Below are 131,958 nucleotides of genomic sequence, written 5' to 3' on the forward strand. Positions count from 1 at the left end.
CCTCAAAGGCCCTAAATGTATTAGAGGAACCCAAAATAAACAGCTCTTGACAATAAAAGGTTTTTTAGGGTATTTTACACTTGCTGTAACAATAAGAATACTCTTTATCATCAACGCTTTCTTGGACTGACCTATTTAATAGTTAACAGTTTTACAGTAGTCATCTACAAGTTTGAAATCTATTGCAGTTTCTGACCTCATCACAGTATCAGTCCATGTATCCATTTAAAAACAAAGGTTTTGAGATGTTTTGTTTACAAAATTGCTGGTTGAATTTAACAAAACTTGGCTAAGCAAGTGGACATATCTGCTTATAAGCAGAAGCTCTGAAACTGTACATCTTGATAAGATATGGACAGTCACACTGTGCTATTGTTTCACACTCTAAACATCATGCTTCCTGTGTCACATGTCACTGGCTGTGTAGCAGGAAGGTTAGGACGCAAAGACAGAAGTTAAACTCAAAACAGCTTTATTGCTAAATGAACAAAAACTAAAATACAGAATAGAATAATTCAATCAAGGTAGAAACAGGAACTAATGAACTAGGTTTACTTGGTAGGACACATGAACAGCAGAACACACAGCAAGAGGCACACTGTCTAGAGGAAGAACAGAACATGAAACTAAATGAGACTGAGGCCATACATGAACATATAGGAAGATGAGGGAACAGGCAAGAGGTGGGAGTACAGACACTTATCCCAGGCTAATGAAATAAGAGAAACAAAACAGAACACAAAGCACAAGGGATGGCAAATTAAAACAGGAAATGACTAACATTAATACCTAGACTATGACATATGAGCTTGACACAAAGACAGAAAGTTAAGGAAACACAGAAAAGGCAGAACCAGACAGATACACAAGGTAAGCAAGAAAACGCAGCAATAAATAAACCTGTCCTGCAAATATATTGTTACAGTGTAGCAATAACAAAAGAAAAGTACACAGTATGAATCAGTGATGTTGATTTCAACCACTTGCAACAGTGCTCAAATTCAGTTTAGTACAAACAGTAGTTTCTGGTGGGTTGATTATTTCTATTTGCAATTATGTAATATGTATTTGATTTTAGGCCAAAAAATGTCTCAGATTAAAAGATTACTCTACTTATAGTTACAACATTTGTTATATTAGTTTCCACAGAATACAAATGCATAAGATACTCAGACCTTCTCATGGTAATTCAGTGTAAGCTGTGTAAATGTAAAACATGATTAGTGAATAAAAACAAGAGATACGTGTCATCTAAGTGTTATTTTCACACGCACAGAGATGTGAAATGTCAGTAGATCAAAGTTGACACTACACATTGCAAGAAGTAGAACTTCTCATTTCAACCATCAGAACAGAGTTGTCTGGATAGTCCATCATTTGTGGGACAGCAGAGACTTCAGCTTTTTCAGTTTTCTTTTTCTTCCAAGCAAAGTAGATGAAAATCCCAATTAATAAGAGAATTCCCATCACTGCTCTCAAACCACATAAAAGTAAGGAGTTATCTGTTCAGAGACACAAATATCACATTAAATTAGAGCTTTGACCAGGTTCACTTATGTATAACTGAGTTACCATTGGAGTAAGTGATACTACTAGAGGATTGATTCCTTACCTAGAGGGGTGTCAGAGACTTTTATAGGGCCCATTGTTGGTTTAATACACAGGGTATTTTTGGTTGCAAGCACCCACTTTGTAATGTGTGTCCCATCAGATAAAGTGCAGTTAATGAATATGAATCCTGAGGAATTCATTTGCTGTTTCAATAATTTATAACAAATGTAAAACTCATAACTCTTAAGATATTTTTGCATCATGTTCTTACTCACCACAAGTGCATATCCTTTGTTCTTTGGAGACACTATTGACATGATTTCTCACTGAGCAGACCAGATGTCCTGACACGTGCTGTTTCAGAATAATGTTGTTACTCTTATTATTTCCAGAAAGGAGCTCAGCATCTGTCAGTGTGCGTCCATCCAGACTCCAGCTGTACTGAGGACTGTCCCCTCCCTCAGAGGAGCAGGACACCCTCATCTCTCCCTGGGACAGACACTCAGAGACCAGCAGGACAGAGGACACAGGAGCTGAGAGAAACACACACAGATGAGTTTTGATATTATATGTCAGAACTGTTCATTCTTAATAGTATATAAGGAAGAGAATTGTAGCCACAAAATACAGTTAAATTTAGAATTTTCAATTAAATATTCAAATTCAGTCTAATCTAATCTAATTTTATTAATAGCAACAAATCACAACAACAGTTGCCTCAAGCTGTTTATGTTGTAAAGTAAAGGACCATCTATACCACACAGAATATGAGATATATTATATAAGATGATATGTTATGTAGATTACCCAAAATAATGTTACATTTACAGGGCTTAACACATTTATTAGGCTACCATCTAATGCAACGTTTATACCACACCTGCCTTAAATAAACATTATTGATGATTAGCAAATATATTTTTTATGTTTCTATGATTTTTCATGCACCAATATTTATTAGCCCTTTAATCCAAATTATATTTTAAACACTATAAAGTATTTATCTATAAAGTTTAAAATGTTTGATGTTTTTATACATTTGTTAAGCACTATATATAATAATTGTAGTCATTTCTTGAAATGGAAAAAATTACCTTGAAAGATCAACTTGAAAGTCCGCTGGCCTGATGATTTTCCATCTGAATCAAAGGTCTTAAGGCTATAATTACCACTGTCATTGCTGCTCAGGTTATTGAGCCTAAATGTTCCATTACTGGGAATAATGGTAGACCTGTTTCCTATCATATTAACCTGATTATTTTTCACATCTAATATTTTTAAAGAATTCTTTAATAATTGGTATCTAGGTAATTCTGAGGTGCTGTCCATCAGCTGGATGTCCACAGCTCCTCCCAAAGCTCCATAACACTGAGCTCCATCCTGTCTGCCATCACAGTAAGTTTCCACACCTGCAAATTCAAAAAATATTTTTGTAAAAAAAACAACAACAATAAAAAAGATATTAAGCAGCACTGAAGCAATTAAAAAATAATTCTGAATATTTCACTCACAGTGGGTTAATTGGTTATAACGTGTAAAAACAAGGTATTATACCTGGCATTGTGTCTTATATGTCACAGGTAATAGAGGCACCAGTACACGGTCACTGCAAACATGGTCACTACAAACTTTGCAACAAACTTGCAACGTTACAGTAGTAAAGTCCAAAATTTAGAGATATCTTAACGACTAAATATACCATATTTTCAGATCATAAGGCACACTGGATTATAAGGTGCACTGTCCCCGAACGGGTCTGTTTTCATACATAAGGCAGATAAGCGTCAGATAAGTCAATTTTGCTCAACTCATTCTTCTTGCTTCTTCCATTTCCGTACCATTGATTCATGAATGTTGAATCTTCTTTCAGCTGCTCTATTCCTGTGTTGTTGCAGTATATTAATGACTAACCTTTATTGTGGATGGGTTATCTCAGTTGTTCTCCTGACTGAAGTTTGGTCTGTTTATAGCATCCTGCCATGCGATTGCATTTGTCCGAATACCATCGGGAACCCTCACGTTAACTTTTATTGAGTGGAAAAAAGTTAGCATTCGTCCTCTAGCTTCACTGTGTTTATGTTGTGCTAACATAGCTGTGTCACTAGCGATCATGTAGCAAATCATTATATACCAACCAGCCCAACTTTAGTAACCCTACAAAAGTCACTGCTGTTTAGTTTTCTGTCTTCATCTATGTTGGAAGTGAGAGCAGTCCCTAGTTTTATACTTGAAAGGTTTCACATCATTACTCTATGTAATAATACCAGCGACAGGCCTACATCTGTAATTAGAATCATATGAGACAAACACAAATTGAAGGCTTCAACTTGATAGCTATGTTTCGTCTTTTTACTACTGCTATTTGCAATTCATTTTATTTTTTATAAAATTTTTGTCCCTAGTTTTATACTTTGAATTTTGATTTATTGTATTATTTCATTATTTGATCAATTCATGGAGTCCTTTAAAGCTTTGCATTATTTCACAAATGTTTGTAAAAGTGGGCTGTATGGTGCTTGATTTAATATGCCTGCGGCAATGTAACCGAAAACACCTGAATTCAAATATTAAGAGATGCCTTTGTCTATATACACCATTTATATAGTGTACATTACCAGTGTTGGTCAAGTTACTTGAAAAAAGTAATCAGTAGCTAATTACTGATTACTTCCCCCCAAAAGTAATCCCATTACTTTACTGATTACTTATTTTCAAAAGTAATTAATTACTTAGTTACTTTTTAAAAACACAATTTACAACCTGAATAGGTGATAAAGCGATAGATCTTTCAGCCCAATTCTACTTTTTCTACATAATCCATCATACAAAATGTAACCAAATGGAAAAGTCTCTTTTTAAAACTTGTTTTGTTAGTTTTAATCTTTTAACTTTATGCATCTAGCAAAAATTTAATTATATGCAACATTCTCTGACTGGAAGTTACTGCCCATCTCTGTACATTACAAACGTCACTGCTGTTTAGTTTCTCTCTTCATTTATGTCGGAAGTGATAGCAGAGCTATACGTCTTAATTTGTTTACGAAATCTTTCAGTCAGAACATGGTATATCCTGTTTAGGTGGAAACTAGCGAGCTAACTCCCTGCTAACTTCTAACTCCATTAAATTTAATAAATTCTGTTTTCATGGATGCCTCGATTTTGAACTTAATTGTTACACCTGGTAAAGCAGCAATGCTGATCATTATATTAAAGATGAAAGCATTTAGAAGGTTTTTAACTCCCAGTGATGGCCCAGTGTTCATTTATCTTTAGGACCTGAACAGACTCCGTGAGGCTCCTGACTATGTTATCCATAATGCTCCGACAGCAGTGCGGCTTCGTAGCTTACCAAAGTCGTACTAAAAATCTTTTTGACAGATTTTTGAGAACGGTTTATCACATAAAATTGGTTCGAGGTCAGTAAGCACAACCAGAATTCATACATGAGGCGCACCGGATTATAAAGCGCACTGCTGATTTTTGAGAAAATGTAAGCATTCTAAATGTGCCTTATAGTGCAGAAAATAGAGTACTACTAAAGCAATTTGGTAAGTAAACAGTGTGTATGTCACCTATGACAACTACAATTATGAAATCATGGCAATAAAATTTTGAATAAACCAAGCTACTTTTTGTACCTTACGAAATTTTAATTTAAAGTTTTAACATTTAGTTGGAAAAGTAAACATCCTTAGATGTGGGAAAAAGAAAATAGGTAAAAAGATTCCATTATGAGGTAATTCCATTTCAACCACAAAAACTACAAGAAGAAGAAGTTGAAGAAGAAGTTGGTTTTGTGCAGCAAGGATGAACAAAAACTGCCTAAATTCTAAAAATGAATGCACAAAGTAAAGAATTTCTCCATTTATCTGCAGCTATATTTTTTCCAGTTAAAAACTTTAAAAAATATATCACTCAACACTACTGCATCATACCGCTACTGTAACTGATGAACACATTAGTCATGTTGGAAATCTGTATTTGCCAACATGACTATAACTCAGCACTGCTTGTTTTTACCTTAAGTGCATACTGTAAATAAGCTGAACTTATAAACAAATAAAAGACAAGAGATCCTTTGGCTGTTTTCAAGTAGTCAAATGTACTAACACATGCCATGGCTTCAAAACACACTGTTGATATATAAGATTTTTACATTATAAAAGTGTTGCATCTCAAATGCTGAAAAACTCACCCTGAGCAACTCCCAGTAGAACAATCATCAATCCAAGCACAGCTTCCATCTTTTCTCACTGTTCAATGCGTGCTGGTACAGTTTTCAGCTGTCCGAGTGATCCCTTACATGTGATAAGTGTAAATAGTAATCATCCACAAACATCAGTGGAGATTGTAGCAAAGAGAGCTTTCATTTAATATCCAGGCAACTTTAAATCCAAGGAAAACTTATAATGAATTTTATTTTTGTATAAATTTATCATAAGTGTAGCTCAACCTTTAAGCTGCAGAACACTAAAGATAATATTATCATCGATTCAGTGACAACACTTATTACCCCAGCTGCTGCATATTTCAAACAATTAAATACAGCTCACCACAGATATGATGCAATAATAGCATCATCAGTAATATAAAATAATAATATGATATCAGCATCACCTACACAAACACAGCTTCTGTGTTTCTTCTCCATTCAGCCTATTCAGCAGGCAGCTTTCAGACAAACTCTTCTACTTTACCAAGATGTAAAAAGGCACAACCTACACTGACCATGTTTCCTGTTGGTGGAAGAACGTGTGAACACTGACCAGGCAGGATGTGACTACAATAGAGCTGCAAAGAGAGACAAAAGAAAGAAGCTGCCTACCAATTTAATGAAAAACAGTCAATTATTTTTACCTGTCAAACCTTGAAACACTTTCACAGGCATTAATGATTGTTGTGTTTTTCAGTGGTTTTGAAATGTACCAAATTTCTGTGTGTCGAGGTCTCATGTTAGGTTTCTCCATAAAAGGAGACATCAATGTCATTGCACAGCAACTGTTACCATCACTGCACACAGAAAGAAGTGAAACACAAAAAAAGTGTCACCATTCAAATCACAAATATGCATGTAGCTTTTATTACACAGAGTCTCTCAATAACTCTTCTTGGTTATATTGTGCTCCTGCTCTATGTTTATGTCTATGTTTAAAATGTAGACTGATGAGCACAGGGTACACAATGCCTTTTGATGTTTTATTTTTTTGCTTTTAATTTTTAATAAAAATAGTTTAGGCAATGTGGGTGCGTTCAAACTATTACATCTGTATATGATACAGTATTTTGAGGAAAATAGATGCTGAAAGAAGAAATCCAAAGCAGAATATGTGTGTGGAGATTGAAATATAATCTCTGATATTATATATTAGTTGCCTGGGCAGATCAGGAAAACCACAGCTTTTTCATCTTCTTTTGTTTGCTCCCTCTAGAGGTCACCACGGTAGATTATCAACTTCTGCAGGCTTTCTGTTTTCCTCCTGCCTGGCAGCTCGATATTCAGCACCCTCGATTACACCTCTCCAGTATTTAAAAACCTCACCACATGTCTAAACCCTCTCAGACTTGCTTCTCTAACTTTGTCTCCAAAATCCTCAACCTGAGCTGTTCCCTCTGATATACTTATTTTGAGTCTTGTACATTCGGGTTACTACCATTGAAGATCTTAACATCCAGATCCAAACCATAAATCATAGCATGTCTCACTCTTCTTGCTATTCTTCTGTCACCCCTGACTCACTCAACAAAAACATAGTTAAGCCAAACTGGGTTTGAAATGTAACATTTGATTTTAAAACCTGAACACTGAATTCATAATGGAATCAGCTCAATTTTTAGATAATGGCGCCCTCCAGTGATTAAGAATTATACAGCTTCAAAGCATTTTTGCACTGATGTTTACAGGAATATCATAAAAACAATGCTTTCCCATATTCTGTCATCAATCTGAAATTGGGAAATTACACTTATTAAGTTTTGCCAGATTATTTGTTCTGAATTATTGCAGTGACATATTTGTAGGTGGCATCCTCACAGGGGTCAGGTAGGTTTGAAGTGTGTGTAACAGCTTAACTAAATTGATATTACAGTTTTTATTGATTGCATTTGCACAATTCTCACAGCAGAAATGTTATTCTCACCACTCTTAATACAGTTCTGAAATCAGTAACACATTAATCATTCTCATCATTTTCACACACTGCTGTTGTTTCTGCACATACTTCACCTCTAAGATATTTGTTACTGTTCTGTTACAGGTTGCTGTTAACACGGCCCCTGACACAAGTGATATGTGTTTGACATATTACCATATTTGACATGATGCAACGTTCACCATTTATCCAGATTTGTGACTGGCACCAGCCACCCCAACCCTAACCTGCCTGTGGGATTCGTGTGTGAACTTCCCCATCGAGCAAACAGAAATTAAACAAAGGCAGGTCACAGAGTAAGTCTGGTCATGTCCGCAGTTCTTATCACTTACTTTTTCCTTTCCGTCACATCATCTTAAGTAACAAACACAATGCATCGCATTATTAGGATAAGCTAATTAGGTAAGTTCAATTAAACTAATATTTAGATGTTCTTTAGTGTTGTTGTCAGATCTCTGTGTTTTACTCACAGACTTATATAAATTTTGCATATAATTTATTTACTTCAACTGATACAAACAGATCCAGAAAAAATATGTTTGTTTTAAATAAATATTTAAATTCTTTTTGTTTTTGTTTTGCTTCCTTCCGGAGTAACTGTGGACCTTGAACTGATGGGCAGCAGCTCAGAAATATTTAGATACCAGATGTTAAAGGATCAATTCAAAGTATTCACTAGGAGAAACAAAACAGTTTTTCTTAATATGATAAAAACTGAGCTCTCTTTATTCCCAATAATACAAGGCAGCTTTATTGTGCTGTACAAACTTGGGTGTCAAAACAGGGAAACAGAACATATAAACTGGGATGGACGGAGTAATCTAACTAATCAAGAAATGGGAGAGAAGGGAAACACAGCTGGTACTAATTACACAGACCAGACGGGGAACAGAGGCTGAACATAGAGCAGAACAGTCAAAATAAAACAGGAAGTACATGACAGACACAGAGACCCACACTAGATACTGAACAGAGAGAACACTGAGTACAGGGACAGGAGTGACATGAGACACTACTGACTGGGGAACAAGACAAACAGGAGGACAGAACTAAACATAGACTAAACATGGGGGCACCAGAACAAAACTTAAAAAACTAGAATTACCAGAGCAAAGAAAGACTAGAGTGCTTAAACAGAAACCAAAACACTAGTAATCATAAACCATGAAGTCACAGATTAATAATAATAATAATAAAATAAATCCAAACTCTGGGTTACTGACCCAGGACTGGACAGTCATGGTTTGGCCTCCCCAAAACTTGCAACTCACCATTATTTAAGCAGTGTAGGATTATCTTGAAAGAACAGCAGAAATCACAGCCAACTTTCAAAGAAGAGCGTCGAATGTCCTTGAAGAACCCTGGATAACTATTCCTGAAAGCTACTTAAAGAAATTTCAAGAAGATTTACTTAACAGAGTTCATACTGTGTTGAAGAATAATGGTGGTCATATCTGATATTAAGCTGCTAGAATTTCACTAAAAAGAGCCAGAGAGAACGAGGGAGAGATTCAATAAAGATTTTCAGTCCAGAGTATATTATTTGATATATTCTACAAATGAACAAATATTACAGTGTAGCTGTACGTAAGGAAAATATATGAAAGCCTGTATTTTCACATAACATCTTTGGTAGAGAAAGAAGCGTTATCTACTTTGTTGCGATCGTGGTTCAAGAGTTGGGAGTTCGTCTTGTAACCGGAAGGTTGCCGGTTCGAGCCGCGGCTCAGACAGTCTTGGTCGTATGTCCTTGGGCAAGACACTTCACCTGTTGCCTACTGGTGGTGGTCAGAGGGTCTGGTGGCGCCAGTGTCTGGCAGCCTCTCCTCTGTCGGTGCGCCCCAAGGCGGCTGTGGCTGCATTGTAGCTTGCCATCACCAGTGTGCGAATGGGTGGATGACTGAACGTGTAAAGCGCTTTGGGGTCCTTAGGGACCAAGTAAAGCGCTATACAAATACAGGCCATTTTACTTTGTGACATTTTTATAAAGTTCTCTTTAAGAACACTATTTACACATTAATTCCTAAAATCTATATGCCCTAGATCAGGTTAACAGTTTAATTTTTATATGTAAATATGCCACAGATGTTTTCTGATGACAAGCAGAAAAAAGGAGAGACTACACCACTCTAACCATGCTGACAGTTTCTTTGTATCTAGTTTTTCATCTTCAGCTTCAACATGACTGTAGAAGCAGAGTTAAGCTGCATAAATCTTATTCTGAGTTTTTGTATTTTGATGATATTTGAATTGAGACTGAGCTTGTAATACAGTGTCAAAGATCTTCTTACCTAAAGGGTTCTGTGGTAAACTGGCTCTGAGCTAATTGAAAATACAATTAAGTTGACAAGATGCAGGTCACGTAACTTCCCTAAATGACAGAATATAATCAATATTGTTATTGTGATCTCTATGATAAAAAATCAACACAGTCTGAGATTCAAATATATGATGCTGGCAGGTTTTATTGTGTAATGTTTCTTGAGATGACATACATTATGAAGTAATGTTACATAAATTTGAACTAAACTGTTGTAAACATACCACAGCAGATTTGATGATTCATACATGAACATGCTTTTCAGCATACTTTATTGACACTTTTACTCTCTCACGGTTGCTGTCACAAACACATGGCTGCAGCTCTACAGCTGCCAGCCACACACATCACCACCAACAGCAATGACAACAGTTATAACACAGACTTTAAGCTGGTGAAGGGTGATTGCGGATGCTGTTCAGGTGCTCCCTCTCCTGCAGTGACACCACTTACCACAACCCACCACAACCGTACTTAAATAAGTTAGGAAATTATTTTTGTTTCGACTGTAAAATTTATTATGCAGATATCAAAGAAAAAATACAACTACAAAACTTTAATATAACGTGTTCTCTTCTTCTGTAACTGAAAAGTCAGCTGTGGGCATTCAGATCTTTTATCAATGACCAAAACTTTTTCTGCACTGAATTTTTTACAAAGTGTAATGATTTTAAATGTAATTATTTAAAAATAGTGTGGAAAACAGTCACAGTAGTAGTGTAACAGTAAATGCAGAGGTTCCCTAACAACAGAACCATTTTGCACAATACAGTGAAAATAAGATAAATTAATAAATCAATAAGCATGATCCTTGATGGTTTATATTTGTACGATGGGAAATCACATTAACTGAAAGACCTCTAGGCATCTTGGCATCACCTCCTCCGTCCATGGACTTTGGGTGATGCAGTCTATATAAAAGTAGTGACCGCTTAAATTATCGTGCATATTTTGGATGTTAGCATAAACAAAACCATCTCCTGTTGTTTCAGTCTGGCAAGTTCATTTTGAAAACTTGATTAACTCCAGCTCTGCTATTTTCTCCCTTTGCTTCACCTGCCACAACACCAACATTAGCATAGACTTCTTGGCCATTTCCATTCTCTGCAGAGCAGCAAATAGAGTCAGTGAATGATTAAAGAATTTTTCATGTTCTATGAAACTGTTTGCTAATAGTCAAAAAATGTCACTGTATGGAAAAAGTTCGTTTTACCACAAAGATGCAAAATGATTTGCATTTTACATAGATAAATAAATAAATAAAACATGACTTTTAACATTCTTTTGGGAGCTTTGAGCTTTACAAAGCTGGGCAAAATTGCTTTCAAACACTTTGTGTTAAAGGTAGTTGGTTAACAATACTTGCATATTTAACTGACACATAACAGATATCAATAAACTCTTAGCAAGAATAAAAAAAAAACTATTTAAAAGTGCTCAATTATTCTGTTTATCTTCTTAAAAAATGCAAAAAAGAGCGACCTGAGTAATGGGAGAAAGAAAAAAAAGATGTTTGTTACCGTTTTGTTTTAGGCGTTTGTCGTTTTTCTTTTTCTCTGAGCAGATGATAACTGCACCCACAGCCATGAAAATTACCAGAGCTGAGAGTCCACCACCAATCAATGACAAATTGCATGTTTCAAAGATAAAAGACAACAAAAGATGAAAAAACTGATTTCATTGGATCTACTTAGTTTTCACTTACTAATCCATCATGATTCATCTCTGATGGCAGTTTCTTTTTCCTTACCCACAGAACTCTTTGCTGGTTCAGTACACACAGTGTTATTAGTTTTATGCACACACTCTGATATCTGTGTCCTGATGACTGAAGTGCAGTTAATGAAAATAAAGCCTATGAGCAAAGAAACCCACGTAATTTGCTAAAGATATACAAAGTGAGCATATCAATTGCTGAGTGATTATCAGATATTATTTACAAAGACCTCACTCACCAGAGGTAGATATCCTCTCTTCTTTGAAGACATCACTGACGTTATTACTGACTGAGCAGACCAGATGTCCTGAGACGTGCTGTTTCAGAGTGATGATGTTAGTCTCATTATTTCCAGAAAGGAGCTCAGCATCTGTCAGTGTGCGTCCATCCAGAGTCCAGCTGTACTGAGGACTGTCCCCTCCCTCAGAGGAGCAGGACGCCCTCATCTCTCCCTGGGACAGACACTCAGAGACCAGCAGGACAGAGGACACAGGAGCTGAGAGAAACACACAGATCAATTCTGATACCGTGACAGGATTTTGGTCTCCAATGAATAACTGGGAAAGCAAAAAAATATATCTGAAAATTGTCCACGGGAACTTGTGGATTTTAGTTTGTAGTCCCTGCCAGAAGGACTGTGGTTACATTTTCTGACGATTGTCAGTTTAAGTCCATTAATGTAAAGCTTTTATTTGTGAACAGATACGTATTATACAGGTCTGTGACTGAAACATAGTTTGAGGTAAGTTAGCAGCTCTAGTTTCCTTGTGCAGATATTCATCAAGATGAAAATTTACAAAACCTAGCTGGAAAATTGCAATTTTCCAAACGACAAAACAAATGTCTGAATTGTATTTAGCTGCTGTAGCGTTTAGACTCTGCAGCTGTGCATGTTGCCTTACCACACCATCATCAAATGTTTTAAGTAGCCTGTACTTTTCTACAAGAAAAAAAGTAAAAATGTCTGGTATGAAATAGAACAGTTGTTTAATGAGGTAATTTGTCATAGTTGTATTTACTTATATGTGTTTACTGCATATTCAATGATCTCAGAATGGCACATTAATGTTTAAAGAAAAGCAGGCCAAGCAAGCTGGAAAAATTTGTCTTTTGTTGTTGTTGTTCTTTTTGTTCCAAACTTATTTTATGGACTGTACTAGATTCCGTGGCTGCAAAACATCTCATTGTTATAAGATTAGGTATTAAGCAAGTTTTGTAGCTCACCATGAGAAACTCCGAACAACATCAACAACAGTCCAGCTACAGCTTCCATGTCTGCTCAGTGTTCAGCCTTTGTTGATACAGTCTGCAGCTTTCAAAGTTTTTTACTCAGAAACAGGCGTGTGTGTGCTGGTCTGAACAGGCTCCAGGGTGCCCTGTTAGCGATTAGCCTCAGAGAAGAATTCTTAAAAATTTTGGTGTCAGGTTTCATTGATGTTGTACTTAACAACTTCTTTTCTTTTGTTTGTTTGTTTCTTTTTTTGGCCCCACAAACACAAATAAATATAGACAATTAGGGGGAAAAGATTTCGGAATTATTTATAAAGGTTTCATTTTCGCTTCATATCATTGGTTGCACTGGATTACTTTTTGATAATCAACACATTTTTAAATAGTCTGACTTTATGTCTTCACTGAGGCGACACGGTTACGCAACTTATTTATAACTGACTGCATTCATGTTATATTTTCGCTTTCTGTTCATGATGTTGAAAATACTTGTTTAAAACCAAAAGTATTTTATGTTCAATATCAGAAGTACTGTACTGTATATTAGTGTGAAATGTGGGGCACATCTTAGGGGCTCATGTAAGGCAGCCCACACTTAGGCCATGTCCACACTAATACGTTGTCATTTGAAAACACATCTTTTCTTTCTCCATTTTGGCGTTTCAGACAAAAGCACCATTTTCAAATTTATCGGGGCTAGTGTGGACGTAGCCTTAGAGCAGGGGTCACTAACAGGCGGACCGGTGTCCGAGTCCGGACCCAGACGCCATCCTATGTGGACCCGGACCTATAGTTAACAAAATATTAAATTATATTTAATTTTGATGGGGCGATTCAATTTTAAGCGGTAACATTACATTGTATTAGACCAGGGAACATACAAACCAAGCGAGTGCGAGTTAAGCCACCCACGTGACACTACTTAGCCAATCAAATCTGTGCATTCAAGGCGATCGCACCGCTGAATGCAGACACAGACAGACAGAGGAAAGAGACGGTGAGAGGCGAATGACAAGCGAGGCGATAAACGATACAGGGAGACAAGACGTGAGGTGGAGTCACAAGAGGTAAAACAACTATGGCGCTTTCAAAAAAGAGAAAATAGAACTTTCAAGACTGAATGGACCGACGCATATATGTTCATTCCTCCAGCCGCAAGCAGCAAACCAGTGTGTCTCATATGTTCAGAAACCGTGGCACTGATTAAAAGTGGCAATGTCAAACGCCACTATGAGGCAAAGCACAAAGCCTTTGAACAATCATACCCACCCAAGTCTGAACTCAGGTCCCAGAAAATTAGCAGTCTCAGAGCCCAATATGATCAATCCACAAGGATCTTAACCAGTTCTTTCACCGCCCAACAACGTGCTCCTGACAGGGAGGACGTGTCCCGGACCTCTGCTTGAGAAGATTTTCTCCAACTGGACCTCCTCAAATTTTAGTTTAATACCCCTGCCTTAGAGTGTGGAAATACTACTATATGTACAATTGGCCCCACTGTGGAACCCTCTCTGCTTATTATGGGCAGCCCACACTACGTGCTGCCCAACTGGGGCCCATATTTCTTCATAATTCAGGAAAAAAATGGAGGACCCGGCCCATGACTGCGAAGGCCGGGTCCTCTGGTGGACGCAGCTTCAGAATTTGGACACCCCCGGCCTGTTTCCGGCCGGACAATAATAACAGTGACATTTAACTTATTTTATTTGATAAATAAACACTGTAAGATTCAAGTTTTTTGTGTATATGTATACCACTCCCACCCCCCAACCCCCAACAGCCCTTTTGAATGTCTCCCTAATTCTGAGGTCTCAAAGTTGGTAAGTATGTGCTAGGCTTGGCCCACATCAGTCTAAAATTGTATGTAACCATGAATAACCTGTCCACCAGGAGAGACTGGACAGTATAGATGTAAAACAAATATGCCAGAAGTTTATCTCAGCTAACGAAAGGAGAAGGCATGTGTTTGGCTGCTTCACATAGTGGACATTGAGTTGTTGTGTGGGGCACCAGTAGTCCATGTCTGTTGCTGTAACAGTAGTTCATGTTTAGAATAAAAAATCCCAGCTCACAGATTTGATAGAGGCAGTAGTTTACCTAAAATGTTGCATAATTTTTCTGAGAGATCTTTTACTTTGTGGTAATCTTATATGAGTAGTTTTGTATAAGAGATGTTGGTGTACTATAATATGAAGTAATGTTGTTAAGTCCTTAAAGTCATATTCTTTTATTGTCATGATTGTATTTGAAACTATTTTTATTTTTGAATACCTGATTTATATGGAATATGGCCGAGGTAAACTAAAGTCTAAAATACTTAGTCATTTGTTTAATAGTAATTTAACATTATATAATTCACATATAAAACTATGAATTGTGATTTTAAATGGTTTAAAAGCATGTAGAATAGCATATGTAGGCAAGTATATTTCTCCTCTTTGTATTAAGAAGCAAAGACAAAAAAAAAAAAAGAAACATGGCAGGGTTCGGTGGCTGAATCATCTGTCCCCACCAATGCCAAAACCAAATCTTCGACCTTGCGCTGATATACTGTATAACATGTAAATATATATTAATGATATGCCACATGTAAAAAGCTGAAAAAACTGCATGAATGAGGAAAGGAGAATGATAAAGAGCGCAGTGGACACTGATTAGCCCAAAGAAGGTGAGTAAGAAGATGATTGGACTAGAGTAAAGATGACGGTATTGAGACTGACAGCGTGGGAAAGTGGCAGTGAGGTAGAGAACAGAGAAGCAGGCAAATGAGTGACTACAGATCTTCCCTAGTGAACTCACACATAACGTTCATTACAATCTATTTAGTGACTGTCTTTAATATCACAGTTGCTACAGGTTTCAAATAATTAAACCCAGTTCACCACAAAGGACAACTAATAGTGGGGAGTGAGTTGGAGGGTGGGGTGGGCTGCTTTTAACTATGTAAAGCACTTTGTGCTACATTTTCTCTGTATGAAAAGTGCTTTATAAATAAAGATTGATTGATTGATTGATAATAGTATCACCTACACAAACACAGTTTCTGTGTTTCTTCACTATTCAGCCTCTTGTGACTGAGCAGGCAGCTTTTAAGTAAACCTTGTACTTTACTAAGACACAAATAGGCAAAACCTCTGACCATGTTTCCTGTTTTAGTGATCAGCTTCTAAATAAGAATGTGTGAACTCAGACCAGGCAGGATGTGACTACAATACAACTGCAGAGACTGAGAAGACAGACTGCAGTCATTAATTTAGTAATACTAAAACTCTAAAACTCCTAAACCAATTTTGTAATTTTATTCAAGATTCAATTCAGGATTTTTCACGTACATAGTTATACAAGTATAACACGAAGTGAAATGTGACCTGATACGCTCCTCGACTGTGCAAAATATATAGAGAAAAACATTATATACAGTAAGTAAATAGATATATACAAAGATGACATTATGTGCAATATTGTCCAACTTATTATGCTTTTTCATCGACACTTGATATTTACAGCTAAATTAAATTAACAAGTTAAAGGGGGTTTTTAAGCACTTTGAAGTACACAAAAATTACCAGAAAAGTGTGTAATTAAGCCACAATTGTTTTTAATTTAAGAAATATAAATAACAGATTCCGTCAAACCTTGAAACACCTTCACAGACATTATTTCTTGTTGTTTTGCTCAGTTTTGAAGTGTTGTCTGAAGTTCTGTTCGTTGATGTTATATGTCAGGTAAAACCGTCATTGTGCACAGAAGGAAACACAGTGAAGCAATAGTAAGTGCTACTACACAAACCACAAGCACACATGCAGGTTTTAAAATGAAAAGCCTCATTTTTATTCTTTTATTTATTTTTGTTATATTCTACTGTGTCACTACATTTAAATCTGGACTGATGAACACAGACTGCAGCACATATTTTAATGAATTCATTTTTTAATAAAAGCAGTTTGTGCAATGTTTATAACCTGTGTTCATGATTACATTTATATACAATGCAGTATATGGAGAAAATGAGATATTAAAATAAGAGGACAGAAACAGAAGATGAGGTTTACCCTTTTATTATAAACTGTCTGGACAGGTCAGGAATACCTCTTCTTCTTCCATCTGATACTTTTAGGGGCCATCCCAGCAGTCCGTCTTCCTATCCCTAGTATCCTCTCCTATCATATCAGCTCTCTGCATGTCCAACATGACAACCATGTTGTCTCCAAACTGCTCAACCTGAGCTGTGCCTCTAATATACTAATTTCTACTCTTGTCCATCCTGGTTACTCCCAATGAAAATGAACTAAAAATATAGATCTATAGATGACACTCAAAGGTAAACAGAAGGTAGAATGTGAACAGAAGATTAATGAGCTTGAACACCAAACTCACCATTAACCACAATGAACCTAAAGCCCCATTGAACAAAATTAATTTGAAAAATGAGTAAAACCCCAAAACATCATAAAACTCACAACCCTGGGTAAATCACATGGGTGACTTGGGATTACTCTGTCTCCACCTCTATCTCCCCTCTTTGACAACTTGCTTTCCTTGCTGTTGTGTGAGACTGACATCAGTAAACATTATTACCTGGTCATCTTCTTCCTCGGCAGAGAAGCAAGAAGAATAAAGTAACATAAGTGAGTCATTAAAATAATCGTTTGAGGTCTAAACAGAAGTTTACCATCATTTCTTCAGCAGACTGAAAATTGTGAAATGGTTTCACTGATTCTGACCAAAATGCACACAAAACATGACTTTTAATTTTGCTCAGTTCTGGCTTTTTTGATGTATCAACAAACTTTTGGCAAAGAATAAAAATTGTTTATTTAAAAAACAGCAAACAGAAAAATTGTTATATGTAATTATTAAAAGAACAAAGTTTTTTTTACCTTCCTGTTTTGTAGGTTTGTTTTTTTTGTTTCTTTCTCCGAGAACAGATGACTGCTACACCCACAACTAAGAAAATTATCAGTGCTAAGAGAACACCACCCATCAGTGTTAAAATTCCTGCTCCTAAAATAAATGAAATTTAAAAAAAAAACAAGTCAACATGTGTTTTTATGGCAAAACACAAGGAGAAAATAAAGACAATTACATCAATAAATTCATTGCATTAAAGTTTTAATTTATTAATGTGCCATCAGTGATTATTATTGTCCAACTGATTAATATGCAATCAATGAAAATGAAGCTTATAGCCCATAAATAAATGATTTATGAAAGGTGTACAAATTGACCATTTTGGTCACTAACTTCCCAAGGGCAAGTCAGAGCAGAGACATATTCACACTACAGTAGCAGTACAAATATCTAAAAAAGACCAGTTTCTGTCTTTTGTCAAGCTCTCGAGACTACTACCATGAGCTGGATGACTGGGAACCTACACTGACTGAATTGCTGATTCAGTATTAGATATTATTTACAAAGACCTCACTCACCACAGGTAGATATCCTCTCTTCTTTGGAGACATTACTGACGTTGTTCTTGACTGAGCAGACCAGATGTCCTGAGACGTTCTGTTTCAAAGTGATGATGTTAGTCTCATTATTTCCAGAAAGGAGCTCAGCATCTGTCAGTGTGCGTCCATTTAGAGTCCAGCTGTACTGAGGACTGTCCCCTCCCTCAGAGGAGCAGGACACCCTCCTCTCTCCCTGGGACAGACACTCAGAGACCAGCAGGACAGAGGACACAGGAGCTGAGAGAAACACACACAGATGAGTTTAGATTTTAAATCAGAATCTCTGTCATTTTCTATAGTCTCTAAAAAGAAACAAGGAAAGAACAAAATACATGTATTTGATATTTTGTGATATATTATTTAGTTTGCCAACAGAACAGAAAAAATACCTTGAATAAACAACTGTAAAATACGCTCGTCTGATCTTCTTCCATCTGAATCAAAGGCTTGAAGAGTATAATTATCACTGTCACTCCTGCTCAAGTTATTGATCCTAAATGTCCCATTACTGAGGAAAAGATACCTATGTTCTGTGGTTTTAAAACTGATCATATTCTTTTTCACATTAAATATGTTTAATGAATCCTTCAACAATTGGTATTCAAGTATTTCCGAAATGCTGCCCAGATGGATGTCCACAGTTCCTCCCAAAGCTCCATAGCACTTAGTTTCATCCTGGCTGCCATCACAGTAAGTTCCCATACCTGCCAATGCAAAGTAAACGGAAGAAAAATTGACACAATTTTGAGTGTTTAGTACCTACAAGAACTACAGTTTTTCTTTTCATTTATCATTTGCACATGTTTAACAAAAACAGAAATTGCGGTTTTCTGTTTACTGTTTGCTAAAGTGTACACTATGCAATCAAGCATTTACGAGAGGACCCAAGTGCAGAGGCTTGGCGATAGTAACAATAACAAACAAGAAATCATGAACAATTAACTTTAACTTTACAATAGCTTAAAAAATATACAATAAAGAATAAGTTACAATAACTTGCCTTCAACTTTTCCATTGTCTTTAACATCCAGCGTGAAATGAATGTTTTTCTCTTGAACTCCATCTGAATTAAAGACCTCAATGCTGTATTGACCTGAATCATTCCTCCTCAGGTTTGTGATCTTGAGTGTCCCGTTCTTGATTATAAATGTTAGTCTGTTGTTAAATTCCTTGTCTGTTGTTATTTTTTCTTTCTTTATATTGAACACAGTTATGTTCACCATGGGAAGCACCTTCAAACACTTCATTTCACTGCCACTAGCATCAGTCATCACTTGGATATACACAGTTCCTTTAAGAAGAGGAGAGCATGGGCATGTGTTCGTCCTGAGGTCACATGTAGTCTCATCAATTGGAACGAGAGCTGGAAAAACACATTTAATAGAACATGAGCTGAAATTATTCAGACAACAAATGGAAATGATTGCCTTCATTACTGGCAAATTTTCTACTATAATACTTCTTCTTCACTGCCTAAAGTACTCATTTAGTGCAGCTAACACTAATCAGTGACAACGTTTAAAATTTCAGTGTCCCTTTAAACTTTAAAGTTAAAGATTAAATAATGAATATGGATCCCAGCCCATGTGTGGTGAAAAGAACTGGAAATGCCCATAGATAGACAAATTCTAAATCAAGAAATATCCCATTTGTTGTCTTCAAGAATTTGGAAAAATTAAGCAACATGAAACATTTATATCTATCTGTGTAGTTTTTTTTGTTTTGTTTGTTTTCATCTTCTACCCTTTGTTGCACAGGGGTTGTGTACTGTGTTTTTCTGTTTTACTCCAACAGGATGGCTATATTTCTGATTAACTTTATAATAATTTCAAAAATATACAATAAAGAATAAGTTATATAACTTGCCTTTAACATCCAGCGTGAAATGAATGTTTTTCTCTTGGACTCCATTTGAATTAAAGACCTCAATGCTGTATTGACCTGAATCATTCCTCCTCAGGTTTGTGATCTTGAGTGTCCCGTTCTTGATTATAAACTGTAGTCTGTTGTTCAATTCCTTCTCTGTTGTTATTTTTTCTTTCTTTATATTGAACACAGTTATGTTCACCATGGGAAGCACCTTCAAACACTTCATTTCACGGCCACTAGCATCAGTCATCACTTGGATATACACAGTTCCTTTAAGAAGAGGAGAGCATGGGCATGTGTTCGTCCTGAGGTCACATGTAGTCTCATCAACTGAAACGTGAGCTGGGAAAGATGCATTCACATGAACATGAGCTGAAATTATTCACACTACAAATACTAATACTTGGCTTCTTTATGAAGATGATCTTACCATGAATTCCCCCTGCCACAAGCACAATGATAAGAAACTGCTCCATACTCTTCATTAAGCCACGTTGTGATTTTAATCTTTAAAAATTACTGTAGACAATGATGAACAAAGCTGGGTATAAATCAGTATAACGTATATACTGTTGACAGTATTTTTTCAGCATACCTTAACATACATATCTTACTTTTCTATCGCTGCTCTAATTGCATCAGCAAAACTGAGTCTCTAGACAACACTGTAGGGTGACACTTTCACAGCATATCAATGCAAGTATAAAAAAAGTATATGTCACGTATTCTTGACATATCCTTTTGAGAAAGAACAGGCAACATGTGCGGTGACAAGTTAATTCACAAATAGTTCAGAACTTCCTGTGGGGAGAGCTGTACTGCTGTACTGCACACCCTGTAAAGAGCACTCTTTACATGGTGTGCAGGAGGGATGCCTTTTTATGTTTGTATGTTTGGATGAGTTTTCTTTCTGAAAGGAAAGGAGATAAACAGTATAGAACAAATAAAATGTAAATAACCAAGGAAAAACCAGCTTGTTAAAATGCTGCAAATCATTGGCACAAAATGGAACTATGAAGTAATGTTTTCCAGAAAATATTAAAACATTGAATCCTCATATCTATCAAAGCAGGCTGAATTCAATATGAAAATGTAGATGCACGACTCACAAGTATTCAAACTTGCCTACAGTATTTGTGTAAAGAAGACAAATTTAGGTATTCTAAATGTATGCATCTGTAATATGCCTTGAATCTTTATTGTAAACGTAATTAAATTAAAAATTGCAGACATGTTAAAGCAAACATTACAATTTTGTAATCACTTTTAATTTTTAATTGAAAAATAGGTTGAATATTTTGTACTTTATTAAAAAAATAAAAACATTTAATTTCTTACTTACGTCAGTAAATGGCTGGAGTGATGGTTAAACATTAACAGAAGAAGAATTACCATCAAGGAAATAAGGATAAACATGATTCACTTTCAAATTAATGAATGCCTACATCAGCACAGGCTGAGGCAGTAACCCACTTACGAGCGCTCAACTGGAACCAGGCACAACTCATCTGTGAGAAAGACACCCACGCATGGGTACTTCCTGCATCACAGAGCAGAGATAGAAGCTAGCACTCTGAGAGAGGTGCAGTGAAACTGTTCGAGTGGTACAGGGCTACTTTGAACTAACAGACCAGTCATATATATATATATATACATACATAAATATATACATATACTGTATATATTAGGGGTGCAACGATACACAAAATTCACGGTTCGGTTCGATTCGGTTCGATACTTTGGTGTCACGGTTCAATATTTTTTTGATACATGCCTTTTTAATTTGTCATTTATTAAAATTGTAAATATATATATATATATATATATTAATTCAAAAGTACAGTTTTTAAATTTAATGTTGCTGAAACAACAAAGGGATAAAATAATAAATCTATCTGTTACAGGAAAAATGATTCTATGTTTCTTTACCTTCTTTTAAATGTACAAAGATGCCTTTTGTCTGCCCTTTGCCTATGGTTAGATTAGTTTGGAATGATCTTTTTAGACTTTCCCAGCAAAGACATCTTGTTTCTGGGACATATTGTTTTAGATTGTTTTATCTCTCACAGCCTTCTCCCAGCTCTCTGCTGACGAGACTAGCGTCACATATGGAGTTGTTTATTTTATTTGTTTTGTATTTTCTTATCCTGTTCTCACTGTCTTTCCTATAAAAATTACCAAGCCACTGTGCATGGTGTGAGTTGTTCTTAGCAGCTCACCCGTGTACACGTTTGATAAAGAAAGTAACTTTGTCTCATTGTGTCTTTATTTCTCCTGGGTCTTTTACAGAGTTTTCCCCCAACATTTCTTGGTCCTTCGACAGCCGGATCACCTCCATCGTGTCCCATCTCCGTGACCAGTCCACGTTGTTCGCCTGTCGACAGCCCACACACCAGGTGTGTGGAAAAAGACCAAGAGCGTTAAATTCGGGTCTTGGCCAACGTCTTAGAAAGCGACCCACGGTGGTGGGGCCCGATCGAGGTGGACCAGACCCGGCGACACCGACCAGGTAGATACAGACACACTGACACAATCTTGCGTAAAAGCGCATTTTGAATTCAGGGAATTTAAAATAGCGGAAGTAGCTCGTCGACTGGTAGCTTTGGAAGCTCGTCGACTGGTAGCGTAGCTCGTCGACTGGTAGCTCTGGGAGCTCGTCGACTGGTAGCTTTGGAGCTCTGGGTAGCTCCCCCAGCTGGGTCTAGACTGGGTCTAGGGAGTAAGTAGCTCTGGGAGCTCCCCTTATTATAAGGGTTCCGGTCGCGCGCGTCGAAGCTGTGAATGTGAATGTGTGTGTGTGTGTGTGTATTGTTTTAATTAATGGAGCAAGCTGAATTTTCACGGTCCGATAAGAGACTGAGCTGCTCCTACTGTGTTTTTCTTTTACTGCTATTCACTGACGTGCTGGTGAGTTGAGAGAACGGTCGAGTTCCGTCTCGTAAAGTTCACACCGCTTTTGGAAATAGTCCGAAAGTAGAAGGGCGTGTGAGCAACCACTCTCGTCTCTAATACCAGCGAAGGTGATAGCAGCTGTATTGTGTATATATTACTTAAACAAAAATAAGTAAATACATAAATAAGATGGGTAATCACGCAAGTGAAATTAAAACTCACTCCTGCTGACGAGCAGGGGTGAGAAAAGAAAAGTCCAGACGCCGGACAAAAACAGTGTCTGTAAACTGAGAGATTTAAGAAAACATAATATAAACAGTCAGAAGAACAGAACTCAACTGCCAGTTTAGTAAAACCAGAAGACGAGACACTGTGCAGTTCCCACAATCCTTTTAGTAAACCATCACTCACTCCTGCAGCCGCATCTGCAGCACCACCCATATCAGGAAGAACTTAATAATCCCTTATTAAGTGAAAACTAGAGATCACAGTAGTTTGAAGTAGTTTAAAAGGGTTGAAAACAGACCCCACTGAGTAGATATAAATATAAAAAGTACGAAATAAAGATGAACAAAGGGAAAATTACAGTAGAAATGATCTTTAGAGTATTTGAAATTAATAATAGCAAGGATAACAACCTGTAAAGTGATATCAACAATGAAACACAGTTGGCATGATGACCATGCCCAGCATGTATAAAATGAATATAAAGCAAATAATTCACACAAATATTTTAATAAGGTATATTAAGGCTGTGTCATTGTTCAGCCAAGGACAGTGTGTGAAAAGGTAACTGTCTCCACCTTGGGAAAAGGATGATTCTGCAGGTCATCTGAAGCCCTTGATGGATACAAAATAAAATATAAATAATATATTATAATAGAACTGCCTGGTCCGCCATGCAACAGAGAGAACAAATGTGACCGCAGATTGGATGAATTCAAAATTATTTGTTTGCTAAATAAGATGATCCTAACTATCAAATTGGCTCAGTAGTAGTATAATGGTACACACTGATAACATATTATAATATGCTATTGCTGTTATATAAGACAAAGAGGATAATATTAACAATGACATAATATTAATATGAAGAGGCACCTTAATCGGTTATGATGTGAGGTGGATAATTGTTAAGCAGTAGTCTGCATCAAGCTTAAGGTTTGCTGAAACTCAGTGTAATGGCATGTGAGATGAAGACAATACAGAGAATAACTAAACTAATGAAGTGCATAGAGGCACTTGACCAGCTTGAAACTTATCATCCTAGAATGACACTTTGCTGAGATATAGAGCACACCTATAATAACAACCAATAAGCAAAACCCTGTAGACAACAGCTAAAACTACAGGATTGAGAAGCTGAATTAAGTATGTAGACACTGCTAAGCTGATGAACATGTTCCACATTTTCTTTTCTTTTTATTTATTTGTTTCTTTTAGAGCAGAAGCTGCTGTAACACACCCAAAGAAAGACTCTAGGTCTGACCAACCGTCTCAGTCGTGGGCAAAAAGATGTCAGTCAATAAAATTCTAAAAGATAATTTATTGACGAAAAATATATCAAGAGATAAAAGATAAAACAGTCCAGTGTCCCACTTAAGAATTGTATAAAAACACACAGTCCCAAGGCCAGAGACAGCTATGACACACGGCCAAGTTGCACTCCACCTGTTGCCTTTAACAGGGTTAGAAGTTGTACTTGGAGACCCACCACCCTGCAAGCATATAGTCAGTGGTCACTCAAGCCTCTGCAACCCTGCTGCCTTTAGGCTGTGGCATATAATAGGCCCTGGACTGCACAGAGAGACAAAACGACACACTTAATATAAAATTCATAGCGCAAAACCAATCCATCCCAATCATATCTGATTTCATCACATTACATACCTGCACAGAGAGACAAAACAAAACAGCAGTGGTTGTAGTGTGGGCTATAAGTAGACCAGTGTATCAGTGCAATCAAGTACACCTGCCTCTAATTAGTCCAACCCCATTCCAGCCATTGGCTCACCAAAAATGTGACACACACAAAACCACTCCCAACCCAGTGAAACTTCACACAATAATATGGAGCTGAATTAACACAGGCACATTAGTCTAGTATGTTACAAGCTGCATGCTATTAAAAGCCAACATATGCAGACTTCTGCCTTGTTCGGGTGGCAGCATTTTTTTTTTTTTCCTCTTTTTTCTTTTGTGTCCTGACACGTTTATGTTTTTTGTTTTTGTTTGATTATTTTGTTGGTTTTGGAAACGAATTTAAACGAACTTGTGACAATACTTGAGAATCACAGTGACACATAGTGATTAGGCATATGATTGAAAAATGCCTAGGTTTAGAGCTGTGAGCTATGCAAAGTTAAATATATATATATATATATATATATATATATATATATGTATAAATGGGAAACAACCCTAACTTGAAAGTTTGAAATGTGTGAGATCCATGAATTGTTTGAAAAACTAGGAATTATTCAAAACTGCCTTAAGTGAAAATGTAGTGTTGCATCTATTCTCCCAAACCAAGACAAACAAAAAAGAAGAAGCTTTCTGTAACTTCAAAATAAGGCTGACTGTTGACAATAGACTAAAACACTAATCCGCAGGTGGCTATCAGGAACAGAGAGGCGAGCAAAGTCACAAACACCAAGGCTGCAGACAGCCACGCAGAAACAGCAGATAACATAGAGACAACGCCTGCTAGAACCGTGGAGAGGAAGGTCACTTCCCACGAGATTGTAGGAGTAGAGGACAAATTAGTTGTAAAGTCAGCTTCAGGCCACACAACTGTACAACAATTAACTGCCCTTTTAGAACTAGTACACACAGCAAGTGGCCGCAGGTGCTTTATTAACTGCATATATGACCCATCGTGTCCAGTAAATTTGCTAGGTAGAGACGCTCTGACAAAACTTAAGATAGCAGTCATGCCATTCTTTTCTGGTATTACACCTGAGTGCCAGAAACCGACCGAGTATCACAACATTCTGAGATTTAAACAAACTCCAGGCCCAGATCCACCTTATGATCAGCAAGTGTGGAAGCTAGGAGAACAGCATTTGACCTTACAGCACAGGCCGAAATTGTGTAGGTTACGCAGTAACCACAGATAGTAAAATAATAGAAGCAAAACCACTTTCTTCTTCATGTCCTGCACAGAGCGCTGAGCTGATAGCTGTGATACGCGAAAGCTAAATACACAAAGACAAACTAATAAACATACATACAGACAGCCAGTATGTTTTCTCTGCTGTGCATCATTTTGCAAAAAATTTGGCATAACAGAGGAATGATTACACCAACTGGCAAACCAGCATGCCAACCTCTTACAACGCCTACTGACTCTTTCATTACTACAGGCAACAATTTTGCTGACAGAGCAGCAAAATAGGCGGCACAACAGGCAAACATCACATTGATGGCAGTAAACACACATCAGATTCCACTGGATGTGTTGAAAAATGAACAAAAAGCAGCAAGCACAGCAGAGCAGGCAAAATGGCTAAAACACGGTGCAGTTCTGACAAACGACTTAATGATGTGTTATGGCAAGCCAGTGTTGCCAAAAATTCCTCCACAAAATGGCGGCATTAGTGACTCATGGCTGTACGCATTTGTCAACGGGGGGACTGACCAGTATTGTCAACTCTCATTTCTACACTGTAAATTTTGAAACCTCAGCAAAACAATTTGTCAGAACGTGCATGACGTGTCAAAAATATAATGCTCAGGGAAACCTGAGACCACACAATCCATATGGACTTTATTGAGCTAAATGAATGCCAAGGGTAAAAATACGCCCTAGTGGTTATAGATGTATTCTCAAAGTGGCCAGAAATCTACCCAGTGAAAAAGGCAGATACAATTTCAGTAGCAAAATGTATGTCTAAGTTGTAGGAAAATAAAGAGATGATTGTAAATGACGAAGAATGTAATGATGTCTATCAAGTGTCTTGCAGATCACAGCCCGGTGACTGGGTTCTGATCAAAGTGCTCCAAAGGAAAAACTGGAGCTTGCAAAATTGCGGAACGACCATCCTGGATCCATCAGAGTCACTGCAGGCGTGTCAGTGAAGCCATCTAAACACAGCTGACGGCAGGCTTGCCCGCTTGTTGTGATCTCGCCCGGTGGAGGGGTCAGCTTTCCTGGCCGGGGGGTCTACTCGCGACAGGAGGGTGTGTTCCGTCGTCATGAGGTGGTGGCTCTTATCAACTGCAGCGGCCCTGACCATGGCCGGGCTCCTCACCTTTGCTTCCGTGAGGGACAACAAGTCACGCTACATGGAGAAAAGGCAGACACTGTATGACAAAGGAAAGTACACCAAGTTTCCCCATGGATACGCCACCAACTTCTGGTGGCAGTTTATGAACACTACAGCTCACCTGAATAACAAAACTGACTGCTATGCATGTACCCATATGCCCCTATCCTCGCAGACGTCTGGCCTGTGGCCGTACAGCATACCTGAAGATCGCAGTTGGTGTCTGTTGGGCCTGGCAACACATCCAGGCTACGGTACTCTTTGGTCCAAAGCCAACTACAGCATCCCAGCAAAAGCAACCTGGAGGTCATCATCACTCACAAATGTGAACTGTTCCGGACAGACCTACCTACTGACCTGGCCCCAAGTCTCAGACCCACTGCCTGATGTAATTCTACTGAACAAACTGAACGCATCACAACTGCCAGTATGTGTGATGAACAATGGCTCGCGGGCAGTGGGGGAGCTGCCTACTCACCTATGTAAGCACATATACACTTTCTGCCCACCAAGGAACGAGAGGAAGTGTATGGCCTGTTCAATCAACGCCACCTGTGCCAGTAACACGACGCTGATGGGCCTAAACTGTCGCTCCGACTACAGCTACCGAATGCCACTACAAACAAAGACTCAGTACCAGACAGGATGTGCACGGACGGCACCCAGCAGCAGAGGAACCAGAGTTTTGGCTGACTGGTACTTCCTATGTGGCAACAAGGCTTATCTGTCACTCCCTGAAGGTTGGGGAGGTCTGTGCGCCCTGGTGGAATTATCAGATCACGTTTTCTTCATGCAAAGTGTTGCACATCACCCAAGCAGCCGGCAGAGACGTGAAGTGGACATCGCCTCCCCCAATTCTTTCGGCATTACCGTGGACACTGGAGTGCCGGGAGAGTTTCGCATCTGGGGAGGAGGAGTGAAATTCTTACAGAGCTTGATCCCCGGCATTGGAGTTGCCGAGGTGCGGGATCACGTGGAGATCAACCGATATGCTCTGCTACGACACATCAACTTGACTAAGACCCTGGGAACTGCCTTAGCAGGAGAACAGCAGGCCATCAGAACGATGGTGCTGCAGAACAGACTGACACTAGACCTGCTAACAGCATCACAAGGAGGAGTTTGCAAGCTGATCGGGGAAACATGTTGCACTTTTATCCCTGATGGATACGAAACTGGAGGAGACATTTATGAAGCTTTGCAGAATTTGACCGCTCTGCAAAAATATGTCACTGACCACACACCTGGAGCAGCTACAGCACAAGGCTGGCTTGACTGGCTGTTCAGCGGTTCATGGCTGGCTGCTGTAGCAAAGCCATTTTTCCTTCTAGGTCTCATCATGATAGCACTGCTCATATTAGTGTTGTGTGTGTTGCCATGCCTAAGAGTAATGATTTCAAAGATGATAACAACTACAATGACTGCTTATGTTGCCGTGCCTGAAGAAGAACAACATCCCGTTGCAATTCTGTTAGAGGAGAACTTGTACTAGCTGCTAATAAATGACGTGGTGATTAAAAATGACTTGTCAAGTGATCATGCACTGATTAAAACATTAGTAGGTTATGCAAGTTTTCATGCTTTTATTTTTTTTGAAGTCTTGCCTTTAAAACATAAAGTTTTTCATTTTTATAACGTTTTCATACTCTTATTTTTTTGAAGTCTTCAGTTTTAAACATAAAGTTTTCATTTTAAATATGAAGTTTTCATTATTTTACATATAAAGTTTTCAATTTAAGGTTTGCATCATTTTAAATATAAGGTTTTCATCCTTGTATTTTTTGAAGTTTTCATTTTAGTTTTCATCCTTTTATTTTTTGTAGTTTTAGTTTTATTATTTTTTCTTGTTTATTCCACTTGTTATTTCATTTACTATGATTTTCATTTACTATGTTTTTCTTTTTATTATTTTCTTTTGTTTTATTCTTTAGACCAAATGACTGCCATTTCTGCTATGATGACATTTTGAAGATTTTGGAAATTAAAAATTGCCTAACATACTTAATAAATAATTTTCATAGACAATTGTTGTATACATTTAAAATAAGTTAAACAGGGGGGAATGTTACAGGAAAAATGATTCTATGTTTCTTTACCTTCTTTTAAATGTACAAAGATGCCTTTTGTCTGCCCTTTGCCTATGGTTAGATTAGTTTGGAATGATCTTTTTAGACTTTCCCAGCAAAGACATCTTGTTTCTGGGACATATTGTTTTAGATTGTTTTATCTCTCACAGCCTTCTCCCAGCTCTCTGCTGACGAGACTAGCGTCACATATGGAGTTGTTTATTTTATTTGTTTTGTATTTTCTTATCCTGTTCTCACTGTCTTTCCTATAAAAATTACCAAGCCACTGTGCATGGTGTGAGTTGTTCTTAGCAGCTCACCCGTGTACACGTTTGATAAAGAAAGTAACTTTGTCTCATTGTGTCTTTATTTCTCCTGGGTCTTTTACAGAGTTTTCCCCCAACACTATCTGATTGAGGAATCACTCATCTTTGGAAAATAGAGTCTATTACAGAGAAATGGCTCTTTGCAAAATAAAAGCTATACTATACGCTTCTTCTGGGGTATACTTTCAGCAGCATATTAAACATATCAGGTCCCCATAAGGAGAATCATAAGCTAACGGCTGTCTAAATGACTCGGGTAAAGCTTGTTGCATGCGTGCTTGTTGTTTTTGTCTGCTTCCACTTGTCTTTGCACTAGGATGATGTCGGCGTTAACGTGCAGTCATATTCGTTGTGTTCCCACTAGTGCTGTCAGCGTTAATCTCGTTAAAATGACATTAACGCCATAACGCCGCAAATCTCCGTTAACGAGTTGCCCCGCGTGTGGGGCTGGACGGCGTCAACACGTTAATGAGCTAACTGCGCTAACGCACTAGTTCCCACAAATGTAATTGAGTATTGTGTGGCACATCCGACATACTGTTTTACTTTTGTCCATGACGCGCTTACCATCAGGGTCTTGCTTCACATGAAAACCAAAATAGTTCCAAACACCAGATCTGAATGAGGGTGGGGGAGGTTCAATTTTGGGTAGCGTTGAGGCAGTTGCCATGTTGCAATGAGCTAAACTTCTGTCTCGCTAGCTTGTGCTGCACTCAGTGGATCTGCGCTCAACGGTGCAGCCTAGGCGGAGAAGTCGAACACAGATCCACTGAGCTCTCAACACAGACAGCATCTTCAGAAGAAAAGTTAATAAAATAAAATAAAAATTTTGTATTGTTCGATATATGCGTACATATGCGTACCGAACCGAAAGCACTGTATCGAATACCAATACGAGTATTGTTGCACCCCTAATATATATATATCCTCTACAGGGAGTGGAGAATTATTAGGCAAATGAGTATTTTGTCCACATCATCCTCTTCATGCATGTTGTCTTACTCCAAGCTGTATAGGCTCGAAAGCCTACTACCAATTAAGCATATTAGGTGATGTGCATCTCTGTAATGAGAAGGGGTGTGGTCTAATGACATCAACACTCTATATCAGGTGTGCATAATTATTAGGCAACGTCCTTTCCTTTGGCAAAATGGGTCAAAAGAAGGACTTGACAGGCTCAGAAAAATCAAAAATAGTGTGATATCTTGCAGAGGGATGCAGTAGTCTCAAAATTGCAAAGCTTCTGAAGCGTGATCATCGAACAATCAAGCGTTTCATTCAAAATAGTCAACAGGGTCGCAAGAAGCGTGTGGAAAAACCAAGGCGCAAAATAACTGCCCATGAACTGAGAAAAGTCAAGCGTGCAGCTGCCAAGATGCCACTTGCCACCAGTTTGGCCATATTTCAGAGCTGCAACATCACTGGAGTGCCCAAAAGCACAAGGTGTGCAATACTCAGAGACATGGCCAAGGTAAGAAAGGCTGAAAGACGACCACCACTGAACAAGACACACAAGCTGAAACGTCAAGACTGGGCCAAGAAATATCTCAAGACTGATTTTTCTAAGGTTTTATGGACTGATGAAATGAGAGTGAGTCTTGATGGGCCAGATGGATGGGCCCGTGGCTGGATTGGTAAAGGGCAGAGAGCTCCAGTCCGACTCAGACGCCAGCAAGGTGGAGGTGGAGCACTGGTTTGGGCTGGTATCATCAAAGATGAGCTTGTGGGGCCTTTTCGGGTTGAGGATGGAGTCAAGCTCAACTCCCAGTCCTACTGCCAGTTTCTGGAAGACACCTTCTTCAAGCAGTGGTACAGGAAGAAGTCTGCATCCTTCAAGAAAAACATGATTTTCATGCAGGACAATGCTCCATCACACGCATCCAAGTACTCCACAGCGTGGCTGGCAAGAAAGGGTATAAAAGAAGAAAAACTAATGACATGGCCACCTTGTTCACCTGATCTGAACCCCATTGAGAACCTGTGGTCCATCATCAAATGTGAGATTTACAAGGAGGGAAAACAGTACACCTCTCTGAACAGTGTCTGGGAGGCTGTGGATGCTGCTGCACGCAATGTTGATGGTGAACAGATCAAAACACTGACAGAATCCATGGATGGCAGGCTTTTGAGTGTCCTTGCAAAGAAAGGTGGCTATATTGGTCGCTGATTTGTTTTTGTTTTGTTTTTGAATGTCAGAAATGTATATTTGTGAATGTGGAGATGTTATATTGGTTTCACTGGTAAAAATAAATAATTGAAACGGGTATATATTTGTTTTTGTTAAGTTGCCTAATAATTATGCACAGTAATAGTCACCTGCACACACAGATATCCCCCTAAAATAGCTAAAACTAAAAACAAACGAAAAACTACTTCCAAAAACATTCAGCTTTGATATTAACGAGTTTTTTGGGTTCATTGAGAACATGGTTGTTGTTCAATAATAAAATCATTCCTCAAAAATACAACTTGCCTAATAATTCTGCACTCCCTGTATATATATATGATTAAATTGCTGCTTATATTGCACCTTACAGAATATATAACTTTTATACAACTGTACATATCTCTGTAACTTTAAAATAAAAGATAAAAGCAATTTTAATGTAAAAATCTACATACTGCCAATGGAGAGATGCCAAACTGTCTTTCATTGTACTTGTAGTTGCCCATGCTAGCAACAACAGCTTCCTGTGACTGCACAGGTTTGCTGACACAGCTGTTAATGGTGCAGCAGCTGCTGTAGCCACGATAGCTAGCATGTTGGTTAATTTGACACCTTTTGATGCATTTATTTCTATTTTTTTCTCTTTGTTTCTTAGCTTTTCAGCTCCACTTTTTCGCTTTTTTTTTTATCCATCTTTACTCTCTACTCCTACCACACTAAACTGTGTTCAGCATAGTGCATGAATGCACATGGAAGGGACTGGTTGCATTAGGATATTTGATTGGGTATTGCATTTGCTCATGAAAATAATGCACAGCAGCCCTTAATGACAGCTGTAGCCTGTATAATTACATCAACGCAGAGAAAAAATTATTCACCCATCAGCCCACAAGTGCATCGGCCCACCTGGAAAATGCCTGGTATGGTCCTGGATCTTTGACCCAGGGTTTAAGGTTTGTTTAACGTTATTCATTAATGGAACTATATGAGATACGTATGTTTAGTTTCTAGTGGTGCAGACGATGTTGAACATCCATGTATTATCCACAGCCACAATCTTCTGATGGAGGAATCAAAATAGTGTGTTGATTCAAACTGAAACCAAAAAGTTTGAGTACACTCAAAAGTAGGTATTGCCCAAAGATTTCCTTCCAATGATGTGAGGTCTAGTAGGAATGTGCTCAGAAAATTTAGTTAAGAGGTATTTTGATCTTTAAAGAAGCAGCAGTGCTTCCAAATGTTTTCTGTGGCTAATTGACTCATATAAAGTCCCAGGTGTGAGAAATGCTACATGTGAAAGATATGTTGAAATGCTGGTGGTATACAAGTCTGGCCTAAATCTACTGTCAGAAAGACTGAAGTAATCCAGGAGTTCAATTAACTGTCTTTAATAAATTCATACAGACAAAATGAACAGCATCATGTCTCTGTTTCTTGCCAGCCTTAATTTGAATTTTTTGCAGATAGAAGTGAATGTATGTGATAATTTGTGTGTGATTTTCTGAGACACAAACAGATAATTCTATAATTAGTAAAGTTATAAATACTGGCATGAATAATGATAATATCACCTTCTGCTGAGGTAGGACACTCTGCACAAGGCACAAGCAATATCTCACAATGTCTACGAGTCGTCTCACACGTGAGGTCAAAATTAGCAACAGTTTTGGAGCAGAACAGTCCTTTTACTTATTGTTAATACAGGCTGTAGCACTTGGGCACCTTGTGTGGCAGAGTGAAGTACAAGTATCTCTAGCTCTCAAGACTAACATGACCTGGATTGCTGTGAAACTACAGTGACTGAATTGCTGATTCATTATTGGATACTGCTTACAATGTTCTCACTCAACACAGGTAGATATCTCCTGTTCTTTGGAGACACTATTGACATTGTTCTTGACTGAGCAGACCAGATGTCCTGAGATGTAATGTTTCAAAGTGATGATGTTAGTCTCATTGTTTCCAGGAAGGAGCTCAGCATCTGTCAGTGTGCGTCCATCCAGAGTCCAGCTGTACTGAGGACTGTCCCCTCCCTCAGAGGAGCAGGACACCCTCATCTGTCCCTGGGACAGACACTGAGAGACCAGCAGGACAGAGGACACAGGAGCTGAGAGAAACACACACAGATGAGTTTAGATTTAAAAACTAGAATTGTGAAAATTCTTTACAGTCTCAAATGAAGAACAGGGAAAGCATAAAATACATGCATCTGAACATTTTTTATATTTATTGTATAGATCAGCAAAACATTGTTAAATTTATATCTATTAATAGCTTTATTGAGAAGAAAAGGAATTACCTTGAATAAGCAACTGTAAAGTCTGCTCGCCTGATGATCTACCCTCTGAATCAAAGGTTATAAGGCTATAATTACCACTGTCTGTCCTGCTTAGATCACTGATTCTAAATGTTCCATTACTGGGTAAGATTAGAGATTTGTGTGCTATGGTATTATAAATAGCCTTATTCCCTCTCACATCTAGTATCTTTAATGAATCCTTTAACAAGTAGTATCTAGGTATTTCAGATGTGCTGTTCACTAGCTGGATGTCCACGGTTCCTCCCAAAGCTCCATAACACTGAGCTCCATCCTGTCTGCCATCACAGTAAGTTTCCACACCTGCAAATAAAAAATTAGACAAAAAGCAAAACTGTCAAACTTTTGAGTGTTAAGTTACTACCAGAAAGACTGCAGTAGCATATGCAAATGTTTACAATGAACAGAAATTTGTAAGCTTCATGATTATTTATGATTATTTTCATATGGTTCCCACAGGTGGGCACAAATTAATGACTGAATTCCATCAGCAGAAATAGTGGTTTTGTGGCTACTGTCGTTTTGTTTTAGTAGTAGTTTGTTGTTTACTCAGGCCTGCTGGCAATCAAAAACAGAATATGTATCTAACTGTTATGCAAAACCTCAATTTTTTTGCTGTTCTTAGGGTCTAAAAAACTGACTTTCGGAAGCTGCTCTCATGTGGCAGTTATTCATTGAAAATGAATGCAGGAAGTGAAAATGGAGGAAATTTTAACCCACAAAGAAAAGGTTTGAGTACTCCTGAAACAGGGGATAGTTGTGCAAAAATGCTGCAAATCTTATCAAATGTATGTAAAGTAGCAGCATCACTTCCCAACAGGGAAAATGTTACCTTGAATAAACAAATGTAGAGTCCAAACATCTGATGTCCTGCCATCTGAATCAAAGGTTTCAAGGGTATATTTACCAATGTCAGTCCTGCTCAGGCCATTGATCCTAAATGTCCCATTGCTGGGAAAAATGAGATATCTATGTGCAATGGTATTAGAAATAACCTTATCCCCTCTCACATCTAGTATTTTTAATGAATCCTTTAACAACTGGTATCTAGGTATTTCTGAGGTGCTGTCCATCAGCTGAATGTTCACAGTTCCTCCCAAAGCTCCATAACACTGAGCTCCATCCTGTCTGCCATCACAGTAAGTTTCCACACCTGTAAAGGAAAACAAAAAAGTAAACAATTTATTCTTTTACTTATTATTTAACAAGTTCACCTCTCATAGCTGTATTTTTCAGCTCCATATTAGTTAAATAGTTAAAAAAAAATTAAATATAAAATAAGATAAAAATGTATTTGCTATTGTTTTGTTCAAATTCATTTTGATAGTCTCTAAAAAAGAACAGAGAAAGCAGAAAATGCTATATATATATATATATATAGATATAAAGATTACCAAAAAATCTTATATTTATATAAAGTAGCAGCTTTATTAACCAAAAAAAGATTACCTTGAGTAAACAAATATAGAGTCCGCTCGCCTGATTTTCTTCCATCTGAATCAAAGGTTAAAAGGGTATATTTACCAATGTCATTCCTACTCAGGTCATTGATCCTAAATGTTCCATTACTAGGAAAAATGAGAGACCTATGCTCTATGGCATTAGACATAACTGTATTATTTCTCCCTGCTAGTATTTTTAATGAATCCTTTAACAACTGGTATCTAGGTATTTCAGAGGTGCTATTGATCAACTGGATGTCCACAGTTCCTCCCAAAGTTACATAACACTGAGCTCCATCCTGTCTGCCATCACAATGAGTGATCACACCTGCAAAAAAAAGTGAACAAATGAACAAAGTCAAAATCAAACCCAGATGATAAAATCAGTGTCTGAATTTAATTTAGTCAAAATGTAAACCCCGAAGGACTCTGAAAATAAGGTTACATGTTATTTAATGAGTTTATATGTCATAGCTATATTTACGCATTTTCACATTAAAATGATCTCAGAATGTGTCGTTAATCTTTAAGGAAATATAAGTAAAGGAAGTAAAAATCATTTAAAGTGTTAAAATAAAACTCATAAACTGCAGTTCAACAAATCTTTTGGTGAATTCAGCTTAATTTTATTGATGGTGCCAGATCACGTGGCAGCAAAACCTCTTTTTTTATTATAAAATTAAGCATTAATGAAGAAGAACAAAAAGTTTAGTAGCTCACCATAAGAGACACCGAGTAACATAAACAACAGTCCAATGACAGCTTCCATGTCTGCTCACTGTACAGCCCCTTATGATCCAGTCAGCAACTTTTCCTTCAATAACAGAAGTGTGTGTGCTACACGCTGCTGTCAGCTGGTACTTCACTTTTCACACGCTGAGAGGATGAAAGGAAGTGACATCATATTTGATCCCCATTTTGCTATCAAGAAAAGAAAAAAAACTGTCAAAAAAAAAGGGTCTTCAAAAGCAACATCTAGTGGTCGAATATAAATTGAATACATGTGTGAGCAGTGAAATGAACCCTTTCATGGTATTCAGGTCTGACCATTTTCAATTTTTTTAAGTATAATTTTTTTCTGCCTAAAAATGTTTGAGATAATGTTTATTTTCTGCAACATTGTGTATATTACCGAAAGTAGTCACTCACTCATCCACATCATTTATGTATTCCAAACAGGTCTTGTCAGATAGCATGTTGGACATTAACTATCCATGCACAGTATTGTACACAATATTCACTAATTGATAGGGCATCACTCAAGGTTTAAACACTGAACTCCTCCACTTGGGGCAGGAACTCATCCCTGACCTGGAGTGGGCACTCCACCCTTTTCCGGCTGAGAACCATGGCCTCAGATTTAGAGGTGCTGATCCTCATTCCCGCTGCTTCATACTCGGCTGCGAACTGTTCCACTGCGAGCTGGAGGCCCTCACCCGATGAAGCCAACAGAACCACATCATCTGCGAAAAGCAGAGATGAGATTCTGAGGCCACCGAAGTGAAAACCCTCTGCCACTTGGCTGCGCCTAGAAATCCTGTCGATAAAAATTATGAACAGAATCGGTGACAAAGGGCAGCCCTGGCAGAGCCCATCACCCACCGGGAACGAGTCCGACTTATTGCCGGCAACGTGAACCAAGCTCTTGCAACGGTTGTATAGGGATCGAATGGCCCGTAGCAACGGGCCAGACACCCCATACTCCCGCAGCACCTCCCACAGGACACCCCGAGGGACACGGTCGAATGCCTTCTCCAAGTCCACAAAACACATGTAGACTGGTTGGGCAAACTCCCATGCACCCTCAAGTATCCTTGAGAGGATAAAGAGCTGGTCCAGTGTTCCGCGACCAGGACGAAAACCGCGTTGTTCCTCCTGTATCCGAGGTTCGACTAGCGGACGAACTCTCCTTTCCAGCACCCTGGCATAGACTTTCCCAGGGAGGCTGAGGAGTATGATCCCCTTGTAGTTGGAACACACCCTCCGGTCCCCCTTCTTAAAGATGTGGACCACCACCCCGGTCTGCCAGTCCAGGGGTACTGCCCCTGATCTCCACGCAACATTGTAGAGGTATGTCAACCAGGACAGCCCTACAACGTCCAGAGCCTTCAGGAACTCGGGGTGGACCTCATCAACACCAGGGGCTCTGCCACCAAGGAGTTGTTTAACTGCCTCAGTGACCTCGCCTCCGGAAATTGGCGGGTCATTCCCCTCATCCCCAGACTCTGCTTCCTCCTCGGAAGACGTGTCAGTGGCATTAAGGAGGTCCTCGAAGTATTCCTTCCACCGCCTGACAATTTTCTCAGTTGAAGTCAGCAGCGCTCCGCCAGCACTATACACAGTGCAGGTAGAGCACCGCTTTCCACTCCTGAGACGCCTGACGGTTTGCCAGAATCTCTTCGAGGCAGTCCGAAAGTCTTTTTCCATGGTCTCGGGGTCTTGTTCGCGAGTGATGGGGGAAGGGAGCCGGAGATCAACAGACGGATTAGTGCAGCGGCTGCAGTGATGCGGACGTGTGTTTGAAGCACTGATTCACCAGCTAACCCTGTTCATGTTTTTACAGACGAATCACTGAGGTGATCACTTTAAAGTGTCTTTGAGTTGGTTTTCAACTTTGCTTTTGTTCTCAGCTTTGTGTTTATGTATAAAACACCAGGTTTCGAAATGTATTCAGTAACTGTACCTAATGCCACACCTGATGCAGGTTTTAAATAATTATACACCTTAAGAGTCTCCTATAGCATCACCTACAATCCAAACATAGCTTCTGTGCTTCTTTACTATTCAGCCTCTTTTGACTCAGCTGGCAACTTTCAGACAACGTCCTATACTTTACCAAAATACAAACAGGCCCAGCCTTCACTGACCATGTTTCCTGTGGTAAATACAGACCATCCAGGATGCGACTGCTTCACAGTTTTTTAATCTTAACTACTGAACACAGTTGTCATTGGTTTCCATTGATCACAATAGGCAGGATGTAGCTATAATAGAACTGCAGAGAGAGAAGAGAGAGAAGTTGTTTATCAATTTAGTGACACTAAAATTCCAAACCAAGTCATGTCATTTTATTGTCCAACTAATTAATGGACTTTAATTTTTACATTTGAATAAAATTAACCAAAAAAAAAAAAGAAGTTAATGAAAAATTTGATTCCAATTTAACACAGACATGACAGTCATTATAATTTATAATTAAGCTATAAATATTTTATTTGAGACATTTAAATAACATATTACTTGCTCAAAACACATTTACAGACATTAATGATTGTTGTGTTGCTCAGTGAGTTTTAAAAGTCCAATTTGTTGAGGTTACATGTTTCAACATAAAAGAAACATTTGTCACTGTAACCACAAGGAAATGAAGCAGCAGCAAGGGTCACTACACAAACCACAGGTGCAGATGCAGCTTTTAGCATGAAGAGCGTTGGTTATATTTTGACCCTTCCCTATAATTAGCGGTCCAACGGTATGTTGCATTCATGTCCATAACAGTCTTACTGCTTTAGAAATCATTACAGCAGTATTATAGGGGTATACTCTCTCACATGTACTCACCTGTTACTTTTCCTTTTCCATAACCAACACTGGTACCAAAAAAAACAAAACAACTTCATGATCTCCCTGCCATGCTTTCCAGGTCCCAGATATCATTGATCTCCATTTCGCAGTTTCTCCCTTGCTCTGTTGCATCTATCCTGCTGTGCTGAACCCCTTGAGTTGGCCTCCTGTATCCATTTTTTCATAATAGGATCGGATTGAAACACAAACATGGTCTGTAATTGCCAATACAACTAACCCTTTAAATACATGATGAGCTGGCGTGTTGAGTTTTACCTGACCTCTTATGTTGCTTCACTTCTCTGTACACAACAGACAGTGTTATCAGGAGCACAGACTGGGATGATGACTGTTTTCAGATTAAAGCTGTTTCTCTCTATTCAAGTGTAGAATTTGGTAACAGTTTAAAAGTAAGTATTATTAAAAAGCTGTAGATACATAGCTGCTTCGGCACACCTCCATTGTTTTTTTAAGGTAAAGGGTTATTAATAGGACAGATTTAATCTTAAGGTTTTAGTGCTTAAATCTAACAAAAAGCTGATATAAGTAAAACTAAACTGTGTGAAACAGAAAATGCACACAAAAGTAGTAGCCTTCAAAGTCTGTGTAACTGTTTCCAACATAAAAGATCCAGCTAGGTTTTTTATCACGTAATGTATGATCCTGGAATATCAGGCTGCAAATGCAAAAAACAATGTGCACTTTTCTGCGCATTTTTCACAGATACTGTAACACAATTAATTTTGTCAATAATGAGACTGTCTGCTTTACTATCAGTATCAATAGTAGGCTTGGAGAATATATTCACCACTGACTATCATGCTTACTTTAATAATCCTTAATGGTCAACACAAAGTAGTTATTAGCCTTTGGAGCCAAAGATTATTGAAAGAGATGTATGATCTGTAATTATAAGGATAGCTCACTGAAACCTTTGTTTTTTGTTTTTGTTTTTTTTATTTTATAAATGACACAAAAAGTCAACGAGATTAAAATATTAAATATTTAATAACTTTAGAGCTTTGTTCATCAGTAATGCTGATAGGATGTGGATGTGAAACAGACTCCAAAGACATCAGTAACACAATAATTATCAACATCATTCAACCATCTCAAAGTTTATGTTAGACGTGCATTTCAGTATATCTAAATATTTCTGTAAATTACCAAATGCACAATAATACAATCTTAAACAAAAAAGAATAATGTCACTGTCTCCAAATTTATCTCTACATGTGCATTTTGTTGTTTATCTAATATTGACATTGAATAAAAAAGCAAGAACATAATTATAAAAGCATAGTTGAGCTGATTAAATGTTATCTTGACGCTGAAGATCTCTTTGATATTCGTGCTGAAGCTTATTGTCAATTTACTGTCCAGTATAAACATATTCAAAGCATTTATAGGTTGTTGTAAGTGAAAAAAGGCTTCCACTGTGTTGCGCATGTGCCCATAGATCCAAAACTGATGCTTATTTTAATCACTATAAAAAGTAGTTTAGCAGTGCACAAATCTACAATACTCTAAGGTTTTACTGTGTGATGTTTCATGAGATGTTATGATTTGGTGGCATATAAAGAAATCTGATCTGATTTGTGTTTAAATGTATAAAGAATGTGTGTTTGTTATACTGCCAGTACTGCTTAGTAGTGATGACACCAAATAACACAATGTGTTTAATTATTCTTTAAAAATAATAATTCTATAAGAGAAGCTGGAATTTGGATGTTTTATCACTGCCCAGAGTACTGGTTGCACTGCAGTCATGCAACAGTTTAATCTGATGATTAATTTCCACAATTACAAAGTCAAAAACTAGTCAATTTCAAATTAAAAGAAATTCCCTTATTACAATCACAATCTTTGTTCCATCAGACCTTCAACAAAATACAAATGCAGAAAACACATACAGTGCTTCTGTAATTAAATATAGAGAGAATCTAAGAATCTAAGACTGGATGCATTGATGCCCTGTCGTAATTTGGAACTCGAAGTAATGAAAATCAATATTAATGAGCTTTGATGATTAGTCTGATGTGAAATCACATTAAATGAAAAACCTTTAGGTATCTTTCCATCACCTTCTCCCTCCATGGGCTTTCAGTGTTGCAGCCCACCTAAACTCAGCAATCACTTAAATTACCTTTATGGACCTTTGCATACAAGCAATCACCTCCTGTCGGTTTCATCTGCCTACATAGCTTTTTATTCTTGACTTGGGCGTATTGTACCTCCACCTTCACTACTGCTCTTTCCTCCACTTGGTCATCTTCTTCCTCTGCAGAGTAACAAGAAGATAAAATAAAACTCAGTAAGTCATTAATACAATAGTTTGACTTATGCAGATTGACAGGAGTTAAAAAGAAACAGAAAATGATAAACATGTTTTAATGTCATTTCAGATTCTGAGCAAAAATCACACAAACTGATTTAAAATTGTCTTTTTTGTGAGTTCACATGACTTCTTTATCAACATGATCAGAATCAAACTCTTGGGATTTACTTAACTGAATAACTGAGCATGCATCAAGACATTCCTTATCAATATTTAAGAAAGTAAAACGGTTGTTTGTTTGGTTTTTTTTAAAAAAAAGCAAGAGCAAATTTTATTCTTTATATATTTAAATGTATTATCAATTTATAAAAAGAGCAATAAACAACCAGAGTGCAGTGAGCACAACGAAAGTTTTGTACCTTCTTGTCTTGCAGATATGTTGTTTTGTTTTTTCTTCTGAAAACAAATGACTGCTATACCCACAACTAAGAAAATCACCAGTGCTGAGAGGACACCAACCATCAATAGCAAAATTACTGCTGCAAAAATAAATGACATAAAAACAAATAAGTCAACAAATGAAGAAAACAACAAAGAAAATAAACATCAATGAATCCACTTCATAAAACTCCATTTTTATTTGCTAAAGTACCAGTCATCATTGCTGACATTTTGATTTCATGATATTAGTTGGGTTAAGTTAACTGGTTATTGTAAATATCCCATAGGTATAAGTGGAAATGGTTGTCTGTCTCTCTGTGTTAGCCCTAAATCAGTCTGGGGACCTGTCAAAGGTGTAGCCTGCCTCTTGCCCTAAGATAGCTGAGATTGACTCCAGCCCTCTCCACCACCCTGATAAGCAGAAGGGAATGGATGGATATGATATTTGTGCCCTGTTGACTAATGTGCAAACAATAGAAATGAGCAAACAATGGAAGGATTTCTGAAAACCTTACAGTGCCCATAATAAACACAAATTGCTTTTAGCTTTTATTAATAATGTGTTCACTCACCACAGATAGATATTTTCTCTTCTTTGAAGACATTACTGACGTTGTTCCTGACTGAGCAGACCAGATGTCCTGAGACGTGCTGTTTCAGAATGATTTTGTAACTCTCATTATCTCCAGAAAGGAGCTCAGCATCTGTCAGTGTGCGTCCATCCAGAGTCCAGCTGTACTGAGGACTGTCCCCTCCCTCAGAGAAGCAGGACACCCTCATCTCTCCCAGGGACAGACACTCAGGGACCAGCAGGACAGAGGACACAGGAGCTGAGACAAATAAACACAGATGACTATTGATTTTAAGATGCGCATTATTATTTATATTGTCCAATGAAGAACAGGGAAAATACAAAATACATGAAATTTTGTGAAATATATAAATTACAAAAAAAATTTTATGTGTGTGTTTATATATATATATATATATATATATATATATATATATATATATATATATATATATATATATTAGGGGTGCAACGATACACAAAATTCACGGTTCGGTTCGATACTTTGGTGTCACGGTTCGATATTTTTTCGATACAAAAAAATGTTCATGCATTTTTAATTTGTTTATTAAAATTATAAATATATATTTTAACTCAAAAGTACAGTTTTTAAATTTAACCCTAACCCTTGTGCGTGTTTTTTATTTTGACAGCGAATGCGCACCTGCGGACCACTTATGTGCAGCCCTGGTTATTTAGCTCATCATATTGCAGCCACAGAAATTCTTTTGTCCATGAAACCATGAAGCTGCACTTTCTTTTTGCCTTATAGTCTGATTTGTCATAACTTTTCCGTTTTGTGGTAAGCTTTTCTTTGGCTGTCACTTCTTCACCCTGACCTGTCTTATTTGGCTCAGCAGAACTGAAATGCTTTTACACACTCACTCACATAAGCTCAGCGATTCTCTGCGCGATCAACCTCTCACATGTTTAAGCTTGCTGCGGGAGATTTCACTTGTCATGTTTGCATAGTAAGCTAACGATTAATAAGACGATGTCAGAGGAATTGGTGCACAAATTATCATCACTCACAGATCAGTGCTGTCGCTCTCTATACACAGTTCGCACGATTGCAAAGTGAAAGCAAAAAAACAAGCGCAAATTCAAACGCGATTTCAATATGTCACATATTGACAGTGGCTCACCGATGCCAATGACATAATTACCCAGCTACATTTCCGAAAGAATGCAGAAGCATTGACATATATTTTTCCTACAATAGCCCGACGGGCAGGGAAGAGATAGATTTTGGTAGCCCGACTGAAAAAATCGCTAGCTCCGGGACGTCGGGCTAGCGATATTGCAAGCCCTGTATCTGATTGAGGAATCACTCATCTTTGGAAAAGAGAGTTTATTACAGAGAAATGTCTCTTTCCAAAATAAAAGCTATACTATCCGCTTCTTCTGGGCTATATTCTCAGCAGCATAAGGAGAATCATGTGCTAACAGCTGTCTAAATGACTCGGCTAAAGTTAGTAGCATGCTTGCTTTTTTTTGTCTGCTTCCACTTGTCTTTGCACTACGATGATGTCGGCGTAAATGTGCAGTCATATTCGTTGTGTTCCCGCTAGTGCTTTCAGGTTAATCTCGTTGAAATGACCTTAACGCCACAACACGGCAAATCTCCGTTAACGAGCTACCGCCGATCACTCCGTGCATGGGGCTAGACGGCCAACACGTTAACGAGCTAACTGCGCTAACACACTAGTTCACACCAATGTAATTGAGCATTGCATGGCACATTCAACATACTGTTTTACTTTAGTCCATGACTCGCTTACCTTCAGGGTCATACGTCACATGAAAACCAAAATAATTCCAAACGCCAGATCTGAATGACGTTCAATTTGCCTGTTGCAAGGAGAGCTTAACTTCTGTCTCGCTAGCTTGCCCTGCGCTCTTCCTTCTGACTATGCTGTCTGTGTTGAGCGCTCAGTGGATCTGCGCTCGACAGTGCAGCCTAGGCGGAGTAGTCGAACACAGATTCACTGAGCGCTCAACACAGACAGCATCGTCAGAAGGAAAATTGATAAAATAAATTACAAATGTTGTATTGTTCGATACATATGCGTACCGAACCGAAAGCACTGTATCGAACGGTTCAATATCGATACGAATATCGTTGCACCCCTAATATATATATATATATATATATATATAGGTGTGTGTGTGTGTATGTGTGTAATTGTTGTCGATTTCCCATATAGGATAGTTGTTATTATTTTTTATTATTAAAGTATTTTAACATTTAATATTTACTATTAATGTTTACCTTGAATACAAAAGGTAAAAAAAAATATATGATTAGATTTTACATCAAAATCTAATTCGTTATAGTCTCAAATGAAAAATGAATTTCACAATGTTAAATTTCTATCTACAAATTGTCATAATTTCCCAATCGGAGAAAAATTTACTCTCATTATTTACCTTGAATAAACAACTGTAAAGTCTGCTCGCCTGTTGATCTTCCATCTGAATCAAAGGTTTGAAGGGTATAATTACCACTGTCATTCCTGCTCAGGTCACTGAGCCTAAATGTCCCATTACAGGGGAGAATGACTGATCTATCTTGTACTATATTAGAAATAACCTTATTATTTCTGACATCTAGTATTTTTAATGAATTCTTTAACAGTTTGTATCTTGTTATTTTTGAGGTGCTGTCCATCAGCTGGATGTCCACAGTTCCTCCCAAAGCTCCATAACACTGAGCTCCATCCTGTCTGCCATCACAGTAAGTTTCTACACCTGCAAATAAATAGAAAAAAATAAACAAAATAAACACAATCAAAACATTGACAATTTTCATTGTTCAATGCCCTCCAAGTAGTAGTTGCTGTCGGTCACTGTAGCTTCACAGTCACATCATCATAAAATAGAAAAAATGTTAAATGTTGTACATAGCCTGTAGCCTTTCTACAAAAAAACAAAAACAAACAAACAAACAAAAAACCTTTTAATGGATTAATATCAGTAATTCAGTGATTTTCCAAAATGGGAAAAACAGAGGATTAAGCAAAGGAAAGTTTTAGATTTACTTTTCCATATAATTTGATAACTAAAATTCTCATTGCTATAATTAATTTAACCGCATACTCATGTTGAAGTTATCTCAGAATGAGGTATTATTGTTTTTTTAAACAATAATGCATCCGGCAGGAGTTTTTTAAAACACAAATACCATTAACTGACCTCAGTACAGGTCTTCAGAACTTTTTTTGTTTCTTTCATCGTTTCTCATTCAAGCTTGTTCTTATTTTTGAATCTTTTTTATTCTTTCTGTGCAGAAGCTACTTAAGAATTGTGCTATGTAAAAAAAAGTACATTATATTGTTATACCTCACCAAACAACACCAGAGATGATAGCTGTTAGACACCCAAAAAAAGCTGCATGGAAAACTTGTGTGAAAGCAGCACAATCACAACCACATCTACTATTATACTTGTGCTTGACACTTTAATTTTCTCATTTGGTGCAGCTAATAATGATTGGTGACCAAGTGGAAAGCTTCAGTATGACTTTAAAGCATAAAGTTTAATATTAAATCAGTAATATTAATAGCAGCCCATGTGTAACTAAAATAACTGGTAATACTAATAGATACACAGATGTTATATCACACATTCTGTTCATTCACTTCAAGAATCTGGAAACCTTAAACATTAAAGTTGTGTCTGAGTGTGGATATTTGTTTTTCCTTTGAAATTCTGTTATATGTTGCACAAGTGATGTACACTGTGCTTTGCAGTTCTGCTCAGATGGCGTTTATATGATTTGTGATAAACTTTACAATAACTTTAAAGCTATAAAATCATAAGTAACTTACATAACTTGCCTTCACCTTTGCCATTGTCTTTAACATCCAGGGTGAAATTAATTTTTTTCTCTTGGACTCCATTGGAATTAAAGACCTCAACAGTATATTGACCTGAATCATTCCTCCGCATGTTTGTGATCTTGAGTGTCCTGTTCTCGATTATAAACTGTAGTCTGTTGTTAAATTCCTTGTCTGTTGTTGTTATTTTTTCTTTCTTCAGACTGAACACAGTTATGTTCCCCTTGGGAAGTACCTTCGAAAACTTCATTTCACGGCCACTAGCATTAGTCATCACTTGGATATACACAGTTCCTTTAAGAAGAGGAGAGCATGGACATGTGTTCTTGGTAAGATTACATGTAGTCTCATCAACTGGAAAGAAAGCTGGAAAAGATGCATTCAAAAGATTGTGAGTTTAAATTATTCACACTCCAAATGTACATTTTTGGCATCATTTTGAGGACAATCTTACCATGAGTTCCTGCTACTACTAGCAAAAGGATTAGAAACTGCTCCATGATCCTTATTCATCCACGCTTTGGTTTGAATCTTGAAAAGTAAATTTAAAAAAATGCACTTTAAAAATGAAATGAAATTATGAGCAAATCTGGCTATAAATCTGCTGGGACCTTTAGTTCACACTGAAACAGTAAATGGGTGATGATGTAGACACAGTATTTTTGTAAAAAGAATAAAATAAGCTAAACTGTCTTACTTCTCCTTCTCATTTTCCTCTCCCTGTTTTAATTGTACTTGCAAAACTGAGTCTAGACAACACTGTATCTGTTGTGGCCATTTTTGTTGAATGTTTATAAAATGCAATTTGTATTCATTTTTGTTTTTTCTTTAAAGGTGTAAGAATATACTGACCTGGTTTTGTTATGTAAATTTGTAATAAATTTTATTGGAGAAGCTTTTGGAAAGTGATTGGTTTATTAGCTTATGGACCCTCCCATTAATCAAGAGATTAAGAGCACCCTGGATGGGTGTGGTAAAGAGGTTTTTTGTTTGCCAAATGTCAGATGGGAAGACGGGAGGGTTAGAAAATGATTTTTGGAACACTTTTGAAGTTGTTAAAGCAAATTAAGTTAACTTTCATTTAATTTTAAGTTTTAAGAAGTTATTTGGCTGATTTCTGTTTGTAATTTTCCACGAAATAAACGGCATATGATTTTTAAACAATGGAGTCAGAAGTGCGTTCTAAAACAAACCTCCCGTTGCCACCCATGGCCTTTTCTTGGACTTTTTTGGTGTTTGGAACGTAAAAGGCCGCGACAGTATCACTAAAGCGAAACTTTTAAAGGGTGATTATCATACAATATCTCTTGTTTACGATGGTCTTGAGTTTTCTTCCTAGAAAGCACAGGCAACAATTCACAAATAGTGTAGAAGTGTCCTGGGGGGAGAGCGCTGTTGCTTAGCAGTCTTTACAGGCTGTGAGGGAGAGATGCCTTTTTGAGTGCTTAGGTTTGCATGAAAGGAAGGGAAATAAGCAATATAGAAAGAAAAAAGAGATGCAAAGCATTGCAACAGCATGAAACTGTGAAGCAGTATTGTTTAACTTTTGGAATGGCCGGCTGATTCACCAGCAAACCCTCTTCGCGTTTTTACAGACGAATCACTGAGGTGATCACTTTAAAGTAGCTTTGAGTTGGTTTTCAACTTTTGTTCTCAGCTTTGTGTTTATGTATAAAACACAGGATATCGAAATGTATTCAGTAACTGTTCTGTCACACTGACTGCAGGTTATAAATAAGTAAACACAGCTCACCTTAAGAGTCTCCTATAGCATCACCTACACTCCAAACATAGCTTCTATGCTTCTTCTTTACTATTCAGCCTCTGTGGACTCAGCAGGCAACTTTCAGATAAGCTCCTTTATTTTACCAAGATGCAAATAGGCCCAGTTTAGAATGACCATGTTTCCTGTAAGTGATCGGCTTCAAATAAACTGTACTCAGTTTTCATTGGTTTCCATTGCTTGGTGTTACTGATCAGATTCAGATAAGAATGCATAAACTCACACGAGGCAGGATGTAACTACAATAGAACTGTAGAGAGAGAAGTTGTGTATCAATTTAGTGACACTTAAACTCCCAAAACCAGTCGTGTCATTTTATACTCCAACTAATAATGCAGTTTCACTGAGACTGTAATATTTTCTTTTAAATAGATATAACCCAAAAAAAGAAGTTTACAAACAAATTGATGCCAGTTTAACACAGACATGACAGGCATTATAATGTATAATTAAGCTATAAATATTTTATTTGATACATCTGAGCTTAATTGCTCAAAACACATTTACAGACATTAATGATTGTTGTACTGCTCAGTGTGTTGAGGTTAGATGTTAGGTTTTAACATAAAAGAAAAGATTGTCATTGTAACCACAACAGTAAGGGTCACTACACACACGACAAGCTCAGATGCAGCTTTTACCACGAAGAGCCTCTGTATGTTTCTTCTTGCTTATATTCTGACCCTTCACCATAGTATACTTTCACACTCTATCTGTAGTTTAGAACGATCTTCACATTGAGAAAGAACATGCAACAACTTAAGTAGTGACAGTAAACACACTGACTTGCGCAATCTCACAGCTGTATATCAAAATGTCAGAGGATCCAGTCAGTTCTCCCTTGAGAGAATGAACATCTTCAGCTACAACTACAACTCGATCTTGTAGCACTTTGGCTTAATAGTAAAAATACGTTTTCATGTGTCCTGACAACAAAAAGAACAACTCTTGATTTTGTAGTCATGTCATAAATTCTATTGATAGTGATTAATGTTGAGTTTCCTGAAAAATTTAAAAAATTTAAAATAATGTTTTTGAGATTTTTAGTTTGTGAAATTGCTGATTTAATGTTTATAATTCACAACCTTATGAAATGGCAAAGGAAACTCTTCACACCTTCTTAGCAGAAAGGAGAAATATACATGCAAAGTGATCAAATACATACATTCACACTGTGGTGTTATTTCACACTTGTCTAACACCCATGCCTTTGCTTTGTAACTTTTCTGTTGCAGAGCTCAACTCACTCGCTCTCTTCTGGCTCAATTCCTTCACCCAACACTGGTTGTCTATGGTTTGAAGACATATTATGCTTTGAATTTCAGTCTTACATAGCTTTTCTTCTATAGGTATCATTTATTTCAACTACTGGCACGTTATTAACAAAGAGTTTTACTGAGTACAGACATTATGTATAAACAACAGTAACCCCTTGGTAAACCAGTAGAGGGAGACCTCACACCTCTGCATACTGATGATAGGTTTTTGTTCAATGAAACAGCCCACAGTTGAAATGTCAGCAAAGCTTAACAGGATAAGCTGATGACACAGTACAAAGACAGTTAACTGAACAGGAAATAAAATGCTGTCAAAGATTGCTTGAAATATTGATAGAAACAGGCCAAAAATAACCACAAATAATATTTTTGTTAGCAGATAATTAATAAATTCATATTTTATCAGTAGTATTCTGTCAGGAAAAGCAAAGCAATTTAAAGCTACTTTGATATCAGAAAGCACTGCCATAAAGCTCCTCGCCCGTCAGTTAATAAGTGCATCTATCCTTGACATTACTGCCACCTTGTGGCTACAGTCATCTGTCAAAGCTGTGCTTATTTCATCTCATAGCAAAGTGTAGCGCAATCTGGTTACTGTGAATGATAACTGGAGCTGGGCAAACTGAGAGGTCAGTAACGTGTTCCTGGTCGTTTGCGCATGTACTTTGTAGATAAACTTTTGGTCTGTAAACTGATGGTAGATCTGCTAGAAGCTTGCCACATAGGCTTCCAGTGGCTCTGCTTTCCCTGTTCTGAGATCAGTTCTGACCTGCACTTCATATGGAAATACAGGTAGCATCAGGAAGTAAACAAGCTTTTTTTTTTTTTGAAAAATCAAGATATAGGCCTGTGTTTCTGAGCTAATAAACAACTGCCACTACAAACACAAAATATGAAGCTTCACATTAAACACATAATAAAGTATTTAAAATTAGCTCAGCCGTATACAGCAAAAATATTAATCAATTTAACACTGATGGGAAACACTTTTATGTAGACTAATAATTATTATTATTGTTATTATTATTATTATTATTATTATTATTATTGATTTAAATTAAGCAATTATCCATCAATTATTAAATTTAATTTAAAAAACAACAAAAACTGTAATGGTCCTTGTGTCTCTTACCCAGCGTTTAAAGTTGGTTTTGGACTAATGATTCTTTCTGTTAATTTATGACTTAAGTGTTACTTCTTTATAGTTTAGTATTTTTCTAGTGTGTACTTTTAATATTCATTCTGTTTATCCCCACACATGTGTGTGTCTGTTAGTCCCTGTTTAATTTTCCTTCTTCTTCTTCTTCTTCTTCTGTCGGTTTTAACGGCAGCTTGCATCCAAAGATGTTGCACTACTGCCATCTCCTGGCTTTTACTCTCACTTCACTTAAAAATCATTGGAGCCTCTTCCTAAAAAACAAAAAAAACACAAAAAACAAAAAATGTTCCATTCCACCATTCATCTCAAACCTCAGCACTCTCCTTTGACTTACATACTTCCTGCAATTAATAAACACATGTTCAACCGTCTCCATAGCATTACACCAATCCCATAACCCAGTCGGATGTTTCCCAATCCTAAAAAGAATACCATTTAGAAAGCAAAGGCTCTTCACTTTCCTCTGACACTGTAGCCACGTTCGCCTTTTCCCTCGTTCAGCCATTTCTTTGGCAATGCACTCGAACACAGCCCGGAAAAGAATTGTCTCCCTATGGTAATCAAGTCCAAAACCTCAGTTTCTGTCCATTGACTCCCTCCGTCTCCAGTTTCCGCCGCCATGCTTTCTCGTTTGTCTTTGCTGATAATTGGTGTCTGTCTTGTGTAAGTGACGTAAAAGATGGATTGAATGATCATGACCATGAACATGACCATCCAAACAGCAGTCGCTTTCTAAAACATCAGATATGTATCGGACTCAGTACCACATACGAAAGTGACATAGGTGGGATTTGAAAATATCGGATTTGTGCTGTCCACACTGTCATACCATGATCGTATATGGGTCGCATAGGGTCAAGAAAGTCGGATTTAATGCGCTTTCGCCTGCAGTGTGAACGTAGCCTAAGTCTTGTGTCCAACCTCTGGCACCCACACAGCCACCATGATAAAAAAATACTAACATATGTGCTTAATGTCTTTTTGGAATATATTTCAAGTAGACAGATGAAATGCAATTGCAAAATAAATAATACATGAAAGAAGGAGACAAAGATCTTTCTCTGATTTTCCACTTCGATTATATTTTGCTGGATTGCTGTTCTTGAATAATAAAAACACAAAAAACATATTGACATATACTAAAAATATACTAAGCTGTCAATAAAATGTGGAATGAAAAAACCCCCACTAATGCTTATTTACAAGCCTATGAGGACACATGAGAAATGTACAACAGGTGAAAAGTGACACTATGTGTTGGAGTGAGAACTCAATGCAATCATCAAAACAGAGTTATCTGGATATTCCATCCTTTGTGGGACAGCAGGGCCCTCCAATATTGTTTTTTTCTTCCAAGCAAAATAGAGCGAAATTCCACTTAATGATATAATTACCACAGCGGCTTTCAAACCAAACATGAACCAGGAAGCACCTGTGCAGAAAAACAAAATGTTTATGACAAGTTAGAGCGGTGAAAGAAGAGTCATTGTAGAATTTTGCATACTTTATAAGACAAAGGGAAAAAAAACATGAATTAATCCCCTTCATCAGAGTTAATCTTCCCTCTTTAATAATACCTTGGGTCATTATTGATGGCAGTTTAATCAAAGAGGATTATTTGACACTATGTTATTCTCCTTACCCACTGCAGTTTGTGTGGCCGTGGAAGGGTCTCCTGTTGGTTCGGGACAAAGGGTATTACTGGACTTATGCACCCACCCTGACATCTGTGTCCCATTAAATAATGAGCAGCTGATGAAAACAAAGCCTATGAGCAGATAAAGAGATAACTTTAAAAAAAAAAATTACACTAAGAATCAGCTTTTATCAGTATTGTTCTCACTCACCACAGGTAGATATCCTCTCTTCTTTGGAGACATTACTGACATTGTTCTTGACTGAGCAGACCAGATTTCCCGAGACGTGCTGTTTCAGAGTGATGATGTTTGTCTTATTATTTCCATAAAGGAGCTCAGCATCTGTCAGTGTGCGTCCATCCAGAGTCCAGCTGTACTGAGGACTGTCCCCTCCCTCAGAGGAGCAGGACACCCTCCTCTCTCCCTGGGACAGACACTCAGAAACCAGCAGGACAGAGGACACAGGAGCTGAGAGAAACACACAGATGAGTTTAGATTTTAAATCAGAATCTCTGTCTTTTTCTATAGTCTCTAAAAAGAAACAAGGAAAGAACAAAATACATGTATTTGATATTTTGTGATATATTATTTAGTTTGCCAACAGAACAGAAAAAATACCTTGAATAAACAACTGTAAAATACGCTCGTCTGATTTTCTTCCATCTGAATCAAAGGCTTGAAGAGTATAATTATCACTGTCACTCCTGTTTGATACTAGGGCTGCTCGATTATGGCAAAAATGATAATCACGATTATTTTCACTGAAATTGAGATCACGATTATTTGACGATATTTATTTAACCCTTTAAGACCTACTATAGAACCAAGTCCACCAGAGCTTATATTATTTTTTTTACATGCTGTAGTGCCATTTGTGGGAGCATTTCAAGTTGCTATACATCAATACAACTGTTATAGCCCATATTTTAATAATATGTATGCATTAAGTCCATAGTAATTACATAAATTGCAAAAAAGTGCAATAAACTACAAAAAAAATTGAAAATCGCTTTTGTTTTGTTTACATATATTTCTACTTGGAGAAATTTAAGAGGCTTATCCCTCAAAACTTTAAATACAATAAAGTTGCAAAAAATAGTTTACAACAACAGGAAATTTATTTTGAGTGTCTTCATAGTTTTATTTTGGAGATACAGTTTTTATATACTGCAGGAAAAACAAAAAACAATCCTATGATGCAAATTTGCAAAGAAAACAGCATGTGCATCATTTCACTGTGGGAAGATAAGATAAGATAAGATAACCTTTATTAGTCCCACACGTGGGAAATTTGTTTTGTCACAGCAGGAAGTGGACAGTGCAAAAGTTATGAGGCAAAAATTAGAATACAATAAGAATAAATACAGTACACAACTGTACAGAATAGAATAAAATAAAATACTATATACAGTAGAATAAAATAAAATAAATATACAATAAGATAAAAATAGAATACAAATACAAATACTATATACAACTGAGTAAAAATACAACGATGACAGAAAGGATTATTGCACTTAGTATTATTGCATATGTATGGATGTGTGTGCTTGATCAGTTAAAGTCTTTATTATGGAGTCTGACAGCAGTGGGGAGGAAAGACCTGCGAAATCTCTCCGTCCCACACCGTGGGTGCCGCAGTCTCCCACTGAAGGAGCTGCTCAGTGCTGTCACAGTCTGCTGCATGGGGTGGGAGATGTTGTCCATCAGGGATGACAGCTTAGCCGCCGTTCTCCTGTCACTCACCACCTCCACTGGGTCCAGAGGGCATCCTAGAACAGAGCTGGCCCTTCGGATCACCCTGTTCAGTCTCTTCCTGTCCCCAGCAGAGATGCTGCCGCCCCAGCAGACCACGCCATAAAAGATAGCAGAAGCCACAACAGAGTCATAGAATTTCTTCAGGAATGGGCCCTCCACTCCAAACGACCTGAGTCTCCGCAGCAGGTACAGCCTGCTCTGCCCTTTCCTGTAGAGGGCGTCTGAGTTATGAGTCCAGTCCAGTCTGTTGTTCAGATGAACACCAAGGTACCTGTAGCTGTCCACAGCCTCAATGTCCATACCTTGGATGTTCAGTGGTTGCAGTGGAGAATGCTTGTGCCTGCGGAAGTCTACCACCAGTTCCTTGGTTTTACTGGCGTTGATCTGGAGGTAGTTCAGCTGGCACCAGTCCACAAAGTCTTGGGAAGTGTTACGAACAGCTGATGGATCGGCAAAGCGTGTTTCTGGAATATTATGTTTTTGTTCCTGCAAGCGCTTTTTATGCAATTTTTGCAAAGCTATATGTGGAAGGAAACCGTGACCGAGGACAAGCTGATGGCATCAGATGTAAGTACAACTCCTCCGGTTTCATATGCAAAACAAATTATTGCGCTAGCTTACACGGTCCAGGTTCTACAGGGATTTAAAAATAGTTACGCAAAACGGAGCGTGCTCCTCTGACCGGCTTTAAAGGGTTAACAATGACTTTAAAAAAATAATATAAAATAGTGTGCAACACCACTGAAGTTTTTTTTTTTTTAAACTCTCTTTTCAACCAGCGGCAGTCACTCTCCAAATAACTTCTGCTTAGCTTTCCGAGCTTCCCTCGGGTCCTCTTAATCAGCGGTCTCCAACCTTTTTTGCGCCACGGACGGTTTATGCCCGACAATATTTTCCCGGACCGGCCTTTAAGGTGTCGCGAATAAATGAGGGAGGGGCTAATAATCGGCTCAGTCATTTTTAATGATCGTTGAAATTCCAGATCGTAATCGTGATTAAAATTCGATTAATTGAGCAGCCCTATTTGATACTATACAGAGTTGGAAAGTATTTGTACTTTGTTATTGTACTAAAGTAGAATTCTCAGGTATCTGTGCTTTACTTGAATAGTTTTTAAAAAATTTTGTTCTACTCCTTACATTTTCAACACAGGCTTTTTATTATTGGTTTAACATATTTGAGAGGAGTTATTATTTCTCATCAGTACATGCGTTCAAACATCAAACCGATTTGTGCCTAAGCAGTAACGCATGGAATACAATCCTGTTTGTGTGTTAATCACCAGGGGATGTCGCATAAAAAGAGATCAAAGAGGAAAAACGGTGTGCCACAGTCAAGGGTTCAAGTGGCAGAGGAAGAAGAGATGTTAGATATAAAGTCAAGGACTGCTCAGTGGTATTTACCCAATTTCGCTGTGCAAGAAACTGCACAATGACAATAAAAAGCTCTAAGTCTAAAAAAGCTCTAACTGTATTTGATCAACTGGAAATTAGAAGTTTACATGCAAGTCCTCATGTTTTTAAATCAGATTTATTAGGTCTTTGTATTATAATGATGATTTAAGTTCAAGTTTATACAGCTTTAGTCTTGTGTTCTTGTTTAGTGAGGCTCCTCTTGTGTCTTTGTCACACTCCTGTGTCGCTTGTGTGAGCCTATGGTCTTATCTGTCTCCTTGTTTCTTCCCCCGCTCTTCTCCAGGTTTCTGTGTCACGTGTTTGTGTACTTCCTGTTTCATTTTGACAGTTGTTCGTCCCGAGATCAGTGCATTTGGTTTTGCTTCCCATGTGTTTCTTCTTCCCTAATCACCCTCATGTATATATTACATCCGTTTTCAGTGCGTTTGCTTATCCTTCCTTGTGTCTTTGTGTTTCCTTGGTTATTCCAAGCTGTTTTGATGTATTCCCTGTGTTTTAGGTTTTTTGTTTGTTTAGTTCTAGCTTCACAAGTTAAAGTTTTGAATGTTCTTCAAGGAGTTGGTGTTACTTTCTTACTTTGAGTACATTTCAAAGCTAGTACTTTTTTAAGCCATTTTAAATGTAGCAGGTTCCCAGTGTTTTTCTACAAGTCAGAACAAGTTTTTACATTTCATCTGTGAACTACATTTTAATGGTTTAATAGAGGTTGTTCAGTTGTTTTCCCAAAGGAAGGTGACTGTGCAAATGCAAGCTCTTTTAATATATTACTTATCTATGAATTTACTATTTATTAACCAATTTACTATAAAGCATTACCTACATTTTTTGGAATTACAAAGGTGCCCATCAAAAATGATGTCACTGAGTTTGTAACACAATATGAAACAGACACTTTTTTATAAGGCTGAAGCATCAGGTTACAAGTGCAAAAAATAATGCATCTGGCACTTTTTCAGCTACCATTGCACAGTTAACATTGTGGCTCAATACTTGATTAACCATTTCAGTTGTCAGGAAATCCAGATTGATACACTCCAAGTTGGTTTCTTCACTGAGCTTTGCTTTTTTATGGTTTCTGATTTATTATTGTGCTTATCTGTTATTCTTTCCAACCCTTTCTGTGAATAACCTTAATAAATGTTAATAAATGTGCCATGTAAATAAAGTTTATTGTTCTTATATACACGGTGTGCCATTTATATGGATACACTGTAATAACATGGGAATGGTTGGTGATATTAAAGTCCTATCTGTGGCACATTAGTATATGTGAGGGGGCAAACTCCTCAAGATGGGTGGTGACCATGGGGGCCATTTAGAAGTCGGCCATCTTGGATACAACTTTTGTTTTTTCAATAGGAATAGGGCCATGTGACACATCAAACTTATTGGTAATGTCACAAGAAAAACAATGGTGTGCTTGGTTTCAACGTAACTTTATTCTTTCATGTTTCTCTTTGTTCACAGCCATTGACATGTCAAAGAGGTTAACACGTGAGGAGCGGATCGAAATTGTGTTGATATCTGGTGAACGCAGTAACCGGGTCATTGCAGCAGATTTCAATGCAAGACACCCTACGAAACCACCCATCTCCCATGCTACAGTCAGCAAACTGCTTGCTAAGTTTCGTGAAACTTGTTCAGTGTTGGATTTGCCAAAATGTGGACGCAAGAAAATTGTCACTAATGAAGAAACATCAGTGGCTGTCCTAGCTTCATTCAGCAAGAGCCCACAGCGTAGCACTCGCTGCATGTCACTGGAGAGTGGCATTAGTCGAACATCCCTTCGGCGGATTTTAGCTACTCACAAATGGCACCCTTACAAACTCCAGCTACTGCAGCGCGTCAACGAGGATGACCCAGATCGGCGCACAGAATTTGCAGAATGGGCAAAACAAAAATTGGAACAGGACCCTCAGTTCACACAGAAAATTTTGTTCAGTGATGAGGCAAACTTTTATGTGAATGGTGAAGTTAACAAACAAAACCACCGCTATTGGTCTGACACTAACCCACATTGGACGGATCCCTCCAAGACTGTTGGAACAACAAAAGTGATGGTTTGTCCATAGTGGGTCCATTCTTCATCAATGGAAACCTCAAGGCCACTGGATATTTGAAATTGCTACATGATGATGTGTTTCCCTCTTTATGCACTGAAGCTGGCACGTTCCCTGAGTTTTTCCAGCAAGATGGTGCACCACCACATTATGGGTGCCAGGTCCGAGCATTCCTAGATGAACAGTTTCCTGGAAAGTGGATTGGTCATCGTGGGCCAGTTGAATGGGCCCCGAGGTCTCCTGATCTGACCCCCTTAGACTTTTATCTTTGGGGTCATCTGAAGGCAATTGTCTATGGTGTGAAGATACGAGATGTGCAGCACCTGAAACTACGGATACTGGATGCCTGTGCTGGCATTTCTCCTGCAGTGTTGCTATCAGTGTGTGAAGACTGAGAGAAGAGGGTTGCATTGACAATCCAACACAATGGGCAGCACATTGAACACATTTTAGGAGTGGTCAGAAACTTGTAAATAACTCATGAAAGAATAAAGTTACGTTGAAACCAAGCACACCATTGTTTTTCTTGTGACATTACCAATAAGTTTGATGTGTCACATGGCCCTCTTCCTATTGAAAAAACAAAAGTTGTATCCAAGATGGCCGACTTCTAAATGGCCCCCATGGTCACTACCCATCTTGAGGAGTTTGCCCCCTCACATATACTAATGTGCCACAACAGGACTTTAATATCACCAACCATTCCCATTTTATTACAGTGTATCCATATAAATGGCCCACCCTGTAGATTAAACCTCAGCACACCACCATAGCTGGTAGTGTCAGACACCAATCAAAAAGACACACTGAAAACGTATGATACTTATATAGTTCTGTTTAACTTTATAACAATTTCATAAATATACAATAAAGAGTAAGTTGCATAACTTGCCTTCAACTTTTCCATTGTCTTTAACATCCAGCGTGAAATGAATGTTTTTCTCTTGGACTCCATTTGAATTAAAGACCTCAATGCTGTATCGACCTGAATCATTCCTCTTCACGTTTGTGATCTTGAGTGTCCCGTTCTTGATTATAAACGTGAGTCTGTTGCTAAATTCCTTGTCTGTCGTTATTTTTTCTTTCTTCAGATTGAACACAGTTATGTTCCCCCTCGGAAGCACCTTCAAACACTTCATTTCACGGCCACTAGCATCAGTCATCACTTGGATATACACAGTTCCTTCAAGAATAGGAGAGCATGGACATGTGTTCGTCCTGAGGTCACATGTAGTCTCATCGCCTGGAATGAGAGCTGGAGAAGACGCATTCAAATGAACGTGAGCTTAAGTTATTCACACTTCAAATGGAAATGATTGGCTCCGTTCCTGGCAAATTTTCTACTATAATACTTCTTCTTCACTGCTTAAAGTACTAATTTAGTGCAGCTAACACTAATCAATGACCACGTTTAACAGTCCAATGTCCCTTTAAAGTTAAAGATTAAATTATGAGTATGGATACCATGAGTGGTGAAAATAACTGGAAATACCAATAGAAAGACAAATACTATATCACAAAATTTTTCATTCATTCTCTTCAAGAATTTGAAAACATTGAGCAGCATGAAACATTTGCATCTGTCTTTGTAGTTTTTTTCCTCAGATCTTCTATCATTTGTTGGACAAGTGATTTGTACGGTTTTGCAGTTTTAGTGCAACATGATGCTTATATTTCTGATTAACTTTATAATAACTTCAAAATATATAACTTGCCTTCAACGTTGCCATTGTCCTCAACATCCAGGGTGAAATGAATATTTTTCTCTTGAACTCCATTTGAATTAAAGACCTCAATGCTGTATCGACCTGAATCATTCCTCTTCAGGTTTGTGATCTTGAGTGTCCCGTTCTTGATTATAAACTGTAGTCTGTTGTTAAATTCCTTGTCTGTTGTTATTTTTTCTTTCTTTATATTGAACACAGTTATGTTTCCCTTGGGAAGCACCTTCAAACACTTCATTTCACTGCCACTAGCATCAGTCATCACTTGGATATACACAGTTCCTTCAAGAATAGGAGAGCATGGGCATGTGTTCGTCCTGAGGTCACAAGTAGTCTCATCAACTGAAACGTGAGCTGGAAAAAAGGCATTCAAAAGAACATGAGCTTAAATTATTCACACTTCAAATGGAAATGATTGCCTTCATTCCTGGCAAATTTTCTACTATAATACTTCTTCTTCACTGCCTAAAGTACTAATTTAGTGCAGCTAACACTAATCAGTGACCATGTTTAAAAATTCAGTGTCCCTTTACAGTTTAAAGTTAAAGATTACATTATGAAAATGGATACCAGCCCATGTGTGGTGAAAATAACTGGAAATACCAATAGATAGACAAATACTATATTGCAAAATTTTCCATTCATTCTCTTCAAGAATTTGGAAACATCAAGCAGCATGAAACATTTGCATCTGTCTTTGTAGTTTTTTCAGTAGATCTTCTATCATTTGTTGCACAAGTGATGGGTACTGTTTTGCAGTTTTACTGCAGCATGATGCTGTCAGGGTCCCTGTTTCTAACCGGTCGGTTCAGTGTGACTACACATGTTTTTGTTTAGATTTTTTGCTCCTGCTCTCTCTCTCCCTCCCTCACTGTCCCTCCTTCCTCCTACTGCCTGGGGAGAGCTCACCTGTGGGCTCCCTCCCTTGGCCCACGCACCTGTTCGTAATCTCACACCTGTGGCTCATCACTCGACAATGTTCCAGTAACTATATAAGATGTCAGCTCTGTGTTTCTCGTCACTGGACCGTTGCCAACTCTTGTCAGTGTTAACCCCGGCCTTGTTTATTCTCGTATCTCTAGCGATCTTCCCGTAGTAATCTTCTCGTATCTTTGTGAATAGATTTCCCTGGACCTGTCCACGTGTTACCTGCGTGACTGAGTGTGTGAGAATTGGAGCCAGCTTTGTGTTTCTTGTGGATTGGTGGAGAGTGAAGAGGAGCATGTGGCGTGGAGCGTGAATGGAGTGTGGACCTAGGAGCGTGGACCTAGGAGCGTGTGTTGGTGCAAGTGTCTTTCCCTGTTCGTGTGGATTCCCGGAATCTGTCTTTTCCCTCACTTTGTAAATAGCTCAACTGGTGTTTCTGTAAATAAACACTCTTTATTTTTCACGACCCAGAGCCTGCGCTTGAGTCCCTTCAGTCCCGTTGTGACAGATGCTTATATTTCTGATTAACTTTATAATAACTTCAAAATATATAACTTGCCTTCAACTTTTCCATTGTCTTTAACATCCAGGGTGAAATGAATATTTTTCTCTTGAACGCCATCTGAATTAAAGACCTCAATGCTGTATTGACCTGAATCATTCCTCCTCATGTTTGTGATCTTGAGTGTCCCGTTCTTGATTATAAACTGTAGTCTGTTGTTAAATTCCTTGTCTATCATTATTTTTTCTTTCTTCAGATTGAACATAGTTATGTTCACACTGGGAAGCACTTTCAAACACTTCATTTCACGGCCACTAGCATTAGTCATCACTTGGATATACACAGTTCCTTCAAGAATAGGAGAGCATGGACCTGTGTTCATCCTGAGGTCACAAGTAGTCTCATCAACTGCAACGAGAGCTGGAAAAAAAGCATGAAAAAACACAAGTTTAAATTATTAATCCTAAAAATGTATATGTTTGTCATCTTTATGAGGAAAACCTTACCGAGTGTTCCTCCTGCTAATAGAACAATGATAAGAAACTGCTCCATGCTCTTCATTTATTGACTGGAAAATTATGAACAAATCCAGATATAAATCTGCAACAAACCTAAACCCAAACTGACAGGAAAAAGTAAATCGGTGACAACACATGATGTTTTCACTAAAACAGAAAAGAAACTATCACTTCTACTTGCCAGCACACAGAATAATGATACAGGCTGCTGTAGCAAACCGAAAGAAATATGTACCACATGTGAACAAATCATTTTCCTCCACTATTTCAATAACTAAGTTTAAACAACACTGAATTGGTCTTCACATAATGTATACTTTTGAAAACGACACACAAAAGCTAAAATCACAAGTTCATTCATAAGTATTACAAAAGTTCTTGTGAGGAGAGCTATACTGCTTAGTAAGCTTCATGGGTGTGCTGAAGAGACATTTTTATTCAGAAAGGATGGGACAATAATATTTCACTCAATACCTAGCCTGTATTAATTCATTAGCGCTTCATCAGTGTTACATAAACAATATATAAAGAATAAAATGTAGACAACCAGGTAAAAAGCAGCTTGTTAAAAGGATGCAAATCTTTGCCCCAACATGAATCTGTGAAGCAATGCTGTCCAGATAATATTAAAACACAGATATCCATCAAAGCACACTGTAAAAATATTATTTTGATAAAAGGAAATTAAAATGTATATTTTAAGCTTTACATCACTTGAAATGTGCTAATAGAATAGAATAGGCATGTAATAACACAAAACATTGAGTTAAATGTCAGACAGTCTGTATGAATGTAGTGTAATTAAATACTCCAGACTCTGTACAGTTACACACAGTAAACATAAAACGTGATGGTGAACGTCAACAAAAGAAGGATGCATATAACTTACTTACATTTGAATGGATGACCAAGCTAAGGCAGTAATACACATGCAACCACTTAACTGGAACTGAGAAAAACTCATTCGTGAGAAAAAAAACAACCTACATGGGTACTTCCCGTATTACAGAGCAAGGATGGGATCTTCTATTCTGAAAGCGGTAATAAAAGTTACAATTATACAACTATGTCTATGCACATGTCAGGCAACATACTTGTGTACAGCTGGGTATCTCATCAGTTTTTACCCTGGGACAATCTGGCAAAAATACCAGTTTTTTACAAATAATCAGGCCAAAATATATTAAGCATAGAAATTAGGGTTTACGTTTTGGAGGAGATGTAAACAGAACATACAAACGCACAAACGCACACACACACACACACACACACACACACACACACACACACACACACACACACACACACACACACATATATATATATATATATATATATATATATATGCATTAATGAATGATGAAGTTTGTAATGTGACATTATAATCACAGATGAATCAAAACTGCATATTCCCTTCTGCGATTTCAACTTGTTATCCTTGTCAAGTAAACATATTTTGATTTTGTGGGCGATTGTGGCTCAAGAGTTGGGAGTTCGCCTTGTAATTGGAAGGTTGCCGGTTCGAGCCCCGGCTTGGACAGTCTCGGTCGTTGTGTCCTTGGGCAAGACACTTCACCCGTTGCCTACTGGTGGTGGTCAGAGGGCCCGGTGGCGCCAGTGTCCGGCAGCCTCGCCTCTGTCAGTGCGCCCCAGGGTGGCTGTGGCTACAATGTAGCTTGCCATCACCAGTGTGTGAATGTGTGTGTGAATGGGTGGATGACTGGATAAAGCGCTATATAAATACAGGCCATTTACCATTTACCATTTGTGAAATAATCCTTACCAGTTGATAATAAACACACTAGTTTCCACATACTCACAGCTATAGCTTATAAAATGGAACCAGCCAATATTTTTGAACTTATAATGTTCATTTTGGTAACACATTATAAGCAGTATTTTATTCAAGCAGATCCAAAATAATAATAATGAAAACATCACTAGAGCCGGTCAGATTTTCTCTTTGGGAGACCAAACATTTACCTGCAGCTAGGAGATCAATCTTTTACAAACTTGACTCCTTGAGTGAAAACACATCTTCATAAGTTCCCACAACAATTTATTTACATGAATTTATTTATAGTGGATTAAAGCTTAAGATCAACACTTGCAACGTCCTGGTCTCACAGTACACAGGAGTATGCTGTGACCAGGGTGTGTGTGGCAGAGAAGATAAGCTAACAGTAAGGAGCTGGTGCCCTACATCAGTTGAGTTGAGTGGACAACATCAGAAGCATTGTTCATAGTTTGTAATAAAGAGTTACTCTGAGCTGGAAACGCTGCATCCTTTGCAGGTATGTTCAGGGACCAGATCAAGAAGTACATCACACATCACAGATAACATTTTTGTTAGCACTTTATTCTTAAAACAAATTCACAGTTTACTTTTTTACATTCTAAATCTACTTTTCTTGCCCCACTGATATAATTACTTATAATCTTGTGCATGCTGGACACTCAACTGTAAATCTTGATATTGTCAACTCTGCCACCTCCAGCTTTGTCTCTTGTTTCTGTCTCCAAATCAGCACTCCATCCATCATAGGAGGTCTTACTACCATCTTGGAAACTGTCCCTTTCATTCTAGCTCCAATATCCTTCTTTCAGAAATCACCCTGACACTCATCTTCACCCTCTCCACCCTGCCTGAACTTTCACCTACAGCTCTGTTGTGCATTGTCCATTGTTTTGAATGGCTGATTCAAAGATTTAAATGAGTCAAAGATCCTTTGTTGTTTCCTTTATTACGCAGTCACATAACGGAATTGCATGTGGTCAGCTTAATACCAACTAGTATACAAAGCACAGAAAGATACATAATATATAAATATACAGAACAGGAAAATACGGTAGCATTGTAGTTACATGTTCCAAAGTGCAGTTGTCCTGTGTGTGTGTGTGTGTGTGTGTGTGTGTGTGTGTGTGTGTGTGTGTGTGTGTGTGTGTGTGTGTGTGTGTGTGTGTGTGTGTGTGTGCGTGCATAGGGGGTGATAGAGTTCATTGTTCTAGGGGAAAAAGTGTGCTTCAGTCTAATGCTTCTTGCTTAGTCCTAAACCACCTTCAAGAAGGCAGACGGACAAACAGTCATTTACTCAAGTGCGTGGGATTTGCACCAAAGCAGCTGGTTTTCTTCTGGACACAGCAAGCATACACAGAGTCCCGATCTGGGAGAAGATTTCCCACAGTGCCCTGTGCTGTTCTCACTACCCTGGCCATGTCATTTCTGTCCTGTGCCGTGCAGCTGCCATGCCATACTGTCATACTACAATAGATGATGCTTTCTGTTGCATATCTATAGAAGTTTGCCAGCAGTCTAAAGAGCCTTTGCTGGGCCTTATTTACATTGATGCTTTATCACTGTTTCAAGTTTTTGCTGCACAGAAATTCATAGAAATGTTCACCACACTTTTTACTTTAATCATTTTCATTTAAAGGATGACTACAATCATGACCTTAATTCTATCAGAGCTTTAACACAATGCAAATGCAGACAACGCACATATTGCTTGTAATTAAACACGGAAGGAACCTAAAACTGGATGCATTGATGCTCTGTTTTAATCAGCTGAGCTTTGTGTATTTGCCTGATAATTAAAAGTGTCTTTAGGTGTCTTGATGTCACCTCCTCATGTGGACCTTCAGTGGTGCAGTCTGTATAAAGACACCGACCATTTAAATCACCTCATTTTACGGACTGTTGCATATAAATAATTATCTCCTGTTGGTTGAGTGTGTCGAGGTTGCTTTGGAAACTTGACCTGGGCATACTCCACTTCCACCTTTTTCTCTGCCTCTGCCTCACCCTCACCCTTGCCCTCACCCTCATCTTCATCTTCACTCTCAATCTCGACATCGAACTCCAGCTCAATCTCGGCCTGCAAATTCACTGCTGCTCTGAGCTCCACTTGGTCATCCTCTTCGTCTGCAGAGTAGTAAGATCAAATTAAAACATTAGTTTGACTTCTGATTTTCACTGTCATTTCTGATTCTGACTAAAAATCACAAACACAATGCCTTTATTATCCATTTCTGAATTTACATGACAGCGGCATCAACATAGTCTTAGCAAAAATATGATACTTCTGAGTGAAGTAAAAATGAGGTTTTGTACCTTTTTCTTTTGTAGGTTTGTAGTTTTGTTTTTTCCTCTGATCAAAGATGATTGCTATACCAATAACTAATAAAATTAGCAGTGCTAAGAGAACACCACCGATCACTTGCAAAATACCTGCTTCTGAAATAAAGTGACATAAAAAACAAACAAGTAAACAAATGCATGTTTTTACTAATTTACTAATATACCATTACCGCTGACCACTTGATTTACTGATGTGATATCACTGTTTTACTGATTGCTCATTTTAATTGAATGTACCTCAAACAGTCTGAGGATTTATGAAAGTACAAATAATCAACAAAAACTAATTATCAACCTTTTTTCATCACGTTCTCACTCACCGCAGGTAGATATCCTCTCCTCTTTGGAGACATTACTGACGTTGTTCCTGACTGAGCAGACCAGATGTCCTGCGACGTGCTGTTTCAGGGTAATAATGTTAGTCTCATTATTTACAGAAAGGAGCTCAGCATCTGTCAGTGTGCGTCCATTCAGAGTCCAGCTGTACTGAAGACTGTCCCCTCCCTCAGAGGAGCAGGACGCCCTCCTCTCTCCCTGGGACAGACACTCCAAGACCAGCAGGACAGAGGACACAGGAGCTGAGAGAAACACATACAGATGAGTTAAGTCTTTAAGTTGGCCTTTAATGAAAAACAGCAAAAGCAGAAAATTCTAAAGCTTACTAAAGCAATATTACATTTCTATTAATTAAAAGGAATTACCTTGAATAAACAACTGTAAAGTCCACTCGCCTGATGCTCTTCCATCTGAATCAAAGGTTTGAAGGGTATAATTACCACTGTCATTCCTGCTCATGTTAGGAATCCTATATGTTCCATTACTGGGAGAAAAGACAAATCTTTGTCCTTCAGCATTAGGAAGAACTTTATTATTTCTGACATTTAGTATTTTTAATGAATTTTTTATCAATTGGTATTTTGATGTCTTTGAGGTATTGTCCATCAGTTGGATGTCCACATTTCCACCTAAAGATCCATAACACTGAGCTCCATGCTGTTTAATGTCACAGCAAGTTTCCAAACCTGCAAATAAAAAAAGTAAACAAAAGCAAAACTGTAAACTTTTGGAGTATTCAGTCCCTACCAGAAGGATTGCAGCAGCTTTTGCAAATGTTTACCTAAAACAATCGTCGATGTTTTGTGCCTACTGTCTGTCTCACTTCACACTATGTGAAGAAATATTTAGTGCTCATGCCGATGAGCACTACACAGGTTTATGACTTAAACACAGCAAGGGTTCTATTTTACTTGTGCTGATCTTTTTCAAAATGAAAATTTGGAAATTCTAACTGGAAAATCGAAACTCACAAATGAAAATGAAAAAAAAAAAAGACTAAATTTAATTTAGCTGCTGTAGCTTCAGAGTTCTGCTGATATGCATGTTGAGTTACTGTCACACCATGATGATAATGAGGATGTGACACCAAGCCCATGCTTTTCTACAAGCATTTAAAATACCTGGTGTAAAATAAGGCTATTTTAATCCATTATTAAGTGATTTTTCCAAAATGGAAACTGAGAAAAGCAAAGCTCTTGTAATCTTTTGTATTTTGACCTTTTACAGATTATTTAATGATTTAATTTCTCAAAGCTGTTTTTTACTGCATATTCATTTTGAAAGGATCTCAGAAAGAGGCATCAATATTTAAAGAAAAGCAAGCAAGTAAGTGGAAAGGTGCAACACACATCACATTAGCTGACACAGCACTTGGGCACTGAGCATGCAGTGATGGGAAGGTTACTTTTAAAATGTATTCCAGTAGCCCAAACCAGGATCTTTTCCTAAAATGAATCAAGTGGTTTTAGTGCTTGAAGCAAACAAAGAGCTGGTGAATACAGAGCTAAATGAACCGCCCTACTCAAAGTTTACTAAAACCGTCATTGTCTTTTACAGCTATGTGCAGCTTAATAGTAACAGTTTGGTTCAGTTAAAAAAATATTAGCCTGTATGTGAAGATGATTAGACTTTTATTCAAACACAAACTAAGTCTATGTGTTTGCAACATAGAAGTTTCAAATGTGAAACGAGCCACTTGGTTTTGAGGCTGCAGAATTAGGTTAAAAATACAACAATCATAATGCCTGTGTGGTTTTCTGAGGTACCGTTACGCAGTTTACATTGGGGTAGAAAACTTTATTAACTGACCCCAATTTCGGTGTCAGGAAATCCACGTTGATACACTCCAAGTACGTCTTTTTCAGTGAGCTTTGCTTTTTTTAAGGTTTCCAATTTATTATTGTTCTCATCTGTTATTCTTTCCAACCCTATTTTGTGAACCCAGTTATTGAGAACTTCAGCTTTGTTTCTTCTTTGCTTTTTAATGGTTTCTGATTTACTTGTGTTCTTATCATCTGCTACAGTGCTTCTTTTTCCAACCTTAATGTTTAAATTTAATGCAACTAATAATAATCAATGACCAAGTGGAAAGTTTCAGTGTGCCTTTTAAGTTTACGTGGTAGTTACTGGGAAATAAAAGATGATTAATTTATGAATATGAGTAGTGGTCCACATGTTGCAAAAATAACTGGAAACATCAATAGATAGACAAATAATATATCAGCAAATGTTCTGTTCTATTCTGTTCACTGTACATTTGCTCTGTGCATATGCTTATTTTTTGTCATTTCATCTTCTATCATTTTGTTGCCCAAGTGATGGATACTGATTAACAGTTCTACTGCCACATAATGTTTACATGTCTGATTATCTTTATAATAACATCAAAACTATGCAATAAAGAATAAGTTATATAACTTGCCTTCAACTTTGCCATTTTCTTTAACATCCAGGGTGAAAACAATGTTTTTCTCTTGGACTCCATTTGAATTAAAGACCTCAATGCTGTATTGACCTGAATCATTCCTCTTCACGTTTGTGATCTTGAGTGTCCCGTTCATGAACTGTAGTCTGTTGTTAAATTCCTTGTCTATCATTATTTTTTCTTTCTTGAGATTAAACACAGTTATGTTCACCCTGGGAAGCACCTTCAAACACTTCACATCACGGCCATTAGCATTAGCCATCACATCACATTGGATATACACAGTTCCTTTAAGAAGAGGAGAGCATGGACATCTGTTTGCATTGAGATCACATGTAGTTTCATCAACTGGAAAGAAAGCTGAAAAAGATGCATTCAAAAGAACATGAGCTTATAAGAATCACACTACAAATGTGAATGTTTGGTGTTTTTCATGAAGACAATCTTACCATGAGTTCCTCCTGCTAATAACACAACAATAAGAAACTGTTCCATCCTCTTCATATATCAACACTGTGGATTTAATCTTAAAAGAATAAAGATAATAGAAAAATATTAACAAATGCTGAACCTCCTGTCAACCTCAGGCAAACTGACAACAAACAGTAGATGATACAGACAGGGTGTTTTCACAAGAGCAGGAAATAAAGTGACTCACTTCTACTTGCCCACACAAATAGAAGTGACATAGAGAGAAGTGAGGCAGGCTTTTGCTTGTGTGCTGTAATGAACTGATCTCAAGAAATATCCTCAAATGTTAATGAATCTTTTTCCCTCAACTGGTGTAATTTGGGGGAATTACCTATGCAATCTATGGACAATCTATAGACAATCTAGGCAATACTCTTTACTGGGGTAAAACTTTCAAGTGTCAATAAAGCCTTCACATATGGTCTTAATATATAAATTTTAAGAAAAAAAACAGGAAGTAATTCAAAATAGACCAGAGGTTTCTGTGGGGAGAGCTTTGTTGTTTCATGGTCTTTACAATGTGTGCAGGAGAGACATCATTTTATGTTTGCAGGTTTGCGTAAGTTTGCTTTTTGAAAGAAAGAGAAATAAACAATAAAGAAAGAGTGTAAACTGTAAATACTAAATGGATGCAAATCACTACCACAACATGAAACTGTGAAACAATGTCCTCTAGACAAAAACAAAAAACATATTTTTTTTTACCCATCAAAGCAGACAGACTCAAAAGTAATAGAACTCGCTTACAGTATTTGAATAAAGAAAACAAATGAAAACAATGCAAATTTAAATCTCTCTCCGTAAACGGCTCGTAATGTGTTTAGAATGAATGTGTAATAACACAGGTTTTCAGTGGTAAATAGCAGAATGTCACTGAATGTATTTAAATTAAACACTGCAGACTCTGCACACTGGAGGCTTTGCAATTTTTCACTTACTTTTGATTACTCTCAGTAAGCACGAGGAGTGATGGCGAACATGCATAGAAGAAGAATCATGATCAAGAAACATAGGATGTAAATGATATACTTATGTTGCAATGGATGCACACATCAGCAAAGCCTAAGTAAGCAACATATTCAATTCAATTCAATTCAATTTTATTTATATAGCGCCAAATCACAACAAAAGTCGCCTCAAGGCGCTTCACAGATACAGAGAAAAACCCAACAATTACATGACCCCCCTATGAGCAAGTACTTTGGCGACAGTGGGAAGGAAAAACTCCCTTTTAACAGGAAGAAACCTCCGGCAGAACCAGGCTCAGGGAGGGGCGGCCATCTGCTTCGACCGGTTGGGGTGAGAGAAGGAAGACAGGATAAAAGACATGCTGTGGAAGAGAGACAGAGGTTAATAACAGATGTGATTCAATGCAGAGAGGTCATATATAAGCACTCTACTGGAAATGTGAAAAATCATCTAAGGAAATCATGGTTCACATACCCTAACTCCATCAATGCACTGAATACATCTATGAGAAAAGCAAACCCTGCATAAGTACTCTCTGCATTATAAAACAAAGCTGGAACCTTCAACTCTGAGGGGGTTGCAATGAAACTGTCCGAATGTTATGGCAGGACTATTGTTTTACATACTTCCTCTTACTCTGCCTTAAAAATGGAAGTAAGAACTATGTTTATGCACACGTGTCGACAAAACGTCCTGTTTTCTCAAATAAGAAGTTGAAAATATATTGAGCATAGAAGATATAGAATTGAGATATGAGATATACAATTTATTCATTTCATACTCTTCAGTTTGAAAAAATGTAAACAGAGTAGTTAAGAGGACAATCCCAATAAAGGAAATTAAGTTTGGTATATGTCATTACAATTGATGTCATGCTGACAAAACCACAGAGAAAAGACTGGAGGAACAGAAAGGAATCACAAAAGGGAACTACTGAACCCAAAATAATCCAAAACTCAGCACGAAACTAAAGAAACAAAAAACAAAGAAACCCAAAAAGTATCGGTGAATATGAATGAACAGAAGACCATAACCAACACAGAGTTAGAACAAATCCCTCGTCAAAACCACAAGAAATCATAAACTCGCAAAAACTCAAAGCATGGCGTTCTGAACTCAAATGTTTAGTTTCTTGACTGTATCCCAAATCCCATTTCATTTCTGCAGGAAGCCAGTGCGTGCATAGTTATACAAAGGTTTGATATTGTACAAGATCTCCAGCCTGGGCGATTCTTTTCCTTCACTGATGGCTTCCAAGACATTATCCCCATCAAGCCTCTCAGTGAGGGACTCATCACAACCTGATAATCCCATTAGTGTGGGGTACCAGTCAGTAATGTGTACTGCTTTGCTCACCCTCCTTTTTGAGCGTAACGTGATCAGGCAGTTGGGCTGGAAAGGTCAGATCATGGATGGATTGTCAGATGAGTGTTGGAGTCCACTGTGCATTTTGTCATGTCTGTTTGGATTAAAGGGAGTGTATGGGGGAACTCTGCAGCACTGCAGACTGACACACGGGAGCTTTGTTAGAGGGGAATAAAGTGATTAAATGGCGTCCGAAAGGTCGATTTAATTAATTTTAAAAAGCCAGTGGGTGGTTAACAGTCTTACTTGAGTTGGGACTGAATGGAGCAGTGGAGGTAGTCTAAGGTCACCTAGATTAGCAAGGTTTCTGTGGAAGTACAAAGGAAGTAACTAAGAGAACTGAAAAGAGAACTGGTTAGCCCAAAACAGGCATTTGCAGGCAAGGTAACAGAAATGACTTAATGTTCCCTATTATGGCAACTATTGAGAGAAATATGTCTCAAACCTGAATGAATACTAATCACTACCCAGAATGTATTAAGTTCAAGTACTTTAAGCAGATCTGCCCCTGGTATTTATTCAGGTTTGGATGTATGCATTTGTAAAATATTTTTACATGTGGCCAAATTGCTTCAGATTTGTATGTGGATTGAAGCACGCACATGTGAGTCCTCAAAAGTTACACATGAATCATTGTACACATTTGTAAAGCCTAGTTTACGCTTGTGGGTCATATCGTACACATTTACAATGCTAATGAGACGTATTTCTCTTAATAGACAATGATCCATGATCTATGATGAGAACTGCTGCAAGCTTCAATCTGAAATACTCCACAGTTGATTACAATATGCAAGGCAGGTGTGGAAAGCGCTGCTTGTGTGAGACAACACAGGAAGTCTGCACTTGTTACCAGACATGTTTAATTTCCTCGCTGATGTCAGCTTTAACTGACACCTTATAGTTTCTATTTGTTGTTGCGCCATCATCATTACTGGAACAACAGTTTATACCCCCGCACAAGGCCAAGGCATCCTCTCCCTTTCTGTTGTGTAAGCGTGTAGCAATTTCACCTAAAAACACTCAACTTTCTTACCTGTTAACCCTTCACACCATGGGATGCTTGTATCCTTCTAATGAGGAGTGTATTAACTCTATTATCAGTATAAATTGCAATTAATTTAAAAATGAAACATAATTAAACTTATTTCTAACAATTCCTTCCTTTCACAATGTCAGTTGTGAATCCCAATCATGCTTATCGTTTAACTCCTCCCTCCAGGATTCCCAGCCAGGTGTGAAACTGAGCCTGAGGCCTTTCTCTCCTTAACTTGTACTGTGTCTCCCTTTCAGACAGGAGAGTTACCCTAAGAAGTTCAAAAATGTTGTTTAAGCATACTCAATAATTAAATCACTCACTGCCACCTTGTCCCTAAATGATGTCTCTACTGTTCTGTGGATCCTACCCACTCATCTTCATCTGAATCGCCACCCTTTTTATTATTACTGAGTCTTTTTCTTTCTTAAGCCTGTACTGCCTCTCCCTTTCAGACAGGAGAAATCTGTCTGATATAACAGCATCAATAACATTGTGATATTTAAAACATCCTAAAGGTATTTACAGTGCACTTTTGAAAGAAGGTTTAATCTGGTGGTTCAAAGCAAAATCATTTGTGAAATGACCACAAAATGCTTTTTAAGAGTTTCAAAGTGTCAGAAATCAGTAGATATAACAAAGGAACTTACAGCTAGTTGTTATATTTACAAGGGAAATGAGGATGATGCTCAAGTTTCTCAGGTGTTAGGAACTGGCATCACTGTATGAAGCAGTCTAGCTGCTATACAGAAGTGCAGGAGTCCAAAAGAATTTGTCAGTCAAGTAGCTGTGAAATTTGTATATTTGTATACTGAACCACTGCTGATAGTGGAGCCTGTCGCACAACATATTTGGGCATCCACTGTCAGCAATATGATCTTATGTCCAAAACTGTCTTTGTGATTTTGGAATGGACTGAATCGCTGCAGTCCTTTTTATACAGAGGGACTTACCATCTAATGTGATTACATGTCCCAAATAGGTTAATTACTCCGAAGCCCACTGTAATTTGGAGAGGCGCACTTTGTGACTGTTCTCAGTGAGGTGTTTTACAGCACTTTAGCAGGCCTGCTTATAAGGAGAACAGATTAATAAATGATGACATATGCAAAAATGTCTACCCCTCTGGAAGGATGAAACCTGACAGGTTTTCTTTAGGCGCCCTGGTTTAGGACATTTCATGTACATCCTGTTGAAGGACAGGACACCTGCCAATAAAAGTTGGATTTTTTTCCACCTGCTTAGGGATCATCAGATCACAGGTCAGGTACAGGCTAAGCAGGCTCATGATTGAGAAACTGATCAGAGCTGTAATGCCATGGTTCCTGTGACGCTTTAAACCATTTAAACTTGCTTGTATTCAGCATACTGTCTCTAAATCAGTGTGCAGTGAGACTCAGAGTGGTAAAAACCCTCATAAGATGTTGCAAATGGCCCCTTATGCACTTATTTGGCAGGTTAAGGAACCTAAAAAACTAAAAAAAAAGCTACACCTCCATCCTCGCTGAGGCTCCAAACTGCCTGCGTCATTTGTGCTGTTGTAGTGTAGATCAGATTTGTTTTAGCTTTAAACCTTGAATCTTTTGAATAATTCAAGGCCATTAAGGTCAAACATGGCTAGATGACAAAAAGCAAACAACAAAATGTCACAGTTTTGAGTGTTCAGTTCTTACCAGAATGACTGTGGTAACAGATGCAAATGTTGACCTAAAACAGAAATAGTGGTTTTGTGGCTCCCATCTGTCTCAGTTTAGACCATACAAACAAGTATTTATTGCCATACAGACACACACAGGTCTTAAAAACTTTCTCTCTCCTTCTCGCCACCCATTTTGGTAATAAAGGCTTATAATCATCTAAAACACTCTTAGTTCAATCTAAGAAATGCAGTGAAGCTTGATTGAAATGTGTTACCATCACTTCCACACTCATCGCAATGTGAAGCCATGTCCTTATTTAAACATTGTTTTTGAGATGTTTTATTTTTTGGAGTTGTGGATTCCCTGGATCCCTCCCTGGAGCACTGTTTCACATGCTACTTTGTTAATGTTAAATATATATTACTCCAGTGTAAATAAAATGCACTGAAGTGTGATCTCCTGAGTCCCTCTTCCCATTAGCCTTGACAGATTCAGATCATGTGAGCAAAGTACATATACAAAATAAAAGTAAATACTCTGATGGCCCACCAGAGGGCTCCACTCACACCCAGGTCGGGAGGAGGGGTTTCGCTGTGTTCAGTTCATGTTTTTTGGGTGAATAAAGTCAGAGGAAAAAACTAGAGCACCCGTGTCGTTTGTGCCTTCATCCCACAATACAGCCAAACTGTGCTGCCATTTCACACTTGTCTAAATGTCATGCTTTGTCTCTGTAATGTTCCTGTTGTGAAGCTCCCCTCAGTTGCTCTCCTCTGGTTAAATCATCCGATACTATTTATATGATTTAGAGAAACATGATGCTTTGCATGTAGGTTTTGTGAAGCTTTGCCCTGCAAGCACTGTTTTCATAATAATAAGTACACGTTTTTTTTAATAAGAAAGAAAGTAAGAAAGAAAGAATAAAAGAAAGAAAAATAAGAGTTTCTCTGACTCACTCACTGAACTTATTTGTAAGCAAATGCAATACCTCTGTAAACCAGTAGAGGGAAACCTGACACCAAAAAGTCTTACAGTTCAACAGTTCAAATGACACATTACATGACAATTTTCTGAACGGTTTCTAAATACAAAAACAACAGGAAACAACTATATTAAAGCTCCTGTTTTTAATACATCTCTTCTCACTGGTCAGTGTGTGCTGATGCAGTCAGCAGTGTCAGAGTGCTTCCTCACTAGTGACAGTTTAAGGAGAAAGAGTGATTATTCATAAACAGTTAAAATTACACCAAAAAAACATCCTCTTCCTTTGTACGTCAAACTAAAAATTATAATGAATTGTTAATGCAGGGAGTAATCAAGTAATGCAGCATTATTTTTAAGGAAAATAGCGAGTAAAGTGTAATATATTACTTTTTTGACTTATGACTCTAACAGTCTACATCAAAATCTATACAGGGGCTGTTTCTAATACCACCGGGGTAATTAAAGGACTCCTAATAGCATCAACTACAGTCCAAACACAGGTTCCTTCAGACAAACTCTCCTTTACACAGATGCAAACAGGCGCACCCTACACTGACCACGTTTCCTGTTCGTGACCAGTTTCACATCACAACATGCAAATTTAGATCTGGTAGGATGTGACTACTTTCACAGTATTTCAGTACTAACTGAAAGCATTTGTCATTATTGCCATTTCTTGTTATTACTGATCATCTTCAGATAAGAATGTGTGAACTCAGACCAGGCAGGATGTGACTAGAATAGAAATGCAGAGAAAGAAGCAATAAATGTTTAATTATTTTAAAACCTTTTTTTTTTTTTATCAATTATGTTGATGAACAATTGAAGTGAAAAAGACTCCAAAGAGATGAGAAACAACTAATTAATGGCATCATTCAACCATAGCAAAGTCATCAGTATTTATAAATATATGTCTGTGCAAAAGCAAACTGTATTAATATATAGTAAATTAAAATTCAGCAAATATAAAACAGAAGCTTTATTTTTAATGTCATAAAGAGATTTTAACACCAAGAATAATGGCACTGTCACTACATTTATGCTTAAATGTGTCTTTGGTTGTTTATCTAACATATGAACTGAACAAAGAAAAATCTGCAACATGATTACAGACACGGAACTGGGCTCCATAAATGTTGTTCTGCCTTTGAACATTTCCTTGATATTTGTACTGATGCTGATTTAAAAAACACTAGCACCTCTGAACAACAACAAAACTGTGTTAAACTTGCCCCAGGGGTATTGTAAGTCCAAATAAACTACAACAGTGTTGAACCTGTGCTGCCCCAGTGATCCCAGCCTGATGACCAAGTATCATAAATGCTGTTGGTATTATTATCTCTATAACAGGTAGTTTGACAGTGCTCAAATTTAATATACTCTAATGTTTTACTGTGTGATATTACTTGAGATGCTATGATTTGGCGCTACATAGTGACATCTGATCTGAACTGTATTTAAATTATGAAGCAAAAAGTGTTATGCAGCAATGAAACTAAATAACATGAAACAAAATGTACTTTGTTACGTCAAGTTCAAATTAAAAGAGAATTACAATCATAAACTTTGTTCTAGCAGAGGTTCATAGCAGGAACATAAGACTGGATGCATTAAAGCAGAATTCAAAATGTGGAAGAACAGTGAAATGTATGAAATTCAATATTTATGAGCTTTGATAATTTGTCTGATAGGAAATCTCATTATTTAATAGACCTTTCAGTATCTCGACATCACCTCTGTGGACCTTCAGCGGTGTAGTCTGTGTAAAAATGCTGATCACTTTAATCACCTGATTTTATGCATGCTGACATACAAACAATCGTCTCCTGTTAGTTCCTACCACAGGTAGATATCCTCTGCTCTATGTAGACATTACTGACATTGTTCCTGACTGAGCAGACCAGATGAGATGAGACATGTTGTTTCAGAGTGATGTTGTTAGTCTCATTATTTCCAGAAAGGAGCTGAGCCTCTGTCAGTGTGCAAAGTTCACCACAAAGAACTTCACACTATATGGCCCCACAATATAAGAAAAGACCCACCAGTAACAGCTCTCCTTACTAAATAGTGACTGAGAAAGAAGAGCATTTTTTATTACTTTAAATGAAAACAGCGCAAATCATGATGTATGTACAAAGGAAAGTATAGCATTAAAACAAAATTATATATACACTTTAAAAAGACAGGAAAAAAATACCTTTTTTCAGATTGAGCAACAAAAGAAACTAAACAGAGGGAAATCCTTTTGACAGAGTTACTAGCATCCTGGTAACTCATATAGTGGTTAAGAGGTGGAAAGTAACAGAGTAAAAATACTTTGTTACTGTACTTAAATTTTTTTTCTGAGAACTTTTACTTTTACTCTCTACATATTTTAACATATATCTGTACCTTCTACTCACACAGACACACTAGGGTAGCTGTCCATAGCACTAAAACCCATGGTGTAGCTGTCTATGGTGCTGAAGTACATGGATGCATTGGTGTAGCTATCCATCGTGCCAAATCACGCAGATCTACATCAGATGTAGAACAATCTACATGGCTATCCGTGGTGAAAACACTCACTGTTGCTTTAAATAGCTAACTCTATGCACTACAAACCACCTACCTTGGGATAGCCAACCAGTCTGTAAGGGTCACCTCTAAAGCATCAAATCCACAGCAACAGTGGGTAGCTCTTCCCAACAGTCTGCGGTGCCGAATGATTTTAATGTACAGAAAGGGGTTTTTTTTTTTGTTGTTGATGTTTTTTTTTAATATATGGCTGTTTTGAAATCACAGGGGTACAGAGATGAGCGATTGGAGTGGAAAACAAAGCTCATTCTTGGGTGGAAGGCATCATGTTTAGTTTTATGAAGTTCATGAAGTTTTTCACTCTTGTTAGACTCAAAGAACACACTGAACTCATAATTATAAGAAGAAATGTGGGGGTGAAATGTATGTTTTATATTTAACTAATAATAATGAACTTCACTCAATACAGACGTTATCATAAGCAACAGTAACGCATCTGTAAACCAGTAGAGGGAAACGTCACACCTTTTCATACTTATCTGTTCACTTCTTACCTTTTCTTGAACAACTGTTTATCAAAATGGCAGCAAAGGCTTAAAAAAATTAATTTGTGGAGGACATCAGAAGGACGGTTAACTGAAATGTTTTAAATACAGAACAAGAAAAAACTCAATTAAACTTCCTACTTTAATTCTGTCAAATGTTTCATGTCATTACTGATTAAAATAATGATACTGAAAGGCCTACATCTGTAATTAGAATCATATGAGACAAATACATGAGTATATAATTGTGTAAAATTGTGAGGTTTCAACTAGTTTAAAATGGATAGTTACATATTTTCTATGGCTATGCTTATATTCAAGTATTAAAAATAACCGCAAATAATATTCTTGTTAGGACTTTGAGTAAAGTAAAGTAAAATTGTATTTATATAGCACCTTTCAAGACAAAAGATCACAAAATGCTTCACACAGAAATACCAAGGCATAAAACAAAGACAGATAGAAAGTTAACCAAAAGCAATTCTAAAAAGATGAGTTTTTAGTTATTTTTTTAAAAAAAGACTACTGAGTCCACAGATCTTAAGCTCAGAGGGAGAGCGTTCCACAGTCTGGGGGCCACAGTGGCAAAGGGTTTCTCAGGGTGAAGTTTTCCCCTGTCTCCCTTAGTTCTCCGTCTTGTATGCTGTGTGTGCGGTGTTTTGAACAACCTGCAGACACTCAAGGGAGTTTTTGCATAGACATATAAACAGTGAATTACTATGGTCTAAACGTGATGAAATGAATGCATGTGTAACAATCTCCAGCTTGGTGTGAGATACAATAGGGCTTAATTTAACAATGTTTCTTAGATGATAAAAGCAAAACCGAAGCAGAAATTTGACATGAACATCCAAAGTGAGAGCCAAGTTAAAAGTTTACCTCTAGGTTGCTGATAGACAATTTCACAAATGTCAAAAGGGGACCAAGAGCTTTCATTGTCTTAGGTGCAAATCTGTCAGGAGGACATTCAAGGACTTTAGTTTTTCCTTCATTAAGTTGAAGGAAGTTGTCAGCCATCCAACCTTTAATGGAGTCTAAGCACTGATTTAGAATCTACAGCTTAGAAACATCTTGGGGCTTAAAAGAAATGTATAACTGTATGTCATTTGCATAGCAGTGATAGCAAATGTCCTTAAAGGGGTCAAAGTATGCTGAAGAGGAAGTAGATATATTAGAAACAATAAAGGTCCCAATACAGAACCACGTGGCACACCATAGGTAATGGAAGTGGAAGATGACCTGTACTTAGAAACCACCAAAGAAAAATAATTAAATAATAATATGGTCCATCTTATTTATTTCATACTATAATGGACTAAAACACAGTTCAGACTGTTTATTGAATGCATATGGGCAAAATCTTGGAGAAGCTAATGGCTCTGCAATGGGAATTGAGAGACCTGGTGACTAGTAATGGAGATTAGACCAACTGTAAAATTGGATGCAGTTTGTTCGCACTAACCAAAACAACTACCATCCTCAACTCATGCGGCCCCCCTGGCACCAGCTGGTTGCTCAAGGCAAAAACTGGCAGAAATAACAAAATTCTCCCTTAGATAACAAGATTGTTGTTCTGACTCTCTTTCCCCCTCCCTTAAGGCCACCCCACGTCGACCAAAGATTGTTGACTTTTGCCTAACTGGGTGAAGGGACACTTTCTCTCAGCTGAACACGGAACACACACACACACACCCAATTTCCTTCAGGGCCAACCTTGGACCTGGAACCAGGATTAATACAATTTTATTGCATTGAATTGAGTTCAGCCAGAATTTAAAAACGGAACTCTGAAATAAAAGTAGGATTACTGCCTGTGACCATTTTATCCTTTCTATGCAGTAAATCATAACCAGCACTTCCTGTGACCTTCTATTGTTGGTGCACTGTTTCTGTTGCTTTACCGGGGAAACAAACACACACACACCCAAGGTAAACACAAATTTTAGCTTTGTCAAAAAGAAGAAGCATGAATTTTCCCTTCCTGTTTATGGGAAGTTTCCTTTCCTATTTCACAGGGTGATGATTGTAGATTGAAGTTATTGACATATCTAGTGTGGTCCTTACTAAAAATGTGCAAGTACACCACTTTAAGGAAAATAATGGGATAAAAATGGTTGCAGGAATAAACCAATGCAAAAACAAGTAAAGCAAAATAAACCGTTAAGGTATAAGTGCAGGGCAACATGAGAGGAGCACAAACAAGAGGAGTGTAGTGTGAAAAATTGAGCTTGGTGTCATAACAGGAACAGAGAAAAAAAAAACCACGAGTTTGTGAACAACCTTCTTTTTCTAAGACGTACGTAAACCCAGGTAATTGTGATAATGATGACTAATAATGAATAATAATGAGGGTTTTTTTCTTTAAATGGCCAGCCATCTCATGGTAGACTGAAGTGATATAGCTCAATCACCACTAATGTTACAACTTTCAAGATGAGCTAAACAAATTTCTGATGTATTTTGTGATAACAACCATCTTATAAAAAGTGCACAACAGCGGACCAGCAGGTTAACAATCCCCCTGTTCTGAGGCTGAAAAAGCCTGGAAGTGTCCCTCTGTTTACTAATATCAGTGGCCAAATCCAAGTAAAATCCAACTTGCAGCAATTTGAAACATGTTTAGATGAAAAAGTGACTCACACACCTGTCCTTTATGTAATTTGAACATCAGTGTTTTTAATGAGGACACTTGCCAACTAAAGGTGAATTGTTGATATCTGGATGTCTTATAAACATCCAAATGTTCAGCCTTTTTACTTTATTTGTGTTTTAAGGATTCTTCGTATTATTGTAGGGTCTTTACCAAATGATATAAAGCTCCTTGAGGCAACATGTTGTAATTTGATGCTATATAAATAAAACTGAATTGAGTTGGATGATCTGGTCCAACTTCTACCAAGTCAAAAACAAGTCAAATTCAAATGGAAAGAGAAAAATACAATACAATACAATACAATACAATTTTATTTATATAGCAAGTTTAAATTCAGGGGGTACACCAAAGTGCTTCACAGTAAGGAATAAACAGTAAAATGATTACACTAAACAGTAAGTCATTAAAACAAGGTAAAATAGAGAAACAAACAAAGGCATTAGTAAGTAGGGGTAGGGAGAATTCATGATAATCCCGAGAAATGAGTAACGATACAGCAGTTAGTGAGCGGTGAGAATTAGCAAGTTGGAAAAGCCAGGTTGAATAGGTAAGTTTTCAAGTGTGCTTTAAAGAATTGAATGGACTCAGAAACATGAATGGTAGCAGGAAGACTATTCCAGAGGTTTGGCGCTACAGAGGCAATGGCACAATCACCCGTAGTCACTGACCAGATGATAACAAAGAACAGCTGGGAGTATAAAGACTGAGGAGGTTGGTGAGATAGTCGGGCGCAAGGTTGTTTAGGCATTTGAAAGTAAGCAGCAGAACTTTATAATCAATACAAAATTTAATAGGCAGCCAATGTAAGTCAGAGAGCACAGGAGTAATGGAGGCAAACTTTCTAGTTCCGGTTAGAAGACGAGCTGCAGCATTCTGAACAAGCTGTAACCATTGGAGGTGAGCGAGCTGGAGTGCAGAGTAGAGAGAGTTACAATAATCTAATCTGGAGGTCACAAAGGCATGTATAAGTTTTTCAAGATCTTTGTACGGTATTAGAAGTTTGACCTTGGAAATTTGGCGCAATTGGAAGAAGCCAGATTTAACCACAAAGGAAACCTGTTTATCCAGTTTAAATGAACTATCCAGGAAAACACCTAGATTACTTACAGTATCGTTAAGAAGCAAGCAAAGGGACCAAATCAGGCAGCTAGCTGATCTTGTGGAGTGTGACTATCAAACACCATAATCTCAGTTTTCTTCTCATTTAAAATGAGAGAATTGGCTGACAGCCACTGGGAACTCTCTCAAGCTGTCAGACAAACGATTCAATGAAGCTGGCAGGTCATCAGACAATTGGAAATGGATTTGAATGTTGTCAGCATAACAGTGGTAGGAGATCTGATACTCCAAACAGTAGAGGGCCCAGCCTGCCGAGCACACTGGCGCCATCTTGGATTAACGATTAGATCCTCCCCTCAATAACCTAAATAACAATGTTCTATGAGAGCTTCCACAGAATATATGCAGAAAGCACTCACAGTATTTGTGCAACATACTAAATCAAGAGATTGGAAGTGCAATGAAAGTAAATATCAGTAAGTATTTATATCAGTAAGTATCACCTTTGATAGTCTATTTTTCTGATGGGAAATCACATTTAACGAAAAATAGTTAGACATCTTGACAGCAGCTCCTCACTGATCAGCTTTCAGCTGTGCAGTCTGTGTATAAGCACTGACCACTTAAATTACATGGCTTTATGGACGTTGCCATACAAACAAGCATTTCCTGTTGGTTCCGTCTGCCGAGGACGCTTTGAATACTTGACTTTGCCAAACTCTAGTTCAGCTCTTCTCTCCAGTTGTTTTGCCTGCCGTTTCACAACCCTGATATCAGCAAAGATTTCTTCCTGGTCATCTTCTTCCTCTGAGGAATAGCAAGTAGAGCGGTGGGCCGGCAGAAAAAGTTGGTTAGTTTTATCACAAAGACTGGAAATAATGTAAAATGATTCACACAAAATATGACTTTTGAAATGGGTTCATTAGCAAGCTTTAGACTTTATGGTAGGGCAGATCTGTCTTCTGTGATAAAGGTAGCTGGTTAAACACTATCCACGTATCTAACTGGCATATCTTGCTAAGTCATCAAAAAAGTTTCATTTAACACTGGCAGTCCCAGGCTTCTACCTTTCTACCTTTAAAACCCGCCACCAGCCAAATGGCTGGTAGGCTTTTAGCTAAGCTTTAGCTTCAGGCAAGTGGAAGCTAAATTGGCTAGTCATTCATATGTAAATTGGGTTGTTACCTGGGAATTCTGGAGGGAGGGGAGTGGGGGTGTGTGGATGAGGGGGTGGGGGAGCTGCTAAAAGCGGTGAGCTTCCTTTTGTTTCATCTTGATGCATTCTCAATCATCCAGGGAAACAAATCTCCAAAAGTCACCAACTTGGAGTGTTTCAGTTTGCCATCTTAGGGAGAAATCAACACACATGGGTGTATGTCCTTTGTTGCTGAGATTTATTGATAAAAACAGTACAAAAAATCAACCATTTGTACACATTTTTACAAATAATTATAAAAAGTGAGTGAGTACATTTCAACATTTTCAGCAATCACTCACAATCCTGGCACTGCCATGGTATCTGTAGTCTGCATTTACCACATGTGTATCTGTTGCAGTGAACACATCGCACAGTGGCATGATTGTTCTTGCAATTGTGTTTGACCTGACACATGGCTCTTTTTCCAGGGCTCGGTGTGGAGGGTTGTGTCAAAGGCAACTGTTCTTTTCTTGCCTTCTTCGCAGCTACATGAGAGTGAGCTAACTCCCTTGCAAGCTCCACCAGGAAGTCCACCCGTCCGGGACGGAGCATGCTTGATACAGCACATGTGCATTCAGTGCTGCCATGTCAATCATGTTATAAAACACGGCAACTGGCCAGCGCCGTGTTCCTCTGCGGACAGTGTACTCCCGAACCATCTGGTCCATCACATCCACGCCACACTTTGTTTTGTTGTAAAGGGTGACAGTGTTTGGCTTCCTTTTGGTAGTGTTATCAGTCTGAACCACGCCGTGCATGCTGCTAAGAATATAGACTGTCTTCTTCCGTTTGGCCGCATACGCCGTCAGCGTGGCAGCAGAGGTTGAAGGAATGGAGAGTTTAAATGTTAGTTGTAAACAGCTATATCATATAATAACTGCAGCTGTAGCTGTGATCAGACATCCCCCTGCAGGCCCTGAAGCTGAGCTCTGAGGTCCTCACAAACCTGCTGGAGCCAGCTTCCATCCTGGGGAGCACGTTTTTGTGTTTCAGCGCGGGGCGAGGCACAAAACCCAGATGGTCCAGATGGACCAGATGGTTCGGGAGTACACTGTCCGCAGAGGAACACGGCGCTGGCCAGTTGCCGTGTTTTATAACATGATTGACATGGCAGCACTGAATGCACATGTGCTGTATCAAGCATGCTCCGGGACGAAGGAAAGACGGGTGGACTTCCTGGTGGAGCTTGCAAGGGAGTTAGCTCACTCTCATGTAGCTGCGAAGAAGGCAAGAAAAGAACAGTTGCCTTTGACACAACCCTCCACACCGAGCCCTGGAAAAAGAGCCATGTGTCAGGTCAAACACAATTGCAAGAACAATCATGCCACTGTGCGATGTGTTCACTGCAACAGATACACATGTGGTAAATGCAGACTACAGATACCATGGCAGTGCCAGGATTGTGAGTGATTGCTGAAAATGTTGAAATGTACTCACTCACTTTTTATAATTATTTGTAAAAATGTGTACAAATGGTTGATTTTTTGTACTGTTTTTATCAATAAATCTCAGCAACAAAGGACATACACCCATGTGTGTTGATTTCTCCCTAAGATGGCAAACTGAAACACTCCAAGTTGGTGACTTTTGGAGATTTGTTTCCCTGGATGATTGAGAATGCATCAAGATGAAACAAAAGGAAGCTCACCGCTTTTAGCAGCTCCCCCACCCCCTCATCCACACACCCCCACTCCCCTCCCTCCAGAATTCCCAGGTAACAACCCAATTTACATATGAATGACTAGCCAATTTAGCTTCCACTTGCCTGAAGCTAAAGCTTAGCTAAAAGCCTACCAGCCATTTGGCTGCTCTCCGGGTTTTAAAGGTAGAAAAGCCAAATGGCTGGGCTCTGGGCCTTCCTAGTGTTAAAAATTTCCAATAATTATTTATTTTTATAAAAAGAGTAAAAAGCAATCTGAGCATTGTGAGTGAGGAAAAAGATGAAGTTTTGTACCTTTTTGTTTTTTATGTTTGCTGTTTTTCTTTTTCCGCTGAGCACAGATGACTGCTATACCCACAAGTAAGAAAATGATGAGCGTCGTGAGAACACCAATTAGTGGCAAATTTCCTGTTTCATAAATTTTTAAAAAAGAGCTGTTATTTGAGTCAGAAAACACGATTTTATGAAAAAATTAAATGGGGATAAATAAGAAAATGACACCAGTGGATGTAGTTAGTTTTCAATTTCTAATACACCATATGTCATCACTTATGGCAGCTCCGTTCTCCTTACCCTTAAAAATCTGTGCTGGTTCAACACACAGGGTGTTACTGGCTTTATGCACCCACCCCGATATCATTGTCCCATTGACTGTGGTGCAGTTAATGAAAATGAACCCTATGAGCAAAAGAGATAATTCATGACCATTATAAAAAGTGACATTAATTGTCAAAGTTGTGATTATCGCCTACTATCACTCACCACAAGTAGATATCTTCTTTTCTTTGGAGACATTACTGACGTTGTTCCTGACTGAGCAGACCAGAGTTCCTGAGACGTGCTGTTTCAGAGTCATGATGTTAGTCTCATTATCTCCAGAAAGGAGCTCAGCATCTGTCAGTGTGCGTCCATCCAAAGTCCAGCTGTACTGAGGACTGTCCCCTCCCTCAGAGAAGCAGGACACCCTCATCTCTCCCTGGGACAGACACTTAGAGACCAGCAGGACAGAGGACACAGGAGCTGAGGAAAAACACACAGATGATCTTTATTTTAAAAAAAAAATCAGGATCTTTGTCATTCGTTGTAGTCTCTAATGAAAACCAAGTATAAAGCATGAAACACAAATATCTAAAATGTGAGATTTGTGAGATATTTAGATGACCAAAACAAGGTTAAATTCAGACCTTTTAATGGCTTAATTTCCCAACAGGGAAGCATTTACCTTGAATAAACAACTGTAAAGTCCGCTCGCCTGATGATCTTCCATCTGAATCAAAGGTTTGAAGGGTATAATTACCACTGTCTGACCTACTCAGGTTATTGATCCTAAATGTTCCATTACTGGGGAAAAGATATCTATGTTCTATGGTATTAGAAATAATCTTATTCTTTCTCACATCTAGTATTTTTAATGAATTATTTAACACTTTGTATCTAGATATTTCTGAGGTGTTGTCCATCAGCTGGATGTCCACGGTTCCTCCCAAAGCTCCGTAACACTGAGCTCCATCCTGTCTGCCATCACAGTAAGTTTCCACACCTGGAACTTTTGAAACATTAATAAAGAAAAACATTTGTAATTCGTTAGTTTCTGTAAAATAGTTGTACGTGTTACAAATATTTCTGAACTACCACATTGAAACATAATACCAAACTGCATATTTGAATAATCCATTATTTTGATTGAGTGTGTATAAAATGATGAGCATTGTACTACTGCCATAAATATATAATCTCAGACTACTTTGCAGAAGTAGTTTTCCAAGGTGCAAGTAATCACCACAGTAATGTTTCCAAGAGTGCAATCATGTTAATAACCAAGATAAACAGTTAAACAGATCCTCCACAGTTTTGGCCAAAGCGAACACCATAAAATTTGTTGGGCAATTAAAACTAAAACATGGATACCATGTCTATAGAAGAACTTTTCAGACTCTTTTCACCTACAGATAGTTATAGAGAGTTCAGTAGGTCAGTTGAAATGCTAATATTTTCATGAAAAAATACAAATAGATACAAAAATGGCACAATAACATAAAGTGCTTATATGAACAAAGTAACATTTAACAGAAACAACAAAAAGAAGAAAGAAGCAGAAACAAAGAACAGTCTTAAATTTTTAAAATCTCATTATTATGTTTATCTTACCACTGCTACTATCCATCCATCCATTTCCTTCGACCTATGCAATTATTGCTCAAATTTACACTGCAGATAAAGTAGTGTCACCAATTAACCTAATGCCTGTTCATCCATTTTCTTCAATTTATCCAATTCAGGGCCACTGCTACTAAAATTAAGGACATGTCCATAAAGAAACTAAAGCTCTTCTCAAAGGGTTACAAACTGTAGATTTTGCCAAAAAGAATATAACCTGATTTTTTTAAAACAAATAAAAGCACAAATCTCTTTTTTCAAGTATTAGTAGAGCTGCTTTAACATCCCTTATTTTAAAAAATGGTATTGGTTCAAAACACATTGCTTATATGTAACATATTATTAATAATTATTTATATTTAAAAAAAAACCTTGATCAGCTCACCATGAGGCACTCCCAGTAGAATCACCATCAAGCCAAGCACAGCTTCCATGTCTCCTCACTGTTCAATGTGTGTTGACATAGTTGGAAGTTGTCAGAGTGCTTTATTAAATGGCATGCACATATCTCCAATACTTATTGGTCATAAATGGCTCCTTGGAAATCGTGTTCTCACTGCATATGTGTAAATCTAAAAAAGGAAGTGAAAGCAACATATACCTTATTTGGCATAAATAAAAGGAAGCTCATAGAGCTTCCACAGGCTTTTTCAGTCATTATTTACATTGTCACTGGACTATTTTTAGATCTGCAACCAACTACCACTATCCCATCACATAGTGTCTATTACATTCAGCCACTGGCTTAATCCAATTCAACAAAAGTCTCATTTAAAGTTCATATTTTAGTGACTTACATGTAGTTTATGTTCCTCATGCAGGTAAATGCATTTACATCCACAGTGGAAGCAGAAACACCTTAAACCATTTTTAAAAATTAACATCACCATTTTAAGGATTGTAGTTTATAGGGTGAATAGTGGTTTTCATGACTGTTGTTGCCAATATTCATTCATACCAGAATCTGAATACAGCCCTGCATTCAGTGGGAGAAATGTTTCATTGCTCATTCTCAGCTGTAAACACTACAGCTACATGATGACTGAAACTAGCACCATTGCCTGCCACAAGATCAGTTTCATGATCATTAAAATGTAAAATGTAACAACCCTGTCATAGTCCCTCAGTCCTCCCTGGCTGACTTCACCAGGTTGGCCTTCTGTCTGTCTCTTGTTGTTGTTGGCTGTGCTCAGGTGGGACTTATCCTGGATGCAACGAAGGCAAATATGTCTCAAAAGGATTCCAAATCTGTATGACATAATCCTCAAGCGTAAACTAAGCTTTACAAATGTATTGGAGGTAGTGTGTAGGCACCTGGCAATTATCAGAGAGTTGGGGGAGAAGTCCTTCTTGTGACAGTTTACAGAGAATTGGTGTCAGAACAGAAAATAGAGATAAATGTTTTTGCAAGCAGCAGTTGTCCAGATTGGCAAGGTTTCTGTAGAAGTACGGGGAAGTAACTAGGAGAACTGAGAAGAAACTGGGTTAGAACAAACAGGCATTTGAAGGCAACAGTTAACAGAAATGACTTAATGTTCCCCATAATGCTGGAAACTATGGAGAGAAATGTGTCTTTAAAGGGTTACACATGTGTATGATATGATCCACCTGCATAAAATAAGCTTCATAAATGTGTGCTATGATTTGTGTGTAACTTTTGAGGAGTCACGTGCATGTGTTTGAATCCACACTCAAATATGAAGCAATTTGACCACAAGTGAAACTATTTTACAAATGCGTACATTAAAACCTGGATAACTACTCATTATTTTATTAAGTTCAGCTCACCTATCAAAAACCTTTCTGTGTGTACAAATAATTAACATTGCTCTTGGTTAAAAAAACGTTAAATTTGTGTGGACAAATAGCTTGAGATGCACATCACATTGCATGCCCAGTGGGGGTTTTGAGTAACATTTAATGCTGCCAGCTTCCCACAGATCCACAAATGTAAGCTGCTTTCAAGTTGCAGTGTAAACCTGGGACAACCAGGCTTCCACTATATACCTGCTGTCTTTTTCTCTTTTTTCCAGAGTGTAGTGTCTGCAGTTGATTAATCCATGTTTTTGAAGTAAAGGGCTATGAGCTGTTGTGTTCGTTTAGAAAGAAACGTCCATTTTATTTAAAAACAAACAAACACACAAACAAACAAACAAACATGTATTTGGATTATTGGATGCTTGTATTCCTTTCCCTTCCTCCCTGGAGCAGGATTTCCCCTTTTTGCACTGTGTTTAACATTATCGACTTCATTGTGAATAAACACACTGAACTTTTACTTTGAGACGTATGTTTGAGTTGAGCCTGCCTCATTGGCCATGAAACTTTGTTTAATTTTGGCTGTTTAATTATGAAAAATGTAACAATTAAATTAAATATTTTGGTGATTAAGTTTTAAAGCCTGACTCTATCTACATCTGTAATTGTTGAAAATAAATTAAATGAGAGAAATAAATACAAGTAAAACATGTTGGATTTTGGGTTCATCATTTAGTTTTTTCCTTTGGAGCACAGGTGACTGCACAACTAGAGAGTACACCCGTCATCACTTTTTCTTTATGCAATACCAAATCTGATAAGCATGTGTCGGTAACCAAGCTCACTGGTCATGCTCGCCCTAACTTAAATGCATTCTTATTAAAAATATATCTTTGCCTTCTCACTGTTCAGTGTGTGTTGACACCGTCAGCAACAGCCTCCAACAGCATCCTGTTAGTGAGCAGCCTCACAGGAGGATGTGTGAAAACTCTGACCAAAAAGAGCATTGTTATATTCGGTGTATTGTTTGAAATGGGGTAAAAGCAGTTGACACATTACTTCTTCTTTAAACTTACAAGAATTGGAGATTTCTGAGACACCCATTTGGACTGACATGAAGAGAGGGAAATGATCTTCATGGTTGAGAAAACAAGAGCTGGCATTTTTAAAAAAGATCACACTACAATCACATCTGCATGTCTTTAAGTGTGCAGTTACATTTCTTTAGCATATTGGCAGGAAGTCAGATGCGACTCTTGTTACTGTTGTCTAGGGCACCAGTTTAGCTCACAGGGGTGAGGAGGTAACTATAAAACAAACCCTCACCCTTTGCTGAGTGTCCTCTGCACACTCCCTGCTTGCCTTTCTACTCTCCAATAAAGGCAAAAACACCTGATTTTGTTTGTTTGTTTTGTTGTTGTTTTATTTAAGGCTTATGTCAGTTATGAGACTGTTCACTTTGAATGAGTGTGACTGCAGAACCTCAATGAACCAACAGAGGGAAACATTACACCTACTACTGTTACAGGAATTTTACTCCAATCTAAAAAAAAATGCTCAACATACAATTAAGCTACAATTTGTGATTGTAAAAGTAGCTCATGAAAGCTAAAAACACCTGACAGGTCTCTACTCCTTTTTTTTTATGTTTGCTTTGAGAAAAGGAAAATAGAATTACACACTAGTAAGGGAACAACCTTTAAATATATAGATTTTTTTACGTTAAAAATGACAACTCTTATTTATATCAGTGAACAGTGGGCTATCATTGTTCACTGTTGTAAATTAGACCTAAACTCAAAAGGCTAATGTTTTAGTCGATTTTACACAAGTCTGTTGTTATTTTTTTTTTAATGAAAGAAAAGCCCCTGACATCTCAAGCATGACCTAACTTCATACTGCTGACCCTTTTCATTTAGCTTTTTTATTTTTATTTTTTTAACTTTGCACTGTCCTGGTTGAATTAATGTATAAAGCTCCTTAGCCATTCCTAATGTCTTCATATATTGCTAGGATAATAAGAAACAGGTGCAGTGACTTGTTGAAATATGTGCAAACATGCGCTGAGAAAGCAAAGACAGTTTGCACAATTCTAAAGCACTTAAAAGTCAATTTTTTGGTATAACCACCTAAAGAAATGAGGGATAGTTCAAGACCTTTATATCGTACTGTATTTCAGCTCATCAACAAAGATCGGACTGCAGAAAAACAAATTACTAATGCATAATATGACATTATCAGACCTAATTTATGAGAGTTATTATAGGAGTTAAATAGTCACCAAAGTTTGCTACTGGATGCAGCAATAGATGCATGTCAATAAACAATCTAGTGCTTTTTAATGGATCCTATGTCCCTGAATCACATGTTCACAGCCATATCACCAGGCTTCAGCGCTGATGTACTTAAATTCTTGATTTTGTATCAACTGAATAACCTAAGATTGTTGGGAACTGAATTGCAGAGCAACAAAGAGCGTCCCCCTGTAACAATATTTATTTATCCTTGCATGGTAATGTGTGTAGACATTCTGAGAACACAAAAGGATAGCGACCATGCTATTGTTTAACCAAGACAAGCATGGTGTTTTCATAGTGACAGATATCTGGTTGTTTCTTGCCATTTCTTTCTTGCTAATATAGAAAAATATTTTTAAAAAAGTTTGTGTTTCAGTTACATGAAAAATAGACATGTGAAACAACATGAGAAGTGTGTGAATCCTTAGCTCAATGTGTGACTTCTATCAAGAAACATTCTAGAAGCACCGAGAGCCTCAGTGTCATGAAATGATCTGCCAGACCTAACGACACGCCTGGTTTCACCATACAAGGAGAAATCTTTATTGTACCCAGAGACTATATAAAGGAAGTGAAACACACTCACAAAAGGTCAACATAAAAACTGCAGTCGCACATGCAGTTTTTTCTGTTATGTCTTGAAATTTTAGTTAAAAAAAAAATCAGTCAGTTAAAACCAGACTCATTAACATGCAGTCGTGATAGTTATAATTAAAACAGGTGTACTATCTGCATAAACTATTTTACAGTGTTATGCAAAAGTTTGGGCACCCCTGATAATTTTCATGATTTTCCTTCATAAAACACTGTTTGGATGAGCAATTTCATTTAAATATATCATATAGCAGACGAACGCAGTGATATTTGAGAAGTGAAATGATGTTTTTAGGATTTACAGAAAGTGTGCAATAGTTACTTAAACTAAATTAGGCTGGTGCATAAATTTGGGAACTAAATCTGAATCACATGATTAGTTCATTACCAGGCCTCTGGAGAACTGCAGGAGCTAATTTAGCCATTTAAATCAGTTGTGTTGGTTCAAGGACACATCTAAAACCTGCAGGGACACTGGCCCTCGAGGCCTGGAGTTGCCCACCCTGCCCTAAACTATGATGTTGAACAATCTTTGTTTTCAGGTCATTCGAGAGTTGTTTTAAGGCTGCTACTCAGAGAAGATGCAAAGAGGAGAAAAACTTGCAATTGGCCACCTTAAATACCCTTTCTTATAAGTGGATTCACCTGTGTATGTAGGTCAAGGGTCAATGAGTTTACCAAACAAATTTTGTGTTCCAATAATTAGTACTAAAGGTATTCAAATCAATAAAACGTCATGGGTGCCCAAATATACGCACCAGCCTAATTTGGTTTAAGTAACTATTGCACACTTTCTATAAATCCTATAAACGTTTGACTTCCCAAATATCATTATGCATGTATGCTATATGATATATTTAAATGATCCAAAAAAACAATGATTTATGAAGAAAAATCCTGAAAATTATCAGGGGTGCCCAAACATTTGTATACCACTGGATTTGGTTTCCTCACTGAGTTTATTGTTACTTAGAAAATGAAATAGAGGGGAAAGTTTCCTGACTGAAAGGGAAAACACTGAGTGAAATACATTTTGATTAATTTATCAAAAGAATGTTTCACTTAAAAAGATCTCTTCATAATGTCTATTTTGTTAATGTTTTTTTTATTCTTTTTATTCTTTCTTTGAACCATCCTGTTAAGTAAAAAAGTGCTCAGTGAATTAAGTTCATGCCTTCTTTGTTGTAACTTGCTAAACCTCACCATACTGCACGCCAGCTGGTTAGACACCCATGAAACGAGCACAAATTTCCTGTGACAGAACCACACCAGCTATAATACATCATTTTCACAGCTTGTTGCACACATTCAGTGCTGCTAATAATAATCAGTGAGTGGAAAGTTTCAGTAATGTCAACAGTCATTTTGAATGTAGTAAAATTAAAAACTGCAGAGTCTGCACTGATAGAAGCAAACTTACTCCTAATGAGGCTCACTGAGCATTATGAGTGATACATTAACAGAAGAAGAATCCTCATAAAATATAGAAGGATGTACCCGACTTACATACATTTTCATGGACACACAAAAACAGACTAAGACAGTATTACACAAATAACAGCTGGAACAGACAAAAACTCATCTGTTAGACAAAACAACTCCTGCATCACAGAACAGAGATGGAACTTAACACCTCTAAGAGGCATGCAGTGAAACTGTCTGAATAATACAAGGCTGTAAAATACTTGACTTTATTTTGAGTACTTTTTCTTCCCCAGCTCTAAAAATGGAGGCAAAAACTGGTTGTGTCTCCCCAAGTGGCCTCTCCCTACTTCCTTTTTGTTAAAGTTAAGTTGAGCTGCTGTTTTTGGCATTGGAGGTTTCGGATTTTGGCCTTTTAAAAATTTGTGACATTAATGAATTAATATTCCATACCATCAATGATATTACTAATTTCTTTGTTTGTTTTGTTTTTGTTGGTTTTCTTTTGTTTGTTTTTTTAAATCTGTTTTCCTTTGTCTCATCATTTGATTTACTTCAAGAATAAATAAACTATTGGAATTTTTATTTCACACCTACTGTCTGCTTTGTTATAAATATAATATAAATAAGGCTTGGGCTTGATAGGCTTGAAACAAATAGTCATCACTGTCTGCCCTGCTTAGTTTATTGATATGTTCCACACCCAGTAACATTTCTTTTAAGTAATGACCCAACAAGTCAACTAAAAGTATTTAATGTTTAATTATTATAAAGATGTATACATTAATAATGATAATAAAACATGGAAGTGAAACAAATGATGAACAAAGTTAAATTGAAAAGAGAAACTGCTCCATTGCAACCATATAACATTTGTTTAGAGCTTCAACAGAATAAAAATGCAGAAAACACTGACACTGGTAGTATTTAAACATAGAGGAAACTTAAGACTTGATGCATTTTCTCAAAATATTCATCAGTTTTAATATTTTGTATTCCTTTGATAGGAAATCACCTTTAGCTATATTGACACGGACCTTTTGTGCTCGTGGAATAGATACAATCAACTCCTGTTGGTTCAGTGTGTCGAAGTCGCTTTGAAAACTTGACTTGGCCGTACTCCACCTCTGGCTTTGCCTCCACCCTTTGCTCTACTTGCTTCCCCTGCTGCTGCAGCATAACCCTGACATCAGCATACGTGACTTCCTGGTCATCATCTTTCTCTGCCTCTGCAGAGAAAATAAATTGAGCAAATAAAGTCAGTGAGTCATCAAAACAATAGTTTGACGTTTCATGAAACTTGATTTCTTAACAAGAGTTAAATAAATTAGACACACATATATATTACTGGTCACTTTGAGAATGAAGTCGAAATGTGCAAATTACATTTCTTGTTTCAAAACAATTGCCACGGCTGCTATACCCTCGACAAAATACCTCGTTTAGATGAGTCTTGTGATACAACAAACATGCGCTTTATTGCACAAGGGTGGAACCATCGCTATCCTTGCATCTGGCCATTGCCAACCATTTAAACCCAGTTAAAGACAGCGGGTATCAAAAAGATCAAAAAGAATCACAACTTTCTTGGTAATATTAAATAAAGGAAAATATTTTTTGTCAGACTGAAGTAACTTAAAGGAAGTTTTGTACCTTTTTGTTTTGTAGAGAGTTTGTTCTGTTTTTTCCTCTGAGCACAGATGACAGCTACACCCACAAATAAGAGAAATACCAGTGCTGAGAGAACACCGCCGATCAGGGGCAAAGCTGCTACTCCTAAAATGAAAGACATACGAAAACAAAACAAAAAAAAAACTCAGTAAAAACGTTTTTTTGTTTTTGTTTGTTTTGTTTGCTGGTTTTACAAATGTATTTGGAAATACAGTGGAAAAAAAGAGCCATTCACATTAATGTCCCAGGTGCAAACAATGGGAAAAAATGCAGCAAACAATTAGATGAGTTATGCCATTTGTACAAAGTGTTCATAATCAATACAAACCGAATATTACCTTTTGTTTATAATAATCTCACTCACCACAGGTAGATATCTTCTCTTCTTTGGAGACATTACTGACGTTGTTCCTGACTGAGCAGACCAGACGTCCTGAGACGTGCTGTTTCAGAGTGATGATGTTACTCTCATTATTTACAGAAAGGAGTTCAGCATCTGTCAGTGTGCGTCCATCCAGAGTCCAGTTGTACTGAGGACTGTCCCCTCCCTCAGAGGAGCAGGACACCCTCATCTCTCCCTGGGACAGACACTCAGAAACCAGCAGGACAGAGGACACAGGAGCTGAGAGAAACACACACGCAAATGACTTATGTTACTATCATAGGATATTGATAATAATTTTCTGATCACCTGCTAAATTTACAAGTTTGCTCACTTACGGACACAAGACCTGTAGGACACGATTAGTCTCTAATTCTTATGGTAGTTTTATTATAATGAAGAGAGAACCAATCATCCAGAAAAAAACACATTACATAAATGTTAGAATTTGATTTAAATTGATCGAATGTCATTCATAAGTATTTGATCTTCAAGCAAAGCATGACTTAGTACTTGGTGGAGAAACCCTTCTCAGCAAGCACAACAGTAATTCATTTCTTACAGTTGGTCACCAGGTTTGCACACATCTCACAAGGGGGTTTTGGCCAACTCCACTTCACAGAAACTCTCTAAATCTTTTAGGTTTGTTGGCTGCCACTTGGAAACTGAAAGCTTCCTGTCATTCCACAGATATTTTATAGTAGTGAGGTCTGGATACTAGGCCACTTCATGACCTTAGCATTCTACTTTAGCCACTACTTTGCTGCCTTGGTTGTATGTTTTGGGGCATTGTCTTCCTGACAGACCTATCTCCTCCAAAACTTTATACATTTTATTCATGTGCTTTTTTCTGAAATTTTTTTGGTTCAAAAATTCACACAAAATGTGTGTGAACAGTGAATAGTCTCTGGGCCAATAAGCACATGTTCAAATGTAACAAGTTGTGAGTTGTATTAAACATATCTGTTCTCAGAGTGTATCAACTACATAAAATTGTCTGTCTTTGAAATTCACTGTTCCCTAACCACAAATGAGAATATCAGTGCATAATTTAGTATTTGTAATTCAAGATTCTGCTTTTTCATTAATTGATCAATATCATTTTTAATCCAATGTTAAAAAATATATATAAAAAATAGGTTATTTTCCACCCATAAAGGTATTTATAAATGTCTTTATTATATTCAACAATAGCCTTACAGTACTCATTTAAACCATGTGTCTGACCTGAATTCCAATTTTTGTTTCCAACTCAAACCAATTATGCTGTGTGCATTCATTTTTTGTTTGCATAAAATCGTCTGCAAGCATTTCTTTGTGTGTATCTTGTAGGACCTTTAATCATGCTCTACAATTTTTATTTTGATGTAATAATTTTAAGTTTCTGCCTATTTGCTTTGTTTAGTCAAATTGTATTCAATTAAATTGTATATAGTTTCATTACAACAAGAGTATATATTACATTCTCGAATTAAGAACAGGGAAAGTCCAAAATGCATGTATCTGAAATTTATTGGGATATATTATATACATAGTAAATAAAAATTTTAATTCGTGCTTCGTTTTCCAACAAGGAAAACTTACCTTGAAGAAACAACTGTAGAGTCCGCTCACCTGATGATCTTCCATCTGAATGAAAGGTTTGAAGGGTATAATTACCACTGTTATTCCTGCTGAGGTCATTGATCCTAAATGTTCCATTACTGGGGAAAAAGAGATATCTATGTTCTATGCTATTTGAAGAAAACGTATTATTTCTGACAGTTAGTATTTTTGATGAATTCTTTGACAGATCATATCTAGATATTTCTGCAGTGCTGTCCATCAGTTGAATGTCCACAGTTCCTCCCAAAGCTCCATAACACTGAGCTCCATCCTGTCTGCCATCACAGGAAGTTCCCATACCTGAAAATTTTGAAACATTAATAAATATTTGTCTCAGTTCACACTATGTGAAGAAGCATTTATTGGCATGCAGATTAACATTAACATTACACAGGTCTGTGAGTGAAGCACATTGTGTTAAGGCTCAGCTAGCAGCACTATTTTAGAATTAGTGTCACGTTTTGACATTTTTGTCTGGAAGTCCAAACAGTAAAATGATTTTAATTTAGCTTGTACATGCTGGCTTATCATTACTACTGAATCATCTACTGTGATACTTCAGATAGTACAACAGAGTATTATAGCCACATTAAGAAAATATATATATATTGGTGATCAATTATAGTTGTTGCTACGGTTGCAAGACTCTCTACAAAATGCCTGGTGTAGATGAATTAGTGAAACAAACTAATCAGCCGTATAACATCACATAGCATACATCCTCTTTATTGCACAAGGGTGTAACCATCGATAGCCTTGCATCTGTCCATTACCAGCCATTTCCTTTCCAGCCAACTCCAGCAAGTTGGATTGTTTTTCCATCAGATACAACTTTCTGCACCATCTTTTCAAAGTCCTTATACTGATCACCACACTGTGTTTATGAAATAAAAGAGGAATCATTTCCTTCCTCGATTCTAAGGTACGATTTCACTAACTCAGTGAGTATAGCTAGTCTAGCGGTTTGTCTTAAAACAAGTGTACTCTCTTCATTTGGATTTGAAATAGATTTTGATATACCTTTATTAGTCCCACAAGGGGAAATTTCATAAGGCTGCCGACCTATTGCACGCAATGGCGGCGCCATCTTACCCTCCGACCATACATACATTACACAAAACATCACATGGGGAAGACAGGTCAGAGAGGTATAACAATGGAAAATGCAACACATGAGGAAAGATAAGGAGAAAAAAATAACTCCCCCCAGACTGAGCTCCAACAGGGAGATCAGTTTGAGAACAGAAAAAAAACACCTCTGCACATAGCACATGAAAAAATACACCAAAGAAACACATGACAAGCAACAGCGACCGCCTTCGTCAAGAGCAAGAGCAAATGGTTTTCCACTTTAATCTCACAATTTGGACATTATTCTTGCAATGATCAGTAATATTTTTTTCATAATGTGGCTCTAAGCACTCCATCATAATACAGCCATTTTAAATGGTTGTGGTCTTTCTGCAAAATGTAAAGATGCCTGCTGTGACAAAAATGAACAGTTCCGACACTTTGATGTTTCAGTTAACTTGCCCCCATAATTATGACAAGTTGTTGTTAATGTGAAATCTGTTCACATATACCACAGTTGTAGTAGATACCCAAAATAAAAAATATGATATATTCCAATAAACAGTGTTTGCACTGATATTACACAGACAGTGTCTGAAAACTGCATTTAAAACACATTTATATTGTAGATAACTGAGGGCTTTTCCAAAATCTAAATAGATTAAATAAATAAAAATTCTAAAAATGGTACATCTTCCATCATATTTGATTATTAATAAAACTGTGATGGAGCTAATTCAGGTGATTAAAATTAGTTATATATTATTTAAACATTTCTTCTTCCATAACTGTATTTACTTTAAGTGCATATCCACATGAAATTGATATCAGAATTTGATATTATTATTACAAGGAACCAAACAGTGTAATTTAAAAACAGTTAAAGCATTCTGTAATTGTAATTATATTCAACAGATCTATTGTTGATTTTTTTCTGTGTTTGAGATTCTTCATCCATAAGAAAAAAGTCAAACTTTTTCACTGACTTTACTGGATCCCGTAGCTGTAAAACATGTTATTCTATTTTGAAATGTAGAATTAAGCATTAATTTTAAAATGTTACTTGGCTCACCATGAGACACTCGAAAGAACAGCAACAATACAACAGCTTCCATGTCTGTTCAAGGTTCAGCTTCTGTTGATCCAGACAGTGGCTTTCAAGCTTCAGCTCAGCGTATGCTGCTCTGAACAGACTGCTGTGTCCTGTTAGTGAACCGCCTCAGAGAAACCCTTTGTGTTAGGTTTTATTGATGAGGGGATGGAAGGAGGTGGCATCAGTTTTTCTTTCTTTTTAGCTTTCAAGAAGAGAGGGAAACATCTCATTGATACTAAAAGGGGTTTTGAGAATAATTTCTTAAATTCCTAAGAAATCAGTTCACCTGTATTACAGAATGTAGTTTTTAGTTATAATAATTTCGTTTTTATTAATAATGAATTTTCTCTCTCTTTCAAAAAAAAAGTCACTCCGGATGACCACTAACTTTTTAAACACTATGCAAAGAATTGATATATTTTATACTTATACAAATAATTATAGGTCATCTTTAAAGCTTGGCAAATCTCAAGTTTTAATAGTACAAATCTTAAAGTCCGATAAGCCACTAAAACACAGTTAATCCAGTAATAGCATGCTGCAAAATAGCACCATCTCTTGGTAAAGAATAATGTCAATGCCGCTGAGGCTAAGGGGCAGAATGGACCTAATATACAGATGGAAACACAGAGACTCAAAAAATGGTGTGAATAACATTTATTTACAAAGATGTAATTTTTAAATATAAATGACAAATACTAGTGCACGGGAGCAGGGAACTGTTTACAGGGGCTATGTATATCAGTGAAGGCAACAATAGATCCTCAGCACTTAGCTCTTGCATTTATATACAGTGTTATGAAAATGTTTGGGCACCCCTGATAATTTTCATGATTTTCCTTCATAAAACATTGTTTGGATTAGCAATTTATCAAATAGCAGACGAACACAGTGATATTTGAGAAGTGAAATGACGTTTATAGGATTTACAGAAAGTGTGCAATAGTGCAACAGAAAAATCACATCAATATTTAGTAGATCCTCCTTCTGCAGGATTAACGTGGCGATTGTGGCTCAAGAGTTAGGCGTTTGCCTTGTAATCGGAAGGTTGCCGGTTCAAGTTCCGGCTTGGACAGTCTTGGGCGTTGTGTCCTTCACCCGTTGCCTACTGGCAGTGGCGCCAGTGTCAGTGTGCCCCAGGATGGCTGTGGCTACAATGTAGCTTGCATCACCTGTATGTGGATGACTGGATGTGTAAAGCGCTTTGGGGTCCTTAGGGACTAGTAAAGCGCTATACAAATACAGGCCATTTACCATAGTTATCTTGTTGAAATATCCACCCTCGGCACAACTTCAACTTAGTGACTGATTCTTGAACATTGTTCTCAAAAATCTGCTGATTTTGACCAGAACCCATGCGACTCTCAACTTTAACAAGGTCCCAGTACCTGCACTGGCCACACAGCCCCACAGCATGATGGAACCACCACCAAATTTTACTGTGGGTAGCAAGTGTTTGTCTTGAAATGCTGTGTTCTGTTTCCACCATGCATACTGACTTTTGTTATGTCCAAATAAGTCCATTTTTGTTTCATCAGTCCACTGCACCTTATTTCAAAATCAAGCTGGCCTTGTCCAAATGTGTGTGAAACATACCTCAAGTGACTCTGTTTGTGCGAAAAGGCTGTGGAATGTATTCAAAGTGAGAAAGTAAAAAGTGCCTCTTTGAAGGACATTTCTACCATCTGTTTTTGTACAAAGATAACTGAACCACATGCTAGAGAAATCTAATGGGCCTATTAAACAAATACAAACATTTTTTGTTTGCCTACACACCTACACAGAAAAATGAATATAGTCATGAGCTCTGTTTTTGCTGCTCTAAGATGTACTGCTCTTTATGGATTTACATTATGCATTATGTTCTTGAAGGTTTTTTTTAGTCACAAGTTTCACTTGGAGCCCCGTCGGGGCGCAATTGTGTGCATCCCTGACCAAATTGCATGAATTACCTACCTTGTTTAAGAATTTGATTGGGCAATTCAACATCATTCACACATTGTCACAGCACAAGCATTTATGAAGACGAACTGGAACTTACTCATTAGCTCTTGACAGGATGGTGACTTCAAGTGCTGCTAATACAAAGTTAAATTCAGTTGTTCAGTTGGTATAAAATGGCTACTGGACCTCTTTAGGTTTCCTTGAAGATGTTTCACCTCTCATCTGAGAAGCTTCTTCAGTTCTAAGAGAAAGTGATGGAAAGTTCCAGATTGGGTAGTACCAGGGGAACAATATGAGAACAGCACCACCAAGGCTTTTGGTGGAGCAATACAGGAAGAGCATATTGGAGAAGGACCAACCCTTAACAGCAATGTTCAGTGGCTAGTGAATCTAAAAACAGATCACAGCAACCACCCTGAACAGGGTCCAGTAATTATCACAGTGGTAGACATCCAAGAAAGGGTCTCCAGTATCAAGAGTTGGACAGCACCAGGCCCCGACATAGTTCACGCCTAGTGGCTGAAGAAGCTAACTGCACTCCATAAGCATCTGGCAGCACAAATGAACTAGCTAGTCGATGGGAGACACTCAGAAAGGCCGGACAGCCCTGATCCTCAAGGACCCCCAGAAGGGACTGGTCCCATCCAACTACCGGCAAAGTTGGATGGGACCAGGCCATTTAAGATGAACAGGCACATGGCAAGAATACCAGAGGCCCAAAACATTAGCTCCTGGTAGACCGAGCAGACAGCCAAGATTGCAAGATTAGGCTAACCAACCTGTGCACTGGATTAATTACAAGAAGGTTTATGACTTCATGCCTCACACCTGGATTTGTCCTGCAGACAGACAAAATGGTGTTGGCTAACCAACCAGAAATAGTGGATGTAGAAACAGAAGAAGACAGCCGTAGTGATAGATGTAGCGATGACAGTAACATCCGAAAGAAGGAGAATGAGAAGTTTGAGAAATACCAAGGGCTTAGAGAGGAGTTTGAGAAGATGTAGGGGGTTAAGGTAACAGTGGTCCCAGTGGTAATCGAAGCACTAAGTGCAGTGACTCCCAAGCTAGGTGAGTGGCTCCAGCAGATCCCAGGAACAATATTCGAGATCGCTGCCCAGAGAGAGAAAAAAAGAAAAAAAAAAGAATACTGCTAGCATAATGGACAGGTTTTTGATGGGGGCTCTCACATAAAAGCAAAGCAGAGGTTGAAGCATCGCAAAATATGCTTCCAAACCAACTTTCTTCCAAGCCAAAGGCTAGAAAATATGATGATGCATATCTTGTATTTGGCTTCACCTGCACAACGACGGTGCCAATGTAGGTATACTGACAGAATTTGTTTTCCCTGCGTCGGGAGCACGCGCTGGGCTGTCCAAATCACGGACCAACAGTATCCCACATTATGGATTTTCAGTTCACAAACACTTCTAATAATAACATTTTGGCAATGTTGTAAAATAAAAGGGGGCCCAGCAAAAAAAAAAAAAGTTACAATGGAACCAGAGAGAAAAAAAGTACACTTTCTCCAGTCTGGAATCATTGTAATCTCATAATGTCAAATAAGGTATATGTTTTTCCGCTCCTATGCTTTTGTATTCCTGCCTCATCAGTACCATGTGGAAGAGTTTTTTCCAAAGCAGGAGAACTGATCTCAAACAAAAGCTTCTGATTTCTTAATAAAAATCTGCCTTTTCCCCTTACACACACAAGTACACAAGCACTCCCACAGTCAAAAGCACTTATAATTCCTAAACCAAACTTCCCCTTTATTTCACATTTTTCTCTTATACTTCCTTGCATAACAATAAAGTATAACGTATTTTTTCTGTTCTAAACATTACATACTGTATTAGTCAATTATATTATTTTTATTATATTGAAATTAATTGGAATATATAGACTTCTCTTTCATTTGGATTAGCACTTTATCATCAGCTGGTTTTGTAAACAGGAAAACAGATGTCAGAATAAATATACCTAGTTCAGTTTCTTGGCACAAGCTTTAGCCACTTTGCCGGCAATACTTCTTTTGTCCTGCAGATGTCGGTATTGAACGATACACTCCACTAGAAGTAATCTACCCATCATTACTCTCCGCCATATGTTAAAATAGCTAAGATAGCTCAAATGTAAAGCTATAACAGTTTTTTTTATTACACATTAAAACAACTAAATAAAAAAACTTTAAGTTTAGTTATTTTAATAAGGACTTGGACTTGGGCCCCTGATCGGCACCGGGCAAAGTGGTCTGGTGCGGACCAGGAGAAGGCCCATGGTGGATGTTGGCACAATGTGAATTCTGCCCAGTGCTCTGTCAAAGTGAAGAAATTCAATGAAGTGCGGGTAAACGGCGATAGTAACTATGATTCTCTATAGCCAAATGCTTTGTCATCTAACTAGTGAAGTGCGTTCAATTCCAGAGAGAGTTCAATTCCCACCATCAGGCTGGGGTCTTGTTGTGCTAGTCTGCATGTTCTCTCAGTGTTTCTCTCCGGGTACTCCAGCTTCTTCCCACAGTCCAATGACATGGAGTTAGTGAGGATAGGTTAATTGGAAACTCCAAATTGCCCATAGGTGAGAATGGTTGTCTGCTGGCGACCTGCCCCTGCACCCTGCCTCTCGCCCTAAGACAGCTGGGATAGGCTAAAAAAGATAAGTGGCAGAGAATGGATTGATGTAGTTTAATAAATTTTTGGCAGTGACAATAAGCATGAAACAGACTGAGTACAAAAATCCTTTACTGTTTAATGCATGATTATTTAGTCAACTAAAATATTTGTTCTCATAAATATTACTGAGGTGTATAACTATGTCTGTAAATCACCTAATGTACACTATAAATGTTAATATGTTATACAAAATTTTTTTGCAGTGTAGAAGTAGAAGTTAAAGCAAAGTATACAATATGAATATTTACTCAATTAAATGCAATCTTTAGTACAATGTAAACTTATTTTATAACATCGTATTTCGATATAGGATTTTCACTTCAGTAAGAGAAGAGTATTTACATCTTTATTTATTTGTCAATACACTGGCAAAAACATATTTAACTCTTCAAAATGCTGAATACATTTTTTCAACAAATTCCCAAATAAAAGGCAGAAAGCATCATAAAAAAAAACAGGTTTAAGATTCCTGAAATAAAATTTCGTATAAACAGCAGTTACAAGTGGGCTGATTCTTTTTGTTTATAGCATTATCTAATTTCAGCTTTACCTAGAAAAAAAAGTGGCAAATGACTATAGACTACTTTTCTTACATATTTTTTTCTATTAGTTTCCACAGAATCCAAATCCAAAAATACTCATCGCTTCACCAGATGAAATTTGCAACTTAGTGTTGGCCTAAGTTGCAGAACTTCTCATTTCGACCATCAAAACAGAGTTTTCTGGGAATTCTGCTTGTAGGGCAGCAGAGGCTTCAGCTTTTTCATTTTTCTTTTTCTTCCAAGTAAAGTAGGTGGAAATCCCAATTAGTAAGACAATTACCACAACTGCTCTCAAACCACATATAGGCAAGGAAATATCTGTACAGAGACACAAAAAACACAAGCAAAGTTAAAGATGTGACAGAAGAGTTATCTGTTATATACTGTGGTTCATATCAGGTAAAATCAACTTTTTGCTGACTCCTTATTTACAAAGACTCACCACACCAGGTAGTGGCATGTATTTGATTTGTAAGATTTTTTATCATTCCAGATGCCCTTCCTAAAACAACCCTAAAGGAGTTTTGTTTCTTCTCAGGAGCCAAAGGTCTTTTGGTCATTAGAAAAATGTGCAAACTATTACACTAATCAGCCACTACCATTGTTCACATTAGTTAAATCCTTTTCTACCACATCAGTTGTGAAAGAGGTATTGTCCTCACCCTGCAAGGTGGGCTGCACAAATTAATGCGATTATATGAGAACGGTGAAACAGATAACATAGGTGTGGCTACTGGGAGGATGAGGGGTTCTGGTGGTTGCCAGTATGTTTTATTATTTGGGATCTTGAAGATTTGCAGACACACAGTCTGTTGTTAGTTTAAGACAGTCTGTTTATGGCTGCAGGTGCAACACAATAAATTACACATAATATAATCATTAAGTTTTTCTCACTCACCACAAGTACATTTGCTTTGTTCTTTGTAGACTTCACTGACATTGTTCCTGACTGAGCAGGTCAGACGTCCTGAGACATGCTGTTTCAGAGTGATGTTGTTACTCTCATTATTTCCAGAAAGGAGCTCAGCATCTGTCAGTGTGCGTCCATCCAGAGTCCAGCTGTACTGAGGACTGTCCCCTCCCTCAGGGGAGCAGGACACCCTCATCTGTCCGAGGAATAGACACTCAGAGACGATCAGGACAGAGGTCACAGGAGCTGAGAGAAACACACAAATATGACTTTTGATACATCAAATGATACACTTTCATGCACTATGCACCTCAGCACTTGATGTCCCTACTGTGTGACTTCACATTGTCTGCCACTTAGTACTGAGTTTCTGTAGTTCCTGAAATCTTCCGCTCTCTTACAGTTGATTATGGAATATGTGGGAGGGAAGAAATATCTCAAAATAACTTGCTGAAAAGGTAGCATCCATGTTACACTAACATACACAACTTCAGTGTAATCTTTAGTACACTTGAGTACACATGTTCGCAAATGTTTGTAGAGGCAGACTGCATGGGTTTCACACATCTGTGGCAATGGAAGTGAAAACATCTGAATTTTAAGATTAAGAGATGTGGCCCAATACGTTGGTGTATGAAGTGCACATCATGTAGATTATATTTATTTCATGCACAAAATATATGTATCTTAAAATATGTGCTCTATATTATAAAGATTACCAAAACAATATTGCATTTACATGAATTAAAGGCTGCATTTCCCAACATTTACCTTGAATGAACAACTGTAAAGTCCTCTCGCCTAATGATCTTCCATCTGAATCAAAGGGTTGAAGGGAGTAATTACCACTGTCATTCCTGCTCAGGTTATTGATCCTAAATTTTCCATTACTGGGAAAAAATAGAGATCTATGTGCTATAGTATTATGAAGAAACCTGTTCTTTATGACATTTAATATTCTTAATGAATTCTTAAACAGTTGGTATCTAGATATTTCTGCAGTGGTGTCAATCAGCTGGATGTCCACAGTTCCTCCCAAAGCTCCATAACACTGAGCTCCATCCTGTCTGCCATCACAGTAAGTTTCCACACCTGCAAAATTTGAAACATTAAAAAGAAAAACATTTGTGATTCATTAGTTTCTAGCAAACAAATCACAATAAAAATTACATTAACATTGTCAGCAATCCAAAATTTACTGATGTGAGGACTTCTACTTGTTAAAAATATTTTTAGTATTACCATGTTTAAACCTAATTATGTTTTGGATAACCCAGTGCTTTGATTGATTGGTATCACATACAGTGGGGCAAAAAAGTATTTAGTCAGCCACCGATTGTGCAAGTTCCCCCACTTAAAATGATGACAGAGGTCAGTAATTTGCACCAGAGGTACACTTCAACTGTGAGAGACAGAATGTGAAAAAAAAATCCATGAATCCACATGGTAGGATTTGTAAAGAATTTATTCGTAAATTAGGGTGGAAAATAAGTATTTGGTCACCTCAAACAAGGAAAATCTCTGGCTCTCACAGACCTGTAACGTCTTCTGTAAGAAGCTTTTCTGTCCCCCACTCGTTACCTGTATGAATGGCACCTGTTTGAACTCATCATCTGTATAAAAGACACCTGTCCACAGCCTCAAACAGTCAGACTCCAAACTCCGCCATGGCCAAGACCAAAGAGCTTTCGAAGGACACCAGGAAAAGTATTGTAGACCTGCACCAGACTGGGAAGAGTGAATCTACAATAGGCAAGCAGCTTGGTGTGAAAAAATCAACTGTGGGAGCAATCATCAGAAAATGGAAGACATACAAGACCACTGATAATCTCCCTCGATCTGGGGCTCCACGCAAGATCTCATCCCGTGGGGTCAAAATGATCATGAGAACGGTGAGCAAAGATCCCAGAACCACACGGGGGGACCTGGTGAATGACCTGCAGAGAGCTGGGACCAAAGTAACAAAGGTCACCATCAGTAACACACTACAACGGCAGGGAATCAAATCCCGCAGTGCCAGACGTGTTCCGCTGCTGAAGCCAGTGCATGTCCAGGCCCGTCTGAAGTTTGCCAGAGAGCACATGGATGATACAGCAGAGGATTGGGAGAATGTCATGTGGTCAGATGAAACCAAAGTAGAACTTTTTGGTATAAATTCAACTCGTCGTGTTTGGATGAAGAAGAATACTGAGTTGCATCCCAAGAACACCATACCTACTGTGAAGCATGGGGGTGGAAACATCATGCTATGGGGCTGTTTTTCTGCCAAGGGGACAGGACGACTGATCCGTGTTAAGGACAGAATGAATGGGGCCATGTATCGTGAGATTTTGAGCCAAAACCTCCTTCCATCAGTGAGAACTTTGAAGATGAAACGAGGCTGGGTCTTCCAACATGACAATGATCCAAAACACACCGCCCGGGCAACAAAGGAGTGGCTCCGTAAGAAGCATTTGAAAGTCCTGGAGTGGCCTAGCCAGTCTCCAGACCTCAACCCCATAGAAAATCTGTGGCGGGAGTTGAAAGTCCGTGTTGCTCGGCGACAGCCCCAAAACATCACTGCTCTCGAGAAGATCTGCATGGAGGAATGGGCCAAAATACCAGCTACTGTGTGTGCAAACCTGGTAAAGACCTATAGTAAACGTTTGACCTCTGTTATTGCCAACAAAGGTTATGTTACAAAGTACTGAGTTGTATTTTTGTTATTGACCAAATACTTATTTTCCACCCTGATTTACGAATAAATTCTTTACAAATCCTACCATGTAAATTCATGGATTTGTTTTTTTTTTCACATTCTGTCTCTCACAGTTGAAGTGTACCTCTGGTGCAAATTACTGACCTCTGTCATCATTTTAGGTGGGGGAACTTGCACAATCGGTGGCTGACTAAATACTTTTTTGCCCCACTGTAAGTTGTAGTAGCACCACTACCGTAAATCTGTCAGCTCTTACTGTTTTACTCAGAGTAGGTAGCAGTTTTGCAAATTGTAGGTAATGGAGGCTGAAGAACAAAATGCTGCATCCATAATTTCAAACACGAATGTGTCCAACATTTATTAATATATTAAGAACTAAGAAACACAGGTAGATACATTTTCCACATTTTAGACGAATGCAAACACTACATTCTTTTCATGAAAAAAAAGAAATGGGTGTTCATCAAACAGAAAAAAGGAAGCTATATTTCAGAAAAAAGAATCCTCAAACAAGCAGGATGGAGATGTTTATTTATGAAGGTAGCATTAAAATTGAAAGAGGAATGCAACCGAAACATTGTTCAGCATATCTGTAGTGACTGCATGACTTAAATAACTTAAGATGTGGATTCATAGTTACAGCCAAGCAAAAAGTTGAGACAGTTTCTTGAAAATTAGGCAGTCCATCAAAGTGAAAAATAAGCTTGATTTCTCTGATAAGGAGGGAAGAATAAAGTCCTCTAAAATGTCAGAACTCACTTAAACACACTGCAACAAGACTGCCAAGGTGCATAGTGATCTAAGATTTTACCACTGTTACTTAAACTGATAAAAAGAAAAAAAAGGAACTGAAGCTCTTCTCAAATTGTCACGTACTGCAATTGAAGCCAATAGATTCTTACATTAATTTATTAAAAGCAATCAAAGTACACATATATTAGCTTTTAAATTCTCTGATGATGATGTCAGATATTTTGTAAGGGTTAAAAAATAGATTCACTTGTTGGTTTAATAAACAAAGTCCTGTTGGTTTCATACTGACACCTGTGTCCTAAAGATTGAGGTGCAGTTGATAAAAATGAAGCCTATGCGTAAAAACAAATACTTCATGAATGAATGTACAGAATGACCGTAATGAACAAAGTCATGATTATTATTTTTAAATCAAAAATGTTCTCACTCACCACAGGTAGATATCCTCTCCTCTTTGTAGACATAACTGACATTGTTCCTGACTGAGCAGGTCAGACGTCCTGAGATGTGCTGTTTCAGAATAATGTTTTTACTCTCATTGTTTCCAGAAAGGAGCTCAGCATCTGTCAGTGTGCGTCCATCCAGAGTCCAGCTGTACTGAGGACTGTCCCCTCCCTCAGAGGAGCAGGATACCCTCATCTCTCCCTGGGACAGACACGCAGAGACCAGCAGGACAGAGGACACAGGAGCTGAGAGAAACACGCACAGATGACTTTGATAATATAATGAGATGCACTTTCATGCACTATGCTTCCTTCTGTGTAACTTTACATGGTCTGTAACTTAATGGCTGATTTTCCATAGTTCCTAAATTCGTCCGCTCTGCAATAATATCACTTTACATCAATTAAAGGCTGCATTTCCCAACATTTACCTTGAATGAACAGCTGTAAAGTCTGCACGCCTGATGTTGTTCCATCTGAATCAAAGGTTCGAAGGGTATATATACCACTGTCTGTCCTGCTCAGATTATTGATCCTAAATGTTCCATTACTGGGAAAATAAGCTCTCTCTCCTATGGTATTAGAAATAACCTCATTCTTTCTCACATCTAGTATTTTTATTGAGTTCTTCAACAAGTAGTATCTATATATTTCTGAGGTGCTCCCCATCAGATGAATGTCCACAGTTCCTCCCAAAGCTCTATAACACTGAGCTCCATCCTGTCTGTCATGACAGTAAGTTTCCACACCTGCCAATTTTGAAACATTAAAAAGACAAACATTTGTGATTCGTTAGTTTCTGGCAAATAAATCACAATAAAAATTAAATTATGAGGACTTTTACTTGTTAAAAAGTATTTTAGTATTACCATGTTTATACCTAATTGATCCTAACCGATCATCACGATTAACGCGATTAAAATTCTTCTCACACTCATCCCGTCTGGAGCGTAGAAAGAACAGCCTTCGTACAAACTGCTTGAAATGCGTTGACAGAGACATTCCAGGGATTTTGAGTCAGTCTGAGCTCCAGGTGAGTTAAATGTTAATCGCGTTAGTCGCGATGATGGCGTTACCGTGCTTAATCAAAGTACACATATTGGAACTTTGTGTAAGTATTTGTCCTGCTTTAACATCCCTGAGTATGATGTCAGATATTTTGTACAGGTTAAAAAAAATATTAAGCGATAAGTGCCACATTTAAGAAGAACAGCTCACCATGAGACAGTCCCAGAAGAATCACCATCAATCCCAGCACAGCTTTCATGTCTCCTCACTGTTCAGTGTGTGTTGACACAGAGTATGTTAAAAAATGACATGCAAATATGTCCAGCAGTTAACAGTCAGAAATGGGTCCTGCTACTGATCTGTCTGTTTTAAAAAGCTCATCACATTAAAAAAGGAAGCAAAACCAACATACTTAAAGAACCAATAGAAAGACTGTTCTTGCTCTGTGTGTGAATATGTGAAAAAGGAAGTGCAACTAGCATTTTCATTACTTAGCAGAATTTATTTTTTATTGTTATTATTACTCACACTGTCAATTGACTATTTTTACATCTGTAACAAACTAACACTATCCTGCCCATCACTCAGATCTACCTCAATTTCATGTATTTTAATGCAATTCAACAGCAGCCCCATTTATATTTCATCTTAAGTAATTTTGGTTCTGATCCAAAGTATATGATGTGCACATCTATGAAGAAAAAAGAAACACTTTCAAGCAACTTAAAGAAGTCCAGACGCTTTTCTTTGCAAGCTCCTTTGACTAAAAGACAGGAAGTGATTAGAACAGAGCTAAAGAGAGAGAAAAGAGAGAAGTTGTTTTTCAGTTTAGAGCAGTGATGTGCGGATCGATGCTGAAATATCAATTCCTCCGATACCAATCATTTATGTTCTAGAATTGATTCTCACATTAAAATATCGATATTTTAGTAATTTAGGTTAAATTTGTAGTTTATCATTAACAGGAACACAGTGGAAAGAAACTATAACATTCGGATTGTCTACATTCAAGAACTACTTCCTCTTCCGCCTTTCATAGTCATGTGCGAAATACGGCTGTATAAATATTTCGCAGCCCCTTGGCATGCACACTCACAACAATGGCTGACCGTAATTGTGCAGAGGTATTTTGCCTCCACAAACAGCTGAGACGTGGTTTGCGATACATGTGGCAAAAAAGTGAGGTGTTGTGGCCATACTTGCCAACATTGTGACCTCAGAATTAGGGAGAAATTCAAAAGGGCTGTTGGGGGGGGGGGGGGGGGGGGGGGGGGGTAGAAATACATTTTATAGTGTTTATTTATCGGATAAAATACGCTAAATGTCACCGTTATTATTGGCTGGCCCGGAAACAGCGGGGGTGTCCAAATTCAGAGGGTGCTTCCACCTGAGGACCCGGCCTTCGCGGTCTAAAGAAAGCCGGGTAGTACGTCATGAGCTCCCTCGGTGGAGTGAAACTCTGCCGTCTGCTCCTTGCTATCTAAAATATAACTGGGCGCTGACTTAAACTCTCGACTTTGTTCTTTGTTCATTTGTCTCTTTTAATTCTATTTTGTTGTACTTTTTCAACATGTTCAAAATAAAGATTCAATCAATCAATCAATCGACCGTCTCACACTTTGTTTAATTAGTTTTCTGTTTGATGTTTATTCAGCTGTGTGAAAACCCTGGAGGAACCCTCCCGAGGGATTAATAAAGTTAAATTTGATCTAATCTAATAACTTTAATCTCAGCCAAACCGATTTACTCACGAACAAATAAAACACTGAAAAAGCCAAACAATAACATTTAACATTAAGTTATCAAAGTGACTTATATATCATGTTTAACCCGAGTAGTGAAAGACCGCTGGGGTTTGAAAACGATGTGTCGGTTGGCTCAGATATTTGAAGTTTACACAGCTACATTCTCACCTGAAAATATGTTAAAAGTTTTTTTGCGACCCAGAAAGAAAAATAAGAGTAATATTAAAACTAAGTAGCTGCCGCCATTGTTGGAAACTGGAATTGGCTGCTCCTCTCTAAAACAGCAATAAGGATCATTATTAGGCCATATGTAAATAACAAAATAACTTTATAACTTAAAGCAAAATTGGGAAATGTAAAGTCTGAAACAAGTCTTTATATTAAGGGCCATCAGTCAAACAATACTGTTTGGTCTGGGTCTAAACAGAGCGCGTTGTGTGTGACGTCTTCTGCGGGCTGCTTTGAGGGTTCACACTAGAGCGCGTTTGCTGTCACATTCTATTTGTAGTGTGAACAAGCAGACAAAAAAATCGAATTTGGTCAAAAAAAAGGAATTGAGCATTAAGACCTGCAGTGTGAACGTAGCCTAAGTCTCAACATACAAACCACAAGTGTGCATGCCACTATAGGGATGCACCGATACCACTTTTTTGGAAACGAGTACGAGTACTTGCATTTCAGTACTCACCGATACCGAGTACTTAATAAAAACATGATTTAAATTTACAGGTAACAGCTTTAGTCCTATAATTTAACAAAAAAAAAACAAAAAAAAAAACAAGGGACTGGTTTGGAATTAAGAACATTTATTTAAAATGAAAAGCATGTTGTATGCAACATATTACAGAATAAATAATTATGAAAAAAAAATTTAAACAGTGACAGTGCAACTCAAGTATTTTTTTCAGTTTATTGTAAACTCTGCCGCTTTGGACAACACAAGGGGTATTAATAAACATCTTTGTCATTTAGTGCACAATATTTGAATAAACTAACAACATCGACCGACATAAAACTGTGGCAGTCAGTGCAATTGAAGTAGGTATTAACATCAAGTCTAAGATGACTCACTTAATGGAGAGAAAAAGTGAGTGGCAGGGTTTTTTTTTAAGAAAAGTAGCTTTTCTGCATTATCAGCAGTCAGACTGTTTCTGTTTTCATCTATAATGTGTGACACTGAGCTAAAAAGCCTTTCACTTTCCACACTGCTACATGGGGCTGAGAGTTATTTACGGGCTATTTTAGCCAAAGTGGGGAACCTGATTTTGTTGACACCCCAGTACTTCAGAGGACTGTCTTCACGAGGGCTTGGGGCCTCTCCGAGGTATGTGTCGAGCCTGGGTCTGGGCCTTGAGGAACAGTTTAGCAGGAGGTTCTGCAGCTTCTGCCCAACTCCCCTCTGCCTCAGCTCTGGACATCATCTGCAGCTCCTGCTTCAGGTGCAGCTTGGCCTCTGGAGCAGTGTTGTTGGAGAAGAAGCAATCTTTATACCTGCACAAAATTCATGAATGTATTAATATGTGGAAAAAAAGGACTGATTTTAGTTTCCCCTAAACCACTGTGACAAATGCCAGCCATTTGACTTTCTGGTAATAATAAGGGAAATGTATTTCATATTGTATATATTGTATACATTTGTATTTGTGTATTTTAGTTACAAATATATAATATTTCAGATGTAAAATAATCTTACATTTAGTACTGTAGCTATACTCATTGAATTAGAAGTCTCACTAGCACAGTCACAGCTGGAATGACATCAGAGGCTAGTGCGTCGTAGCTGCTCACTTTTTTAGTTAGTTCCTCAAAGGGGGCGAGGATGGCAACAGTCTTCTCCATAAGAGCCCATTGGTAAGCGGTGAGATAGTCAGGGAGTTCATACTCGGACACATACACGCCCAGCACTCGCTTTTGCTCAATGAGGGACTGAAGCATGTAATACGTGCTGTTCCAGCGCGTCTGTACATCCTGCTGCAGTCTCTTTATTGGCTGGTTGAGCTGTCCCTGAATGTCCTCGAGGCGGGAGTAGGCTAAGGTGGAATGTTTAAAATGCCCAACTATTTTCCGTCCCACTGCATCAGCTATGCTCCTCTGTGCTAATAAGCATGGGTAAATAAGCGTGGGTAAACTCTTTGTACTCGTTGTCGTGTTGGGATTTTAGGTGCTTGATTAAATTACTTGTGTTAAATGCGCTACCTTTTGAGCCTCCTCTAGACAATTTCGCTGAGCACAATTTGCAGTCCGCCTTTGTTTTCGCGTCTTCGTTCACTTTGAAATAGTTCCACACGGCTGATATGTCTCGCTTCGCCTTCTCCCAGCTCTGAGATGCAGCCGGGGCCTGGGGGCGGGCACTCGGTGCCTGTGATTAACCCCTTACATGCCGCTCAAACATAGACAGGTCTCAGACCGTGGTATCGGTCCTCGGTATCGGGGGACTTTTAACGAGTACGAGTACTTTAGAAAATGTGGTATCGAGGCCGATACCGGTATCTGTATCGGTGCATCCCTACATGCCACCTTTACCATGCAGAGCCTCTCTATGATTGTTCTTGGTTATATTCTGCTCCATGCCAAAACCTAGACTTGTCACAGCCAGCTTGGAGCTAGGAGCAAAGGAAGGATGACCTAAATTTCATTGTCAACCCCCAGCTCACAATAAAAACTGCTGGCTGGGTTCGTCTGAGCCTCCAGCTGGCCCAGATACGTGCTGTGCGAGTTCATGTGAGACCATAGTGGGAGCTGAAAGACTGAAAGACAATCTTAGTAATTCTGTTAGGTATACCTGGGTACATCATTTTGGATGTGTTGATGTTAGAGCCATTGTGCTGCAACAAAAATATGTTATTGTTGTTGATGTAAAAGGAATTCATTTTATTTATGTGTTATTCACATTATTTATTGTATAATGCTTTGGTGCCGCTGGTTTTTATCATGTCTCAGTGTCTCACACAATCAGGCTACGTCCACACCAGCTGGATAGATTGTTTTTCGTTTGAAAACGCATTAGTGTGGACGTAGCCTCATGCTGTTAACAGATAGTATCTCCGGAAGTTGTGGGGGAAGCATTCACACACAAAGACTCTAGAGTGGGGGGAAGAGTCTTTTGGTTTCAACTACTGTAAGAAGTAGCAAGGGAGTGTGAACTTTCTTTTTGGGGAAGACCAAAGGTGTGAAAACAGCTGTGTACAGCCTATTATTCCTGTAGGAAGTATTTAACCCAGGACTGTTCTGGGTTCAGGAGAGACTGCTGATCATTTGCCCTGTGCGATGGCTGCTCCCACCAAGCTTGGGTTTTTGTTTTTTTTTGGTTAAGGGATGTTAGCTGCCGCTCACCGTTTGTCTGCAGGCTTTATTAAATAAAAACTTCCAACACTGATGTCACAACATACGACTTATTTTGACAATTTATTGAAGTGAGAAGGAGTAATGGGAGGAGAATAATTGCATTTTTGTTTAGCGGTGTTTGTAAATTAAGAATTTTCCCAACTACATGTGCTGCTAGCCTGTGACCTTCTTTTTATGTGCACAGAGCCCAGAGGAGTCTGTGGAAACATGCAGAATTGAGGCAGTGCAAGGAGCTACAGATGGTACGTCTTCAGATAAAGTAGTGTATTATCCATCTATTATGTACATTACATCTAATATTCTGATCCAACAACCGCACTTTTTGTGTGTTTTAGAGGCCTCTTACTTTTGCTGCATCTGTCATGCTCATTTCAACGACAAGAGGAAGAACTCTATGAAAAATGGTGCGAGTGGTGTCAGTGTAGTGCATGTCAGCTGTGGTCACACATGGCATGTGGTTTTAAAAAGAACGTGTATTCATTGCCAGCATTAGACACCTTAATGTGCACTTGTAATTATGAAGACTCACAGTTGTCTTGCAGCTCTAATTTGCTTTAAGAAAATGTACTGCCAGGATGTGACTTTCCTAAATGTCTTCTCAAATTGTTCTAAATTATAACACATAACAAATTTTGTCTGCACAACACACAAACACCCTCTGTCCTTTCATTATGTGTAAAAACATGTTAAGTGAATTACAGTTTGAAGTACATTTAAACCCAGTACATATGAACATGTTAATCCAAAAAAGTTTTAGACAACAGGAAGAAGCATGTCATTAGGGGAACATGTAACATTTAAAATATGTTACTATAACAACTGCACAAATGAAGGAAACCGGACTATCACTTTAATATTGACATGTACATGTCTGTATATGTATATATATATATGGTTCCTCGGAGGAAGGCGAGGACCCATCATGGAAGGACAGGCCCCTGCACGGTATGTACCACCGGCAGATAGAGAAGGTGGCTGATATCCAGAAATCCTACCAGTGGCTGGACAAAGCTGGACTTAAAGACAGCACAGAGGCACTAATCATGGCAGCACAAGAACAAGCGCTGAGCACAAGATCCATTGAGGCTGGGGTCTATCACACCAGGCAAGACCCCAGGTGCAGGCTGTGTAAAGAGACAATCCAGCACATAACAACATGAGAGGTTTTTGGACCAATTTTGTGTTCTCCATTCTTTAAGCACCGGTTTGAGCACCGTTTGAGCACCGGCACCGTTTCAAAAGTACCGATTTGGCACCGGTATCGGATAAAACCTAAACGATACCCATCCCTATTTATTATATTTCACTACAGAAAGTAATTTAATCTCAAATGTAAGGGTTTATTTTGAAAAACTGAGTGGTGATGATCAGCACTCTCAACTGGTTTAGGATACATTCCAGTTCTGTTTGTAAAACCCAACAACTGTGATCTGTTTACAACTTCTCCAAAAAAGTTACTGTAAAATCAATATTTTTGTCTTTTGAAATATCAGTTTGATTGTGATTGATTAATCTATCATGATCAACTGTAATCTAAAGAAGAAAATCATATTTTTATTAGCTAAAAAGTTACATATCTTCTTAGTTTGAATTTTAAAAAGGGAAAAACATTATGAACTAAAACACAAAGTGTTTTGACCCAAACTCTTAACAGTCTGCTTTTTAAATAGCAGAGGTACAGTGGTGTCTAACACCACACTTTGGAAGGCAAATCTGTTCTTGACTAAAGATTCTTTAACACATTGTAGATTTGATTTTTTTTGGACACTTCCCCCCTTCTTTTCTCTTCAGGTGCACAGAGTGCTGAGGAGCACAGGTGGTACTGTAGTAATGCCGGCAGAGGGTATGTCTTCAGATTGAGTAATCTATAATGTTTGACATGTTTTACATTTAAATCTTAGTAATTCTGTTAGTTATACCTGGTACAAAATTCTGGACGTGTTGAGCCATTGTGCTCCAAAAAAATATGTTATTGTTAGCTTAAGATTCTCTGCTCACATTGCAGGTTTTCTGTTTGATTTACTAAGTTGGCATTTTTTTTTAGTATCTGTCAATTAAATATGCCATATTTTCATTGTATAGGAACTTATAAAAAAATGTGTGATACTTTCATTAAGCCTCCACAATTACACATATTGGTTAATTGGTTAAACATTCTGTAAGGAGAGACATTGAAAACAATGTCAACAACATATTGTAATTTTGTGTTTTATTTGGATCAGGCAGGGAGAGTGGACTTCGGACAGAAATTGTGGAAGATATTTTAGAGGCAGTGTTTGGAAACAAGTTTCTTGTATGTTTGTTTATTACTACCTTACATGTGGAAAAACAACAAATGACACGGTGGACCAACTGGCACCCATTTTAAGTTTCTTGTGACAGCACGTTATAAAATTAGAATTGTTCTAACAGCATTTTGAGTAGGAAAGGTTACTATTTAATCACCAGCTCAGCTGATCTACACATTGACATCTATCAGCAATTTCATGAGATGAAGTCATCAGTAGAAATTTGTTATATTCTCTAAATTTGTGATAAATTTCATAACGTTAGGGCACTGGTTTAGCTCACTACTTGACAAGATGACCATATGCCACATGGTTGAATGTAGTGGCCCAGGTTTGAGTCTGACCTCAGACCCTTCATCATTTAGAACACTAAGTAGTATACGGGCAGTATAGTACAATATGTGTTACTTCCTTACCTTATTGGCTCTCTGTGTTAGGTTAGTGAAGGAAACAACACATTTTACTCAAGTGAGTGACTCAATATGCAATTAGTAAGTAGTTGCTGATGTCACAACATACTACTTATTTTCACAACATACTTACCTGTGAATCATACAGGGCAATTTCTTGAAGTGAAAAGTACTAATGGGAAGAAAATAATTATATATTTTGTGCAACTGCTGTTTGTAAATTAAGAATTTAGAGGAGTCTGTGGAAACATCCAGAATTGAGGCAGTGCTAGCAGCTAGGGATGGTATGTCTTCAGATAAAGTAGCGTGTTATCTGTCTTTAATATTCATTACAGCTAATATCCTGATCCAACAGCTCCACTTTTTGTGTATTTTAGAGGCCTCTTACATTTGCTGCTTCTGGCACGCTCATTTCAATAACAAGAGGAAAAACTCTGAACTATGAAGAAATGGCGCGAGTGGCATCAGTGTAGCGCATGTCAGCTGTGGTCACATATGGCATGTGGTTTTAAAAAGAACATATGTATTCATTACCAGCATTAGACACCTTCAGCTGCACTTGTAATTATGAAGACTCACAGTCGTCTAGCAGCTCTAATTTGCTTTAAGAAAATGTACTGCCAGGATGCGACTTTCCTAAATGTCTTCTCAAACTGTTGCTACTTTGTTCTAAGTAGTTCTTAATTATGAAAGATATAACATTCATTACAATGGGAAGTAAAATCTTGTCTGCACACCACACAAACACCCTCTGTCCTTTCATCCTGTGTAAAAACGTGTTGAGAAGATATATAAAATGTACCATGAAAGGATACAAGTGTGAATTGTTCTAATAAAATGAGACAGTTTTGTAAGTGGATTACAGTTTGCAGTTCATTTAAACCTAGTGCATATGCGTGTTGCTAGGACTGATCAGAAGCAAATTTCATTTCAAATGACCACCCAACAGAAGCCTTGATAAAAGTGTGGTTTTGTGCAAACTGTGCAAAAAGGAGTTGGCATACCATCGAAGCACTTCAACCTTACGGTACCATCTACCATCTAGACCACTATTAGTGGTAGAAGACAGGGGTTAAAAAACGTGCTAGGTGATCCAACTTTCCAACTGCTGTGCCGAAAGACTATTTCAAGTAAAATCAACAGGAGGGCAGGGGTGAGCCTCTGCCTGCATCTGTGAGTATTGCTTTCCCACTGTTGTGCGTCAGGTGCAGCTTTGCCGGGGGAGGGTCGCTACGGCCGGGCCAACAACGTTGCTGACCCATGTCTGTCTGTTTCAGGGCGGTGCTACGAGGGAGGCAACATTTGCAGTAATCGAGGGCCCAAGTGTGGAGTGTGGCTGGACTGCGCGGCGATGCACCGTCAGGAAAAGACAGCTCCGTGATGGTAGCGTCGTCCTTTGTTTTCTGGCTGGCGTGGTCCCCATCTCAGAAGTGGAGTTCCTCTTCTGGTTTTAAACATAAGGAACATTTGCCCGAGTGTGGCTGGACAGAGGGATGACGGGACTGTGTGGGGAATTTTAGATAGTGTATATTCATTTCTGCCGACAGGGTTTGTAGCATATTGAGAAAGTTGTTTTTATTGTATAAGGGTATTTTAACATTTTATCTGTAATTGTATTTGTGTTCTGGTTTTTCTTCCTCCGCTGGAATAAATGGTGTGTCTAAGACCTGTTTAGTCTCTGTGCCCTGAGCGCTGATTCGCTTGCTCCTCTCGTCCCTGTATGCGAAAGAACGTTCAGGTGGGATATTACATACCCCTCCTCTTTGTGGTGCTCCGACATGTTTTCGATTCTCCACCCCAAAGCAGTCGGTTTTCCTCCCCAGGTTCCCTAACCCAATTTGATCTCCCACCCTAAACAGCGTTCTTCCATGTGTCCTCCCCCTCCTCCTTCCACTGTGGTTTTCTCTCCTCCCCACTTTGGACTAGTCCAGTTGCAGTCAGTTCTCTTCAGCTTTGTCCTGTGTAATCCAGCTGTCTTTTCCATTGCCATTTCACTCCAAATATGGCAATTATGAAACTCAGACAGTCTTCCCAAGGTCCATTCATGCACAGTGAAGTTGCCGCTTGTTGGAAATGCATCTCCATCCATCCAGTCCTGATGATGGGGTTTTCTCCATGCTGATGCCGTTTGCACATACTGCTGGTGCTGGACCTCTCACTGCTCAGGATACTGCTGTTTTCTCTTGACCTGCTGTCAGCTCTTGATGTCCGAAAACTGCATTACTTGTCTTTTCCTTTCTCTCCAACTGCTCTTCTACTTTTCAGCTGGTTGATGCTGAGTGATCCCTTTCCCACACAACCATTCAACCTTCTCTGCCATCTTACAACATACTTTTACCTACAGTTCTTACCATACAGTTACAACTGCCCAGAGCTTCTCATCTGGCTGAAGTGTAGTGCCTGCCCACAGCTGCCTCTTTAGCCCGCTAAGTTGGCTCAGCTACTTACTGGATCCAACTTCCCTTTACATTCAGAGCGTCCTCTGCAATGGCCTTCTTCCCTTCCCTATGTTCCCTTCTGCAGAAAAGTGATAAAATACCATCACTCCACGCACTGTAGTACGCAGAAATGATTCCCGACACTGGACTCGAACTATCATCCCTGCGATGGACCTGAACAGGTAAATAAAACTATTTTTAACTTATTTTTACTGTTTCTTCAAAAAGCTCTATAGTTGACAGTTACTGTGTAGATCTATAATGACTTTCCTGAATTGTCTACTACGGGTTTGTGACTGAGCTTCTTGGAGGTGAGACATATGTCTCACCTTGAGATTAGAGCTGCTGCCCACAAATGCAATGATTGCATTTAGACGGGCAGCAGGTGAGTAAGTGACGGAAGTGACGGACAAGGTAAGCGACTCATGTTGTAACTGACGTCAGACGCCGGAGATTTTGGCGGAAAATTTAAGCAAATGGTAGTTTAGATTTGAACAAATTCATTTAAGCTTCAGCATTACCAAATACACTTATCAATTGTCTTATAACTAACACTATTTGTCTAAATAATCTCCAACACCCTGGAGAACAACGAGGAGAGTTTAGAGACTCTCCAAGATTACATCGATCAGTGCTTTCAGGATCTCGTGATGAAGAAGACCCCGTGTGCAGCTTCCCCGGCCAAAGCTGAGACGCCGTCGTCGAAAAGACAACGCCCGGCAGATTCCCCCGGCTCAACATCGCCAGCCGGCAAAGATATTGCCGACATATTGGAGTCAATCGACAAGCGATTGTCCAGTTTCGACGCAAGGCTGTCCTTGGTGGAGATTCTTCACCGAGAATTTAAATGCTTGCGAGAATCCCTGGAGTACAGCCAGCAGCAGGTGGAAACGCTTGCTGCTGAAAATGCCACGCTAAGGGAGTCGGTGAAATGTCTCACAGATAATGTTACCCAGCTCAATAGAGAAAATAAAAAAATAAAAGAAACAGTTATCGATCTACAAGCTCGTAGCATGCGTGATAATCTGGTATTTTCTGGTATTCCAGAAGCCGCTGGAGAGGACGCGGAGACCACGGTAAAAAGCTTCATCAAAACCCACCTGAAGCTGCCGGAGGACACTGTGAAAAACATCGTCTTCGATCGGGTACATCGCCTCGGCCCCATTCGGGCTACGGCCGGGAGACCACGTCCTATCGTGGCCAAATTCGGCCACTTCAAACAAAAGCAACATGTGAAAAGCCGCGGCAGGGAATTAAAAGGAACGGACTTCAGCGTGAACGACCAGTTCCCCAAAGAGATCTTGGAACGACGCAGGGTCCTCTTCCCAATCCGACGCGGCTTCATCCAGAAGGGCTCCCGCGCTGTCATCGCTGTGGACCGGCTGTACGTGGACGGACAGCTCCACCGGGACCCCAACATCACTCCGTGGCTGTATTAACCTCACACCAGATAAGAATCAGCTACACCATTTCCCTATCCACTCACACTAACTTGCATTAACATCTGTTTAACTTACCAGTATCGAATCGCATCTTAAAGTGTGCTTTCATAGCAGAATTAACACCGTCACTCTCCGTCAGTGATTTAATTGGAATGTTTACGTTTTGTTTCTGGTTTTTTTTTCTTCTGGTTTTTTTTATTTTTTATTTTTTTTTATTTATTTATTTTTTTCCTCCTCTCTTTTCCCCCTCTTGGTTTTATGCTGCTCACCCCTGTCCTTGGTTTCTTTCTTTATTCCTTTCACTGCCTCGATCACCTGCTTCGACACTCATCCACAAACATCCTTTATTTCGACACATACGCACCATGCGCTCAACGGCAGCACATTTACATCAGTCAGACAGCGCACACAGTCATATAAGATACACACACACTTAAGCCAAGCCTACTCATATTAGTAACTATGCATACACAAAGTCAGACTCAGGGAGCATCTCGCCACACATTTTTTCTCTCTCTCCTTCTCTTTATTTATGAACAAGTGACGTATTCTCTCCACCTGTCTAAGCGACGCACACAGCATACATCCCTAGTTATACACAAACATCTATGGGTACACTGAGGTTCATTACATGGAATATAAATGGAGCTGGCTCCAGAGAAAAGAGGTTAAAAATATTTAACCAACTCAAAAAACTACAGGCAGATGTTGTCCTATTACAAGAGACCCACAGACCTCTTAGAGGTTCGAATGAACTTAAAACACCTGAGTTTCCTAATGTGTTCTCAGCTTGTTATAATTCTAGACAAAGGGGAGCAGCAATTTTAATACATAAAAATATTAATTTCACAGTACTCGATACAGTTATAGATCCAGAGGGCAGATTCTTAATCATTAAACTATCTATACGTGATAAAAAGCTATGTATTGCAAGTGTATATGGTCCAAATGTTGATGATCCCTCATTCTTTCACGGTTTTTTCAGTGCACTCTCTGAACACTTAGATGGCACACTTGTTCTTGGAGGTGACCTCAACCTTGGACTAAATGAAGACATGGATAGGCTCAATACAGCGGGAACTCAGCGTAATTGGCAGTCCACAAATATAATCAAACAGTATATGAGCGACTTTGGTCTTTGCGATGCATGGCGCTCCCTTCACCCCACCAGTAAGGAATATACTTTTTTCTCACATGTCCATCACTCCTACTCTCGTCTGGATTATTTTTTGGTCAGCAGCTCACTGCTGAACGACATTTCAGACACTGAGATTCACCCTATAGCTGTCAGCGATCATGGTCCTGTATCTTTAACACTAATGCACAAGAATAATACTACGCCAAGAAAAAACTGGAGATTTAATATATCACTACTTAAAGATGAAGACTTTATTAAATATTTTAAAAAAGAGTGGACTTCATATTTGGACTATAATGACACTCCCGAAACATCAGCTTCTGTTCTATGGGAAGCAGGGAAAGCTGTGATGAGAGGTAAAATAATTTCTTTCTCATCACATAAAAAGAAAAAAGAAAACAAAAATATTCAGGAATTAGAAAAAAACATCAAATCACTAGAAGAAGCCTACGCGTCCCACCAAGATCAGGAAACATTGAACAAAATACGCAAAACAAAACTAGAATTAAATGAGATAATTGATAAAAAAACAAAATTCTTAGTACAAAGACTACGCCTACAAAATTATGAACATGGTAATAAATCCGGTCAATTTCTAGCAAACCAGCTAAAAATAAATAAAGAAAAAACAACTATATGTGCTGTTTAAGATTCATCTGGGAACACATTATATGAACCGATACAAATAAACAACATTTTCAGGGATTTCTATAAAACGTTGTATTCACCACAAATAAACCCATCTAAAAAAGAAATTGATCAGTTTTTGGACAACATAACTCTTCCAAAATTATTGGACACTCAAGCAATGGCACTGGATTCACCACTGACACCAGGTGAACTCCAGGAAGCCCTGATAAGTATGCACAATAATAAGGCTCCAGGTCCAGATGGCTTTCCTGCAGAATTCTACAAAGAATTCTGGTCGATTCTAGCACCAGTTTTCTACAGAACGTTGTTGGAAATTAAAGAAAAGGGCAGACTTCCATCAAATATGAATTCTGCAAACATTAATCTCCTGCTAAAACCAGGCAAAGACCCTGTATATCCCTCAAGCTATCGTCCAATATCCCTTATAAATGTAGACCTTAAAATAATCTGCAAAGCTCTCTCAAAGAGACTGGAGAAAATAACCCCCCTCTTAATTCATCCTGACCAAACTGGTTTCATAAAAGGTAGGCACTCATCAACAAATACACGTAGATTACTTAATTTGATAGACTACTCATACAGTAAAAACCTAGAAACTACAATATTCTCTTTAGACGCAGAAAAAGCATTTGACAGAGTTAACTGGAAATTTCTATTTGCAACTTTACACAAATTTGGTTTTGGATCCTCTTTCATAAACTGGTTAAAAATATTATATAATTCCCCAACAGCTTGTGTTAGAACAAATGACCAGACATCCTCCAGCTTCTGTCTCTTGAGGGGCACCAGGCAGGGATGCCCACTCTCCCCTTCACTATTTGCAATTTTTATTGAACCACTAGCAGCAGCAATTAGACAGAATTCAGTAATTAAGGGCATAAAATGCAAGAACATGGAACATAAAATCAGCCTTTATGCGGATGATGTGTTACTCTTTCTCCAAAATTCACAAACCAATATCTCTGGGGTGATTGAATTGATAAACTCTTTTGCAAGAATATCAGATTACTCAATTAACTGGTCAAAATCTACAGTCCTACCGACTAATTGCGCCTTCCATAATTCCTCTTCTACACCACTGCAATCGGGAAATATAAAATATTTAGGTATTAATGTTTCTCCCAAGCTTGCAGATCTAACTAAATTAAACCATATCCCACTTTTAAAGAAGGTAGAAGATGATCTGGCTAGATGGAAATGTCTACCCATATCACTCATGGGAAGGGTTGCCGCTATAAAAATGATGGTCTTACCAAAAATAAATTATTTATTCTCAATGATCCCAACTAAACCGCCACAAGATTGGTTCAGATCTCTAGATTCATGTATGTCCAAATTCCTTTGGAAAAATAAACCCCCACGTATAAGCTTAAAAACACTACAAAAGACCAAGGATAAAGGAGGACTAGAACTGCCTAACTTTCAGCACTACTTCTTAGCCAACAGGCTTCAGTTTATCTCAGGATGGCTAAAACACACCCTCTTAGATGAACCTTGGCTAGATGTAGAACAAGCACTCTGCAATAATCTAGAGATCTCAGACCTACCATTTATCAGCTCAAACATCAAAAGACATGAATGCTTTAAAAGCATCAACATCAGCTCTTCTCTGACAGCATGGTGGGAGTTTCTAAAATTGACGGCGTCTTCATTAATCCCATGCAAACGTACACCTATCTGGAACAACCCTGACATATTACAAAACAATAATATGATAAACTTTTCAGATTGGAGTGATAAAGGAATCAAATATTTAGAACATATACTAGAAGGAACAGAATTTATTTCATTTGACGGACTAGTTACACAATATGGGATCAACAAGAAAAGATTTTTAGAATATCAACAAATTAAATCCATAGTAAAAAAGAAATTTAAACCGGGTCAAGTTGAACTACAAACACCACCAAGTGTGGTTCAATTTCTTACTCTTAAACCCCCCAAATTACTATCCAAAATATACAGAATGCTTTCTAAATCAGATGAATCAATATCACTTCCTATTGCAAAATGGGAAGCGGATTTATCAGTTAACTTAGACCTAAACTTCTGGTCTCAGATTTGCTTAAAAACCTTTCATCTAATTAGAAATCCCAGTCTTCAATTAATTCAATACAAAATATTACATAGAGTGCACTATACAGGTCATCGGATGTTCAAGATGGGCTTTACGTCTACCAACAACTGCTCACACTGCCAAACCAATTCACCGGACAATTATATCCACGCTCTTTGGTTCTGTCCACCAGTTCAGAAGTTTTGGCGCGAGATATGTGAAGACTTATCGAAGTGTCTGAAATGTAACATTCCAACTTCCCCCTTAGTGTGTTTGTTGGGCAGCTTAGATAATGTCACTTCAGAAAAGAATATAGCCCATATGGTTTTCACTGCCCTATGCATAGCCAAGAAAACAGTCCTCATGAACTGGAAAAATAAAAATAATCTTAATTCTAACCAATATAGAAATTATCTATTAGATTACATTAGTCTTGATACAGCCTCTGCCACCACATCAGATCAATTGCTCTGGACTCCTTTTATCAGCTCCATCACCTAGTGGGGGTGGGGGGTCATAGTTTGGTCCCGCCTTCACTGTTGTGATTGGTGTGGGGGTAGGGACAGGCTTAGGGCGTCGGGGGGTTCCCCGGAGGCATCTTCCTTGGGGGGCTCAACCCGGGGTAGCGGTCATGTCCGGTTAGGGGCTCTGTTGGCTCTCCAGTGACTGTTTCCTCGCGGCTGCGCGCAGCGGGGCTAGGGGAGGGTCTGTGCTGACGGACGTGGGTTACTGACCTGGTAGCCTGGCTGCCCCTGGGTGGGTCTGGGATGGGCGTGAGGTTCTGGGGGCGCTCCGTCTCTGGGCTGGGACCCGGACCGGGCCTCGGGGGCTTGGGTCCTGGTTGGTGTGTTGCCGGGGTTGTGGGCGGGTGGGTGCATGGGGGCCCAGCCCTGGAGCAGGGTGCCGCCGGTGCGTCGAGCCACCTGGGGGGCTCTTCAACTGGTGGGGGAGATTGTCACATCTTGCAGGAGCTTTCCTCTCCTCAGGAGCTCCCTCTGCAGGAGGGGGAGATACAGGAGAGGTGGAGGAAGATCTCAGCCTGGGTGTTTGTCTTATGTAGTCTGGAAGATGAGTGGATGGTGGGGTGGGTGCAGTTTTCTCTGTGGTGGGGTTGGGTGGACTGTCCCGGGCTCTGTGGGGCCGGGCGGCGCTGCTGCACTGGGCCCGGTCTGGATGGGCCTGGGCCCCCCTTCCCTGGCGGGTCGCAGAGTATGGGGGTGCCTACTGGGGTCAGCGGGGGAGCTGGCCCCAGGGAGGGGTCACTTGCCCCTCCCTTCCTTCCCTCCCCATCTCCAGCTGCCTCCCTCTTCTCGCTCCACCACAACCACCCACACATGCAGGGCCTTGGAGTAGGGGTATGTCACCAGGGTGCAGAGGAGGCTACCCCCCCCCCCCCCCTCTGTCCCCTTCTGGCTGCCTCTGCCTCAATTTTATCCCACAACTTAGACATTCACAGACATTCTCCTCAGCTCTTTCCGGGACAGTGGCGCAGCTGCCCGTCTGTTGGTCTTCCTTGGTCTCTTGTGTTCTGGGGGCCTCTGGATGTCTGGAGTTTTGATCTCCTCCACACCTGCTTCACGCCCTGGAGGACGGGGCTGTTGCCCCCCCACACTCCCTAGCAGATTATTACATGAAGGAACCTTTTAAAAAACAAAAAACAAGCGCGTCCATGCTCACAGGTGTACACACGGGTGATCACACCCACAAACTACACCCTTTTTGGCTCCTACCTCAAAGCACACTGTGTTCTGTTGATCTTATGTGCTGCACAATAATGTTTAACATTTAGTATTTACTGTCATATTCCCATATATCATTGTGATGTTGTTTATTCTATTACTCTTGTTCTCTTCTGCTTGTTTTCTTTTTTCTTTCTCAGCAGGTGATCCAGGTGATCGATATATGCATTTTTTTTTCTCTGCCCGTTCTGTTGGTTTTTGTTTTTTGCCCTTCTCCCCCGTCCCTCTTCTCAGCTGTTTCTCTTTCCCTCTTTCTTTCTCCCCTTCTTTCCCCCAGTCAAGTCTGTCCCGTATTCAGTAAGTGAAAATAAAATAAACAATAAAAGGTGAATCAAATGGACCATTACGGCAAGGCTGGGATGGTCAGTTTGGTAAAGTAAATCCGTTGGGCATCTTTCTTTGCCTTTAGACAACAATTCTGATGGCAAAAGAGCCAAACGGGACAGGCCAAAAAAAAAAAAAAAAGAGACATATGTCTCATGTTCAGTGGTTTTACCTGCTTCTAACACCTGCATCACCCCACGGAGATCTCTGATGATGACTCAAACTACATGGTAAAATTTAATACTGCCTTCACAAAGGACCAATCTCACCGTGTAGCTATACTCAACCATCAATGGCTCAAGATAGCTACTGTGCTTGACCCATGCTTTAAGGATTTAAAGTGTCTTGTGAGGGGAGAGCGAGAAGAGGTTTGGACCGGCCTTGAGGCCCTGCTGCAGGAACAGTGTAGATACAAAGGAGCCAGCAAAGACAAAGAACCTTCTCCTCTTTTGATTGTCATCAGATTCTGATTCAAATGGACAGTAAATAAGAATGGAGATATTGTGAGTCCAATAGTTTTTTTGGGGGGTTTTTTTGTTTTGTTTTTTGCACTAAAATGTTCGATAATCAAACTGTTTTAGCCTAATGTGCAAAATAATTTTGGTTAAGGTCACTCAGAGTTTAAAGGTGAAGCTGGTCAAATAACCTGTTATGATTCTGTCTTATTTTTTTTAGGAAGAAAAATGGCACTTTATGTTGAAAATTGTATTATTATTATTTAAAGACAATACCATTTTGAAAATGTACTTAAAATAGCACTTTATTCGACATTAGGGATTATACATTCTTTTCTAATAGACATAAGACATTCTCTAGGATAGACTACGTTTTTGTTAGTCCTTCCTTAGTTTCAGGTGATACATCTATTTCTATTCAGCCAATCTTGATATCGGATCATTCAGCTTTGTTATGCTCTGTCGATCTGCCCAATTTAAAGAATAGGGCCCCCAGGTGGCGCTTTAATACGTCCCTATTAACAAACTCTACCTTTCTCAGCCTGCTTAAGCTCCAGCTGAAGGATTTTTTGGATATCAACGCTAATGAGGATATCGACCCACAAGTCTTATGGGAGACTACAAAATGTTTCATTCGTGGCTTTTCCATCTCATTCTCCTCCATGTTGGCAAAAACAAAACGTGCTCAGGTGTCCAATCTAGAAAATCAGGTGGAATCTTTACAGAATCTGCAAAAACTAAGCCGGTCAGACGATCAGTCTACACTCCTAGCTTCACTAAAAGAAGAATATGATGCAATAACCTTGTCCAAAGCAGAGTTCATCTTGCATAGAACTAGACAGAAGTACTATTTTGAATCAGAGCGTCCTAGTCATTTGTTGGCACTTATGCTTAAAGAATGTGAAACAAGGGCACATATTCCAGCTATAACAGCTGCAAACGGTAAAATTACGACAAATCCCCAGTCCATTAACACCACTTTCTCGTCATTTTTTGTAAATCTGTATAAATCAGATATCAATTTTAAGGATACTATCTGTAATAGCTTTCTCGAGAATCTGGATCTACCTCATATTCCACAAGCAGATCAGGATGAGCTAGAGGCCCCATTAACTCTAGATGAGCTGCATAGAGCGCTGAAAGACCTTAACAAAGGTAAATCACCTGGACTGGATGGCCTTCCGCCAGAACTATTTCTAGAACTTTGGGATACAATAGGCTCGCTCATGCTCGGCTCATTTAATTTTGCAATCCGGAACGGGTCTTTCCATAGAGACCAGAAAACAGCACTTATTACCCTTCTCTTAAAAAAGGGAAAGGACCCTCTTGAGTGCTCTAGTTTCAGACCGATATCTCTGCTCACAACTGATCTTAAAGTATTTGCAAAAGCTCTCGCATTGCGCCTGGAAAGAGTTATCCATGTTTTGGTCAATGCAGACCAGACAGGATTTATCCGAGGGCGGCTTGCATCTGATAACATAAGACGGCTGTTGCACATCATAGATGCCGCTAACAGCTATCAAAATCCATGTGCAGTATTTTCACTTGATGCAGAAAAAGCCTTTGATAGGCTAGAGTGGGACTATATGTGGATGGTATTAAAACACTTTGGGTTTAAGCAGAAATTTGTTGCTATGATTCAAACACTATATCACTCACCTCTTGCTAGTGTCTTAACAGGGGACCTGGTCTCTCCCCCTTTCACGCTGCAGCGTGGAACGAGGCAGGGTTGCCCTCTCTCTCCTCTCCTGTTCTGCCTCTCTCTAGAGCCCTTAGCACAAGCCATTAGACAGTCCACGATTTCTCCCATAAGAATTGGTGGTCATAATCATATCATATCTCTATATGCGGATGATATTATTCTGTTTTTGGACAACTATGAGACGTCCATCCATCCATTGATTAAAAACTTTGACCATTTCAGCTCTCTATCTGGCTACAAAATAAACTGGTCGAAATCTGCTTTGATGCCTTTGAACGATAAAGCTACGAAAGTTTCCTTACCCGGTTGTGTTCAGATCAAAAGCACTTTTACTTATCTGGGCATTTCAATTCATAATAGTATTCCAAAGATAATCAAGGAGAATTTTACTACTATGCTAAATAAGATCAAATCCGACTTTCAAAGATGGGACAATTTAAAAACTTCGCTTCAGGGTAGGATCAACACAGTAAAGATGAACATACTGCCACGGCTTAATTTCCTTTTTTTTATGTTGCCACTCTCTCCTCCTCTAACTTATTTTAAAGACATACACTCTGCGGTGTCTAAATTTATTTGGAATGGCAAAAGGCCTAGGATACGTTTGTCAACATTGCAGCGGCCCAAATTGTTTGGTGGCCTGGCAGTACCAAACTTTGAGTTTTATTACTGGTCATTCCAAATCAGGGCGCTTAGTACGTGGGTCAACCCAGAGACTACTACTGCGTGGAAAATGATCGAATCCGCCAAGGCAGCACCGCATAGACTACAAGATCTTCTGTTTGCTAATGTTCCCGCCAATACGCTCTACAACAACAACGAGTTTGGACCTATTATTGCCAACTCTATACAGGTATGGAGGAAGATAGAACGGCGGCTGGGTGCTCCAGTTAAATTTTGTAAAAGCTCACCACTCTGGCATAATTTAAAATTACTATGTGGCAGCCGACCATTTGTTCAACCCTCTTGGTTCTCACTCGGGATAAACCTTTTTGATGATCTATTCAACGCCCAAGGCCTTTGCTCATTTCAGGACTTAAGGACACGTTTTTCTCTTCCTGCATCTTCTTACTTTGTATATCTGCAGCTCAGATCAGCTTTAAAAGCATACGGTGTCCCCTGGGACTCTCCTCTTCCCTCTCATCCCATGTTGGACTGGATCCTGCCTAAATCTGGCAGACCCTCTGTTTCCAAAATCTACAACAAATTAGCTGAACATGGTATGAAGTCCCTGCCCATTGAATCTATTTGGGTCAGGGAACTGGGAGAACTACAGGTTAATATAGACTGGGATACAGTGTGGTCTAATCTGAGTTTGACTTCTAAGAACCTGGCGCATCAATTAATTCATTTCAAAACCATACACAGAACATACATTACGCCCTATAGGAGGTTCCAGATGAAACTACAGGCTACGTATTACTGTCACATCTGCAATGATTCATCACCTGGCACGTTTTTGCACATGTTTTGGGACTGTCCTGTGGTATCCGATTTTTGGGTCTTTGTGAACTCTGTGTTATCTGAGGTACTGGAGGTTTTTTATGTTCCCAATCCTGGTCTTTGTCTCCTTAATGATACCTCTGAAATCTCCTTAAAACAAATGCAATGCAAAATGTTGTTCGCTGGATTTACATCCGCAAAGAAGACTATTACAAAGCAATGGTTCTGTCCTGACATTTGTATGGAATCATTCTGGAGACGATGTCTTATCCGTGTTATTGGTTTTGAACATACCACAGCAAAATTAAATAAAGCTCGACCCACGACTGTTGACGCTTGGAAGATCTTCTCATCCAGAGTTATCTCCTGGAAGAGACAATAATTGGTTTTAACTTTGTGTTTTTGTGTCTTTTCTTTGCTGTCCCTATGCCTTGTTTGCTAATGTTTGCTTTGCTACTGCAGTTTACAGTTGTGCTGTATATGTCTGTACCCCCCCCCCCCCCAACCCCGTTTTAAATCAATAAAATGTTGATCACAAAAAAAAAATAGCACTTTATTTTTAAGACTGTCCAATTTTGGCAAGGAATAATTTTTTTTGTTTCTCTGTTTTGAATTGAAATGCAGTTTAAATGTTTGTTTGTTTTTGCAGAAATTAAAAGAGCTTGAGTTTACAGTATTCATGTCCATGTCTATTATTTGATTTTGTCGCCCACTAAAACCCTTTTAAATTAAAAAAAAAAAACATTTGTATTTTGGGGCAAATTTTCTTGTGCGATTAAATGCGAATAATTGAGATTAATTAAAAAGCCTATTATTACTTTAATTTTTTTTTAATCGAGTCCCACTCCTAATCTGCTGTAAAAGTACGTGATATCAACATACGTGCAGATTAGGAGGATTTTCTTAATATTTATTTTTTATTACAGATTTTTTGTTCTGTAATAGGACTAACTAATATCTTTAAATGACAAGTTATGAAAATAAAAAGTCAGACTTTCAAAGGCCATTAGAATTGGTGTGTATCTCTATAGAAAGACTTGCAGTGATGCTTGGTGTATAATTCTTTCTAATCTATTAACATGGAAATCTTCCTAAAAATCTTGTTTACTGTTGCATCAGAAGGGGTCAAGCAGACCACTTGTTGTTGTCTACTGAATCATGAATTCTACTTTATCATTTTCTTCAAATGTGATGCTAGCTTCCAAGCTACAACACACCTTTACATCTAGTGACGGCAGAATAGCTACTCCGTAAGATAAGAATCATAAGCCTCACAGGATCAGAGATTAAAACATTTTCAACAAAGAGCCGAACCAGACTTTCTGTATAGGCGAACTGGGCCTGCAAATTGACAATATTGCTTTTAAAAAAAATGTGCAAAGATATGAATTTCTCAATCCACCACATCCCAAAAATAGTGGTGGAGAAACTGAGATCTGGTGACGGCCTTAACAGTCACCAGATCTTCAGTATTTTCATGAGCCCTTCCGGTCCTTGTCTTCAGTTTCCTGTTCTTAGCTTACAGGAGGAGCATCGCAGCGACAACAGGTGT

General features: G+C 38.3%; 9 protein-coding genes and 3 long non-coding RNA genes across 13 annotated transcripts; 2 read left to right on the forward strand and 10 right to left on the reverse strand.

The window, feature by feature from the left end:
• Window positions 1-455: 455 nt before the first annotated feature.
• LOC113028343 (uncharacterized) lies at window positions 456-9,370 on the reverse strand. The gene is made up of 5 exons (XR_013911883.1): window positions 8,972-9,370; window positions 2,646-2,960; window positions 1,827-2,084; window positions 1,613-1,738; window positions 456-1,502 (listed from the first exon to the last, which is right to left on the reverse strand). It is a non-coding gene; the product is annotated as an uncharacterized LOC113028343 (long non-coding RNA).
• Window positions 9,371-10,145: 775 nt separating this feature from the next.
• LOC145431537 (uncharacterized) lies at window positions 10,146-13,047 on the reverse strand. Its single transcript, XM_080307491.1, has 4 exons — window positions 12,962-13,047; window positions 11,976-12,233; window positions 11,541-11,621; window positions 10,146-11,124 (listed from the first exon to the last, which is right to left on the reverse strand). Exons 1-4 carry the CDS (start codon window positions 13,008-13,010, stop codon window positions 11,009-11,011), a joined length of 504 nt encoding a protein of 167 aa, XP_080163617.1. The 5' UTR covers window positions 13,011-13,047; the 3' UTR covers window positions 10,146-11,008.
• Window positions 13,048-17,256: 4,209 nt separating this feature from the next.
• LOC145431539 (T-cell surface antigen CD2-like) lies at window positions 17,257-19,119 on the reverse strand. The gene is made up of 4 exons (XM_080307495.1): window positions 18,807-19,119; window positions 18,397-18,654; window positions 17,848-17,971; window positions 17,257-17,556 (listed from the first exon to the last, which is right to left on the reverse strand). Exons 1-4 carry the CDS (start codon window positions 19,117-19,119, stop codon window positions 17,550-17,552), a joined length of 702 nt encoding a protein of 233 aa, XP_080163621.1. The 3' UTR covers window positions 17,257-17,549.
• A 153-nt stretch (window positions 19,120-19,272) lies between these two features.
• LOC145432186 (uncharacterized) lies at window positions 19,273-21,383 on the reverse strand. Its single transcript, XM_080308816.1, has 3 exons — window positions 20,717-21,383; window positions 20,247-20,628; window positions 19,273-19,809 (listed from the first exon to the last, which is right to left on the reverse strand). The coding sequence occupies exons 1-3, from the start codon at window positions 20,769-20,771 to the stop codon at window positions 19,404-19,406; spliced, it is 843 nt and encodes a 280-aa protein (XP_080164942.1). The 5' UTR covers window positions 20,772-21,383; the 3' UTR covers window positions 19,273-19,403.
• Window positions 21,384-33,377: 11,994 nt separating this feature from the next.
• On the reverse strand, window positions 33,378-36,649 carry LOC113036306 (pregnancy-specific glycoprotein 22-like). The gene is made up of 5 exons (XM_026192563.2): window positions 36,485-36,649; window positions 35,772-36,092; window positions 35,155-35,475; window positions 34,305-34,625; window positions 33,378-34,112 (listed from the first exon to the last, which is right to left on the reverse strand). Exons 1-5 carry the CDS (start codon window positions 36,531-36,533, stop codon window positions 33,847-33,849), a joined length of 1,278 nt encoding a protein of 425 aa, XP_026048348.1. The 5' UTR covers window positions 36,534-36,649; the 3' UTR covers window positions 33,378-33,846.
• A 2,813-nt stretch (window positions 36,650-39,462) lies between these two features.
• On the forward strand, window positions 39,463-41,310 carry LOC145431540 (uncharacterized). Its single transcript, XR_013911885.1, has 2 exons — window positions 39,463-39,541; window positions 39,644-41,310. It is a non-coding gene; the product is annotated as an uncharacterized LOC145431540 (long non-coding RNA).
• Window positions 41,311-44,860: 3,550 nt separating this feature from the next.
• Window positions 44,861-47,351, forward strand: LOC145431541 (uncharacterized). The gene is made up of 2 exons (XR_013911886.1): window positions 44,861-45,355; window positions 46,660-47,351. It is a non-coding gene; the product is annotated as an uncharacterized LOC145431541 (long non-coding RNA).
• A 3,451-nt stretch (window positions 47,352-50,802) lies between these two features.
• Window positions 50,803-55,414, reverse strand: LOC113028351 (uncharacterized). The gene is made up of 3 exons (XM_026178554.2): window positions 52,524-55,414; window positions 52,319-52,444; window positions 50,803-52,108 (listed from the first exon to the last, which is right to left on the reverse strand). Exon 1 carries the CDS (start codon window positions 54,369-54,371, stop codon window positions 53,868-53,870), a length of 504 nt encoding a protein of 167 aa, XP_026034339.2. The 5' UTR covers window positions 54,372-55,414; the 3' UTR covers window positions 50,803-52,108; window positions 52,319-52,444; window positions 52,524-53,867.
• An 8,141-nt stretch (window positions 55,415-63,555) lies between these two features.
• LOC113028359 (uncharacterized) lies at window positions 63,556-68,740 on the reverse strand. The gene is made up of 6 exons (XM_080307498.1): window positions 68,566-68,740; window positions 68,114-68,476; window positions 66,057-66,377; window positions 65,676-65,933; window positions 65,329-65,451; window positions 63,556-65,139 (listed from the first exon to the last, which is right to left on the reverse strand). Exons 1-6 carry the CDS (start codon window positions 68,618-68,620, stop codon window positions 64,895-64,897), a joined length of 1,365 nt encoding a protein of 454 aa, XP_080163624.1. The 5' UTR covers window positions 68,621-68,740; the 3' UTR covers window positions 63,556-64,894.
• An 11,846-nt stretch (window positions 68,741-80,586) lies between these two features.
• LOC113036343 (T-cell surface antigen CD2-like) lies at window positions 80,587-86,923 on the reverse strand. Of its 2 annotated transcripts, none has more exons than XM_026192660.2 (6): window positions 86,753-86,923; window positions 85,433-85,756; window positions 84,973-85,230; window positions 84,784-84,888; window positions 84,505-84,558; window positions 80,587-82,159 (listed from the first exon to the last, which is right to left on the reverse strand). In XM_026192660.2, exons 1-6 carry the CDS (start codon window positions 86,799-86,801, stop codon window positions 81,981-81,983), a joined length of 969 nt encoding a protein of 322 aa, XP_026048445.2. In that variant the 5' UTR covers window positions 86,802-86,923; the 3' UTR covers window positions 80,587-81,980. The 2 variants fall into 2 exon arrangements, with proteins under 2 accessions (XP_026048445.2, XP_026048427.2); XM_026192642.2 differs by having other exon boundaries at window positions 84,505-84,618.
• A 6,279-nt stretch (window positions 86,924-93,202) lies between these two features.
• LOC145420523 (uncharacterized) lies at window positions 93,203-95,737 on the reverse strand. Its single transcript, XM_080289835.1, has 3 exons — window positions 94,474-95,737; window positions 94,092-94,214; window positions 93,203-93,667 (listed from the first exon to the last, which is right to left on the reverse strand). The coding sequence occupies exons 1-3, from the start codon at window positions 94,679-94,681 to the stop codon at window positions 93,456-93,458; spliced, it is 543 nt and encodes a 180-aa protein (XP_080145961.1). The 5' UTR covers window positions 94,682-95,737; the 3' UTR covers window positions 93,203-93,455.
• A 3,420-nt stretch (window positions 95,738-99,157) lies between these two features.
• LOC145419785 (uncharacterized) lies at window positions 99,158-109,579 on the reverse strand. The gene is made up of 6 exons (XM_080288284.1): window positions 109,441-109,579; window positions 108,654-108,971; window positions 108,211-108,468; window positions 105,100-105,420; window positions 104,317-104,574; window positions 99,158-103,736 (listed from the first exon to the last, which is right to left on the reverse strand). The coding sequence occupies exons 1-6, from the start codon at window positions 109,487-109,489 to the stop codon at window positions 103,555-103,557; spliced, it is 1,386 nt and encodes a 461-aa protein (XP_080144410.1). The 5' UTR covers window positions 109,490-109,579; the 3' UTR covers window positions 99,158-103,554.
• Between the last annotated feature and the right edge of the window lie 22,379 nt (window positions 109,580-131,958).

The sequence above is a fragment of the Astatotilapia calliptera genome, chromosome 2 (genome assembly GCF_964374335.1).
Source record: "Astatotilapia calliptera chromosome 2, fAstCal68.1, whole genome shotgun sequence".
NCBI lineage: Eukaryota > Metazoa > Chordata > Actinopteri > Cichliformes > Cichlidae > Astatotilapia > Astatotilapia calliptera.

Bases quoted from the DNA above. Each gene is read 5' to 3' on its own strand.
- LOC145431539 (XM_080307495.1), bottom strand. From the start codon at position 19,119: ATGGGAACTTACTGTGATGGCAGCCAGGATGAAACTAAGTGCTATGGA. The intron at 18,655-18,806 runs GTATTTTTTCTG...TGTTTCTCTCAG, and splicing joins TTTACAGTTGTTTATTCAAG to CTCCTGTGTCCTCTGTCCTG. The intron at 17,972-18,396 runs GTGAGTGAGGTC...CATTTATTTTAG, and splicing joins AGAGAGGATATCTACCTGTG to GAGCAGGAATTTTAACACTG.
- LOC113036306 (XM_026192563.2), bottom strand. From the start codon at position 36,533: ATGGAAGCTGTCATTGGACTGTTGTTTATGTTACTCGGTGTCTCTTAT. The intron at 35,476-35,771 runs GTAATCTTTTTT...TTTCCTTTACAG, and splicing joins TCTATATTTGTTTACTCAAG to GTGTGGAAACTTACTGTGAT. The intron at 34,626-35,154 runs GTAACATTTTCC...TTTTATTTGCAG, and splicing joins TCTACATTTGTTTATTCAAG to GTGTGGAAACTTACTGTGAT.
- LOC113028351 (XM_026178554.2), bottom strand. From the start codon at position 54,371: ATGGACATTGAGGCTGTGGACAGCTACAGGTACCTTGGTGTTCATCTG.
- LOC145432186 (XM_080308816.1), bottom strand. From the start codon at position 20,771: ATGAAGAGTATGGAGCAGTTTCTTATCATTGTGCTTGTGGCAGGGGGA. The intron at 20,629-20,716 runs GTAAGATCATCT...CATCTTTCCCAG, and splicing joins TGTGGCAGGGGGAATTCATG to CTCACGTTTCAGTTGATGAG. The intron at 19,810-20,246 runs AAATTATTATAA...GAATAATTTCAG, and splicing joins TTCTTTATTGTATATTTTTG to CTCATGTTCTATTAAATGTG.
- LOC145419785 (XM_080288284.1), bottom strand. From the start codon at position 109,489: ATGAAAGCTGTGCTGGGATTGATGGTGATTCTTCTGGGACTGTCTCAT. The intron at 108,469-108,653 runs GTAAATGTTGGG...TGTTTCTCTCAG, and splicing joins TTTACAGCTGTTCATTCAAG to CTCCTGTGTCCTCTGTCCTG. The intron at 104,575-105,099 runs GTAAATGTTGGG...TGTTTCTCTCAG, and splicing joins TTTACAGTTGTTCATTCAAG to CTCCTGTGACCTCTGTCCTG.
- LOC145420523 (XM_080289835.1), bottom strand. From the start codon at position 94,681: ATGAGGGTGTCCTGCTCCTCTGAGGGAGGGGACAGTCCTCAGTACAAC. The intron at 94,215-94,473 runs GTGAGTGAGATT...CTTTCATTTTAG, and splicing joins AGAGAAGATATCTACCTGTG to GAGTAGCAGCTTTGCCCCTG. The intron at 93,668-94,091 runs GTACAAAACTTC...TTTTCTCTGCAG, and splicing joins ACTCTCTACAAAACAAAAAG to AGGCAGAGAAAGATGATGAC.
- LOC113028359 (XM_080307498.1), bottom strand. From the start codon at position 68,620: ATGAAGAGGATGGAACAGTTTCTTATTGTTGTGTTATTAGCAGGAGGA. The intron at 68,477-68,565 runs GTAAGATTGTCT...CATCTTTTTCAG, and splicing joins ATTAGCAGGAGGAACTCATG to CTTTCTTTCCAGTTGATGAA. The intron at 65,140-65,328 runs GTACAAAACCTC...ACTACTCTGCAG, and splicing joins CAAACCTACAAAAGAAAAAG to ACGAAGAGGATGACCAAGTG.
- LOC113036343 (XM_026192642.2), bottom strand. From the start codon at position 86,801: ATGGAAGCTGTGCTTGGCTTGATGGTGATTCTACTGGGAGTGCCTCAT. The intron at 84,889-84,972 runs GTGAGTGATAGT...TTTTGCTCATAG, and splicing joins AAAGAAGATATCTACTTGTG to GGTTCATTTTCATTAACTGC. The intron at 82,160-84,504 runs GTACAAAACTTC...GCTATTCCTCAG, and splicing joins CAAACATAAAAAACAAAAAG to AGGAAGAAGATGACCAGGAA.
- LOC145431537 (XM_080307491.1), bottom strand. From the start codon at position 13,010: ATGGAAGCTGTAGCTGGACTGTTGTTGATGTTGTTCGGAGTTTCTCAT. The intron at 11,622-11,975 runs GTGAGTGAGGTC...GTGGACTCTCAG, and splicing joins AGAGAGGATATCTACCTCTG to CTCTGGTAATTTTCATGGCT. The intron at 11,125-11,540 runs GTAACAAACATC...GCTGCTCTGCAG, and splicing joins CAAACGCCTAAAACAAAACG to AGAATGGAAATGGCCAAGAA.